General features: G+C 46.8%; 1 protein-coding gene and 2 long non-coding RNA genes across 3 annotated transcripts; 1 reads left to right on the top strand and 2 right to left on the bottom strand.

Annotated features, from left to right (window-relative positions):
- Positions 1-22564: 22564 nt before the first annotated feature.
- LOC127563261 (uncharacterized) lies at positions 22565-24974 on the bottom strand. The gene is made up of 2 exons (XR_007953940.1): positions 24870-24974; positions 22565-22789 (listed from the first exon to the last, which is right to left on the bottom strand). It is a non-coding gene; the product is annotated as an uncharacterized LOC127563261 (long non-coding RNA).
- Positions 24975-44923: 19949 nt separating this feature from the next.
- Positions 44924-111303, bottom strand: PLPP3 (phospholipid phosphatase 3). Its single transcript, XM_051999598.1, has 6 exons — positions 111062-111303; positions 71325-71482; positions 63022-63302; positions 61637-61694; positions 53549-53725; positions 44924-46822 (listed from the first exon to the last, which is right to left on the bottom strand). The coding sequence occupies exons 1-6, from the start codon at positions 111198-111200 to the stop codon at positions 46697-46699; spliced, it is 939 nt and encodes a 312-aa protein (XP_051855558.1). The 5' UTR covers positions 111201-111303; the 3' UTR covers positions 44924-46696.
- A 26346-nt stretch (positions 111304-137649) lies between these two features.
- LOC127560538 (uncharacterized) lies at positions 137650-138866 on the top strand. Its single transcript, XR_007953352.1, has 2 exons — positions 137650-138389; positions 138635-138866. It is a non-coding gene; the product is annotated as an uncharacterized LOC127560538 (long non-coding RNA).
- Positions 138867-143534: the final 4668 nt, after the last annotated feature.

Below are 143534 nucleotides of genomic sequence, written 5' to 3'. Positions count from 1 at the left end.
GCCCCTTCCATCGCTCGGACCGCGGCCACAGAGCCCCCCCCCGCTTCCGAGGGCCCAAAAACCCTGGCTCCGATCGAGTCTGATGCTGGGTGACTATGGGACCCACCAAGTCATTCTGAGCCTTAGTTCACCTGTCTAGAAAAAGGGGGTTAACGTATTTCTCTCCTGCCCCCTCAGCATTTAGCCAGACCAGACTGGCAGCCGCCCCCCGCCCTTGGGCCATAGCCAGTCCCCATCCAGCCTCTGAGCTTCCGCCCTGAAGTCTTCCCAGGGCCAGAAGGGGGAATTCCCCTGCATCCACCTGCAGAAGATGCTGCTGGGGGCTCCCTTCAGAGGAGCTCTGCCTTCCAGCCCGCAATCCCCCCTTCCAGCCCGCAGCCCGCCTTCCCCTGGAAATGGCCGTTCCCCTCTTCTCTCTTCCCTCCGCCTCCGGGCCGTGGGTTCTTTCTCTCCAAAGAGCGTGTCCCCTTCGGGAGGGGAGGGCTGCCTCGGGGACCCGAGCCCCGGGCCCCATGCCCAATAGTCTCGCGAGAAGTGAAGGCGGACGGACCTAATGAGGTTCTGAGTGAACGAGGTGCCGTGGGCAAGTGGCGGAGCGGGGCCTTTCAGCCGCTCTGGGGGCGCGGACAAACTGGGGCTTGTGCAGGAAGGGGAGCGACCCTCTCCCTACCGGGAGCCCTCCTAAATCAGGAAGACTCAGGGGGAGACGTGGTGTCAGACATTCGCCAGGCTCTCGGAGGGGAGGGGCCGCTATCTGCGCCCCAAGAGAAGGAACCCCAATAGAAAGGCGCAAGAAGGCAGATTTGGGGGGCGCAGGGAAGAAATTATTCACATACATATGTGTATGTATATGTCTATATATACATGTGTGTATATATATGTGTGTGTGTGTGTATAAAATATAAGTAATCTGACTAGTCAATAAGCCTCCATCGCTGAAAACATTCAAGCAGAAATCGCGTGGCCCCCTTGCCAGGGAGGCTGCAGGGAAGATTTCCTGCCGGGGAGATCTCGGAGGGCCCCCCTACATTTGAGATTCTGGGACTCTCCTGCTGATTCTTAACTGGCAGGTTCAAGGAGACAAAGAAGCTTGGGGGAGGGGCCGGCACCAGCCTCCCAGGAGTCGGTGGCTTTTACGGCTTTGCTCAAAAAGCCATCCAGCCTGGACCGCAAATGGACACCTTGAAGGTGGAGGGGCTTAGGATGCTGCTGGGGTTTCCTTTCATCTGTGGAATTTGCCCGTGTTTACAGAGGGCGGCCCGATGGGGAGTACGGGGGAGGAGGAGAGAGAGCCCCCGCTCTCCTATGGAACCCCCCACCTTGAGGCCCCGCTCAGGTCGGTGATAACCTTCCCTCCGGCCTGGAAGGCAGGATCGGGACGGACTCTCCTTCGTTCCATCAATCTCTTGTCCACTGGCTCGCTTCGGCTTTATCTGATCCGGGTTATCTCTGTCCACTTAGGAACCCGGGCGCTCTGCTCTGCTTTATCTCTCTGTCAATCTGGGCCAGTCTGGTGCCCTTCCTTCTCATGCCCATTATGTGGTGAAAGAAACTCTCCATCCTAAATCTTCAGAACCCCATCCATCACTCTGGAGATCTACCTTACTGGGGGAGGGGAGCAGATGGGAGAAGCGTTCTAGGGAAGACTTTGCCTAAAGTAGCCTTATCCCCTTCCAGGCTGCTTAGGGCACTCTTTATTTTATTTTATTTTTTAATCGAAGCTTTTTTATTTTCAAAATAAAAGGATATGCAAGGATAATTTTTCAACACTGACCCTCGCAAAATCTTGTGTTCCAATTTTCCCCTCCTTCCCCCCATCCCCTTCCCTAGATGGCAAATAATCCAATATAGGTTAAACATGGTAAAAAAAAAATGTTAAATGCAATATCTGTATACATATTTATACAATTATCATGCTGCACAAGAAAAATCAAACCAGGAAGAAGAAAGAAAAAAAGAAAGAAGAAGAAGAAGAAGAAGAAGAGGAAGAAGAGGAAAAGAAAGAGGAGGAAGAAGAAAGAAGGCAGAAAGAAGAAGAGGAAGAGGAAAAGGAAGAAGAGGAAGAAGAAGAAGAAAGAAGAGGAAGAAGAAGAAAGAAGAGGAAGAAGAAGAAAGAAGGCAGAAAGAAGAAGAAGAAGAGGAAAAGGAAGAAGAAAGAAGAGGAGGAAGAAGAAGAAGAGGAAGAAGAAAGAAGAGGAAGAAGAAGAAGAGGAAGAAAGAAGAAGAAGAAGAAGAAGAAGAATCCAAGCAAGCAACAACAAAAAGAGTGAAAATATCTCTGGGGATAAATGACTCTCTTCATCATATTGGAACGGCCTGAATCATCTCATTGTTGAAGAGAGTCACGTCCATCAGAATGTATCATCTTATATTCTTGCTGTTGTCATGTATAATGATCTCCTGCTTCTGCTCATTTCCCTCACCATCAGTTCCTGTAAGTCTCTCCAGGCCTCTCTGAAATCATCCTGCTGGTCATTTCTTACACAACAATAGCATTCCATAGCATTCATACACCGTCATTTACTCAGTCATTCCCCAACTGATGGGCTGTTTCCAGTTTCTTAGGGCAAACTTTAAACCTGTCTGATCCCTTCTATCAAATCATTTCCATTTACACATTCTTTGGCCTACTTAAAGCCAATGTTTGAGCAGGATTCTTAGAATACAAGACGTTATAATTGAGAGAGAATTTGGAACAAAATGTTTAGAAAGACATAATTGAATGTCAGAGCTGTAGATGATCTGACTTAGAACTAGAAGGAACTGATGAAAATCAAATGTCATGGAGGGAACTTTAAAAAAGAAAATGTTAAAACCCAGAACCCAGAGCTAAAAGGAACCCCAAACCACAGGATATTAGAAAATAGAATGTAAAAGTGGAGAAAAAAAAGAGTTTTGAATTTAGAATGTAAGATTATAAAGGTACTGAGAACATAGAGTATTAGAACATAGAATGTTTCAGCACAACCATTAGAACGTTGAACATTAGAAATTAGAGTTCACGTATTGGAAAGGGCATGAAGAAATATAAAGAAGGCAATGTCAGAAATAGTGAGGCTATTACAGGTCAGCAGGTTCAACCCCTTTGTTCTACAGAAGAAGAAACGGGGTTGGGGGCATAAAGGACAAATTTTTTGTGTCCAAAGTCAAACAGCAAGCTAGAGACAGAGCTCCAATTAGAAAGTCTTTCTACCCCAGCTTGCTGCCTACCTTAACAACCATATAACTAGTTCTGACCTTAATTATGGAGTATTCAGGGGCATATCTAGCATCTTGTTTTCATAAGGGCAGAATTGGGGCATTAGCCAGACCATCTGCCAAAAGCTATTTCATGGCTGGGTTTCAGACATCTTGTCTTTTCCTGTAAGAATGATGACATTGATAACATTTGCATTAAATAGGAAGGAAGGAAGGAAAAAAGGGAAAGAAGGGAGGGAGGGAGGAAGGAAGGAAGGAAGGAAGGAAGGAAGGAAGGAAGGAAGGAAGGAAGGAAGGAAGGAAGGAAGGAAGGAAGGAAGGAAGGAAAGAAGGAAGAAGGAAGGAAAGAAGGAAGAAGGAAGAAGGAAGGAAGAAGGAAGGAAAGAAGGAAGGAAGAAGGAAGGAAGGAAAGAAGGAAGGAAGGAAAGGAATGTAAGAGGGAAGGAAGGAAGGGAGAAAGGAGGGAAGGAAAGAAGGGAGGAAGGAAGGAAGGAAGGAAGGAAGGAAGGAAGGGAAGGAAAAAAAGAGGGAAGGCAGGAAGGGAGGAGAGAAGGAGGGGGGGAGAAGGAAGAGAAGAATTTGAGTTATTGAAACAGAGAAGACAAGAAAAAAACAATTTGAGCAATAAATGAGGTTGTACACAGCAAAGAAAAAGAAACAGTCCAAAATAACTATCAAATCAATAGTTCAGAGAGTGTGTGTGTTTGTGTGTGTGTGTGTGTGTGTGTGTGTGTACATGTTTTTCAAAGCTGATGTTTCTTGTCAAAAATTAGCTGATGTTTTTCCTGGAACTGGCTTTTGGAAGGACAAATGAGACTTGATTAAATATGAAGTGATTTGAAATCCAAAGACTCACTGGATAATGTCATGTTTACTCGGCACTGAAAGGGACACTGCCAAGGACTGGTCTCATTCTTCATTATTTACTCTTCATTCTTTCAAAACCTCTTTTTGGATGCTGTCAGAATGAACCCTGTCTCTCTGTTTGTTTTGTCCTTTTCACAAAATTAAATGTCCTAATTTTCTCCGAGGTGGGAGGAATAGGGGAGAAGGGGGAGGATGTTCCCCAAACCCCAGGACTTCCACCTCCTGGAGGTCTGTCATTGTCTCTTCCTGATTTGGAGCCCTGGTCCTGCCACAGACTTGTGGGGTGGCCTTGGACAACTCACAAGAATCCCAGATTCTCTGAGCTGGAAGGAAACTTACATGTGAACCTGAACATGGACCCAGAATGACCCACTATGGCAGGATCTCGAATGGAAGCTCCTTGAGGGCAGGTGTAGATTTCCCTTTTTGCTTTGTATCCCTAGCACTTGGTGTGATACCATGGCAAATCCTTAATAAACACTTCTGGGTTGGTCCAGTTATCCACTTCAAAGCCGGGACCAAGTCCAGATTCTCCGAAGCCAAATCCACTTTGATTTTCACTCTGTCACCCTACTTAGGTGGCCTCTCTAGGTCAGACTTCTCCAGTCTTTTCTATCTGCCTGTGGCTCGGTGTCAGAGCCCTGGTTGTCCTCCTTCCAGCTTCTCATTCTGAATGGTCTCCCTGGAACTGAAGCCCCTTCTCCAAAATGGTCTGAGCAAAGAAGGGGACAAAGGGATCTCTCCCTATGATGATGATGATGATGATGATGATGACATTTATATAATGCTTTAAAGTTTAAAAAGTGATTTTCATCCATTCACTCATTTTGTTCTTCACAGAAAACCTTAGAGATATATGCTAGTATCATGTCCATTTTATAGATAAAGAAACTGAGATTCAGAGGGATTAAGGGACTTGCCCTCAGTCACCTAGCAAGTGGCTGAGACAGGATTCTAAGTGACGTGCTCCTGCCTCCATGTCCCCTGCTCTATTTACTGAGCTGGCGAGCTGCCTTCTGGGTTTACATCAGCTTTTTTTATTTGTTTGTTTGCCACATCACATTGATGACTCATAATAATCTTTTAGCCCACTAAAATGCTGGAGCTTTTTCTCTTGCACTACTGCCCCACCTTTGTTCTATTCTGGTGCCATTGGCTTTTTGGAATCCAGCATAAAGTTTCTATTTGTTAAATTCTGATTTTATTTCATTAATAAAATTGACTAATGTTTGCTAAATGTCTATGCTGTATGAGACATCATGTTAGATGCTGGGGATACATTGGTAAAAGTCATGTGGTCCTGATTCTCAAAGATCTCAGCTTCTAATGTGATATATATACACACACACAGATAGAAATCACTGAATCTGTGAAACGGAAGGGACCTGCACAGCCCTCCACATCAAAATCACCGGAATATTCATCATGAGGGCCATGAGGACCATCCACCCTCTGCTTGAAGACCTCCATCATCGAAGAATCCACCATTATCTTTATATAAGCACATACTTATTTAAAGTTCAATGCAATTACTATACAAGCATTTATTAAGCACCTGCTGTATGTCAATCATTGAGTTAAATGCTGGGAATATTAATGAAAAGAATGAAAATACTCCTGTTTCCAAGGAATCAACTTTCTAATGGGGGAGACAATGTGTGTATATGTATATGTGTATATATGTGTGTGTGTGTGTGTGTGTATCTAAATATATAAATATTTACATATAAATATAAGTTACATATAAATTTATGTAAATATATGTATTTACAGCATAGATGCAAAAGAGAATACATACACATGAATGCAAAACTGATTAAAAAACAAACAAACGTGGTCATTTCGGGGGCGGCGGGGGGAGGGGTCCTCCCAGACAGACTTACATGAATTGATGCTGAGGGAAGTGAGCAGAACCAGGAGATTTTTACACACAACAACAAGATTGTATGATGATGAATTCTGATGGACGTGGTTCTTTCCAACAATGAGGTGATTCAGGCCAGTTCTAATAATCTTGTGATGAAGAGAGCCATCTGTACCCAGAGAGAGGGCGTGGGGAATGAGAGTGGATCACAACATAATATTCTCACTCTTTTTGTTGTTCGTTTGCATTTTATTTTCTTACTCATTTACTTTCCTTTTTGATCCATTTTTTCTTTTGCAGCAAGATAATTGCATAAAAACATTTACACATATTGGATTTAACATACATTTTAATGTGTATAACATATATTGGATTGATTGCCATCTGGGGAGGGGATGGGGGAAGGAGGGGAAAATCTGAAACACAAGGTTATGCAATGGTCAATGTTGAAAACTTATCCGTGTGTATGTTTTGAAATTAAAAAGCTTTTTCTTTTTTCAAAATAAAGAAATATCCTAAAAGCACCAAAGATGCCTAGGATGGTAACCCAAAATCCCAAGCAGAAGGAAAGCAGGTTAGCATCCCAGCTGGAAGGAAATAAATTCCCAAATTGAAAGCCACAACGTTTAAGGCCATTTGCTTGAATTATGCCCCTAACTACTCTATTAACAAATAGAAGTCCTCTTTTCATTTTTCTGATTATGTTGATTTGGATTTATTTTCTTCCCTGGGCTTTCACTCTTCCCAGAGTTAATAATACTATTACATTTATAGCAGACATGTTGACTCTATGGCAAACATGGGTTTCATTTCCCAGACCACTTTAAGCAGCATTTGTATCCCCCAACAACATAGGTGAGGAAGTTCCGGATTTGAATCTTGGTTCTCCTACTGACTATTTGGAAAAATGTGGACAAATACCTTCCACCTTTCTGTCTTACTTTCTCAACCAGGCTCCAGAGATCACAACTATCTCCTTAGGAAGTGAAGACACTTAATTTGGAATTCTTCCCTGGGGCTGAACTGTCTTAATACAGGAGTAACTACAACCTACTAGTTAATTAAACTTACCTCAATCATGCTTCACATCCCAGTAGCCGTGAATGTCCGCCATCTTGCCGTCAGCCCTGTGGCACTCTCCTCCCAGTTTTCCACCTTTCAATTTAGAAATAATAAATGGCTACCATGATTGCGCCTGGAAAGCCTCTTGCCTTGGCTCCACTCCCCATCCCCATGAGTAACTAGGCTCAAACTCTATCTCCTGGGATACCCTCAGCCATGTCCAATGGAATTCAAAGCTTCTTCAGGGGAGAAACTGCCTCACTTTTCTATTCTTATCACCGGTGACTAGCTTAGTGATTAATACATAGGAAACACTTAAGGGTGCTTTTTCATTCATTCATTCATTATCAGCAAATGTTCAATGTTTTGTCACCAGATTCCATCAAGTTAGTTATTGAGTCAATTGAGTATCAATTAAACCTTGCACTGAAAATAATACCCAGCCTTTCTATCATACGTTTAGGTTTGCAAAACACTTTAAATATGGTCGATCGATTCTCCTAATAACCCTCAAAAGCTGGTGACATTACTAATCCCTGTTTTACAAGTAAGGAAACCGAGACAGACCAAAGTTAGATGACTTGCCCAGAATCTCACAGCTGGTGGATTTTGGAAGTGGGATTCAAATTGAGGGCATCCCAAAACCAAATCCAGTGTTCTCTCCACTGCTCCACTGCTCCCTGTCTACATGCATATCATCCTTTCCATCTGTCTCCTGCTCTCGGCTCACCTAGCCACCAGCCTGGTTCAGGCCCACGTCACCTTGCTTTCAGATTATTTTAATAATGTCTTGACTAGTCTCCTTTCCTCAATTCTCTGTTCAATGTGTACTACACGCCGTCACTGAGTTGACTTACCTGAAGTACAGGTTTGACTCTCTCTCTCTCTCTCTCTCTTTCTCTCTCTCTCTCTCTCTCTCTCTCTCTCTCTCTCTCTCTCTTTCTCTCTCACACACACACACACTCACATACTCACACACTACCACCACTTATACTTTCACAAAAAGTTCCAAAGGCTCTTTATTATAAGCCACATATAACTATAAATATTTATTTATATTTATATATATACACATATCTATATACACATATATATACATATACATATATGTATCCAAATACATATGAACATGTATAATATATGCTTTGTATAATATATACATGTTACATATTCATGCAGATATGTATATATACACATTATATATGTGCACACATGCATTAATATGTATATAAGATCATTTTTCCTTTCTAGACTTCATTTTTCTGTTCTGCAAAATGAAAGAAAGAAAATTATACTTCAGTCAGTATTCAGACTCCATCAGTTCATTAACTGGAGATGGATGTTTCCATTTACTTTTCTCTCATGATCATAAGTATAACTTTTAACCTTTCTATTTAACTGACACTGCTTTCTCCCAGGTTTGTTCCACTAGCCATGAAGGAGGCTGATGAGGGCATGTTTATGAGTGTTTAGAGCTTACTTAGTCAGACATGGAAGATGTCAAGGTCATTCCTTGCATCCTGGGCCATCACCAACTTGACTTTCGTCTTGCCACTAGTTTTCAATGAATGGAAGAGAGAAGAAGGACAATTTTGTGCAACTCTGCCGCACTTAAATTCAATTCACCCACAAGTTAAGACGTTACACTGTGATGTTATTGGTCCTCTCTGAAAATAAAGGATAAACAACGACAAAAACAACATCTGGAGATGTATAGTAATTTTCATCATAAGTGCTTTGGAATCGTCTTGGATCATCGTATTGATCAGAATAGCTAAGTCATTTACACTTGATCATTGTACAATATTTTTCTTACTGAATGTTCTCCTGATTCTGCTCACTTCAGTTTGCACCAGTTCGTATAAATTTTCATAGGTTTTTCTGAAGCCATCTGGTTCATCTTTTCTTATAGCAAAATAGTATTCCACCAAAACCATATATCACAACTTGTCCAACCATTTCTAAGTGATGATCATCTCCTAAATTTCTATTTCTTTGCCCCTATAAAAAGAGCTCTCCTATACATATAGGTTCTTTTACTTTTTTCTTTGATCTCTTTGGCATATAGTCTAGTAGTAGTATATGCTTAGAGTCATGAAGATCTGAGTTCAAATTCAGCAATAGACATTTACTAATAGGATGACCTTGACCAAATCACTTAATCTTATTTGCCTATTTTCTCATCTGTAAAATAAACCAGAGAAGAAAATGGCAAACCCCTTTAATATCTCTACCAAGAAAACCCAAATAAGGTCACAAAAAAATGGACATGATTGAAAAGACTAAATAACAACAAAAGTGGTACTGCTAGGTCAAAAGATATGCTTGTTTTTATTTCTCTTTGGACATAGTTGCAAAATGCTTTCCAGAATGGTTGTTAGATCAGTTCATGAACTCTACCAACAATGGATTAGTATCCTAATTTTTCTGCAATACCTTCAACATTTGTCATTTTCCTTTTCTGTCATTATTAGTTAATATGATAGGTATGAGATGGTATTTTAGAATCTTAATGCAAATTTGTCCAATCAATAATTACTTAAAACATTTTTTCATAATTATAGATAGTTTTTATTTCTTCCTTTGAAAACTGCCTGTTCATATCATTTGATCATTTATTAATTAGGGAATGACTCATATGTTGATAAATTGATTCAGTTCTCTATATATTTGAGAAATGGAGCCTTCGTTAGAGGAAATTTGAGTGAAATTTTTTCCCAGTTTTCTGCTTTTCTTATAATCTTGGTTGCATTGGTTTTCTTTGTGCAAAAACAGTTTTTTAATTTAATGTAATTAAAATCCATTTTACTTCTTACAAATCTCTCTTTCTCTTCTTTAGGCATAAATTCTTCCCTCATCCATAGATCTGACAGGTAAAATGTTCCATGATCCCCTAATTTGCTTTTGCTACTATTCTGTATGTCTAAATCATGTACCCATTCTGACTTTATTTTGGTATAAAATGTGAGAGGTTGATATATACCTAATTTCTGCCAAGTTTTGTTGGCAATTTTTATTAAATAGTGAGTTCTTGCCCCAACAGTTTGGATCTTTGGGGTTTTCAAACATTAGATTACCATGTCTATAAGTTTCTAATCTATTCTATTCTAATCTAATCTATTCTCCACAGATAGTGAAGAGCCCCAGGTGAGGTATAAAACCCTTTAGTCCAGTAAAAGGAACCCTGATAATATGTCTGGTTTGGCTCCCCACCGCTCCCAAGGGCATCTGAGCCTTCCTGAGAAGTCAGGGGGCAGGACAACCTGTGTTGTAATTAAAATAGAGTTATACTAAAATGGCAAGGAAACATCTGCATAAAATAGCAAGTTGTTCACGTGGTCCCACCTATGCAGTATCCTATAGTTAGTCCATGTGCAGTGTGCTATAGTTATCTTAGTGTATTAGAGTATATAAGGCTGGGAAAATTTCAAATAAACAGACTCCTATTTGACCATCTTCATGAGTTCCACATCTTTACTCGTCACCCATGATCAGGATTCGGACTGGTACCAAAATCCTCTAGGTCCGGACACCATTTCACTGATTCACCATTCTTTTTCTTAACCAGTACCAGGTAGTTTTGATGATTACCACTTTGCAATATGTTTGAGGTCTGATACTGATAAATTAGTTTTTTTCACGGTTTAAAAAAATAATTCTCTTGATAGTCGATCATTTTTCTTCCACAAGAATTTTATTATTTTTTTCTAGCTCTATAAAACATTTTTTGGCAATTTGATTGGCATGGCACTGAATAATGAAATTAATTTAGGTACAATTATCATTTTCATGTCGATTTTTGTTCATAACATGTGGAAATGCTGATGATTTATATGGGTTTATTTTACATCCTGCTACTTTGCTGAAGTTGGAAATTCTTTCAAATATCTTTTTATTTGCTTCTGTAGGATTCTCTAAGTATACTATCATATTATTTACAAAGATTGATAGATTGGTTTGTTTTTACTCATTGCCTATTCTAATTCTTCCCATTTATTTTTCTTGTCTTAATGCTATTGTTAATATTTCTAATATAATATTGAATAATGGTGATAATGGGTATTCTTGCTTCACCCCCAATCTTATTGGGAAGACTTCTAGGTTGTCCCTATGACAGATAATGCTTTCTGGTGATTTTAGAAAAATACTTCTTATTATTTTAAGGAAAGTTCCACTTAGCCCTATGCTTTCTAGTGTTTTTAATGGGAATGAAAGGTATTTTTTTAAATACTTTTTCTTACTTGAGATAATCACATGATACTATTTTTTCTTTCTAATATTGAACCAGTCCTGCACTCTTGGCATAAATCCCACCTGACCATGGTGCTTTAATCTCCTTACCACTATTTTGTTTGAAATTTATTCACTAGAGAAATTGGCCTTTAGTCCTCCTTCTCTGTTTTTGCTCTTCCTGATTTAGGGATCAGAACTATACTTATGTCACAAAAGGAATTTGATGGCACTCCTTTTTTTCCCCAAATAATTTATACTCTATTGGCATCAATTGTTCTTTCAATATTTGGCAAAATTCACTTGTGAATCCATCTAGTTCTGGTGATTTTTTTCTTAGGGATTTCAATTTCTTTTTCTAAGATAGAGTTTTTTTTTAGTATTCTATTTCCTCTTTCATTAAGCAATTTATATATTTGTAAATGTTCATCCATTTCACTAGACTGTTAGTTTTATTTGGCATATAATTGGACTGTTTTTCTGTCTTGGAAGGACCTCGTTCCTGTGCAGCCACAAATTCACAAGCTTCTCTTTGTGCTGGAATTGTGACCCAGAACTGAATATAGGCAAAGCAACAGGATCCTGCAGCCAGTGCCAGCAAAGTATCACCTGTAATCTCTTTCTGACCAATTGTCTGACCATCACCCCACCCCCACCCCCACTGTCTTTGGACTGAGAACTCCTGAAGCAGCTGTTTGCTACCGGGGTTACCATGGTATGGGCTCTGCTCGCCAAATCCCACAGTGACACAGACCCCTCCTGCTAACCTCCTATGTTGCCTTGGTTTGGGAAAATGTTTCACCCTGATCGTTTCTTAGCTCTGACACTCCAGAATTCTATTTAAGGCATTATTTTAAAGTTGTTTGGAAATGAATATTGGGAAGCTTGAAGTTCACTATCTTGGAATGGAAAATTTCAAAAGTTTCTCTTGATTCTATCACTTCTATGTTCTAAAGTTTCTTCTTCAGGAAGTCACATGCACCTCAAACTTCATACACTTCGTACAAACCTGATCTAGAAGGTACCTCAGAGCAAAGAAACATAGAACCCCCAAAAATAGAGCTGAAAAAAATCAGTGACCCAATCAATTAGTGATATCAATCAAGAAACAGAGGGCCATGTTGAGGGTGGAACAGAACGTTGATCCTTAGATGTGTGTTGAATGAAGAGATGAATATTTGCTTTCTTCATGCTGGAGCCAAACGTTCCTTGTTAAAGTGGGCCATTTCCTCACGCTGAGTGATTCCCATGTACCTTAGGAGTCTCAGAGTCTGTGACTTTCTCTCATTATGTTCACCACTTCCTTCCTTGCCTTAGAGCCATCTTCAGTGGAGTCCCAGCCACTGTTTTGCTATCCATCTTCCTTATTCTTGAACATTTCCACTGCACTTCATGACCTCTCATAACCTCAGCAGTACTTTTCCTTTTGCTCACTCGGCCCTTTGGGATTCTGATCCGATTGGTTTGGATCTGAAGCCTTTTCGATTAGTTTATGGCCCATTCACTCAGACTCTTCCCTTAGTTTCTCTCTAAGGAATATATTTCTGCGATCTCATTCAGCCCTGGAGAATCAAGTTTTAGCTACTCTCCTAGGAAGCCAAGTAGAAAAATGAATATATCTGCATAGATTCCATTTTTCTACTTGGCCTCCTATAAAAGTGGTTTGTTTGCACATTTATATTATGGGTGCATATGTGTACATGTACATATACATTTGTATTTGTATAAATATGAATATTCATAAATATATTCATGTATCATTGTGTATTTTGTGTGGATATGTATAGGTAATATATATGTGTGTTATATAAAATGCATGCATGTGCATATAGACATAGCTCATCCTGTGAGTGAAAAACATAATGGACTTACTTTATCTATGACTGACTTCCAGCTCATTTCTTCTGGTAGCTCTAGTGGCTCCAGACCGGCTTCCTTTGCAGATATTTAAAGACAGTTCAACATTTATCTCTGTTTCCTGGACTATTTATGGTTTATTACCTCCATCTGCCTAACATGAGATTATATTTGGGAGCTGATGAAGCAAAAAAATATCTTTAAGATTAAAATGCCAAAGGAAGTCTTCAGGGCTCCCACCCACCTACCCATGATGGATGAACCGTTTTCTAGGGGTTAAATTCGACCCATTGTTGGGTTGTAGAAGAAGGATGATCCAGTGACAAGATCTCTTTGACAATATTTGTTATCCTGGGCAAGTAGGAAGGTGACGGTCTGGAAAAACAACCCATGAGATCCTGCGCTTTGATGATGCTGTAGGAGTCAACCACCAGAGCACAGCAGAATCATCACATCATACAGCTCGTGAAACTGAGAGGTAGCTGTGAAAATCCTGGCTCTTTGCTGTTGATGTGGCTCTGGGTGAGGTTCCTCACCTGCTGAAACTCCTTTTCCTTCTCTGTGAAATGAAGGGGAGAAGTGATCAGCTTTGGGACCCCTTCCTTTTCTCAGCCTACCATCCCGGCATAGGGTCTTCCCAATGGCTTCTTCTGTTCTCTTCTCATCATCCTGGCTATCCTTCCCTGAAGTTTCCACCATCTGCACTTCCCTCCAACATGACCTCCCATTTATCCGTCTTTTTATTTCATGTGTACATAATTGTTTGCATGTAGACTTCCCCATCAGACGACCAGTTCCTTGAGAGCAGACTGCTTTTCTTGGATTGCCCACCACATAGTAAACCCCTAAAAAAAAAAGACTTGATCGACCAAATAAAGTAGTATGGTCAACCCCAACCAGACAAGGAAATAGGCCCAGAAAAGGAAAGGAAGAAGCAGCCGTTTTCCTCACTTGGGCTTGGCAACTTTTGTTTGTTCCCTGAATATTTTGCACTTACTTACCTGGGTCTTATTCCCCACTTCCTCTAGTAGAATATAAGGCTCTTGAGAGCAGGTCCTTTTTATTTTTGTCTCCGTTATCCCCAGCACCAAAGTACCAGGCACACAGAATGAAGCTAATCCTGTGTAATAATCCCAATACCTAATAATAATAACTAATATTGTGCTTGGTAATCAATGCTCATAGAACTGAAGTTAATTGAGGATCATCTAGGGGATTTCTAAGTTTTTTTTTCCAGTTTCCATACTTAATGACCTATGACTGAATGGAGTCACCGACTGAAAGTTGAAAGAAATTATACAACTTAAAACTGGCATTTTACAAATAAGGAAACAGTGACTCAGGAAGTTTGTGGGCTGCCCAAGATCCTAGAATGAGTGAGTAAATAGCAAAGGCTGAATTCTAAGTGAAGTTTTCATCATTTTTTCACACATTGCCTCTCAGGATGAATGGAAGAGGATATTTGAGCAGAAGTTAGGAGGGCGTAAGCAAAAGTCCGCAGGACAGCAAGGCTGGGCCCTGGACTCCACCAAGCTGACCACGTTTCCGATGGCTATTTCCAAATTCAATAAACAGTGGGACTGCCTCCTCCCCACCCCCACCCACCACCCCCAATTTTCAGGCAACTTTTCCCAACATGGCTCAGACATTGGTCTGACTTGTTTTTCCGGCGCGCTGACTTCTGCTAAGACATCTTTTCCTTTAAGACCAGAAACTCCACTGGAGTTAGATTTGGAAGGGGGATGGACAGGCTGATGATATATCCTCCCAACCACATGGCCCCCCTCAAACACTCTCTTAATGGGAACCACATGGCCTGGCATTCAGGGAGGCCCTTCTCGCTTTGACATCACTGGGGGAGGGGAGTTAGGGAGGGAGAGTCTTCAGCCAAGCTCATCAAATGACCGAGGTCTCCGGTGGGGAAAGGGTGGAAGGCGGAAAGTGGGGCTTCAGGCTTTGTGCACCCTGCCCACCCTCCTCCCCCGCCCAGGTCCCCACTGATGAAAAGGGCCCTCTCTCTCCACTGACATTTGTTATGACTCCAATTTTGATTATTTACATGGTGTAATGAAATACCCCATTCCTGGTCTCTTTCTCTCTACCCACATGTGACTGTTACTGATTAAGGCAGGAGAAGCGTGTGGTCAAGGGGAAGAGCCCACATTTGGGGCCCGGGATCTGGGTTGTAGAGCTGGCCCTTCAACAAGCCCCCTGGGTGACCCTGACAAGCCATCCTAGGCCTCAGTTTCCTGTGCGGAACATGTCCAGCATCCCGTCCAGGTCCAAATTCTGGGATGTTCGGCTAAGTGGAGAATCCTCCGGGGCTGCTGCTGGGGTTGGGTGTCAATTAATCAACAAAACCATCCTCAGTGCCGGGTACTGGATTAAGTTCTGACAGAGATTAAGAAATAAAAGCAGCACTCACTTCTTTCAAGGAGTCTCCATGCTATCATGAGAAACAACAGGTATGCATAAAGTACATGGAAAAAACATTATATAATGAGTGAATACATGAATGAATGAAAAAAGCCTTTATTAAATACCCTACTATGTTCCAAAATTCTGATGACACAAAGGCAAAAGAAAAAAAAAAATAGGTCCTGTCCTCAAGGAGCTTCCAGTGAAACTGTAAGGGACAGCCTGACTAGACACAGGCCTGTTTCTTAATAATTTAAATAAATGTAAACTATAAAAAGGGAAAGGTCCCTGCCAGAAGTGACAGCTCCGGATGCTGTGTCACTCTTAATATAGCCCAAGATTCCATTAGCTACTGCCATCTTGAACTGTTGGTATATATTGAGTTTGCTGTCCACTAAGACCCCCAGTACTTTTTCAGATGAACTGCTCTCTAGCCAATCTTAATTCATGAAGTTAAATTTTTAAGTTTTATGCTTATCCCATTTAAAGTGCATCTTATTAGAGTCAGTCTAATGGAACTCAATGCAATCACGTAATGTAATTCAGTCTGCCTAGATCATTTTGGATGATTGGATGATCCAATATGGAAATTTAATGTCATCCTGCAAATTGGATAAATAAGCCATTTATAGTTTTTGTTTTTTCTAACTCATTTATAAGAATATTCAATTGCACAGAGCACAGATGGATTCCTGGGGCGCTCCACTAACAAGGTCTTTCTAAAGTGACATGAAACTAATAATTGGCTCTTTAGGTCCAAATATTAAAACTATTCCAAGTCTAGCTAACTGAGTTATCCCGTAGCCCGTTGTCTTCATCTTGTCCATAAAGACAGCATGGGATGGAAGATTTAAAGGTAAAAGAAAACTTAGAGTTTATCAAGCCCAATCCTTTCATTTTCAGATGCAGCAAATGAATGAGGTCCAGAGAAGGGAAATAAATTCCCTGAGGTCATATAGGTAGTGAGTGGGAAACTCAGGATTTGAATCTAAGTCCCTTGATTCTAAACCCAGAACCGTCCCCATTATTCTATTAATGAGGGAATTTGCCCAATGTTTTGATAAAACCCAATCAAACTATATCTACAGCTATCCCCTTTATCTACCAATCCAAGCAGCCTGTCAAAAAGGAGATGAAATGGGCTTGACAAGGTCTTTTCCATATGAATCATTCTGGCTCTTTGGAATCACCATTTCTTTTTGTAGATGCCTGATGTACGTCCATTTCTCTCATAATATGTTCTAAAACATCTTTAGGAACCAAAGTCAAATTCACCCTTGCCTTTTTCTGAAAATTAGAGCAAAATTGTTTTTCTCTAATCCTAGAGCACCTCGACTGCTCTCCAAGTCTGATCTTTCCAAGGTCATTAACACTGACTCACTCATTTCACTTGCCAGTTCTTTCAGGACCCAAAAATGCAATTCATCCACTCCTAGTGACCTAATCTCATCACAGGCTACTTGGCTCTCTCTTGTTATGTTTCTAGTCATCGTGGATATTAATCCCTTATTCTCCATCTCTTCTCCATCTCATCTCTTCTTTAATAGCACAATCTTTTCATCCGCTGCCAGTTATGAAAACCTGGCTACTCTGAAGGAAGATACCTCATCCCTAGGTACATTTTCCAATGTGAGAAGCACATTCTCTTACAGCTTTCCTCCCTTTCTCAGCAATTATTTGCTTTCATTCCCCTTCATTTCCCCATCATCCACTTTCTCTCCATCCCATGTCAATCAGGTTCCTAATCCAATCTAGTAAGAGATTATTAAATGAATATGTAATATACATGTGTGTCATATAAAATGCAGAGAATTACATATAAATGTATATGTAATTTATATGTAAATTTATGTAATATATAATTTATAATTTGTGTAAATTTTAATATAAATGTATAATTTATAATTTACTTATATAAATGACATAAAATGTGTTCTATATAAATGGAATTCTGGAATACCTATCCTCTTAATTAACCAACTTGCTTAATTCCAATGGCCATCTGAATCTCACCTCAGCCATCACAGGGATGGTCAAATTTAAGATTTTTCTACTCCATATAAATCTGATTCTGATTTTATTTTTTTTCCTTCTTTCCCTGTGCCTCAGCTCTACTAAACTTCTTCTTTCTCCTTACACTGACCTCACTACACTTCTCTGTTCTCCCAGTCTATCAACTCTCCTCTGTCTCTACTTTATGGTCTTCACAGTATTGACCCTTTAGTTGATCTCTTCAAATATACTCTGTCCTCCACCTTTGACCCTCTTCTACCACCATCCAAATCTTGAGAATCCGCAGCCCCAGGTAACCCCCACCATCCCAGGCTGCTGAATATAGGAGGAAGTCACAGAACCAAGTCAGCTGGGTTGGATACAGATTCGTGTTATCTAATCTCAACTGGGTGCTCACAGCCAACATAAATCCTTTCATTCTTATCTGATGGACTCTAGATCATACTCCCGACAGGGGTATTTTTCAAGGAGTCTCCCCTCTTTTTCAGTCTTTATTCCAGTCCCAAGCCCTTCTCTCAGGAGATAACCTCACCACTTTCCTGATGAAATCAAGGCCATCATTCATAAGCTCCCTTATCTCTATTCCAAACCACAAATGCTTATACACCTTCACTCCTTCTTCATTTCAAGGTCAGCCCTCTACTTGCACCTTGATCCTATCTTTTCTCAAATCTTTTGTAAATGTGCTCCAGTAATCAGTTATTCTCTCCTTTTAACTCAACTTTAACCCTTCTCTACTATTTTCTTCACTGACAGCTACAAATCTATACTTATGTCTCCCAATAACAAAAGAAAGAAGGAAAGAGAAAGAGAGAGAGGAGGAAGAGGGGGAGGAGGAGAAGGAGGAGGAGGAGGAGGAGGAAGAGAAGGAAGAGGAGGAGGAGAAGGAGGAAGGAAGGAAGGAAGGAGGAAAAGAAAAGAATTCTTTACTTGACCCTAGCATCTTGTCAAATTATCTTTCTTTAGCTTTCCTCTCTTTCTCAGCAGTTATTTGCTTTCATTCCCCTTTATTTCCCCATCATCCACTTTCTTTCCATTCTATGACAGTCGGGTTCCTAATCCAATCTAGTAAGAGATTATTAAATGAATACTATGTATACCGGCCATATACTAATTGCCACTGTCTGAAATGATTCTCTCCAAGAATATGAGGGATCTCTTTCTTGCTAAATCTAATAGATTTTCTGAAATCCTCATCTTCCTTGGAAGGTTTCTGTGAAACTTTTGATATGTTGACCAAATTCCTCTTCTAAATTAGTGATCTAATTAAATTAGATCTCCAAAGGGGTCTGTGGATAAATTTAGGGGCTTCTTGAATTTGCAAAATCAAATCTTTCTTTTTTACTAACTCCTATCTGAAATTTATCGTTTCTTTCCAAAATATTCTTCTAAATAAAAATAAGAATAAAAAATATTCTTCTAAAAAGAAACCCATAGACTTTAGCAGATGGCAAAAGGGATCCATGATACAAAAACAGGCTAAGGACCACAAATCATACTGAATACTTTCTCTTGCCTTGGCTTCCATGACACTTCAACCTGCTTGCCTACTTCAATTCAATGTTTTCTGAGTTCACTTTCTATCTTTCAATACCTACACATGGACATGTCCCAGAATTCTCTCCTAAGTTTTCTGCTATTCTCTATACATTCTCTTTCTTAGTAAGAGGATTAGCTCCCATGGGCTCCATTGTCATTTCAACATAAACGAATCCCATCTTTATGTACGGAACCCTAAAGTTTCTCCTAAATTTCTGAGATGTTTCACCAATTGATTTCTGGATATCTCCATCTGAAAGTCCTTTAATAGCTCAAATTCAAAATTTCCAAAGCAAAATTGGTCATCTCTCTTAAAAACCACTCCTCCTTCTTGCTTCATATTTTTATTGAGGACACTATTATCTTTCTAGTCCCACAGATCCGGGCATCTTAGTGGACTCCAAGCTCTGAGGGAGTCAGCAGGATATTGAGGAAGCTGCAAAAACTGATGAGATCTTGGGCTACAATAGGAGCACTTTCTGCACTCTACCTATGTCTACTCAATACAAATACAGAAGCAGATAGGTTATGGTACAGTGGATAGAGAGCTAGGACTTGAGGCAAGAAAATCTGAATTTACTTCAGATACTTACTAGCTGTGTGATCCGGAGCAAATCACTTAAACTTTGTTTGCTTCAAAAGTTAAGAAAAAAATCCTCAAATGTAAAATGAGGTAATAATAGGGTTGTTGAGAGAATCAAATAGAAAGTGGCCTGTGCAGCCTTTTTCCAGCACTGGTGGTCGAGGAACAAAAGAATCCAGCAGATGCTAAGACTCACACTGTTTTAAAAACTCTTTGTTATAAACATTAGCAGGGCTGTGGAGAGTGGGTTGACCTCAAAGGCAGGACAACCTATGTTCAAGTCTCACCTCTGACACATCTTGGACGGATGACTCTGAGTAAGTTACATAATCCCTTCAGTGCTCCAGGAAACTATACCTATAGTTATCTAGAGAGAGAGACAGACAGAGATAAAGAGAGAGAGAGAGAGAGAGACAGAGAGACAGAGAGACAGAGATACAGAGACAGAGACAGAAAGACAGAGAGGAGAGAGAGAGACAGAGAGAGAGAGACAGAGAGACAGAGAGGAGAGAGAGAGAAAAAGAGAGAGAAAGAGAGACAGAGAGGAGAGAGAGAGAGAGAGGAGAAAGAGAGAAAGAGAGAGAGAGAGAGAGAGAGAGAATGAGAGAGAGATGCAATCTAAAACTATAACTTTCTGAAAAGATACCAAAGTGCATTAATAAAAGAAATCTGGGAGTTCCCCATAGTTAAATGACAAGTCCAGTCTATGTTGCAATAGATATCAACTTAGCTCTTGAAACGCTGAATTTGATATTCTTGTCCAATGATCTCTGAGCAAACACACTCTTAAAGAAAAAGAAGAATATTAGTGTTTGTATTCTTGCGATAAATGAATTCAGAAGAGAAAAAGAAGTTGCTATTGAGTGGAAGGAAACCTCAGAGATTCTTCTTAGAGAGTCAAAGAAATTAGTTTATTGAGCCTCCAAAGGCAACCAAAGACATCATTTCATGGATAATTTCATTCGTAAATTTCTATTGCTCTCAATGGACTTTTGACAAGAAAGCAATTGCAGTTTCTGCCCCGATATCTATTGCAGAACAGGAGAAGGCAGATAAAGCCACTGAAAAATTTGATGAGACTATTGAAACTAAATCAACCTATATGTCAACATTCGATGGCTTCAACGCCAAAAGGAACACAGAACGTGACTCTAAAAGATAATTTAGGACTAAAAAAAGAAAGAAAGAAAGAAAAAGGAAGCAGTAAAGGGTTTGTGGACAATAAAGAAGCCTCCTGTCTAGACAGCATTAATATTTCCTTCTAGAAGCACCAAATAGAATCTCACACAAAATGACATCGACTAAAATTGAATTGGCAAGGAACTCCTAATTACTTGCATGGAACTAATTTGTGAAACAGCCAGATGTGTAGACTTAGATCTCTGACTTTGTAAAAGCAAAGATTAAAATCAGTACCAAATTAGAAAGCAATAGGAACTCAATCTGGGATTTCATTGGCACAAAAAGCTCCCAAAGATGGCAGTTCCAGCCACCAGAGCAGGCTTTCCCCTTCTCTGAAACTGCTGAGTTTTTTGAGAGTTGCCTGGGGCACCAGAAAGTTCAATAACTTGGCCTGGATCCCTTTGCCAATTTGTGTCAGAAACAAGACCTTAATCCAGGGTTTTCTGGCTTCTCTCCTTGATCTCACACTGCATAAAATGAACAGATAAGATTTACAATAGAAGTAACTCCAATCTGACCTATTTAAATAAGTCGCAGATGCCTACAAGGGAAAGGGAAGGCAAGAACAGGCTCCACATGGAATATGCTCTTTTCTTAAGAAAGGTTTAGCAATGCAAATGAATTGCCGTGAGTCAGCCAGCAATCACTTAACTTTCTTTCCAAGGAGGAAGAAAGATATAGGAGCCAGAGAAAGAGAAAGGGAAGGGAAAGAAAGGCAAAGCAACAAGCAGCTATGAATCACTATGTGCCAGGTGCTATGCTGAATGCTTTACAAATGTTATCCTTTTTTGGTCCTGACAATGATCAGCCGAGGCAGATGTATTGATTTTGCAATTGAGGAAATTGAGGCAAGGAAAAGTTATCCATCTAGTAAAGTATCTAGAAATACTGAGGTATTTCTGACTCCAAGCCAGGTGCTTGATTGCACTAAGCCTCGAGCTGCTTCTGATAAGATGGACAGATAGATAGACTGTTAGATAGATAGATGCATGGATAGATAGATAAATAGATGGATAGATATTTGATAGCTAGATAGACAGACAGGCAAACAGACAGATAGACAGACAGACAGAGGGATAGAGAGATGGATAGAGAGATATATAGATAGATGGATGGATAGATACATAGATAGATGGATAGATAAAAAGAAAGAATATTTATTCAGCACCTAATTATGGACCAAGAAAATAAAAATACAAGCCCCTCCCCCCAAAATTCCCTGCCCTTGAGGAGATGACACATAAAAGGAAGCTGAAAGGAGAAGAGGGTGCCCCAAGTCTAAAGAATTAAGTGTGAGGGCAATATATAGTTGTGACTTCATTGCCAGATCTGTGCCCTCCCCTGGTGCAAATTGAAACCCCCCTCACTTGGTAACTTCTCCTCCAAGGGCTTCTAGGAACCCCCTAGAGAAGGTCTATCCAATGTGCTGGGCGACTTCCACTAGAGCTTTTGACATTTCTCAGGTCCCAGTCCATCTGTCATTCCTCTTTCCTAGAACGTAGCTAACTCAGCGCCTGTTCAGATCCCCTCGGGATGTCTTTGCTTCTCATTCATCCTTCAGAAGAACAAAGAACTGGCCTCTGAACTGGAGGCCTGGATCCCTTTGGGGTGGGACCATATAGTCTCAACTCTCCCAAAGTTTCTAGATCCAAAAGTCCATCTTTCTCATCCCACAATTCCCTAGGACTGGAAATCACAACACACAGTCTGAGGATTCAAAACCGAGGGTCCCCAAAGAGCAATAGAGATGCTTTTGCTCAGTTTTCTTTATTGTAAAGTAATTATAGCACCTTCTCCCAGAATGGTTGGGAGGATCAAATGAGAAATATTTGTAAAGGGCTTGGCACACAGTAGGGGCTTAATAAATGTTATTTCCTTCTTCTCTGCCGTCCATCCTCTGCCACAGTGAGAGTCCTAAAGCATTTCTTCTTCACTGGCTTCTCTCCTCTGCTCAGTATGTTCCAGTAGCTCCCTCCCTAGAGATTATAAAGATTCATTGAAGTTTATTGACTATAAGGATACTTATAAAGAGAGTCAGATTTGTATTTAAGGAAAATCACAATGGTATCTGGGCAGGGACGCTCATTAGGCAACTAATGAAACACTCTGGGTGGGAGGTGGTGAAGACCTCAATCGAGGATTTGTGAGTAGAGAGAAGAGCTCATATTCAAGAGATTTGCGAGAGGAGAAATAATGAGATTTGTGCTGCATATGTGGCACAAAGAAGAGTGATAAATGAAGAATAATACGCAGGTGACATAAGACAGAAAAATGGGGCACTTTTGATAGAGGCAAATTGGATCAAGAAGAAAGTTGGAGGGCAAAGCTATTTTGAGCATTAGAATATAAGCATCTTGAACTCAGGGACTGTTTTTTCCCTTTTTAAAATTTTTATATCCCCAGGGTCTAACAAAATGCTTAATAAATGTTTGTTGAATTAAATTAAATTAAAGTGAATTAAATGTTGTTTATTTACTTATCTGTGTTTTTGTCTTATTCCTTTTATAAGACTTCATTCTTCTCCTCAAAGGAAGTAGGGATATTTAGCCTAGAGAAGAAGAGACTCAAGTTCACTCTCCCCCTTCTCAGAGACCCTGGAGGAAAGGGTGGACAACCATTTGTCAGGGATGTCTGAGACAATTCCTTGGAGGTAGGGGTTAAAAGAGACAGCCACTGAGGTCTCTCCTAACTCACAGACTCTGAGGTTTTGAGATTTCTGTGAGCTCTGTGAGGGCAGAATAAATTTTAACGCACCCCCAGGCCCTGGCACAGTGCTCTCTGCTGTGTGGACTCTTTGATCCAGCAATGTCTCTACTAGGTCTTTATCCCAGCAATTCTTTTTATAATGGCAAGGAAATGGAAACTGAGTGGATGCCCATCAGTGGGAGAATGGCTGACTAAATTATGGTAGATGAATGTCATGGAATATTATTGCTCTGTAAGAAATGAGCAGCAGGATGATTTCAGAAAGGCCTGGAAAGATTTACATGGACTGAAGTTGAGTGAAGTGAGCAGAACCAAGAGAACATTGTTATTATAACAACAAGATCATATTATGATCTACAATGAGGTGATCCAATAAACTTGTGATAAAAAGTATCATCCGCATCCATAAAGAGAACAATGGAGACTGAATGTGGAACAAAGCATAGTATTTTCACCTTTTGTTGCTGTTTGTTTGCTTTTTTTCCTCTTTCTCTTGTTATTTTTTCCCCTTTTGATCTGATTTGCAATATGACAAATAGGGAAATGTATTTAGAAGAAAAAAATGAATGTTAAAAATCATATAATTGGAAAAATAATATAATATTAAAATAATTTTTTAAAAGTTAGCTGGGATCTTTGAGATCTAGTCCACGTGATCTGATCCAACCCTTGTGTCAACCCTATAATGGAGATAGGTACATACATCATCCCATTTTACAAATAGTGAATCTGAGATTTAGAGAGGTGCTAAGTGACATTATAAGCTTGTCAGTAGCAGAGTCAAGATTTGAACTCGGGTCTTCTGACTCCAAGTCAATGGTTTTTACAGCACGTCTCCCTGCTTTGCTTAATATGTGTATATACAAGTTTTCTTTAAGGGGTGAGAAGAAAAAAAATCTGTTTTCCTTTGGACGGCCAAGTTGTCTTTCCTTCGCACCTACTATGCCAAGGGTGCCTCATAAACTTCAAATAATAATAATGGTGCTATCCCAGAGGGGAGAAGTTAGTCATAAAAAGCCATTTTATGGAAGCTTCTCTGTAGAGGCTGGTAGGTGGCTGGAAGTGGTCAGAACATCCATAAATATCAGATTCCAGAGGAAAACACTTGGGTGGTGGGGAAAGGCGCCCAGCCATTGATGGCCACCCATGGTGGCCCTTCTCCTACCCAATGGTAAATCTCTCTGGTAGACTTGAATTATTATTCGAATTATTTTTAAATCAATCATTTGAATTATGATATCTGAATTATTTCAGACCCGAAAGAAATGTTCCATGTAATGGCCAAGCAGAACAGCCCCTTAAGAGAGGATGCTGCCATGTGGCAGTGAAGTATAATGGAGAGAGGCAAACCTCGGAGTCAGCATCAGGGAGAATCATGGGATCGTCAGATAATCACAGAGATTAACTAGATGAACCTTTCCCTCCTCCCCCATTTTACTGAGGAAGGAATTAGAATCCAAAGTCAAACAGGAAGTAGTTGGCAAACCTAGAACATAAAACAAAAACAACTCATGGCATCAGAACATAGAATGTCAACATAGAGTGCAGGGGACTACAACATAGAACGTTAAGGAATTAAATATTACGCTTTAGGATCATGAATGTTAAAATGTGTAACCTAGAATGTTATGATGCATTGTTATGATATAGAAATAAATATTTTTAACAAAGAATATTAAGATATAGCACCGTGAATATTAAGGTATAGAACCCTAAAATGACATAGAACTTAAACTATTTGAAAACAGAACATTAATAGAACCTAGAATGTTAAGATATAAGTCTAGAATATTAAAATGTAGAACCCTAGAAGGTTAGAATGAACCATACTGTGATGTAGATTTATGTTTAAACGAGAAATGTTAAGAAGGGACAGAGACTATTCAAATGCAAAGTTTCTGAGTCACAAGGCCTCTGATCTCTTCTTTTGACAGATGAGGAAATCTTGAAGCTCCAGAGCACCTGAATGATTCATCCAGATCACATAGTTCATTACTGACTCTGTGCTCTCCATTGCTTTCCCTAGGCAAGCAACAGTTGATATTTTAGCTCAAATAAAGAAACGTATGTAAAACTTTTTGTGAACCTTAGGGAGCTATGTAACCATCGGCTAGTATTATTATTATTTTTAATAATTACCATTGTACGTACTTATTACCTTAATATTTCACAACCTAAATTTTCTCTAAGAAAAGAAAATGGAAATTTCTTTGCTTTTTTCCATTTAAAAATAAATAAACTTGGTGAAAACATTTTCAGAAATATCCCCAGGATTTCCGATGGCATCTATCAGGTGAAATGTCACCAATGAGAATATATTTTTACATGCCCTTTATGACCTTCTGCTTACTCACTTTGTGACCCAGGGCAAGTGATTTCATTTTTCTGGACTTCACTTGGGCTAAATAACCTCCCAATTCTCTCCTAACTTTAACTATATGAAAGTAGATAATAAGAGAATCCATAGTGTATTACACTGAATCTCTACACGTCCGACTTGATGTCAGGAAGATTTGTTTCAGATTTGGCCCCTGCTTTTTGCTAAGCAGCACCTGGATATCCTTTTATACCTCTATGAGTCTCAGTTTCTTCATATGGAAATAAGAATAAAAATCTCTGTAAGTATACACTCCACCAGATTGCTGTAGGACTCAAGATGAGCAAAATTATTTAAGATGCTTTGAAAATATTAAAGTTTTATATAAAAGTGACTACTTTTTCTGATATTTACAATATTGAAGTGATTCCTAGAGCACTGAGAAGTGTAGCAATACACAGTCTATATGTGTGAGAAGCAGGATTTAAAAGCTGGATCAGTTTTCTATTCATAATAGCACATAGAATAAAGTAACTGATACATGAAAAAAAAAAAGTGGCTATTCTTAAAAGTGAGATTTGATTATTTGAATAGTATACAGGTATACAGGTAAAGGCTTGTCCCTTTCAGATTTCAGCAAACTTGCTGGTGCTGAGGGATAAGTTACAGAGACAATGACACAGAAAGACAAATATGCTTGGAACCCATTGGCAACCTTTTTTTCAGATTTGAGTGAATTGTGTTCATATTATAAAAGATATTATGGAAGGGGGTGGATTGTTTCTGTTTCCTTTATCCAGAACGGATAGGTTTACTGGAGACTTTTGGAATTGTTTTTAACCAAGTAATCCTGAACCTCAGAATTATTTGGGGATTATTGAGCAAATGGCCATTGTCTGAATATGTTCCAGTGTTCTGGGATAAAGATTTGGCAAATATATTGAATGATTACCATAAGTTAGGATGAGGTCTTTCACTAAAAACAACTGAATTAGAAACAGTTATTAAAAGGAAAGACTAAACCTCCTTTAGAAATAGTTATTAAATATATTGGATTTCACACATATTCCTATCATGTTTAACATTTATCGGACTACTTGCCATCTAGGGGAGGGAGTGGAAGAAGGGAGGGAAAATTGGTACACAAGGTTTTGCAAGGGCTAATGTTAAAGAATTGGCCATGCATGTGTTTTGAAAAAATAAAAAGCTTTAATTAAAAAAAAGAAGAAGAAGAAGAAGAAGAAAAATGCACCATTTTAAGAAAGAAAGGAAGGAAGGAAGAAAGGAAGGAAGGAAGGAAGGAAGGAAGGAAAGAAAGAAAGAAAGAAAGAAAGAAAGAAAGAAAGAAAGAAAGAAAGAAAGAAAGAAAGAAAGAAAGAAAGAGAAAGAAAGGGAGGGAGGGAGGAAGGAAGGAAGAAAGGAAGGAAGGAAAGAAGGAAGGAAGGAAGGAAGGAAGGAAGGAAGGAGGAAGGAAGGAAAAAAGAAAGAAAGAAAGAAAGAAAGAAAGAAAGAAAGAAAGAAAGAAAGAAAGAAAGAAAGAAAGAGAAAGAAAGGGAGGGAGGAAGGAAGGAAGGAAGGAAGAGAAGAAAAGAAAGAAAGAAAGAAAAGGAAGGAAGGAAGGAAGAAAGAAAGAAAGAGAAGAAAAAAAGAAAAAAAGAAGAAGAAGTGGGGAGGGAGGGAGGAAGGAAGGAAGGAAGAAGAAAAGAATTATTAAAAGGAAAGACTAAGCCTCCATTTGCCTTTCTCCTTCCTAGGAAGTGGCAAACCACAGAGTTGAAGCCCTGAGAGAGCATTATCAGAGACTTCTCCCAGTCCTAGGCTAAGGGTCTCGGCTCTCTGAAATGGCTCAGCAATAAATAGCCGGCTTGAGTTTGGAACCTGAATTGGAGGCGGTAGATATTCCAGAAGGAAGCAACATCAAGGAATCCAGCAAGTGACCTGGAAGCAGCGAGCCCAGCGGAGCAATGCATCTGGGAGAAACTCTCCCTCCAAGGAGTCGGCCATTGACTTTAAGCTTGAGCCCACTCTCCCCATAAATACCCCACATATTTCTGGGAGATTGCCTCCCACCCTGGGAGGGCAGAGGAGGTTACAAGTATTGCTCTTGTTTTGTATTTGAATAAATGCCTTTGCTAAAAGTGCATTGACTCTTGAGGCCGGTTATTAATGGGGAGCACACTGGCGGGGGCTTGTGAGCTACAGCTGCGAGATGCTCTGAGAACAGCCATCCCTCTGGGAACCCTCCAGAACTTAGGGGACGTCTGCATCCCACCGTGGAGCCAAACAACCCCCCAGGTCCCAACTTTGGGGCTGGCTCGGGCCAGCGAGCTGCAGCTGTCTCTCCCTGGTGGCTTGTCTCTGGAGGGCATTGTGGGACTGGTTTTCAAGTAGTTGTGGATGTTTTTAAGCATTCACCAGAGGAAAATCGCCTCCCAGCAGCGGGCACAGAAAAATATAGGAAAGCCCCGGAAATTTGGTGTATTTTCTCTGGCAAGCGCCCCAGAGCATCCTTTCATTGCTCAGCACTTCCCTCCCCCCTCTCCCCAGAGAGCAGGGTGTTTTCCAAATTGCAGGGTACGGCTGCTGTCGGCTCTCTGGAGATGTTAGCTCTTTGGTAAAACCAGACCAGGCCCTCATTAGAAAGCCTCAAACCAGGCTGGGCACAGGCTCCCTTCCAACCCCGGCCCAACGAGCCTAGCCTTTGACTCGGGTCTGAACTTTTCACCCCCAATCAATTCAGAGCTAGACTATTTAAAAAAATGATCTTACTTCATCTGACCTTGACAATTAAGCATAAAGAGCCGTCTCTCTTGCTAGAACAATCTGTCATTTTTAAACTGCTTGATTCTTGACAAAATGATCTAAAAATTATATCAGGGACTTAGGGCTAGAAGAGACCCAGGGTCATCAAATATTAGAGCTGAGAAATACAGAGAGCATCAGCATTGGGTTGGATCATAAAACATGGAATATTGGAGCAGGAGGGATCTTGTAACAATAATTTTCATTTTAATGGCACTTTAATGTTGGCAAAGCACTTTTCTCAGGTCCCTTATTTCAACATGGAGAGATAGACACTATCACTATTCCCATTTTACTGATATGAAAACTGAGACGAAGAGAAGTCACCTCGGCTCATACCACGTTTTGTGACAGAGCTAGGCCTAGAACCCAGATCTCTTGGCTCCTAAGATTACTAAGGTTCTTTCCATCTCCAGATGTCTTAGAAAACAATTTTACGGTATTTTTGGTGTCTTCTGATTTAAGCATATTCAGTCATCCAAGCGGGTTTTTGTTACAATAATATTATTAGGCATTCAATCAATCCATATTTATTAAACCCCTAAAATGGGCCAAAGACTGTGCAAAGGAAGCATTCAGGGAAGAAACTAATTTTTTTAAACAAGCACTTTCTAAAACATTAGAATTTAAGAGGATTCTGGGAAGATGGCAGAGTACATTGGTAAATTTCAAGCTCTCCCCATTTCCCCACAAATAGAACAAATTTGCGCCTCAGGGAGAACATAGACTGGTGAAAAATCAAGACTTGGGGCAGAACAGGGGGCCTCTTATAGAACTAGAAGATCTGAAGAAAGACCCCAGGCTGGGGATTTACCTGTCTGAAGAGCACACACCTGTGGGCTAGCTCTAGAGAAAATTCAGGTGGGGAGCCCTGCCCCTCCCTCCCCCCGGGGTGCCTGGACCCTCAGCTGGAACCACAGACTTTCACCTCCAGGACTGTTTTGGAATCTGGGTTTGAGTCCGGGAGGAATGAGTGACCCTGGGCTGATTGGGAACCCCAGCCCGCCTGTGCTGCTGAGACATGGCTCTGGGAGAGGAGGAACCCTTGGCTGTGGGTGCTTGCAAGGTGCTCTTGATTTGGGTTCCTGGTCAGAGTGAGAGTGGACAGGAAGCTTGAGGCACCATCCCCCCCCCCCCCCATCCCACAATTAAAAGTACTTACATTAATACCTTTTGTTTTAAAAAAATGAACAACAAAAAAGGAAGAATCCCACCATTGAAATCTATTATGGGAACAAGGAAGAACAGGGTTCATCTTCAGTGTCAAATATTGAAGTAAAAAAAAGCTTCTACCCCAAAGAATAACATGAGATGGCTCCTGCCTGAAGAGAATTTATAGAAGAACTTTAAAAAGAATCAAAAAATCAAATGAGAGATATTGAGGAAAAACTTCTAAAAAATCTTAAAAACCATTCAAGAAAAACAAGATTATGAAAAAAAAAGTTAATCAACTGAAAAGAAAGTACAGAGTCTCAAAGATGAAAATAATTCTTTGAAAAGTAGAATTGAGCCAGGGGAAGTTAGTGAAGCTATGAGAGACCAAGAAATAACAAAACAGGTTACAAAGAATGAGAAAATAGAACAGAATGTGAAACATCTCATAAGAAAAATGACAGATCGGAGAATAGATCAAGAAGAGAAAATATAAGAATAATTGGACTGCCAGAAAGTTGTGACCAAAAGGAGAACCTTGACACAATAATGCAGGAAATAATCCAAGAAAATTATTTTAAAGTGATAGAACATGATGGAAAAATAGAAATAGAAAAAATCCACCAGTCACCACCTCAAAGAGACCCTTTGTGGAAACCACACAGGAATATTGTCACCACATTTCAAAACCTCCGAATCAAAGAGAAAATTTCGCAAGAAACAAACAAACCAAAAAAAAAAAACAACTCAAATATGCTGGAGTTTCAAGTACTGGAGTACAAGACTTGTACAGGACTTATCATACAATAAAAGACTGCAGGTCCAGAATCATATTACCAACAATCAAAAGAACTAGGCCTGCAGCCAAAAGTATATCCAGGAAAATTGTCTATAATTTTGAATGAGAAAAAATGGGCCTTCAATGAAATTATAGATTTTCAGAACTTTCTATCAACCAAATCTGAGCTTAATAGAAAATTTAACATGTAAGAACCAATATGAAAGATCAGTTTTAAGGAACTTAACATAGAAAAACTGTTTAAACAGAAAATTGTTTATGTTTTTTTTTTAAAAACATGGGAAATGCAGGAGATGGTTTAGAAGCAAAAGCAACAAACCCAAAAAATAATAACAAAGACAATAAGAAAATTATTGTCATTTCCATAGCAGTTTCAATATGGACTCTAACCATAACCTATGGCATGAAAAACCATTGTTGTACTTCAACTACAGAAACTAATGACCAATCTACGTAAAACCCACCCGCTTATAAAAATCATCAACCACTTATTCATTGACCTCCCTGCACCCTCCAACATCTCTGCTATATATTTAAGATTCACATCAGCAATAGGGTAACTCAAAAGAAAGATCGGCAGAATTAAGGTAAAAATAGTAATCAGATTATACAAAGGAGGTGCAGAGGAACAATAGTTCAGAGGCATTAGAGGGGGAAGGAGGGCTTCTGAAAACCTGTTCACATTAAGAATGGATTCATTAGGCAACATTACATATATACCATAAAGAGTCTAGCACCCTCCAAAATCTATAAAGAAATGGGCAGATGGGAAAGCAAAAGATGTGGGAAGAAGACAAGGGAGGTATCCTTGGATGGGGGGAGGGGATTAATTCATAGTAAGACAAGGTATGGAGCAGATTTTAATGAAAGAAGCAGTAAGGACAGGAAAGACCCCTGTGTATGTGGGTGTGAGTTTGTGTATGTATGTATATATTTACCTAAGTATACACAAATATAGCTTTTCTTAATTGTAGCCTGGGGGGATTCAAGGAGGAAAAGGAATGAAGTAAATAAGGTGCTCGCAGATAACTAAAGAACAATTTAAAGAAAAAATTGACATTCATGAATATAATTTCTTATATGTATATGTATATGTGTATATATATATATATATATATATATATATATATATATATATATATAAATATATATTCTTGCTCTGGTAATTTGTTGTTATATATTTTGAATCCTGAAAGTTCTGCTGCACACATGATAATGTTCTGTTTTGTTTTGCTTTGTTTTGTTTTGTTTTGTACTTCTTTTTTGTTTTTTTTCTTACTCTGTTTTTCAAATAAAATACATTTTATAAAAAAATTAGAATTTGAATACCAATAACTGACAAAGCAATTGTTGGTAACGATGCATATCACATACATGACATCAGATAAATGTTTCCTATACATGTAATTCATTATAGCCCTCTATTCTGGGGGCTGTATTAGTGCCATTTTATAGAGAAGTTTCAGAGAGCTGGACTGAGCTATCCAGGCTCACATTGTCATAAGGAGGGACTCAAATTTAAATCTGACCCCATTTCCTTTTTTTTTTTTTTTTTTTGCCACCTTGCACTTCTGGACTCACATTTTTTATCAAGTACCCCCAGTAAGGACTACAGAGAAGCAGGCTTTAGGGGGCTTTTTGCCCACCCACTTCCCAAGAAGTTCATCACCTACAACACCCATCAAGGACCTTTCAATACAGCTTTGGAGCTCTTACTAGTGTAACAGCTTCTTATCTATTAAGCATGACCTAGTTAACTCATGACCAAAAACAAAAACAAAACAAAACAAAACAAAATCTAAGAATTTAATCAGTGACTCAAGAGTAGAAAGGACCTAGAGTCATCAGATATCCAAGCTGAGAAGCACATAGAATATCAGTGTTGAACTGGACCATAAAGTATAGAGGATTAAAGCTGGGAGGAAGCTTATAATAATAATTAGCATTTTTGTAGCACTTTACAGATAAAGAAACTGAGACCTATTAATCTATGTATAAATACCACAGTAGCCTAGTCACTCCGATCTTCCTCCTCCCTTTTAATTCCAATATTAATAATAATAATATTAATGGCCAACATTCACATAGCAATTAAAAGCTTTCAAAGAGCTTTCCATACCTCTCATTGTACACAATGACTCTGGAAGGGAGATACTCTTCCCCATGTCTATATGAGGTAACTGAAGCTCTTGCTCATGGGCTCAAAGACTTGCTCATGGTCACGTAGCTCCATGATCCCAAGCCTAGCACTGATTCTACCAGGCTGCCTAGGACTGAAAAGGACATTGCAGCTTTAGGCAAGTTAGAATTACCCTCAGAGAACCTAGTCTTAGAGCCCATCCATCTTTGCCATGAAGGGCCTTTTTCCTTCTCTAGGTCTCAGTTCAGTGAAATGAGGGGTTGGGGTGGACAAGAGATGCTCCAAGGTCTCAGGTCTTCCTTCTTCCTTTGCATGACTTAGCTGAAGTCATCTCAGTTACATTGTGTTGATTGGATGGGACATTTTCTAATCACCCTCTACCATTATTCCTACTTTTAAGTCAGAACACAATCTCCTTTTCTCCTTTTTTATTCTTGTTTTTTCTTTTTAACAACTATTCATAGAATTTAAAGCTGGAATGCTCTTTAAGAGGCCACTGTCTTTGATTATAGATAAGGAAACTGAGTTAAATGATAAGATTAAAGTCATGAAAATAAAAAGTGACAAAATCAAGATTTTAATCCAGATCGGATCCCTTAGAGCTGGAAGAGCCTTCGGAGGTCATCTGGTACCATCCTCTCATTTTACAGAAGAGGATTTTATCTTATTTTACTTGCCCATAGTGACATGTAAGCATTGCAAGTGGGCTTTAAATGTGTCTCTATCCTCTATCCTTCTGCAGCACCATCCTAAATCCTTCACCAAGATATGACCCCCTTCTTCCCTCATTCTTGAGGGAAACCTCCTATTTCCAGGTTGTTAACTCAATTCTCTGCTTCCCCTTCACCAGGTTGCTGTCTAGAATATCCAGCCCTGGACCGTGTCCACTCACAGTTAAGAGGGTGGGACAAAGGGACAATAGGAAAAAGTAACCACCCATCTCACAATGGCGAGCAGGACGTTTGGCTTCCATGACTGCTGACCATTGAGCATCCAGAGGTGTTATGGGTGCTTCAGGAGGTGGAGAGGTCTTCCTTGGGGTTGTTAAGGGACTTCTTGGGGTCCCTTTGATGGTTGTATTGTCCAAGGTGAGTTGAGATGGTTTCGGTCCTTGTGCTTATAGGACATCTGGGGTCCCCTTGATAATTATGCTGCCCATCGTGAGTTGAGATAGTTTCGATTCTCGTACTTATGGCCCCACTGCCTCACATGGGGAGTAGGGGCTTAATAAATGAGGACATGGCTCTGAACCTCGGTCCTGTGGCTCGCCGACCTGTGTCATTGGCCAAGTGGCTAACTTCCTCCATTTTATAACACAGAGCTTGGCTAGAAGACTCCTTCTGCCTCAAAATCTGAGCACAATCTCTGGCAGGTCTTCAAAAATTGGGAAGGGCTTCCCTCTCACACTTTCCATTTTGCAGTAGATTATTGGGAACCTTGGGGCAAAAGGTGAGTTTGAGGGCTCTTGGGATTCCCAACTGAGAGGGGGGATGGACAGACTGAGCATGTTCCTTATCCAAGTACTTACAGTCTTCCTGATGGAGTGGAAGCTCCTTGAGGGCAGGATCTTTGTGATCTTAGGCGTTGGTTCGTCACATCTCAGACTTAAAGATGAAAGAGACTTTAATGGTCCTTTACCTCAAACTGGGAGAGTTTGTAACAAGTGTTATTGGGAGTTTCCGTTGCCATTTCCATTGGGCAGCTAGAGGGCACAGAGTGCCAGACATGGAGTCATCTTCTTGAATTCAAACCCGGTGTCAGACACTTACTAGTTGTGTGATTCTGGGCAAGTCATCTAAACCCTGTTTGCCTCAATTTCCCCATCTGTCAAGTGAGTTGGAGAAGGAAATGGCAAGGTACTCCCCCCCCCCCCGCCCCCGCCAAGGGATCATGAAAAGTCAGACAGGACTTAACAACAAAAGAGCAGCAGGAAGGGGGAAAGGGCAGGAGGAGCAGAGCCGGGGCCTTCTGGGTTGCCCAAAGATCAAAGGCGAGAGTGCTCCCATAAGGAGCACTCTCCAGGAGCAGAAGCAGAGCATGGAAGACCGAATGCTAATGCACAGCTGTGCCAGTCTCAGGTCCTGGGGCCGAGATCTACACGTGCATTTCTCCTCTGTTTCAAATCAAATAAATAATTTTCCACTGCTGAGAGAGAATTCAAGAAAGGAAGATTTTATCTGGCTCCTTCATACAATTGAGCTGTGACCTGTTGGGCTCTGCTCACAGGAAGGGCCATTTCAGCCAGAGAGGAGCACAATGGGACTCACAGAGCATGAATAATTTGTTAAATAACTTTTTCTTCTCTTTGGAAACTTTCTCAGTTTCCTCTTCTGAAAAAGGGGCAATGGATTAGGCGATCTCTGGTTCTCACATTCTGGATCCCAAATCCATCTACCTTTAATTACCACTCAATGTTCCATCTTTCTAAGGTTCAAACACATTTAATTCACACACCGTGTTCTACAGTTCCCAACTCTTAAGATAGCTTTCAGATTTACCATTCTAGTTCTTCTCCTAGGACCCTTGCAGGGCTGACACCTTATGTCCTAACATTCTCTATCTGAGGTCCCTTCAGAAGGTCAATGTTCTTATTTCTTATGGTATATCCTCGGGCTTTTCCCAGCTCCACCGACCTGAATCTGGGAGTCTAACCCACTCTTTCCTGAGAAAGCTGCTAAGAAATTCAGCTCGGGCCTCCCTCTCCCTGGCCCCAAACAAACCACCAGCAGAAAGTGTTAATGTTTAACAGTCCCATCCTCCTAGCATTCAAAGCAGGAGGATGAAACGACTGGGGTGTTCTCTCATTGGCCCAGCTCCCAGAGACCCTTGGGAAACACCCTTCTCAACTCAAGGCGACCTTCCCCCTCAGCCCTCCCCCCCATCTCTCTGTCTCTGTCTCTAGGTCTCTGTCTTTGTCTCTTTGTCTCTGTCTCTGTCCCTCTCTCTATGAGTCTCTTAATGTCTCTCTTCATTTCTTTCTGTCTCTGTCTCTCTGTCTCCTCTCTCTCTTTCTGAGTCTCTTTATGTCTTTCTCTTTTCATTTCTTTTTGTCTCTCTCTCTCTCTCTTTCTGAGTCTCTTTATGTCTCTCTTCATTTCTTTCTCTGTCTCTCTCTTTCTCTCTGTGTGTCTCTCTTTGCCTTTCTCTCTCTTTCTGAGTCTCTTTATGTCTTTCTTCATTTCTCTCTGTCTGTTTGTCTGTCTCTCTTTCTGAGTCTCTTTATGTCTCTCTTCATTTCTTTCTCTGTCTCTCTCTTTCTCTGTGTGTGTCTCTTTGCCTCTCTCTCTTTCTGAATCTCTTTGTCTCTCTTTTCATTTCTTTTTCTGTCTCTGTCCCTTCATTTCTGCAGCTTCCTCCATCTTTCTCCCTCCTGATGCTCTCACCATCCCCTCCCCTCTTCCTTTTGAGAAAGCAGTCTGCCTCTGCGCGCCCCAGACGCTCTCACGGGCCAGTGCTCGGCTACAACAGTGGATTAAAGTGGAGGCAAGAAAGGGGGAGAGAAAAGGGAGCTGCCGGGAGGATGGCTGCAGAAACCCGGAGGTTTCTGTCGAGGGCAGCCGAGGCTGGGGGAGCCCATTTGCATTTGGGGCCGGGCCTGGCACTGGGCCCGATTCCCGGGACTTCAAAGGTTCCCGCCCCGGGCAGCTGAATTATTTTTCAAAACAAAAGGGTCAGAGGGAGGGGATCAGGGACTGAAAGTTATTCTTCTTCTTATTATTACTACAACTTTCCACCTGGCCAGAAACACATTAGAGGGAGGCTGTGGGAGGGTTTCCCTAATGGCCCCAGAGTTGCCTTTCCGTTGTTGGATTTTGTTTTAGCCAAAGGGAAATTGCGGCCCCCCGGCCCTAGGCTGGCCCACGAGGAGCTCCAGCAGTGGGGAAGGGACTTCCCTGAGAGACTTTCCTCCTGAAGGCTCCTCCGGCCGGGTCTCCACCATCTGACCTGGGCTCCAAGAGCCTGGCTCCAGCTACAAGAAAGTCCCTTTCCCTAGACTGTGACCTTCAGGAGGAAGGAGATGGGGGGCCTCCAGTCCCCTGACTCACCCTTGTAGCTGGGCCAATAGGCCATTTGTGCACAGTCCAACAGGAGCCAATGCTGCCTCATAAAGATCACAGAACTATGGTCCATCTGAGCTGGAAGGACAGAGATCTGGGACAGTCCAGAATGAAGAAGGAGAAAAACTCCTAATGGTGGTCGAGGAGACAGAGAACATGGAATCAATGAAGGGGATCCTAGAAGACGGTTTGTAGGAGCGGGGAACCCACAAAGTAGAGCACAGAATAAGAATAAGAGCATATCATATAAAAATAAAATAAGAGCTAAAAAAGAAATAAAAATGATCAAATAAATTATAAAAATGAAATAAGAGCTAAAAAAAGAAATGAAAATGATCAAATAAATAATAAAAATAAAATAAGAGCTAAAAAGAAATAAAAATGATCAAATAAATAATAAAAATGAAATAAGAGCTAAAAAAAGAAATGAAAATGATAAAATAAATAATAAAAATAAAATAAGAGCTAAGAAAGAACCTTGGAATAGAGAAAGTTAGAACATGTTTCAATGGAAGTGAATGTAGAAGGTTAGAATAGGGGATGTCAGGGCTGGAAGGGCCTGAGAACACAATGTCAGGACTAGCATGGATCTTAAAACAGGGGATGTCAGGAGGAGGGAAAGAAAAAATTAGAACATATTATGGTAGACCTGAGCATAGAACATTTAAAATAAAACCAAAAAGAACCCCTTAAAAATAGAGAGTAAGGGCTGAAAGAACCTTCAGGGAGAAAGCTCCAAAGCAGTGTTATGACTGTCTGGGGCCACACAGATTGGATCACAGGATCAAGGATCTTTGGAGGGAACCTCAGAAACCGTCTAGTCCAACTCTCCCATTTTACAAATAAGGAAATTGAGTCCAGAGGTGAAGTGCTTGGCCAAAGATCATCAGGAATTGGCTCTGACTATAAAACCAGGGATTTTTCTACTTACATTTTGACCTCATTTTATAGAGGAAAAAAAATTGAGGGCTACAGGGTCATGAATAGAATGAGAGAGTTTGGTGGATCCATTAATCTCAACTCCTGGCCCAATAAATGAATGAATCACCTTTCCAATGTTCCAGAAAGTTGCAGACACTGAAGTTCTCTTTGAGGATCTCTAGTAAGGGAAAGCTCATTATTGAACCTTTCAGTCCATTTTATTGTTCACCTCACTCCACCCCGACTGGACTCAGAATCTAACTTCCCCTAATTTTCAGCTTCTGGGCTTTGTTCTGCCCCCCCGGGACCACACAATATGAGAGCTCTCTAAAAGAAGATCCCAACTCCTCTAAAGTGCTGTCTAATGGGAATGGGAAATCAGGATCATTATCTGGCTATGTCTGAAGAACTGTCCTGTGGTAGACAAGCTGCTGGCCAGTGACTGAAGAAGGCAGCAGGTGGACAAGAAAGAAAAGGTTCAGGTGAGAGAGAGAGAGAGAGAGAAGGAGAGGAGAGAGACAGAGAGAGAGACAGAGAGAGAGAGAGAGAGGAGAGGAGAGAGACAGAGAGAGAGACAGAGAGAGAGAGAGAGAGAGACAGAGAAGAGGAGAACAGAGGAAAGGGGGGGAGGGAGGAAAGAAGGGGAGAGAAATGGATAAATAGATGGAGGAATATATAGGTAGACAGACAGACAGATGGACAGATAGATGGCTGGATAGACAGATGGGTGGATGGATAGATGGGTATATATAGATAGACAGACAGATGGTTCTGAAAATACCTGTTTTACAGGTAGGTTGAGTTACTTGACCAAGTTCTAAGTTCAACTCCCAAGGCTGTAAGAAAGGGATGGAATGTCCATTCCAATAGAAATTGCTTGAGGGCAGACTCTGTTTAAATTTTATATTTGTATCCTTAGCATCTAGCACAGTTCTTGGCACTTAGGGAGCCCTTAATAAATGCTTAGTTATTGAGTCTAAAAAATAGTTTTGGAATATTTTGTTTTTACATCATTTTTATTTCCAAATCAACTCCTTTTTTTTTTTTTTTTTTTTTTTTTTTGGTCCCCAGAGAGCTATATTTATAACAAGGAAAAGAGAGAGGGGAAAAAAAATTCATGAAAAACCAACCCATTCATTGACCACGCCCGACAATTCACCCAGGGTTGGCAATGGACTGCCACTCTCGTGCTAAAGCAAAGCAGATTGTGCCCTGTGATCCAGGGGAAGCAGAAGACTTCTTTTGCCCCAGCTTAAAGAAGTGACCTCAGATAGTACTTGGACAGCTACAAGAGCCCTAGGGGGAATGGAGAAGCCCTTTCTTTTATCTACACTTTGAGTGTTTGTGAGAAGTTAAATAATTTGCCTAAAACCACAGTTAGGAATTGCTGAAATCTCCTCACTGAATCATAGATTTAGAGATAGAAGGTGCTTTCAAGGCCATGTAGCTTTTACATTTTACTAAACTGAGGGGGCATTACTAATACTAGATAACATTCATATAATTTTTTATCATTTGCATGGTAAGTTGCAAATATTATTGTACTTAATTCTCAAAAAAGCCCGGAGAAATTGTGGCTCTTATAATCCCCTTTTTACAGATGAGGAAACTGAGGTAGATATTATATATATTATATATGTATGTGTGTATAGCCATTTTGCAGATAAGGAAACTGAGGTAGATATTATATATATATATAACCTGATTAGAGGCACAGAGACATTAAGTATCGGGAGCGAGATTTAGACATAGGTCTCCGTAGCCTGTGAGATAATAGTGCTAGTAAGTGGAGTCAGAATTTGAATCCAGGTCTTGCAGATCCCAGACTCTTTCCAATTCTGTGTCTCAATTCCAGCCTCATTTCTCAACGGAGACTTCTCGGACTCCAGGAAGCTCTTTCTTAGGAAAACCTCATCATCCTTCAAGACTCCACCAATCTTGCATCTCTTCATCACCCTCTGTCCCTCTGAGGGGAGGGCGGAGCTATGAACTCCCAAACCTGCAGATAAGGAGGGAGCTCGGCTCTGAAACCATCTTGGGTACCTCCTTACCTCCTTCACACTGCACAGCTCCCTTTTGGGTGTTGTCTCCCCCTTCAGAGTGTATCTTTGAGGACAGTCTCATTTTTAAGAATTTTATTTGTATCCCCAGAGATGAGCCCCCAGCTGGCACATAATCAATATTTTGACTATTTTTGCCTATTGACCATTGACCTTTCCCTTCCATCCGGACTGAGATTTTCACTCATTTGTTTGACAAATGAGAAGGGAGATTGAAAATGTTTGGATTTGGCTCCAAAAAACCTTCATTCACCTTCAAGTTCTGTCATTTCATGGGGCTCTAGCTGTAAAACTGGGGCTGCAATTGGTAACCATGAAGGTCCCTAAATCTGTGAACTTGCTCTTGAAAACTTCGGCCAGATGAGATCGATCCAAGCCCTAATTGTTTAGTCCCATGTCTAAGTTGGGAATTCCGAGCTGGGACTAGAATCCCAGTTCCCTGATTCATTGCCACCCACCCTCCTAATCCTGTGACATGCTACTTGTAATCCCATTACTCTGTCAACTTCCTCTGCTTCTCCTCCCCTCTCCCCATGACTACATGACCCCCAGCCTGAGTCGGGCTTCTGTCCCCGGAGCTGGGACGGGGACGCTCCCTCCCTAATGGGTCCTGCTGAAATCTCTGTCCTGGCTTCGGAGATCAGTGAGTCAATCAAACAGGAAAAGGGAACTGAGGAAACAGAAAAGGGAAAGTTTTGTTTGCCCACAAATGCCACTGAAATGAGGAGAAAGGAAGTGCTGAAATAGAAGGCCATGAATCAGAGGATCTCTCAAGGAGAAATCTGCTAGTCTGGGACCCGAACCAGCTGTTTCCTCTATTCTACCCCCAGTGTTTCCCCCATGTCTCTTACGTCCTCAACAAATAAGTCATCCTCCGGCGGCTTCATGAGAACCTCCAGCCACAGGGAGCTCACTACTTACCCTGGGCGCCCTTTGCATACAGAGACAGCTTTGATTTGTACAGAATCCCAGAATTTCAGAGGTGGAAGTAAATTCAGTCATCATCTAGTCTGCTACTTTTTTATTTTTGAAAAACAACAACAACAACCTCCACCAAAAAACAACCCCCATGAGAATATATTCAGTAATTGGTCATTTTGTCTTTGCTGGTAATGTTAACTAACAAAGAAGGAGAATTCATTGTCTCTTGAAGCACCGAATCCCATTTTGGAATTTTCTCCTTTATGAAGAATAAATCAAGCCAGATTATCCTGAGAACATTTGGAGTTGAAAATGCAAAGCCAACATCTTCCTTCCTTCCTTCTTTCTTTTCTTCCTTCCTCTCTCCCTTCCTCCTTCCTTTCTTTCTTTCTTCCTTTTCTTTCCTTCCTTCATCTCTTCCTTCCTTCCTCCCTCCTTTCTCTTTCTTTCTTTCTTTCTTCCTTCCTTCCTTCCTTCCTTCCTTCCTTCCTTCCTTCCTTCCTTCCTTCCTTCCTTCCTTCTTCTTCCTTTCTTCCTCCCTCCCTCCCTCCCTTCCTCCTTCCTTCTTTCCTTCCTTCCTCCCTCCCTCCCTCCTTTCTCTTTCTTTCTTTCTTCCTTTTCTTTTTTCTTTCCTTCCTTCATCTTTTCCTGTAGTTTTCTTTTTCTTCTTTAAAATATATAATAATAATAGTTCTCTCTGGGAGAAAGCAGGTTTCTCGGGAAGGTTTTCTGGAGGCAGCCTTAGTTTCAGTTCAGATCAATAATTACCCCAAATGCAGCCAGCTGGTAAAAATACAAATGTTTATTTCTCCAAGTCTTGTCTCTTTCCTTGGGCCCGAATAGCTAGATTCTTAGAGGCCTATCTCTCTGCTTGGTTCCAAGAGCTCCCTCAGAATGTCTCTAAATTCAAAGGTTTTGTCCTTCAGCCTCTGCCTCTGCTTTCTTCAGCCTTCAATCCAGCTCCACTCTTCATGTAATTTCGCTGAAATCTGACCGAGAGCCTCTATCTGTTTCTTTTATACGAGAGACAGGAATTGTGGGATATGGGAGAGAGGAATTGTGGAATACAAGAGAGAGGGATTATGGGTTTTCTTCCATAGTGCTCTCTGGCCCTAAGAGCTTCAAGGGAGGTGTGAATTCACAAAGTTACACAGTTTACTTTGTGAATCTCCCATACTTGTGAACTCCAATGAGTAAAGGTGTGACACAAGCATTGTATCAATTAGTTCTACTTAGTACCTTGTTTCAGGTTCTGGCCCAAAGCACCTTTTTGTAAGATCAGATCAATAATCTATCAACTCTAATGAGTTAGCAGTTTGTAAAGATTCCAACATCTTCCTTCCTTCCTTTCTTCCTCCCTCCCTCCCTCCCTTCCTCCGTTCTTTCTTTCTTCCTTTTCGTTTTCTTTCCTTCCTTCATCTCTTTCTTCCTTCCTTTCTCCCTCCCTCCTTTCTCTTTCTTTTTTCCTTTTCTTTTTTCTTTCCTTCCTTCCTTCTTCCCTCCCTCCCTCTCTCTGTCTCTCTCTGTCTCTCTCTCTCTCTTAGCTTTTTATTTTTCCAAATCACACAAAGACAGTTTTCAGCATTCACCCTTGCAAAACCTTGTGTACCAAATTTTTTTCCTCCCTTCCCACTTCCCCCTTCCCAAGATAGCGAGTAATTCGATACAGGTTAAATACGTACAATTCTTCTAAACATTTCCCCATTTATCTTAAGGCCAACAACTTTCACACTTTATGGGGACTGAGTCTGGACTGTTCCACGGACAAGACTCTTGGGGACATTTTTTGGAACAGACTCGCTCCGACCTCCCTGGCCTCCTTCAAATTCAAATTCTCTCTTTGCAATCCCTCTTCACACCAGTGCTTCTCTTTTAGTCTTTGTCAGTATAATTTGCTTGTGTATATGTGGGTACTTGGGGTTCCGCGAGTGCAGGGACTGTTTTGCCTTTTTGTAACCCATCACTCAGCACAGCGCCCAACGCTCCAGTGAATGCCATTATCACCATCTTATGGGTAAATAAACTGAGGCAGGTGGGGTAAGGTCTTGTCCCAGAATCAGACAGCACTGAGTGTCTGAGTCCAGGTTTGAACCGGTCGCCCCGATTCCTTTCCCGACGCCCTACCCCCTGCACCCTCCTCCGCCGATTTTATTGGTTCTAGACACCGACTCCCTGAGGAGCTGGAACTTCACTAACTTGAATTTCACCCCCAGTGAGCGACTGTTAGCCCGGCCACGGCCGCCCTCCCAGTGTGACTGGCGCACACATCCCCGTGTTTACCATGTGGGACTCACCAAGATGCTGGAGCTGTGATTTCTAGAGTCCAGAAGGACTGCGATTTCTAGAATCCCAGTGTCTCAAGGAAGTTCTTGTCCCGGGCCCGGGCTCACCAACTTTGTTTCTTCACGGTCCGTGATGGGCTACAGCCGCTGGCCCGCCAACCGGGAATCCTGTTCTTGGGATTCTGAGGATGCCGGTTCGGACCGGAACAGACCTTAGCGGCCGTCGAAGATAACTCGGCTTCATCTTATGGAGAGAGAACACAGAGCTCAGGGGTCTGGCCGAGGCAGCCCAGAAGCGTCACATCCAAGCCCTCCCGTCCTCTGCCCCTCGGCCAGACCAGCCTCGCGGACTGAAGCTTCCTCTCATCCTCAGTGAAAGCAGATCCTCCTCATTGTGAGGTCTCTGGGGAGGCAGCCATCCCAAAGAAGGGACTGCCCGGTGATTGAAGCACTGGGACCAGAACCATGGAGACTTCTCTCCCTGAACTCAAATTCAGCCTGTGACCCTGGGGAGATTTCACCCCGTCTGCCTCAGTTTCCCCATATGTAAAATGCACTGGAGAAGGGAATGAGCGACCGCTCCAGTGTCCCTGCTAAGAAAACCCCAAATGGGGTCAGAGTCAGACACAACCGAGAAATGGCCGAATAAGGGGATGGAGTGATTGGAGCCAAGATGGGCTCCAGGTTCCTGGAAGGGGACAGGCTTTCCCCCAGGCTTCATCCTCATTCTGCCTGGCTTTATTCCAGGTGCAGCTCAAGGACCCTTCTTGGAGGTCTCCTCCTCCTCTGGACTGCTCTGCCCTGGCACAGCCGGGCCCTGGGCAGGCCCCGGGCACTCGGCACAGTCGGCGTGGAATAGAGGCTGAGTCAGGGAAGGGACCCGCGGCCCTGGAGACGCCCGGGAAGGAGCTCGGGAGAGGGGCTGGCTCACACATGACTCAGAGGGGGTGGGGAGATTGCACAAGGCCCGGGAACAACGACCTTTCCTTCCTCTGACCCCCAGGCAGGACCCGGTGTCACAGCCTGGGTTCATTCATCTTCTCTTTTGCAATGAAGGGCTTTTCCCAAAGCTGGAACTAGGCACAGGCAAGGTAGCTGAGATGTGTGAGACAGAGACAGAGCCACAGAGGGAGACAGAGACAGAGCAAGAGACACACAGAGAGGGAAAGAGACAGAGAGAGACAGAAAGATAGACAGACACAGAACACAGAGAGGCAGAGGGAGACAGAGACAAAGAGACAGAGAAACAGAGCAAGAGACACAAAGAGTGGGAAAGAGACACATATATAGAGACAAAGACAGAGACAGAGACAAAAGACAGAAAGAGATGGAGACAGACAGAGACAGAGCCACAGAGAGAGACAGAAAGACACAGAACAGAGAGAGAAACAGAGAGACAGAGAGAGAGACAGACAGAGAGAGAATTGAAAGAAGTAGAGACAGAGACGGAGACAGAGAGAGACACACACAGAGCAGGAGAGAGAGACAGAGGGGAAAAGACAGAGACACAGAGAGAATTGAAAGAAGTAGAGACAAAGACAGAAAGAAATGAAAAGAGAAAATGAAACAGAGAGAGAGAAGCCAGAGGAATTTACTGTATAGGGGAGGGACGGGATCAGATCTGCCCTTTAGAAAGAGTGCCGGGACAGGTGAGTTGCTGACGCGGTGGAGGGAGGAGTCCAATAGTCCAGGAGGGAGGTCCCTGTCCTTCGCCAGCAGAGGAGAAGTGGGCAAACGTAAGGGAAAAGAGTAAAAAAAGATTTTAAAAAAAGGGAAAAGTAAGGGAAACAGAGAGAGGTACAGAGAATGTGACAACCGACTGGATTTGGGGGTGAGAGAGCAGAGTGCAGGACAGGGGTAAGTTTCTCATCCAAGGGCCCCAAATTCTAGAGCTCAGAAGCCCCAGGAATCCCCCAGGCCTGAGATCCAAGGAATGCAGAAGAGCCACGATGTAATTAGTCATGTTATGAGCTTTTATTTCCAAAAGCACATTTATACAGCCATTGTTCTGCGAATACAAACTTTTGTGTTCTCGTATTCTACAAAAGTCTCTGAATAATTTTTTTCTTTACAAACATCGACATTATAAAAATACAGACAATTTCGCTCTTTTTTTATACAACCATCTCTAGCTGTCGCTATCTTTTCTTCATTTTCTGACAACTCCTACAGAGCTACGAATGTTTTAGTTGACTAGATGAAAAAAAAAAAAAAAGTAACTCGATGCTTTTTCAAGCAGCATGATGTAAATAACACAGGTCAAGACACTGTTTATAATCATAGTGGATATATCTAAAACTGTTTCAGAAATAATATTTTACATAGTTAATTTTTAATGTTTTATACATTATTTATATAATATTTATATATAAAAATCATAGCTTGCTATAGTTGAAATGGCAGGACGGATTCTTGAATGTGCCGATGGCCAATCTGTTTGGTTTTCCACGGCCCTTTAGGTTAAGCCCTTTACAAGGTCTTCACCCAAGAGCCAGAGAGCGGGGCTCGGGGAGGATTCTTCAATCCCCTTTTTCCTTCCCTGGGAAAGCCAAGTCATTGGATCGCTACCTACTGCCTCTAAGAAGACCTAACTCGTCGGGCTTTCCGAGTAGAGGATGAGGAAATGAAAGAGGGGCTCTGGCGGGCGGGGGCTCTGCCCTGCAGAGCGTGCCGCCGCCGCCGGACCCTCGGCTCCCGGGACTCCATCCCAAATCCACAGTGCTTTACACATCGCAAGAAGATTGCCTACGAGGGCCCGAAAGGGACACCCTTGGAGGATGCGGGACAACCTGTTGCCCTCGGCCAGGCGCTCTCTCTGTCCCGGCCCCCTCCCCACCCGCCCCCGTCCCGTTGTACTTTTTTAAGAGAAGGCTGACCTCCTTCAGGGCAGAATCCAGCCCTAACCCTGGACTTGTCTAAGATTATGTGGCTCATGGGGAAATGATAAAATGCATTTATTTTAATTCTTTTTTTTTTTTTTGGGAGGGGAGGAAGAAGGATGGGGAACAAACGCCTCACTTCATCTAAAACGCACCTGACTTAGCCAAATGCAAGTGCAGATCGGCCTCGGGGTCACTGCCTGACCGCTACGAGGCGTTCAAAGGGAAGGGGTGACACCGGGAGGAGGCCCCCCCGTGGTAGGGTCACCCTTGTGCTGTCGGTCAAAGACCACAAAGCATGCTAGTGGCTAAAAGCGAGCGAGCTCCGGTCACCGGCGGGACGAGGAGGGTAAAGTGGTGAGTGGGGGACGAGCCCCTCCCGGGCGGCCGGAGCAGCCGCGCTTGGACATTCTGACAGGGGGCTTGGGACACCGCCAGAGTCAGTCGGGAACCGGGTGCCCAGGCCGGGAAGCCGCCGCCCGCAGGCCTCAGTTCAGTGCTGTCGTTGCCTCCGGGGGGCTACAATCGGAAGTGGCTTGTGGGAGGAGCGCGGACGGGGCCCCCCGGACGCAGCCGCGTGCTCCCCGTGAACAGGCCGGCGTTCACTACAACATGAACACGTGGGACGAGTCCGTCGGCACTGGAAAAGTGTGTCCGTTTTCACCGATGTCTCCATCTGGCTGAACCACAAACAATTTCACAAGGCCACGGAATAAGGTTTTTTAAAAAAAGATCGGGCAAAAAGCAGTTTTCCCCTACATTCTACTGTCTGATGAGATTTGGGAGCAGCAGCAGCAGTGGGTGCTGTCGGCAGTCAGTTTGCGAACCTCTTGGGCAGCCAGCGGCCTACACCATATTGTGGTGATTGTTCCTGTCTATGATGTCCACGGGGGAGAGGATGTCCTTGCGGATGGGAGGGGGGGGCAGCGAGATGGCCGTCTTGCTCTTGAAGAGATCGGAGACGAAGAAGACCTGGAAGGAAGCCGAGAGGAAACGTCAGGACACAAAATCCCGCCTGGGAGCCGGTCCCCTGGGCAACAAGGGCATCAGTCCCCCCCAAGCCCCAGTGCCTGGTTCTCGTCGACGCTTATCGGGCGGAAGTGAACCTGTCGCCCTTCTCCCCAGCTCCACCCCCTCTCTGCCCTGTGGTCAAGCAGACCTTGCTGTCTCATCTCCACGATGGCCGAGACCCAGAAGGGAAGGGAGCGGGCCCCAATCACACAATGCATCCTGGGGCATAAATGCTCAGGCTGTGGTTATAGATCACGGACCCAAGCAAGAAGGGGCTGCCGGGGCCAAACGAGTCCGAGTCCCACTTCCCAGGCAACAAGACTGAGGAACAGGGAGAGAGCCACAGGCAGAAGCAACAGAAGGAGCTGAGGCGGGCTTCAAACCCAGGACCCCAATATTAGTCCACTGCCCTTTCTATCACCCCATGATTCCTTCTAGAAATTTAATTTATTATTTTAGTTTAGTTTAGATTATAATTTTGAAGAAGTCAACTTTGAAAAAATGAAGGCTCCAACTTGCCTCTTAAGTCTCCCTGTATTCAGACCTTAGTACATCCATCCTGCACATTTATAATTCTGTTTCTCTCTTTCCTTTCTCCTTCCCTTTCCCTCCCTCTATTCTTCCCTTTCTTCTCTCCTGTCTCTCTCCTTCCTTCCCTCCCTCTCTTTCCCTCTTATCCCCCCTTCCTCCTCTTTGTCTTTTCCCCTTTCTTCTCTGTCTCTCTCCTTCCCTCCCTCTCTCTCTCTCCCTCTATCCTCCCCTTTCTCCTGTCTCTCTCCCCCTTTCTCGCCCCGCTCCCTCTCTCGGGCTGGCTTGAGGTTACATAAACACTTTGAGGATTCATGAAACACAATCTTGGAAGGGCTTAAACACTCTGTTAAAGAGGCTTAGGGCTTGTGCTTGAATGGGGAGTGGGGGCCGGGGGAAGACACAAAAAAGGCAATGAAAATAAGAACTTCGCCACTTGGCTGGGAGCCACTTCCTGGAGAAGGCGCTCTCCACCCATAAAGAAAACTTGAAGGCGTCAGGAATGTCCCACAAAAACGAAGGAGCTCCAACTGCTCTGTTAGAACATTCCCATCGGGCAGATCCTCTTGGATCTAGAAATGGGGGATGAGCCAAATGATCAGGATGCATGTTCTAGATTCTCGGACTCCTCCCGGCTCCAGCATTTGGGGTTCTCTGTGCTAATACTATTTGGACTAAGGTCCTTTCTGGTTTCAATATTTTATGAACTAGGACAATTAAAAACAATAAAAACATGTTTTAGATCATTATTTAAAAAAAAACAATCTGGGTGAAAGAGAGCCCAAGTGACTGGGTTTCAAGCAGAACTCTTCGTGGACTCCGTGCCCTTTCCATCAGAGACAGAGTGAGGAAACCTGGAGCTCGGCCTGGGTCGTGGGCCGTGTTCTTCGGGCACCGTGGGGCCCCTCGGGATTTGTCAGACCTGCCCTGGCCCCTTCAGCCCACGATGGATCCCCTTGCTGTAGGAGGCCCATCCCGCCATATTGATTTTTACCGCACAATCTAAGGTTTGTGCGTCCCTAATTGTCCCGCCTTCCTTTCTGCCTTTCTTAGTGCCTCTGGCCCTTAGCAAGAGCTGACTAAGTGATGTTTTAAGATGCTCTGGAAACCTACGTATCAGAATCCCAGAATTTCAGAGCCTTTGAGCCCAAATCTTGCCAAGAAAACGGGAGGCCCAGAGGTGGGAAATAACCTTCCCAAGATCCCAGTGTCAAGGCCGAGACCTGACCCCAAGATCTTCGTGGCTAACGCTCCGGCTGCTCACTGGACGGCCCAGCCCCGGGAGACCAGTGAGGGCGTCTGGGCCACTGCTTTCCTGAGTCACGGCAGAAGAAAGTTCTTTGTGCAGAGCGTGTCTGTGTGGATGGAAAGTCATTTGAGTCACTTCTCAAACAATGTGACACTTCCTGCAGCTGGATGACTAGACACAAAAACGGCCTCGTCAGTCTTTCAGGGGAAGGAGCTCCTCCTGGCTCAGTCACGGGCCCGCGCGGGCACGGGGCACGGGGCCAGCCTGGGAACAGACAGGTTGGGTAAGCGCGTGGGGGGCCCTGCTCTTCCCGCCGCGTGACACGTACACATGGGCCAGAACCAAAATCAGCCCCAGGCTGGGCCTTCGGGGGGGCCTGAAGTCTGGCTCAAAGGAAGCTGACTCAACCATCAATCAGCAAGCGCCCATTAAGCACCAGCACTGTGGTCAAGGATGGAGATACGAGACAGAAAAAAGAACAAAACAATAAAAAAGCCCACAGCCTCGCCCTCAAGTACGTCGCACTCCCCTGGCCAATTGGCCGACGAGCATTTATTGCTACGCTGGGGGGCCCTGCGCTGGTCTCGGGGAAAAGCACAAAATGGAAACCGTTCCTGCTCTCAGAGAGATGACTTCCTATTGGAGGACAACCCATACATACATAGAAATAGATAGGAAATATGAGCCAAGTGAGCACAAGATGATTTGTGATCAGAAAGGTTCTGGAAGCAAAGTCTCTGCCATTTTTTAATAAAAAACCCAGAATCCCTGCAAATTAGAGCCAGCAGAATTACTGGAAGGAATCGCTCAGAGCGGGGGCCAGGCATGGAGAGCACCTGCAGCAAGGGGTCGCCTAGCCTCGGCCCGAGTTCCGAGGAACTCGGAGTCTCGCGGCCCCTTAAACCCACCGGGCCGCGCTCTCATGGCAGCAATCTCTCCTCCCATCCAGAAGGACGTGCCTCTTTGTAACTTGAGGGTCAAAGGTCCTAACTTTGGAGATAAGAATTCATTATTTGATAAAAACTGCTGGGATAACTGGAAATTAATATGGCAGAAATTAAGCAAGGACCCACACTTAACACCGTATACCAAGATAAGATCAAAATGGGTCCATGATCTAGGCAGAAAGAACGAGATTATAAATAAATTAGAGGAACACAGGATAGTTTATCTCTCAGATCTGTGGAAGAGGAAGGAATTTGTGACCAAAGAAGAACTAGAGACCATTACTGATCACAAAATAGAAAATTTTGGTTATATCAAATCGAAAGGTTTTAGTACAAACAAAACGAATGCAGACAAGGATAGAAGGGAAGCAGCAACTTGAGGGTCCTGGGAATCCCAGGTGGAGGGGATCTCTGGCCAGCTCCAGTAATTTGTTCTTTACTATTGGGATAACGGTCATCAATGGAATTGGTTTCTGCTTGTTGGAGGGCACCTAAAAGCTTCAGAGTCCCTCCCTTTGGCTCACGACAAAGAACCAAGAACTTTAAAGGTATGAAGGAGATGTAGAACAGAGGAACACAGACTACAGAAACCCAAGGGCCCGTGGGAGCGCAGGAACGTGCCCCTCTCTGGCAGCTACAGAAACCCAAGGGCCCGTGGGGGCGCAGGGACGCGCCCCTCTCTGGCGGCTGCCGAGGCCCAAGGACCTCTTCTCAGAATGGGGCCCGTTACCAACGGGATTTGGAGGGAAACACTAAACTTCGGTTCAAGCTGCCTGGAAATGAAGGTCAAGCTGCTCATTTAACAGAGGAGGTCCGAAATGAGGCGATTCACTCAAACGGGACGGGTGCCCGTCTTTGCAGGGGTCAAACTTTGAAAGGGGGGATGCTTCATTTCCGGTCACTGACAGACTCCCGGCTTGGGGGCGGCCCGGCCCCAGCCCCAGCCCTCGCCGTCGGCCCCCGGGGACGGCGGCGCGAGGAATCCCAGCTCGTCTGGACGGGGGGCTCCCGACGGGATGGGCCGTTCGGCCGAGTCCAGGCTCTGGCCCGAGATATTTTATAAGTGAATGTATAAGTGTGCAGAACCGAGTGAATCAACAGGAAGCCTTTCTGAAGAGCCCATCTTGACTCGTCAACAAACATTTGGCTTCGGCTGCGGCTCCCCCGCCCAACTACAATACTCTATTGTCTGCATAATGACCTAAAAAGAAGTTTTCTCGAGGACCAGATCCGCCCCCAAATATGTTTCTGGATGTTCGTCTGGAAGCCGGCCACTGCCCGGGAAGCTGGCTCCCCATCTGGCCCTCGGCGTGGCAAGGGGACTCCACAGGCCGGCCTGCCGGCTTCCTCCGTGCAGCTGAAGGGGCCGATCGGTGACTCGCGCTGCTTTTTGACCTCAATAAAGGGGCTTCCTTCAGAAGCTTTGTAGAGCTGGGATTTGGCCAGTACGAGGCTTGGGCTCCCTGTTCTTCTGAAGCTTGGGAGGCTTAAGGGAAGCAGCAGGCGCAGCGCAGTCTGGGCTGGGCAAGCGAACAAGCCCGGATTCCTTTCTTTTGGAATCAGAATTTCCTCAAATGCAAAAGGAGACTGGACTGGCCCCTCCCAGCTCTGACCTCCTCTGTTCTAAAACCCCTCCCAGCTCTGACATCCCCTGTTCTAAGCCCCCTCCCAGCTCTGATACCCCCTGTTCTAAGCTCCCTCCTGGCCCCAACACCCCCTGTTCTAAGCCCCCTCCCAGCTCTGACAGTCCAGGAGTCTGATCCTATCTGTTTCTCACTTCTTTCCCATGGGCAGAAAGGCTCTCCCCAATATCCCAGGAAGGATCTGGAACAAAAGACTAAGCCCTAGAGCCAGAGAGCCACACGCACTGGTCAAGGGAAGAACCCATGAGTTTAATGGGCAGCTGCTTCCTATGTGATGGAGGGTCAGCCGGGGGCCCCGAGGAGCTCCCCACTTTCCCCAGCATTTACCAGCTGTTGGAGGGGTCGGGGAGGAGTCGGCCTGGCTCTGTGCTACCAGACAGGAAATGGGGCAGGGTCCGTCCCTTCATCTGGACCCGTGGCTGCTCTGGGAGAGGGGGGAAATTCCCTGTAAAGTGGGAGTGCGGGGAGAGGGGGGGGAGGAGGGAGGAGAAAAGGTGCACAAGTAAGCGGGTTCTGCCGTGTGGTCTCTGCCAGGGAGAGAGAAAAAGGGGGGAGACAGAGGCAGAGACGGAGATGGAGAGAATAGGGAGAGTGAAGGGAGACAGACCTGACTGGGCTGATGAGGAAATCAGGCCCCGCCCATGCTCACAGGTGGCCACTGTGTAGCCAGACCTGCAGAACAGGCCGGCAGCCTCCCGCTGGGGAAGGAGGGCGCCATTGTTGTCCCCCCAGGCTCCTGGGTCTGGTCCCACCCGCCTCGAGCCTGGGGAAGGCCCCGATCTGGGAGCAGAAGGTACGAGTCCAGGCGAGCTCTGACGGCCCCAGGCGGCTTCCTCGTCCCTGCTGCTCCCCGGCCGGGAGGACCGCTCTCTCTCCGGCGGGCAGAGCAGGGGGGCCTTGCCGTGGAGTCGGCCGTACTCGGATGCCTTGGACCCTCCGGACGCGGAGCCCCCACGGCTCTAACTATGCTGGCCGGTCTGGCCTCCCGAGGCCTCCCTCCCTCCAGTCCCCGTCCTGGGCCCTTTCTGGGCGGCCTGGGTCCCTCCCAGCCCCGGCATTCTCGGCCCCGGACCCTGCCCTGACAATCCCTCCCCTCAAAGACCAACGGCAGCCCAGAGGAGCCGGAGCTCACCACAAGGGAACAGCTGGCCCGAGCCCTGGGCCTCCCCCCTGTCCGGAGCCCTTGCCCACTGCCCTGGCCGTGGTCAGGGTTATTTTTTCCTTCTTACCAAGTCAAGTGCAGAGCAAGCCCCTGGGTCACGCTCCCATCCTGTGGGGCCGGCCCGAGCTGCACAGGATGGAAGGCCGGGCCCTCACTTCCCCTCTCGAAAATAAACCTCTGACCGAGTGGACGCGCGGGCCAAGCCCCCACCCCAGGACGGTAACAACAACAACAACGCTTTGACAGTGAGCAAACCCACCACCGCCGCGATTTCCCAAGAACCCGGAGGTGAGGGGACAGACCCCAGCCCCTGGCAGACGAGCAGGTGGCCGTGGGGGGTGGGGGGGGGAGTGAGCCCCGGGGCCAGTCGGGCACCCGGCCCCGGGCCCTCCCCTCGCCTGCCCCGTTTCCCCTCCTGTCGGACGGCAGGGCCATCCCTCCCGGCTCTCACAGCCGTCACAGGCATTAGCCAGGCGACCCCGTCGCTGGACTTATGGGCCTCAGTTTCCCTGTTGCTGGATTTAGGTTCCTCAGTTTCCCCATCTCCTGTACTTGTCCTCCTCAGCCCACATTATACTCAGAGCCACAGAGGTAAAAAGCCTCCTGGCTCTCAGACTCAATGGCCAACATTTTCTAACACCCAAGGGCTGGGGTGCTGACCAGGAAGGTTAGCGTCTTGTTGTTGTGGGGGACCCTGGGCGAGAAGGGAGCCTCCCACTACGCAAGGGATGGCCCGGGGCTGGGCCCGGGCTGGACGGAACCGAGCCCGGGAAGGGGAGATCGGGGAGGGTCACCGAGCTAAGGGCTGACGGAGGGCTTCGGCCCACGCCCTGGTTCCTGCCCGAGGACCCCAGGACTGGGCCTACCTGGGATAGAGCGGGGAAATCTCCTGGGATGCAGGTAGCAAAGGCCTTCCATGATCTGGGCTTCAGAGGGACAGGAGGGGCCATGAGAACGCCCTTCCTCGAGCTCGTCACTAATGAGCCCAAAGCCAGAAGTGGGGCGGTGGCCTTGGGCCAGGATGGGAGAGCGCGGCCTGCTGAGGTCAGGGACAACCTGGGTCTCCCCGAGTCAGGGAAAATGTTGGTCCGGCCCAGGAAAGCAGCGCCCCTCCCCCCGTCGGTAAGGGTGTCCTGTGGAAGAAGAACGGCCACTTACTATGCAGAAGGCCACCAAGGAGCCCTGCGCGAAGCCCGCCAGCACGTCTGTGGGGTGATGCTTGTGGTCGGACACCCGAGACAGGCCGGTGTAGAAGGCCATCATGATGAGCGTGAACTGCAGCAGGGGCCGGAGCAGGCGGGCCCCTCTCCAGGTGAAGCGGGCCTGCAGGTACAGCTGCAAGAGAGGGAAGGAGACGGTGAGGGCTCCGGGCCGACGCCCCCGCAGCGCAACCCGGGCAGGACACATCATATCTTAAATTTATTTAGGAGGATACAACACAACGGGCACGGCCAGTACCGCGAAGCTGCCCCATTTTGTAATGTTTTTTAGTTAATATTTCAATTTTCTGATAATTTTAATTAATTTCATCACTCATTTTAGGATAAAACAAAATTCTGATTTGAAAAACAAATGCTCTGATTCATTACCAAAGTTAAAGCCACAGAGGGTGCAGGAGCTGGAGTCAGAGGAGCTGGGCTGGGGAACCTCAAGTGAGAAGCTGGAAGGGACTATCAGAGGTTAAAGAGAGAGACCAAGTCTGCGATGTCCCAGGGTTTTCCAGGACAGGGCCAAGTTCTGAGAGAAACAGAGAGAGACAGAGACAGACAGAGACAGAGAGATAGAGAAACAGACAAAAAAAGACAGAAAGAAACAGAGAGATAGAGAGACAGACAGACAGAACAAAAAGAGACAGAAAGAAACAGAGAGATAGAGACAGAGACAAAAAGAGACAGAAAGAAACAGAGATAGAGAGACAGACAGACAGACAAAAAGAGACAGAAGGAAACAGAGAGATAGAGATAGAGAGACAGACAGACAGAGACAAAGAGACAGAAAGAAACAGAGAGATAGACAGACAGACAGAGACAAAAAGAGACAGAAAGAAACAGAGAGAGAGACAGACAGAGACAAAAAGAGACAGAAAGAAACAGAGAGAGAGACAGAGACAAAAAAAGAGACAGACAGAAAGAGAGACAAAGAGACAGAGACAGTGAGAGAGACAGAGACAGAAAGAAAAACACAGAGAGGGTGGGGGGGCACTAGAAGAAGGAAAGTGGGCTAGAACTTTGAAGCAAAAAAGAGAAGAAGTGACGTCATCTGAGCATTGTCCACGCGGAGCTATCTGCACAGAGTTTCCGCTCTAACCTCGGGCCACAGCCCATTTCCCAGGTTCCTGTGGGAACTTGGGAAGCAAAAGGGAAGAGGTAACCGGACAAGTGGCCGCTTCCTCCCGCAAATCAAAGCGGAGAAGGCAGGACAGGATGGGAGGAAAGAGGGGCCAGGAGAGAGCTCGGAGGGGGCTCTAAAGATAGAGCGGCCGGTGCCCTTCCCAGACAAACGGCCACCTTCCTGTGGCAGGAGGAGGAGGAAGCTGGCAGGGCAGCCCGGGAGGGAGGAGGGGGCTCCGCAGCCTGTGAGCGGGGAGCTGGGAACGTGAGGCCACGAAGGACCCCAGAAGGATGCCAGCCCCAGAGCACAGGATGCCGGCCCCCCAAGGCCCTCTGGGTCTGGGACCCGCCTCAGAGTGCGGAACGTAAAGGGGACCTTGTGTTCCTCGCGCACAAAATGGCTGAGATGAGGGCCCAGAGCCACCCTCAGTGCTCCATGAATACTAACTGGGGCAGAGCACTCCTGGAGAATGGGTAAGTGACCCGTCCGAGCTCATGGAGCGAGCCAGGCCGGCGGCCCCGGACGCTACACTGAGAAACTTGACTTCTGCCCCAGCCGAGAAACCAGCAAAACCGACAAGACGGAAAACGGAAACCAGCCGGGAAACAAGGCCGGGAAACGGGGACGGAGGTGGAAGTGAGCAATGTGGATGTGAAAGGGAGAACTCCCAACAAAATGTCTCTGAATACATTACACATCCAAATAATTTAAATTTATACATATTCATTACATATATCCATTAAATTTATGAATATATTCAATGAATTTATTATGTTAAATAAAAAATTTAAATAATCTTGGGGGGGGGTCACCACGTGATTTGCCCAGGTGAGAGTTTGGCACATAATTAAAAACCTGCACTGACTGACTCTGGTCTGATGAGGAGACGAGCAGCCTGGGGGTCAGATGCTCTGGGCTCGAAATCCCATTTTGCTGTGTGACCTTGCGTTTGTCTCTGGGCTTCAGTTTCCTCATACCTAAGATGGGGACGCTGAACTAGATGAGCCATAGCTTCTCCCCCAAAGCCAAGCAATCTTGCCACAGGATCCCAAGGGGAAGGGACAGTCGGGCCAAAGGAAGAACAAGCTTCCCCTGGAGTCCCATCAGCCGCCATCAGGCCCTTCTCAGGGACCTCCCGGCTCCATCCAGTCCCGGGTCAGCGGCCACCATCAGAGACTTGGGCCAAACGCCAAGGGGCCCCGCTCCTCGCCGGGACAACAGCTCGAGGGGTTCCAGGAGCCGCCAGCCCAGTGAGTCCGGAACTTGGGACAATTTAAAGAACTGGGAGAGGCAGCCGGGGAGGAGAACCTGAAGCGGCTCCGGGCTCTGTTCCCTCCTGGGGGTCAGGTGAAGGTGGTCCCCGAGTGGAAGGAGCTCCTCCCAGCAGAGCCATCTGATGGGCAGCTGTGGGCCGGCCTCCAGGCCTGAGGACCCTCATGTCTCTGGGTTCTGGTCAGAATTCCCACTTGGGGGTACCGGATCCAGCTCCTCAGTCCTCAGTCCGCTCCACCCCCAGCCACTCCTGGGAAACCTTTGTCCCCTGCTCACTTCCCTTCCCTTGGGGTCGGACTTCCCTTCTGAGCAATCTCTGACCCTTATCTGGCTTCCCGGATCCAGCTATTAGCAGCTCTGAGGGGGAAGGCACTTTCTTTCTGACCTCCATCCCCTACAACAAAGAAGGAGCTCTCTGTGTCTCTGTCTCTGTCCCTGATCTGTCTCTTTCTCTGGTCTATCTCTGTCTCTGTCCCTGGTTTGTCTCTGTCTCTCATCTCTGTCTCTGTGTCCCTGACTCTCATCTCTGTCTCTGTGTCTCTGTCTCTGTCCCTGGTCTGTCTCTGTCTCTGGTCTATCTCTGTCTCTGTGTCTCTGTCTCTCATCTCTGTCTCTGTCCCTGACTCTCATCTCTGTCTCTTTCTCTGTCTCTGTGTCTCTGTGTCTCTGTCTCTCACACATATACACTGACACATTTTGTTTTCTGGCCTTAGGAGTCAGGCCGAGGCTTGGGAAGGATTACAGGAGAGAGAAAGGTCCGCCGTCCTCCCAAGAGTTCCTGCAACCTGAATCCTAAGGCCAGAGCTTGTCGAAGATGAAAGCAAATTATAAAAGAGTGAATGTGAGAGAAAAAAAGGAAGAAGAGAAAAAGAATGAATGGAGGAGCTCTGGGGGGGCAGGGAGAAATTTTACTAACAGCACAGGTGATACAGCAGCTTTCCCTCCATGATCTGAATCGTGTCAACATCCTGAGCGACAGAGACGGACACAGAGACAGAGATATAGAGAGATAGAGACAGAGAGAGACACAGACAAATGGGGGGTAAAGGGGAGGGAGACAGAAGGGAGAAAACAGGGATTTTTCCCCTCTTTGCAAGGGGTGGTTCTGACCACTGGAGGTTTCTGGGTAAGGAAATGCCCTCTACCAGTGCAGATTAAAGCACCCAAAGTTAAGGATCACACATCCAATATGGCAAAGGTGGGGCTTGAATTTAAACTAGAGACGGTTAAGTCCCTTTTCCAGAGAAAGAGACGGAGGGCCAGAGAACCTCCAGAGCCTCTCAACCAGATTCTTGCTTTACTGGTGAAGAAGCCGTTCCCCAGGCAGATTCACGGACTTGCCCAGGCACAAAGCTATCAGGCCGCAAAGCCAGGACCTGAACCCGGCTCCTCCCCAACCAGAGACCAGCGCAGCCACTTCTCCAAGGAGATCCAAGTTAATGAAGGCCAGACCTTTACCCTCCATCGGGGGAATAAATACTCTGGGGAAATTGGTCTAAAAAACCCTGTTTCTGACCAACCACAGAAGGAAAATAAAGAACTCTGTGACTGTTAGATTTCCTGACTCTTTTTTGCTTGGAGACTCGACCCATAGTCACGGTAGAAAAATATGAGAGCCTTAAAACATAGGATGCTAGAACATGGAAGTCAGGATGTTAGAACCCAAAAGGACAGCTCCTTAAAACAGAGAATGCAAGAGAGGGAAGGGACTTTAGAACACAGAATATTATCAGAATTAAAAGAAATCTTAGTACATAGAATGTCAGCCAGAAAAACACTTAGAGTTTTCAACCCATAGACTTTATAGAGAAAGAAAAATAAGGTTCAGAGAAAGAATCCATCCATCCCTCTCTTGTCCCATCTGGGAGTGGTCATGGGCCAGACCAACACTGATGGGCATGGAATATTGACTTTATAATTTGGGGGGCAGAGGGGAATGCTCCAACTCAAGATGGACCAAAGCAAGTCACTTATCTCCGAACCTCAATTTTTCCATCCATAACAAGGGCTCAGAGTGGATGGTCTCCATACTTTCTTCTAGTTCCAACATTTGGAAAGGAATCTAAAAGCTAGCTCTGGAGAGATGCAAAGATCAGGGCAGTATCTGCATTTTTCTTTGGGGAGGGCAGGAAGGAGCAGAATCTGAAATTTGGGAGGGATAAATCTGGCTCTGCTTGGTACACAAAGCAGCCACAAAGAGTCACCAAGAGTCTCCATCAGGCCGGTCTGGGCCTTTTTAACCATCAGGGCTGCCCATGGTGACGTGGGCTGACCCGGGGGCAATCTGAGGTACCATGAAAGTCCCCATCAATTGCCGAGTGCCCACTTGTCCAGAGTTAGAGAGAATCTCTGCAGGGGCACAGGCAGGGCCAGACAGCATGGGATCCTTTCCTAGCTCCGAGATGAGGACATGAGAATCTTCCAAAAAGTCGGGACCGCCTTCTTAAACAAAACCCGACACATGTAATTTAGGAACTAATTTAGGGCAACTAGAAGATGAATGCTTCAAAGTTGAGCTAATTTAGCTCAATCGTCGCCTATTAAAACCAATAATTGACATTTAGGCAGGACTTTAGGATGTATAAAACACCCCCCATCTCGCCCGATTCTCACCCTGACCTCTGTGAGAGAAGGGAGCCGGGGCTCACAGCCTATCACGAGGCAGAGAGCCAGGGCTCGGAACAGGGGTCTTGGCTTCGCAGCTTCGGGACCGCGGCCTCCTTGTCTGGACCCGGTAGCCAGGAGAGAAGGAGTTTACCCTTGGACTCCCGACTGCTCACAGCTACAGCTTTTGTCTTCCATTAAATGGTTTGCAGATGGCCGGGACTTGGGGAGGCTCCCCTCCCCACCCCGTTTCCCTCACTCTGGGGACAGACAGCTCTGCAAACAGTCAAGAATGAGCCCTTTGTCACCGATCCCAACACCCGCCCGCTTCCTGCAGACGCCCCCGCCCACGAACACCTCTCCGTCCTCCCAGGGCCAGTCCGGGGGGCAGGCGGTGGGACCCCTTCGGGTAGGGGGTCAGTCCTCCCGCTCTGCTCTCCACGGTCCTTCGGAGTCTGGAAGATGACCTTGGACTTGCCTGGGCGGCGCCAGCAAAGAACAGCCGCTCTGTCAGGCTTTAGTCGCCCGACGGGCAAAGAGAAGCTGGAAAGCCAATGGCAACTGATCAGCGGGTTCCTTGGTCCATCTCGGACACTTAATGGACACTCACTGGCTGCTCGCTCTATCTCAGAAATCTGAGCACCTCCGGCCTTGGGAAATCCCAGCAAGCCAAGGCAGAGCATCCAGGACCTGGAAGGGCCTTGAAAGGCGATTACTTTTACCAAGGAGAAGCCCCAGAAGGCTCAGCGACACAGGGAGTCGGTAGCAAAGCCAGAGCGTAACTACAACACCTGTTCTCGGCACCGAGTGCTACCGTCGTGCACATCCCCCTCAGAAAAGTAAAGGGCCGGGAGCAGCCGCAGGGATCACAGAGCTGGGGATTTGGGGGACGCTGCGTCCAAACCCGACCCCGATTTTAAGTTAACGACTCCCGGGACCACATCACTCATTCGTTCCGAGGCACCTTCTCACACCCTCCACACTCTTTTCCAACAGGAAGAGTCAGGACATAAAACCATCAGGTTCTTTCCTGCTTGAACTAGAGCTAAATAATTAATTCGAGAGAACTAAAGCATTGTGGGAGTGGCAGGAGAAAGGAGAATAAAAGCCCAGAACCTCAGAGTTAGGGAGGATCTGGGAGGTCTGCCAGTTCCAACCGGGCTTGACCAAGAACGACCTGTCTAGTAAATCCTACCAGGTCCCCTGGCCTTTGTTTGAAGACCCCCCCTCCCCCAATACTGGACCTGACCACCTCCTGCGGCAACCCCCTTCACACTGGAAGGACTCTAATGACTAGGAAGTTCTTGCTCACATGGAGCCGGCTGGCCATTTCCGCCCATTGTTAGCAGCTCTGCCCTCTGGGGCACAGCAGGTTTGGAAATCATCCCCGGCTTCTCTGGGACCGAGAGGATGATTTTCCTCAATTTGCAGGCTGTGCCATCCCACCCCCAGGGACGAAGCCGCCATGACTAAGGCGTGGAGCCGGGCTTCTCAGAACTTCCAGGCTCAGAGGCCAAGCCCTGCACTAGGTCCGTGGTTTGGAGAGGAGAGCGCATCCAGGGGCTGATGCTCCTCCAGTGAATGACAGGACACAGAGGGACCGGGCTTAAGGGGAGCACGGGGGTCGGGCAGAGCCCTAGGGCTGGAAGGACCCAAAGGCCTTCTCCTCCCCTCTGACCTGAAGCTCCCGGAGGTGAAGCTGCGGCCCCTCGGGAGGCTCCGGCCTAAGCAGAACCAGCCACCCCCTCTCCCGGGCGGCCTCGGTGCCTTCTCCCGCAGAAGGCCTCTCCCCTGCAACTTAGCCAAGATCACCCAGCGAAGGATGGAGGCAGTTGTGGCCTTGAACTATGGCCTATCTCTAACCTAGTATCTCCTTTACACCATTTTGGGCTGTTTCTCTTGGGTGCCGTACTAGGTCCTTAGGGGCTGCTGGGAGATTTCTGCTGGCTACCTCTCTTTCCACCGGTCCAATGAAAGCCTTTCCTGGGGGAAAAGTGGCTCCTGGACCAGCCAGGATGGGGAAGAAGTGGATGATATTACTTCCAAGTGGGATTTGGAGTCAGAAGTGGGCTCCCAATCCCACCTCAGACACTTACAAATTGGACCACTTCAGGCAAGTCTCAGTTTCCTCATTTGTAAAATGGGAATATCACAGTTCCTACTTCAGAGTTTCAGAAGATCAAATGAAATGTTTCTCATTTGGGTAACTGAACTCCTGTCACTGCCCTCGGACAAACAGAGAGAGAGAGAGAAGGACAGGGAGAGGAGGGAAAGAAAAAAAAGAAGGGAGAGAAAGAATGGAAGGAAAAAGAAAGGTAAGAGAGAAAGGAAAAAAGGGAGGGAGGTTAGCTCAAAGATAAATAAAACCTGTGTTTAATGGTTTTTCAAGTTGGGGCCCCCTTTCAGCTTCATATCCACCATAGCAGGAAGCCCAGGGGCCTCCCACCTCTGAAAGGATTGGAGGAACAAAATCAACCCCTCCTGCTCTTTTTCAAATCTCTAATGTTTTTTAAACAAATCCAAAACAAAGGCCCATTTTCCCCACAGGTCCCGTCCCTCCCCACCTGTCTGGGTGACCTCCCCGGGCCCCTCGATGAGGTCCATCCCCGGGCCAAAGGCAGGAAGTTCCTGGGCACACCTGCCTCCGTCTGTGGGAGATGAAAGGAAGGGCAGAACCCGAAGGCCGGGACAAAGAGAGCCAGAGGCCCACACACTCCGGGTTTGGCAGTGGCCTCAGGAAGCGGCCAGCCGGCTGACAGATGGTGCCGTCACCTGCGGCCCTGATCGTCCTGGACGAGCCAACGGGACTCGGTTTCCCCAAAGGCTCTTCTTTCACACATGGAAACTGAAGGCCGGTGGCCAGGGTGCAAGGCCCAGAAGGACAGAGAGGGACAGAACCTGGTCTTCGGCAACGGCAACAGAAACGGGGACTCCGGCTTTTCAGCCAGCATTTTGTAGGTTTCCATTTCCGATGGAGCCCCCAGCCCTTCCTGCAGACCACCCCAAGAGGCAAACTGAGGATCAGCCTTGAGTACTCACCGCCAAGTAGAGCATGGTGTACATGGAGAAGGAAGCATGGCCGGAGAAGAAGGACTTCCTGCGCAAGAGAGAACGGGGAAAGGGAGAGGCTGAGTCGGGTAAACTTAGGGCTTCCTCAATCCCAGAATGCCGATTCTCGCCCTCAGTCACCCACTCTTTTTCTCACTCATTCTATTTTCCTCTCCCCCCCTCTCTAAATGGGGTATAAAACCGCTTTCTCTCACTCTTTTCCTCTTTCTCTCTTTTTTTCCCCCTCTCTAAATGGATAAAAAACCAGCTTTCTCTCACTTTCTTTTCCTCTTTTTCTGTTTTTTTCTCCTCTCTCTAAATGGGTATAAAACCAGCTTTCTCTCACTCTCTTTTCCTCTTTTCCTTTTTTTCCCTCTCTCTAAATGGTTATAAAACCGGCTTTCTCTCACTCCTTCTCTTTTCCTTTTTTTTTCCTTTTTCTTTCCCTCTCTAAATGGATATATAACCAGCGGCGTGCTTGAGGGAAGCCCGCAGCAATATGGCTCCCCAAAGCTCCAGAGGTGGAGGCGGTTTCCCAGAAGGGATCCCCATAGCCAAAGAGTGGTTGTCCAGACCAAGGTGGGACTTCTGAGGCAACCTACTTATTAGATTAATATCCTAATCATTGCTAATTAATTTCATAATAATCACCACAATAATAATCATCCAGCACAGCTTCCACCCCCTCACTAATTTGGGCCCGGCAGAACAGGCCCGATCTCTCCTCGGGAACAGCTGGAGACAACGTGGCGTACGGCCCTCTGCTCTCTGCCTGCGGCCTTCCTATCTCCAGGCTGCACATCCTTAGTTCCTTCCACCCATCTCAAGTTTCAACGACTCTCCGGCCTCGGAGCCCACACCTGAGCTCCAGTCCTGCCTCCAGGTACCTGAGCTTATATGGAAGGACTCTAATGATTAGGAAGTTCTTGCTCATATGGAGCTGGCTGGGGCTCCCTGTGCCAGGCTCTGGGCTGGGGCAGGGGACTCTCTCCTCAAGAAGTTTCTCCTAGGTTTGCAAAGTGGACAACAAGCCAGGGAGCTGGGGGGTGGAAACTAAATTCCTTCCATTTCACAGATGGTCAAACTGAGGTTCTGAAACCAAGTGTCTCACTCAGGGTCCCAAGGCCGGATTCGACCCGTACCGAGCCCAAGCTTTCCCCTTAATCCCCGTGGGTAAGTTCTAATGGTTTTGCTTTCAGGGGAAAGAGCACCCTGGGCACGGTGTCCGCTTTTCCTGTATTAATCTACCTGGTGCACATTGTCTCCCCCCTCCCACTCGGGCTCCTCGTGGGCAGGAGCTTCGCCGCTGTCCGGACTCCCGAGCCCTCCCCCTGTACACAGCAAGTGCCAAATGCCCGCTCGGGCCCGAGCCCTACCTGGCTTCCTGGACCCTGCTGTCGTCCCCGCGGCACTCATAGATCTGCACGTAGCCCACGGAGCAGTTGACCTTGCTGAAGTCGGGGTTGCAGACGTCCAGGAAGTGGGGGCGCAGGCGGCCCACGGACACCTTGGCGATGTCCGTGAAGGACTGGCTGATGGCGCAGCCGAAGACGAAGCAGCCCACCTGCTTGTAGAGGGCGGCCACGTACGGGTTCTGGATCACGGACGGAGACTTCTCCTTCAGGTAGTAGATGCGGTAGAACTCCCCGGTGATGATCTGGGGGGGGGGGGGGGGGGGGGGGAGAGGAGAGCGTGAGAGGGGCGGGGGACGGGGGGGCTCTTCCTCATTCTCTTTTCCTTCCATATTATATAATGTACATACACATACACACACACATGTACACACACACAAACACACATATGTAAATATACATGCAAACACATATGTATATATTACATGTACACACATGTATAGATGTGTGCACACATCCCTTCCTCTGACACCGCTTGTTCAAAGTTCCTATGTACGAGATATATCCCATGTATAAACTTTAAAGGGCTACATAAATCACCATCCCCACCTCGTCACCCACCGGGGGGGCCCGAATGCCCCCGACACAGATGTGCAAAGGGACCCACGTCCGCCCGGCTGCATCGTGGGCACGCGACCACCCCCCCCAGCGCTGCCCGGATACGAGCAGGCGGTCTCACTGGGTACGGAGGGAAGATGAAGGCTTTTACCACGCGTAAGGGGCCCGGGAGGCAGCCTGACAGAACTCACTTAAGTGTAAAAAAAAAAAAAGTCAGTTGATCCCTGGTTCTGTGTCTGGCACAGGCTGTCACTGTTGCCGAGTTACTCTCCCTTATTCTCCCTCCACAATCTCAGTTGCCTCATCTATATAATGGGCATAAACTCCATATTGACCAGTTTGTTGTTAGAAGAATCAAACCTTACAAACCTTAAAAAGCCACAGGAATAAAGACTTTTTTTTCAAGGATCACAAATCAGGACTCGGGGAGTCAAGTTGCACTTCCGCCATTAAGAGGAATGACCAAAGTCAAGCAACTGGCCCTGAGCCACAAATGTATCGGCTACGACATGAGAATAAATCGGCCCTAGTTCGCAGGCTCAGTTAGCAGAAAGAAGCATTTATTAAGCTCCCATTTGTTACTTGCGGGCGCCGCGCCGAGTCCCTCGGATACAAAGACAAAGCAGAAGCGGCCCCTGCCCTCGAGGAGCTTGTGCTCTCTATGGCAGCTGGGAGGAAAAGGTCTCCCGAGGACGCCGTCTCCCGCCGGGCGAAGCGCTTCGCCAGCCAGAAGCCTGCCAGCCTCACTGATGTTCTGTCCCAGAACCGCACGAGATTCAGCGTTCGAGGCTGGCGCTCCCGCCTCCCCGGCCCTTCCCGACCCAGGCCCTCATCCCGCCGGCTCCCGCTTGCTCTCGTTTTTGCTGCCGTCAGGAGAACCGTTTTCTGCCTGGACCCACAGAAGGCCCCGGGGCTGGCCCGGGCTCTTCAGCATCCTCCTGCTCGAGCCATCGATAAGCAACAATTCCTTGTTCTTTCCCTGTCCCCGAGGAGGCTCTGGGAGACCAGGACGGTCCTAAAGAACCATCCTGAAGCAGCCCAGGCTGTCCTTGTGATTCCGACTTGTTCTCATACCGCCCTGGAGGGCTCAACCGGGATGGCCCCACAGCCCCTCGCGCCCCTCGGCCCCAGATTCACAGCGTTAGGGTCTTACCCGGGAAAGGCAAGTCTTCCCCTTTGTTCCCTGGCCTCCATCCCGCTGTCCCCCGGCCTCCGTCCCTCTGTCCCCCGGCCTCCATCCCGGCTCTGGTCACCAAGTTTAACCATCAGCGAACCCGCCTTCGAGCTGGTCCCTCTGACACAGCCGGCAACACAATCTGGGAGGGATGGCCGTCGGCCAAGAGCGTGCTGAGGGGAAGTCTCCCCCACCTGCCCCCGAAACGCCTGGCACGGCGTCTGGAAACTAATAAACTGGGGAAATGGCCCAATTAGGCTCCGTGAGACGAGGCTGCTCGGGGCGGGTCTCTGCCCCGGATGAAGAACGGGACCAGCCTAGAAAATGGCTCCGTTCGTCTCGGAAAGGTTTTCTGGCCTTCTAGAGCCAAAGGTTACGGGGAGGTGAGCCCAGTCGGGCGCGACAAGCTTCGTCAGAAATATGGTTTTGCTTGATTTCTCAACGGGGAGGGGAGAAGCTGGAGGGAGGGAGAGAATCGGGAGCTTACATGTTTTTTAGAAATCAGCGTTAATTAAATAAAGAATAATTATCTTAACAACTAAGTGCATTTGCTTTTGAGTGTACAGCCGCTGGCAGGAACACTTCTGCCGGAGGATTTAGGAGGAAATTCTCCCTGCGAACCTTGGACAGAACGCTCTCCTCCCTGGGCTCGGTTTTCTCATCCGGCCCTTTCCAGATAATTACATCATCTACTGAGCGCTGGAGAGGGCCTGAAATGACTTCTCAAACCCAGCCTCCTGCCCGTCTCCTGGACCTGGAAGGCCGACCCGCCGTCGATCCCTGCCTCGGTTTCCCTGGACTGCTTCAAGACCACTCCATCAGCACCAAGACCAGGAGGCCTTTCCCAGTCCCTCCATACGTGTACGGACCTACTTATTTACCCGTCGTCTCCCCCTTCCTTTGTTTTGCCTTTTTGGCGTCCTCGGCCCTTTACTTTAACATCCACTTGTTGATCGAGGGGAAGGAAATAAGCGGTTATTAAGTGCTTTCTGGTGTCGGGCACTGTGCCAAGGGCTTTACAAATATTATCTCATTGGAAGTTTGGGAAGGCAGGTGCCACTGTTACCCTCGTTTGAGGAAATGGGGGCAGAAAGAAGTTAAGTGACTTGCCCAAAGTCATGCAGCTAGCAAACTTCTCATGGAGGATTTGAATTCGGGTCTTCCCGAGTCTGCGCCCAGTGCTTCCTCCACCAAGCCAACTAGCTGCCTCTTAACTCATCGGTTATTTCAAAGCCAGGCGTCCTCACGACCCGGTCTGGTCCGAAGCCGAGTGAACACTGACCGTCCTGTAAAATCTACACCATTTTCTTATTCTTTATAAATATTAAATATAAATATTATTCTTATTCTTTATAAATATTATTAAATAAATATAAATATTATTCTTTAAAAAAAACCCTTCAATTTCTTGCATGTTTATGCAGCTCTATCACCCTCCATCTTCAGCTCCCTGACAAACTCCTTTTCAGAGACAGACGAGAATCTGTCTTCTTCCTTCCCTTTTCCCTGCTGTGATTAAAAGCGAGCCAATAGCAACAAATTCCCAACCCAAAACAGGGAAGTATTTTATCGGGAGGCTTGGGTTCTGCGAGGGGAGGGGAGGGACAGGAGAGCGACTCCATTCTGGCTCCGTTTTCATTTAACGGCACGCAGGCCAAAGACCTCCTTGGACCCATATTCCTGCCACCAAGGCTCAGTTAGAGCTGCAACAGGTCTGGGAGGACGCCCCGCCCAAATGCAACTTCTTTCCATGGGGAGAAACTGATGTTTCTAGCAGACGTAAGGCAAGATAGAGGGCCGGGGAGAGTCCGAGGGAGGATCTGAACTCAGATTCACCTGGCTAAGGCCTCTCTTGGGAAGCAGGAATTCTGGGACGCTGCGGGGTCCTTCCATCCATCTCCTAAGCAATGGACCAACGTTGGTCAATGTGACTCCCAGAGGTGATGTAGAATCCAGCCGGGGTTCACGACTCCATATGGGGGTTTGTAACTAAATATGGCGGTCGCTAAATTATGATTTATCATCCACAAAGGTTGGATTTGTAATTCTTTTTTATACGTTTATATAACCAAGTCACGTAAAGATTTCTCAGGTGAAAAGGCCTCAAGTTTAAAAAGCCATGGTAGATTACCAGTTACCAAAAGCCTCGCAGCTTGAATCTGAGTTCGAATCCTCTCTGACGCGCTCACCACCTGTGCTGAGCTTATATCCTTACATCTCAAGTCTACGTTTCTTCCTACGTAAAAGGCTGGGTTCGGTGACCCCACAAAGCTGAATCTACGATCTTAGGAAATCATTCCACAGGAGTTTAGATTTGGAAGGGATCCTAGAATGTTCTTAGTCAACTAGCTGTGTGTACCCCTGACAAGTGACTTCACCCTGCTTGACTCAGTTTCCCTATCGGTAAAATGAGCCGGAGAAGGAGAGGGCAACCGCTCCAGTACCTCTGCTAAGAAAACCCCGACCGGGGGTTATGGGGGGACTGAAATAACTCAACACCCAGGGAGACGTGTACATTCTCCTCATTTGTAGGGAGTACAGAGAGGCTCCGTACAGAAAAGCAAGCTCCGGCGCGTGCCATTAAGTATCCACAGTCTCCGAGGTGGCCGAGAGCTCGCAGACGGTTTGTCCAACACATACAGAAGTTCCCCCTGTGATCCGTACGATCACTGAGCTTTCGTCTGAACTCCCCAAGAGGGGGAGCGATTTCCTTAATAAGTTGTATAATACGCTGAACGTATCATTTGGACAAGTAACGTGCTGTGGCAGAGAGTGGGAGTCGGGAGTCAGGTTCGGCTCTCCCACAGCATCTCACTGCCCCTTGGGGAGCTCCCATCACTACTAACTCATGGGAGCCACGTGGAATAATAACTATTATTATAATAATATAATATATATAATAAAATAATATAATAATAATATAATAACTAATAAATAACAAAACACTAGCTAACGTCTACGTAGCCGTTTTAGGTGCTAAAAATCTCTTTGGATTAATTGGAATAAGTAGAGTCCCTCTTCCTCACAGGAATACTCAGCACGACGGCAGATCCCTCCCCCAATCTTCTCCTCTCCACACTGACGTCCCACTTCCTCCTTCCAGTTCTGAGACAGCCCCTGCTTTCCCCCTCCGGGTCCCTCATTTCAGGACCCACTCCCACCAGCCTTTCACTGTTCTAGAGTTCAGCGGCCGTGTTCTGGAAGCCTGCAATTGCAGCTGATTAAATGCTGTCCTCAAACCATGGCCCTTCTCCCAGGGCAAACCCCCTCCTCTGCACCCCACCCCCAGCAGTGATTTTCTGCAAATCCAGACACTTAACAGGTTCGGCGAGTCGCTTGGGGAAGGCCGAGTTCTGCCATGAATGCAGAATGTTCTCCCTGCTGAACGTTGTTAAATGGCCGTGACCCCTGGGTGCCGGTACCACCAGCCGGGCACCCCGGGGGCGGGAGAGATTGACAGGACTAATGACCAATGGGTGGGACCATTTCTGGGGGGGAGGGTGCTGGAAGCAAACACAAGGAAGCAGGTCTCTATCTTCAAGAACCTTAGGCTTAAATAACAGAAGAGCTGGAATGGGTCTGGGGAGTCACAGGGAAGCAATCCTGGGCAGAAACCTTAGTGATAACCAGGAAATCAATAATTTAAAGGAAGGAAAGGTAAAAAGGGGGAAAGATGTCTAGGGGGGACGGCCCATAATGGGTTCGGGGTCTCTGTGATGGGGTGGCTCAGCCCCCAGGAGGGCCAAAGCTGAGGGCATTAACTGCCCCGGGAGAGAAGGGGAGCCCGGCCTCTGAAGGTCACGTTCAGAGAGTGCGCTCCCAGGGGGAGGCCCACAGCAAGGCAGATGGCGGACGGTTATCGAGAGTGGCTACAGAAGGGACGGACAAGCAGCCTCGGTCCGGGCGCACGGACACCGCTCTCCCCCCTCTCCCCAGCACGTCCAGAGTATTCAGGACGGTCTCAACCATTTGATCGGGGACAACAAAGCAAGAAGATTAATTTGCTCCTTCTCGGCTGGTGGTCTCGGTAATTGCCCAGATGGAGTGGATTGTAAATTGGGGGATCGGGTCTCCCGCTGATCCCCCACCGGGCAGGGACAGCTTCGCTTCTCGAGAGAGCCGAAAACCTGACCGGACTCTAATGAGGAGCCCGGCTCCCAGGGCCCTGTGTGGCTGGTGGAGCCGCCTCCGATAAAGGGAAAGGGAGAAGACTAATTCGGCCCAGATGTGTGCAAACTGAAGCCTGATCCTGAATAAACACGTCTCGGAGAGCTGGTGCTCTTCTTGGGCCTCCAACAAGCCATTTGCATGCGGTGCAGAGAATGTTGCTCTGTGTGAATTGCTGGAAGTATTTAAGGGAGATATTTGAGAAGCAAATATTGGGCTTCTCTTCCCTCCCAAGTTCATGGACTCATAGGATGTCAGCGGAGAGGGCCCCTCGAATGCAGAGCACTGGCACCCGGAGCGCCCGAGATCAGGAGCAGGAAGGGCGTTCGGGCCCGGAACGTTAGGACGTCAGCGCGGGACCGGGCCAGGGAAGCGGGAGGCCGAGTGAGAGCTGAGAGGGACACTAGAATATAGAACATGTAAGCCAGAAAAGCCCTCGAGATATAAAGCAAAAGCCGGCACGTTAGAGATCACTGAAATCCAAAACCTTCTCCGGATCACAGAAGTAAAAGGTCCTAAGGGAAGAGACGCGCGCCAGATTCCCCATCATTAGATTGAAGATGAGCCTCATTATTAAGACTGAGAGTTCGCCTTTTCTTTCGTCCTGGGCCCTCGGACAGGCCTGAGAAGTCAGGATCCCTTATGGGAACCGTGTCTTAAAACATGTGAAACCAGATAAAGGGATGACCAAAAAAAAAAAATGCTGTCCAGAAAATAAGCATTTATCAGATCAAGTGATGCCCTGAGTAAGAGCAAGATTTAGGATGTTCTGAACGACGAGCGGTCCGTCCGAGAGCTTCCTGGGGGCTCTGCCAGCTTCCCAGCCCTTGTGGTGCCTTCCCTTTGCCCCCCTGTCCACCGCCATAACCGGGCTCTCCCCCATCCCGGTCTCCCCGGAGGGAAGGGAAGCTCCTCAGGGAAGGGACTGTTTCACGGTTGCCTGGCACACAGCTGGCACTATGGCACACAGCTGGCACTTACTACGTGCTTGCTGGACTGGCCATGATCCAAATTTGGTGAATTTCCCCAGGGAGAGGACAAAGCTCTGTACACAGCAGGAGTTTACTAATTGTTGTTTCACCAAACAAATGGGTGTGATTAGCTCCAGCCCTGAAAGGGACCTTCGAAGCCTTTCCTGTTAGGGAGGACTCGGAGGCCCAGCTGGGGAGCGGCCTGCGAGGCTAGAAGCTGGAACAAGCGGGTGTCGGGGCGCCCAGACGCGGCCCCCTCGCTCTCACTCTACAGGGGGGTGAGCCCGAGCCCGTGGCCCTCAGTTTTCTCATCGGGGAAGGGGCTTCCAGGTGAAACATTCTGGGAGAGCCCAGTGGGCGCCGCCGGCCAATGAGGAGAAGCGCCACCTGCGCGGCCGTGGCCAGGCCCGGAGCTGCCGCGCTGCGGGAGAAAGGAGGGCAGATAAAAGAGGCGACGGGTGTTTTGTTTCTCCCTCCTAATCCCCCTCCCCTGCTAGAGTCATCAAGCCCCGCTGCGCGAACGTGAGGGGGGGAAGGCCGAGCTCGGTGGCTCTGGAAGGGGCTTAGCTTCTGCTGGGAGACGGGCCGGGGGCCATCTGGAAAAGAGGTCGGGATGACGAGCTTTTTCCTCCGCTTTTGCCATCACCAGGGCCTGTTTCCTCGATCATTTGTTCAAGTTTCTGTCCTCGGGTCTCTATCCCATCAGCCTCATGGTGAGGGCCCGTTCTGCCCGAGACCCTTCCCCCGCCCCCTCCCAGGAAGCCCAAAGCTGCGGGGCGCCCGGGGTCCTAAAGGAAAATCTAGGAGGGGGATGTCCCTGGACACCCGGACCCTCCCCGCCCCCACGGCCTTGGGATTCTGCACACAATGGCTTCAGAAAGGGGAGGCTGGGGGGAAGTGGCGAATGCCGGCCACGCCCCCGAAGGCCCCGCTCCGGACAGCCAGAGCCCGCCGGGCAGGGAAGCGGGTTCAGCCCGGCAGGAAGCGCCTGCCCACCCGGGCCCAAGGCCGGGCTTCCCCTCGCGGGCGCCCCTAGTGGACCCCACAAACCATCAGGCAGGGGCGGGGCATCTGCCACCTCGATAGCCCCCGATCCCGCCCTCTGGGCGCGGGCATCGTCTCCCCAACGTGCGGCGGGAGCCGGGCTCAGAGGCCAAGGCCCCGCGTCACTTAGCGCAGATCCCTCGGCTCTTAGATGAAAGGACAGTAAATGACCAGAGAGCGGTTTAGAGTGGTTTGTTCGTTCCCACCACTGGCGGTGTTATTGTGCCCATTTTACAGATAACCGAGGGGGCGGCGTTTTCACCAACTCCCCGGCCGGGGCTCCGCCCCCCGGCAGCGCCCGCCCCTCCCGCTCCAGAAAGAGAGCGCTCTGGGGCTCTGGCTCCTCCCCTTACCGCAAGGATGGCGATGACGATGCCCACGGCGCACAGGACTGCGTCGTTGATGGTCTCCCCCGTCTTCAGGGGGTAGCGGATGCTCTCGTCGCTGCAGTAGAAGCCTCGCCGGTACGGCTTGATGGTGCTGGTCTCGATGATGAGGAAGGGCAGACCCGCTGGGGAGGGAGAGAGAACAAGGTCAACGCCGGTGCTCAACGGCCTGCGGGGAGGGGGGCCGCCCATGGGGAGGAGGAGCCCGTCCCGGCATCCCGGGGGCCCCGCCCGCCAGAGAGAGGCCCCGGCCCGCCCTCGGCCCCGCCCCCAGCCCTCGGCCCCGCCCCCCAGCCCCCGGCCCGCCCGAAGGAGGCAACCAGAACTCTCTTATTTCCCTGGGAGAGTCAGAGGTCAGGAAATCCTGCCCCCTCAGTCTGTATAGAAGGGGAGCAAATGGGGGTCCCCCCACCCCAAGAGAAGTGGACTGGCTTAGGATCCCGCAGCTATGAGGTGTCTGAGGCAGGAGTTGAACTCAGATCTCTCCTTATGAGGTGGGGGAGCCCCTGGAGCCCCGCCCAGAATCTGGATAAGTGAGAGACAGATCGGGAAGCCGGGTCTTCTGCCCCGCACTGCCGGGCACACAGAGGGGCTTAAGCCAGGAACTCCCTCTCCCAGATGAGCGGCCCGGGACCAGGCACAAAGGGGAGGCTTGTGCGTGGATTGTACCACTGAGACCCCAGGCTCACCTCTCAGATGATGAAACACTGAAGGACAGAAAATGGAACTAGACTATCCCCATTTATTAAGCGCTTACAGTATACCAGATGGTGAACCTCCCCCAGCCCAACATTCTTTTTACCGATTACGCGATGGAGGCCTGGAGAGAAATCCTGTCCTGAGCCACACAATCAGGGGAAAGGAACCCCCTCTCCTTCGAGGGCCTCCCTTAGCACAGCCTAATTTTTATATTAACGCGGGCCTTATCTAGCCCAGGAGGCGAGAAATTCCTCCAGGCAGAGACACTAGTTCTCATTCATCCCTTATCCCTTCTGGAAGCTCCCAGAGGCCTCCTCTGCCCCTTGGGCTCCTCCCAGAACTCCCCTGAAGGGAGCCTTTGGGCCAGCTGGGTCTCGTTCCTCTGTCAGTGAAACCCTCCGTGAGGGCTCTGACGAGGGACGGGGAGCTCACTACCACCGCCCTACTTTTCAACAACCCATGACGGGGGAGGTTTCCCGAGCCTCCGTGTCTGGCTTACAAGCAGAAGCAGCCCAGCCGGCCAGCAGCCGCAGCGGGCCCAGAGCCATCCACGCGGGCCTCGAGGCGGTTCTCAGGCCCCCCCAGCCCAGGCTCCCCCCCCAAGGTCTCCCCTGATTGGGCGTCATGGGCACTGCCTTTGGGAGCCCTGCCATCCCAAGAGCCAACTCGGGCAAAGGTCCCCCCAAGCGGCCGGGCTGAGAAGGCGGCTCAGGGCCCACCTCCGAAGGCCGCCCGGACCCAGGGAAAGGCTTGTCCCCAACCCCAACCCCCCCAGTCTGGGAATAAAACAAAATAACAACAACAACACTAAAACCCCCAAAGCTAAGGCTACGTCTCATTCACTCGCGCTGAAAAGACGTCCCCTAATCCACACACGTCCCCTTCACACACAGCTCAGGAAACTGGAGTCTGCAGAGCCACAAACAGTAGCTTGTCCAAGTCACTTCCACAGGGAGCCGCGGCAGAACTGGAACCCAGAACCTCCCCCCAGACTGACTCCTTTCCTCTTTAAGTAAGCTGCGCAGAGTGGGACCTCCATGAGCATGTGCGGACTCTCCTGTCGCCCATGGCCATTCGTGGCTAACTAAAATTCCCATTCGCATCCGGCAGGGGACAGCCCCTAAAATCTAAGGACAGCGTTCTGCTCTCTGCCTCTGGTTCTCCATCTCCATAGAACGTAAACTCACTGAGGGCAGGGCCTAGAACCGGGTACAGAACCGGGTACAGAACCGGGCGCTTGAAGATCGGTGAACTGATCCTTGCCCTCTGACCTCCTTCAAATGCTATGGAGAAAAGCCAAGTCTTAAAGAGCTAGAGAAACGAGCTAATCCTGTGGTTTTATTTTAACGTTTTTTTAAGCTATCCCAGGGTCTTTGCCCTTTGCCCCAAACGCCATCTGAAACCCGTCAGAGAAAGCGTAACTAGAGTCAATTTCATTTGTTCCGGATCCCTTTCTGGGGAGGCGGGGCATGTTTTTATATTGTCACAGAAACACAAAAGGCCTTATCTGGCTTCATTCTCTGGATTTATTTAAATTCCATTGTTATTTACTTTTGTGACCCCTGACTGCTTCCGGTTGGAACAACAATTTACTTTATCAAATTTATATTGGCTCAGAAAAGAAATAAAGTTACGGTGCCGACCGTCAAAAAGTAAACAGCACAGTTATCAAATGCCGTTACCTTCCAGCCTCCCGTCACCCTGGGACGAACAAAAAGAGAGCCAGGAAAAGGGGGGAAGGGAAAGAAGGGAGGGAGGGAGGAAACGAGCATTTATTAAGCACCCACTGTGAGCCAGTCACTGAGCTAAGTATTTTACAAATATTATCTCATTTATGGGCGGATTGATAGGTGGTATTGCTACATTGCCTTAAGGTTTGCAAAATTCTCTATATATCTATATATTATCTATAAGATATATAGCTTATATATTATGTATAATATAGTATATCTTATATTATGTAAGATATATTATATTAAGATATAATCTTAATATCATAATAAATATATCTTAATATATAGTTATGTTATATTAATATATAATAATATATCTTAATATATTGTTATATGTTAATGTATTATATATTATACATAATATATTCGATCTTAACGTGTATTAATTATATGTTACATTAGTATATAATAATATATCTTAATATATTAAGGTGTTCATTATACATAATATAGTCTATCTTAACATATATTAATTATATATGTTATATTAGTATATAATTAAGATATATATTATGCATAATATATATTTTACATGTTATCTTAATTGATTCTCCCTGAACCAAAGAAGTGCTTAATATTATTGTACCCATTTTATGGCGACAGGGCCTGAAGCTGGCAAGAAAAGGAAGTGGTCCGGAGTCCCACGGCATCTGCGGCGGAACTTCGGCCCAGGTCTTCCCAGGACTCTTCCTCTAGCTACAAAGGTCACCGTAACCTTGCGAGGTTATCAGGGTGGAAAATATTATCCTTTGTCTTACAGAGGAAGAAACTTAAGACTGCAAAAAGCCGGGCAAAAACCTTCATGTTGAACCCGGCCCGTGGAAGGCTTGAAGGCTTTCTATACAGTGACCCCGTGGGGTCGATGGGCGGCCAGCTTCCTTTGGGCACCCGACCGCAAGATGAAAAGATGGCCTTAGAAATCCTCCTTTTAAAAGCAATGAAGGGGGCAGCGAGGGAGCACTATAGTGGATAGAGCACCAGTCCTAGAGTCAGTAGGACCCGAGTTCAAATCCATCCTCAAGACACTTAACACTTCCTGGCTGTGGGACCCTGGGTAAATCACTTAACCCCGATTGCCTCAGCCAAAAATAAAAATAAATAAAAGGTTCGGAAAAGTGAAGTGACTTGTTTTAGGCTTTTCCCCAGTCGCGGCCGGGATCCGATGCTCCCAGACTCCGGCTCTCACGGGGCCGTTCTCTGAGCCTCGGCTCTGGTTCCCGCGGGGAGCCCCGGGCCTCGGGGAGCCGGTCCAAGCACGGGGAAGGTCCGGTGACGCCCGCTTCACAGGGAGTGGGGCGCTTTCCAACCCTTCATCAAGCTACCTAAGCGTCTGAAACCTGACCGCCGACTCCAAGCCAGCTCCCGGGCCAGAAACTAGATATTCATCGTCTGCTTTTAAAATCCTCACATCATAATGAAAAAACGCGGCTCTGACGCGGGGGCCTGCCTCGGTCTCTCTCCGGGGCCTTGGGGTGGGAGCCACGGGCCTGGGGGAGGGGGCGGGAACGGCCCGGGCCCAGCTCCCCACATACGTGGCTGAGGGCCGGGGAGCCAGCTCCTCTCTTTGGGTAATAGCTTTCACATGACAGGTCTGTAAAACACATGTTCCCAGAGACAATTAAACGGGCCTCGCAGCCGAGCACGCCGGGAAAGCAGAGAAGTCTGGCCTGTCCCTTTGCCCTCCGAAACCCAAGCAGAAGCTGTTATTTTTCTCCCATTCTCTTCATTTGCCACCTCCCGGCCCAGCCCCTCGGCTTCCAAACAGAAGGCGAGTGTTCGAGCCTCCACTCCGAGCACCATGATGGGAAGCAGATGAAAGGCCGGGCTCAAGCCTGCTGCTGCCTCTCTCTTGGTAGGCCCAGAAGCTGGTGATTTCTGTTCTCCCCTCCTCTCTCTCTCTCTTTCCATCAGTATTGTGGGGATTCACTCCCTTCCTCCTTTTCTTCTCTCCCCTTCTCTCCTCCTCTCTTTCTTCTCTCTCCCTTTCCTCTCTCTTCTTTGTCTCTCTGTCTCTGTGTCTCTATCTATCTCTGTGTATGTGTCTCTGTGTCTCTATCTCTCTGTGTATGTGTCTCTGTGTCTCTGTCTATCTCTCTGTGTATGTGTCTTTGTGTCTCTGTCTATCTCTCTGTGTATGTGTCTCTCTGTCTCTCTGTGTATCTCTCTCTCTCTCTCTCTCTGTGTCTCTCTGTCTCTGTCTCTTTCCTTCTCTCCCCCTTTCCCTCTACTTGCCCTAACCCTAAGGACTATTGAAAAGAAGAAATGAGATGAGGTAACACAGTATAATAAAAGGGGGACAAATACACCAGAAGTCAGGAGAATGTGGGTTCAGATTCAGCCATACCCACCTAGCAGCTGTTTGGTCCTGAACAAATTCTGTAACCTCTCAGTTAGTTCATCTGTATAATGGGGGCATTAACTAGATTCCCCTCTGACTCTCCTTCCGAGCTAAGATGGCCTGGGGGATGCGTTTAAGCTTTAAAACACCCCATAAATGCTCACTGTTCCTTGTTCTCTCCTGTGGCCAAACTGGACAACGGAGGCCCAGAGAGGCTGGTTCAGACCCAAATCTCCCAATCCGGTTCTCCCTCCCGTGGGCCCAGCTGCCTGCCGTCCAAGCCCGGCTCTCTCCTCTGTATCGCCCTGGAGAGGCGGTCGTAAAGGAGGCCAAAAAACGTGACTCTGGCAAATGGACAGAAAATCAAAGGGCTCTGTGTTGGGCTCAGGGCTTTGGACGGCTAACACTTGCACAGGGAGGGGGGCAGGCTGAGCTTTCCCTGCCCACCCACCGATCTGGGGCCTAGCCTGACACGCTGGTCCTCCCCGCCCCGAGTTCACTTCTACGCTCAATTCAGCGCAGACCCCCGGCTCCCTGAAGCATTCCGGGGAGGCTGCGGGAAGGAGGAAGTCACCTTCATTTTCTACCCGGAAACCAGGGGCTCCGAGGCGGGGCTCACATTGCCCACATCCCAACTCTGATTAGAGATTCCAGAGCCTAATTATAGCCAAGGAGAAGCATCAGCTGGGAGGGCTCGGGCCTCCTCACTGAGGGAGCCCCTTCGGCCGATCTCCTCCTTCCGAGCTCTGGAGAACCGAGGGGCTGGAGCCCCAGACTGCCGTCCCGCTGCGACCTCCCCTCTCCCGATTCCTCAGTTTCCCCTTCCCCACACGATCCCCCTCCACGCACAGTAAAGAAACACTCCGAGGGCCGTCTGACAAACCAAACCCTTCCTTCGAAACTGCTAACGCAAATATTTAGGTAACATGCAAGCGACAGGCTTCCTATTGAAGGTAATTAATAGCTGCTGGCCCTTGGAACGCACAGCCCACCTTACTCGGTTTACAATATTTGTTCAGATTTGGAGTCTGGACGCGATCCAGGTTCAACCGAAGCGGCTTCGCCGGGCCGGCTTGTCCCCAGCCTGGACGCGGGCAGCGTGACCAACGCCAGCCTTTTACTGCGGCGCATGTCGAGCATGTCGAGTGTGGTGCCTTTTGGGAGAAAGAGTGACTGCCGGGCCTTGTCGGGGTCGGGGTCTCTGGTGGCCGGAAACGGCCCGAGCCGCGAGAGGCCCGGGCTCAAACCCTGCTCTGCCACTTCCCGTTCTCTGGAGCCCGTAGGGAAGACTTCTCACCCAGAAAATGGGAAGAGCTGAACTATTCCGTTCCATTCAAGATGGAATACCACACCCCGCTGGGAATGGAGACGATCCGGGCTGTCGCCTTCCGGAGTCTCATCACTAGTTTTACACAGACCCTGCCCGTGGATGGCAAATTCTAGCCAGTGCCAGCAAGCCCGGTAAGTGTGGAGAATGGACGGACCGGGCAACTGTCCTAGAAGCCCCGAGCAACGTAAGGAAGCCGGAGACCCCTCCCCAGAAGGGGGTCATCAAGCGAGGAGTGCTCCCACCGTAGCACCCACGAAAATCACCTGTCCCAACAGAGAAAGGTCGCCGTGTGTCAGCGGAAGGATGGACACGCTAGTGAGATGGGGGAGGCTTGGAGTGCTCGAACGACAGTTCCACTCATCTGCCATCAATCAACAAGCATTTTTAAAGCTCCGACTGTATGTTATATATAGTATAGACATTTATAAACATATATAGTATATAAATATGTATATTTATGTAATACATGTGTAAATATGTACATTTATATACATATACATAAATATATACATTTATATAGATAAATATCTATCTATACCTAAATCTATATCTATATACACACACACACACATAAATAAACAAATATAAAGATGGAAGGAAGGGAGGGAAAGGAGGGAGGAATTGCTCCTGCCCTCAAGAAGCTTTTATTCTCTACCCTTCATCCTGCCTTCCAACAAATGCACCATAGAAGTTCCAGGGTTAATATGTTATGGATCAGTTAAAACATATAAAATGCCTACTATGTGCCAGACTTAGTAGAACTTTTATTTTACACACACCCCCTCATCTCCTTGAGAACCATGAGCCCACAATGACTTTTCACACGAAATCTCCCCTACAGCCCCCTTTATTTGGGGGCCCCTGACACAAACACTCCAGGAAGTGGGATCCAACATCCCACAGGGCTGGGTAACATATTCTCCCAAAGTTCAGCCATAAATAGGCCCCTCAGTCCGCGCTTGGGTTCCTCTCACCCTCGGCTCTCCCCACCATGTTTGCCGTGGCTATGAAAGACTGGCAAACATTCCCCCGACCAGTGCATTTCCCATTTGGGAGGACAGGCTAGGGATCATCCCCAGGCACTTGTGTCCTGCCTAGGCTCCCGTTGGGCAGAGTCCCCGGGCCCCTGCCATGGCCAGGGGCTCCTCAGGGGCTCGGAGCGCCGCGCCCTCCCGCCTTCTGTCCCTCCTCGGCCCAGGCTCACTCTTGGTCCAGCGGCTGCCTCGAGTCACCCGAGAGCCACCTCTGACGTCCAACCTCCCGGACTTCTGATGTCCCGCCAGGCCCGGCGGAGTTTATTTTACCGCCCCGTGAACCTCCCGTTTTCAGCACACCTGGCTCCGCGGCCTGGATAGGGGCATTCATTCCCAGGAATGCCTTTTTTAACCAGTTGAAAAACAAAAACATTGAGGACTTTCCCCCCGCAACTATTATGATCGCGATTATTGTTATTACAGGCTTGCCTGTTAGCCAGCGTCGGGCAAGGGTTGGGGTGTGAACCCCCAGGTCCACAATCTGAAATTTCCTTTCCTGGGGCGGCGGTCGAGCTTCTGCTGACCACAGAGAAATCCCCAGCTCCTTCTGAGACTGAAGGCGGCCCTGGCGGCCTCCCGGCCTCCATCCGGCGCAGCAGCCCTGGCTGTGTGCTCTTGTGGGGGCCTGGCTCGGTCCGGAGGGCCTAATTAATGCTTTTCGGCCAGCCGCACCCAAAAATATTGATGTTTGTTTATTCGGCCGGGGGAGAGGGAAAGGGGCCAACAGCGAGCAGATCTGCGCTCTCCCTCAGAGCCGCAAACTGGACGCGGGGATGACAGGAACCTGGCCTTGACCGGCCGCCAGCTTCATTAGGGAGATAATTATCACCCTAAAATCCAGCTTCCAGCTGGGAGGGCAGGGATGACTCTGGGGCGATGGGCACAGAAGCTTGTCTCTCCCTGACACTGTGAACCATTAGTACGAATATTAACAAACAAACTGAATTAGGAACGGAGGGGGCGGAGGAAATGGGGCTGACACACAATGGGGGGATTGTACAGCGAATCCCAGCTTCCCATGAGGACCATATTCTGTAGGTCAAAGATATTATATGACTGGGAATCATGGAATAAGGAGGAGGAAGAGGAGGGAGATGGGGAAGAAGGAAGAAAATTCATTGGTCTTTGCACCTTAATGCTCTGTGTATCAGGATAAAGTGCTGTGCACGGAACGGCTTTAAAAAGCGTTCACTTTGGAGTTAAGAGGAACTGGGCTCAAATTCTAGCAAGACCCCGACTCCTCGGGGTTCCGGTTTTCTGTACAGCAGAAAGATTGACCTGCATTGGCTCTGGGGTCCCTTCTGGCTCTGGACATGTGATCTTAGGAGAGAAGAACGGGAAAAAGAACCGACATGGACATGAAGGAGCTGCCCGTCCAGTTGGGGAATGGCTGAGCAATTGGTAGATAAATGGGATGGAACAGGGTATTAATGTGTAAGGGGGCAGAAGAAGCAAACTTGGGAAGACTTCCACGCACTGACGAAAAGCAAACAGAATCAGGAGAGTATCTAATAGCAACTTTGTGAAGCCAAACTTTTAAGAACCCTGATCAATTAGACGCCCAACTGTGACTCCAAAGGACTGATGGTGAAATCTGCTCATCTCCCTCTAAGTCTTATGGTCCACAATAAGAATATATTTGAGGATATGGCCACGGTAGGAATTTATGTTGCTCAAGCACACATGTTATAATGGTTTTGTTTTTCCTTTCTTCTTTTACAATGGTCAGAGGAAAACAGAGGATTCTGGGAAGGAGAATGGGTGGATTTTTTAAAATTAAAAACAAAACAAATTTTTTTTTAAACAGTGGAATGATGAAAAGTACGGTATGAGTTAAGGTGAGAAGGCAATAATTAGCAAGGGTCTGGAACTGGAAGCTAGCTTTGAGAACCAGGAGGAAAAAGGCTAAAAGATGCGGGCCCCATTATCCAAAATTGCGGAGTTGTGACCTAATCTGATGGGCCGGAGGAAGTCCTACTGATTTTTCGAGCAAAGGAGATACTTATTTAAATAAGTGGGCCACAAAGCTAGGTCTGAAAGATACTGAAGTCCAGATAGTCGACCTGAAAGTAAAATCTCCTTCTAAGCTGCACATAATTCCACCTCCCACTTTAGATTGTGATCATTCCAATGCCCCAAATCCACCTTCTTCAAAGGTCAAAGCTACAAAATTCCAAGCATCTCTCTGAAAAACTAACAATTAAGTCAAGGATTCAGCTGTTGTGTTTGCATGGTGACTAACCACCACCATCTCTGGTTTGCTCAGTGAGGAGATCGGGTCGGCCAAATGTTCTGTGACCTGTGGACTGAAACTGACAGTCTGGGAACCGGTTCCCGAGGAGGCAATAAGGGGAAAAGACAACTGGAGTTGATGTCGGAGGAACAAAACTGCAAAGGGGGGAGTTAGATTAGATGGTCTCTAATTTTGTGACTTAAGGAAGCAAGGTGGCTCAATGGGTAAAGCTCTACATGACTTTAAATATTCATTGGCTGTGTCATCCTGGGCAAGTCATTTAACCTTTTTTTGCCTCAGTTTCCTCATCTGTAAAATGGTGGAGAAGGAAATGGCCGGAATCTCTGCCAAGAAAGCAGAGTGGGAAACGACCGAACAACAACAAAATTCTATGACCCTGCAACCCGTGTGACCTCTCTCGGCCCGTTTTCTCTTCTGTAAAATGAGGGGGTTGGGCCGGATGACCCCTAAGACCTGTCCAGCGTTAGGGAGCTGACCCTGGGAATGGAAGGTGCTGCTCCAAAAGGACCCGAGGCAATCCCACGGCGAGAAGGTCCTCCTTCATCCGTGGGAGCACGGCTAAAAGGGGGCCCCAGGGCCGCTCCCACCACCCGAGCTCTGTCAATGTTCCTTTTGTAAAATGTAGAAATTTTCTTCCAATCTGACAGCCGCCACCTGCACAAATAATCTCGGTGGGTAATTCTGTAACTGAATACAAGCACTGAAAGCTGTGCAGTTTGAAGTCCCCCCAAATCCTTTTGACCTCCTCCTTCAAGGCTCACTAATCACTTTCTAATTTAGAGGTGATTTCCTTTCCACAGGCCTTCTCTATAGGATTCTCTTGCTTTGAATATCTAGGAGGGAAATGGATTACATTAACTCCCTTCATTAAAATGGAAGTCAGGCTGGGGCCAGTGATGCTCGAGGTCTGGCAGACTCGTCGGTGACCTCTCCAAAAGGTACAGGGAAAAGGGGGCGTGAGGGGAAGAAAGCGGCTTTAGAATAACCTCTTGCCGGGCGAGGGGCGAAACCGGCCTGAAAACACGAAACCCGATTCTTTCCTCCTCCACCCCCTCCCTCCTGCCTCAAATCTCTTCTCAGAGACTCTGCTCTCGGTGGAATCTTCTCCGACCTACGCTCCACTGGGTCCCCGGCCAAGGTCACCTCCACACAGTCCCCAGACAGGAAGGCCATCGGCTTCCCCCCCCCCCCCCCCCCGGGTCTGGGCCACACCGGGCACCTCCCCTGCCAGGCAGCCGCCCAAGACGCGATAAAGACCAGTCTGACCTAGGGCTGGAAATGAGACCAGTCCCACATAGCCATCTTTGGGGAGAGGAAAACAACTTCAGCTGGCAAACCCCCACAGACAAGGGCAAAAACAGAATTATTACTGTTGTATTGGTGATGCTGACGGCAATAAAAATAGCTCACGCTTTTAGAGGGCTTTCAGACACGCGGAAAACAACTCGTGTTTTCTTCGGCCCAGAGACGCTGCACCTTCCAACCCACCAGAGAGCCCACTCGTGCACGAGTATCAACGAAGTGCAAAACTTCATAGGAAGGCTTCATGGAAGAGGCCTTGAAGTGGGCCTGCAAACTGAAACACTTGGAGAGTTTCCAGAAATAGAAGAAACTATAGTCCCCAAAGTGCAAGGGACGCTCGCAGATGAGCTGCCTTGATTTATTTTCTATTATCTGGATGATCCTCCCCTGCCAGGAGGTGACCCATGCTATATGGAAAGCAGGCTGTCATCTGAAAGCAACTGGTCTCCTTTTTTGCAGGACCCAGGGCTCCGGTGGATGAGATCCTGAAGTCTGAGGAGGGCCAGGAGGCCAAGAAATGAGCACTAGGAAATTAAAGAACAAATCTGGCCTGTATCTGGGGTTTCTAATCTGGAGAGGAAATGCCTTATCTGGGGCAGAGGTTAGAACCTGTGGCAGGAAACCACCAGGGTTGAGCAAATGGACTTGGGAGGCAGGGGCTGAGGGGCTGAAGCTCTTCTGGAGACTGAACTGGTTGTGGTCAAGTGGTGTGGTCATGGTCAGCTACCCCCACCCCCTTCTGAGTTTCAGGTTCCTCATTACTAAACTAGGGTTGCCATGCCAACCTCCCAGGACTGAAGGGAAGACCTAGTGGGACCAGAGACGGGAAAGCCCTCTGTAATCATAAACCCTCCTATAAATGTCAGCGATTAGCAGGATCGTGATTAATTAGAACAACAATTTGCAGAACAGACCGACTCGCTCCGCTGTGATCATTTCCTCACTAATAGGAGTTCCGTTAGTGGGCAAGTAGCTGGGTTTCTCTCTATAGATTTCACTGAAACTCAACTAGAGAAAGAGCAGGAAAAAGCTGGGGATTACAGCCTAGTCATTTACCAATTTATCTTAGATTCAAAAAAAGTCAAAAGCACTAAATGATGCTAGGTATCAAGAAAAGGAACTCATACTTCCAAATAGAAGGGACTAGACCTAGAGTCAGGAAAACATGGCTTCCATTCCCACTTTTGCCCCAAGCAATCCAGGTGACCCAGTAGATAGAGCCCCAGACCTGGAGTTCAGAAGCCCCATCTTCCTGAGCTCAAATCCAACCTCCGAGGTTGTTAGTTATGTGACCCTGAGCTAGTCACTTAACCCTGTCTCAGTTTCCTCACCTGTAAAATGAACCGGAGAAGAAAATGGCAAACTACTTTTAATATCTTTGCTGAGAAAACCCTAAATAGGCTCGAGAAGAGTCAGATATGATTGAAAAATACCCAAACTCATATGTTGTCATGGGCAAGTGATCCATGGCCCAATTGAGAAGCCTCAGTTTCCTCACCTGCAAAATGGGGATAATACCTGTCATAACTAATTCACTGGGATTTGGGGAAGACCAAATGATCGTCCGTGTTTAGCTCAGGCTGAGGAAACCCCTCTACAAATGTAGCAGGTTCCTGGTCTATCGCAACAAGAGAGAGACTGTAGTTTTCACTCTTTGTCTCCATCCCAAGAATCATGATCATTATAATGTCACACACATACGATGTTTTCCCAAGAGTCTCTCTCTCTCTCTAAAACCTCACCAACACTGTGGGAAGTAGGTGCTATTATCCTGTCCCTTTACAGAAGAAGAAACTGAGTCTGGGAGCAATCAGTTAACTCGCTAAGAGTCCCACAGCTAGAAAAACGTCTAAGACTAATTCCTTCCCTCTGAGGGTACTTCCCACCTAGTCAGTATCTGGTAATTTACAAGCTGTCAAATCTTGTCAGTATCTGGTAATTTACAAGCTGTCTCTTTCATTAGTATTTAAGCCCCTTGAAGGCAGGGCAGGTTTGTGCTTGTTGATTTCCAAACCCAATGCTTACGTTAATAATAAGTTCTTAATAAATAAGTTAACAAGTTCTAATTAAAAATAAGTAATAAGTTCTTAATAAGTAAGTAACAAGTTCTTGTTAAAAGTATCCACAAGTATCTTGTAAGTCCTGGTTTGTATAAGCTAGCCAGAGGATCTTCTCTATAATCATTACTGTGATTGTGCAGCGTCTCCCAGAGTCCCGGAGAGATAGAGCTGTGGCCCACCTCCCTACTACTTAGGGGCAAATCGAGATTTCCGGGACCACCGAGGCTGCTCCGCACCCTTCCCATTAACTGAGAATTCAAGCCTGGCTGGCCCCGAGTAGTGAAGCAGCCATTAGCTCCTCTCTGCTGCAGGGAGGCTCCGCCGGGCGGAATTCTCCCAGAAGCCACTGCTGCCTGATGCCTTTTCCAGCTGTTCAGGTAAAGGGAGGCTCCAGGGGACCCTGGGGAACTTTCTTCCTCAGCCTTGGAAGCCAGCCCCCTGTTTTGTTCTTCATCTTCCCCACTCAGGGGGAGGCCGCTCAGAGCCCTTCTCTTTGTCCCGGGAGAGCTTGGGACACAATGTCTAGAGTGTTCCTTTAAAAATAAAAGCGGATCGCTCGCCACTTCCCATTCCAGCCCGTCTCCGCAACAATGACCAGTCAGGCTGTCCAGCAATGTGTGAATAAATAGGGGGTGGGGGGAGGTTAAAGCAGCCAGAGGGAATTGAGAGTCTTCCCCTCATCCCACCTCCCACCAACCACCGAGGCTCCCCCTCTCCATGGCAGTAAATGTCGACAAAGCCCCCAGTGTTCTCTCCCCCCCAACCCCACCACCCCCATTCAAGAGAGGGCACCGTGCCAAGTAACGTTACTCCCCCTCACCATGGTACTGGCATGAATGCGGGCTGGTATGTTTGCTGAAAAATTGCTAGTTTTCATGGAAATGCTGGTCCCACAACAACCCCCTTTTGTCAGATTGGAAGTGAAAAGAGGAGGAGGTTTCTGAGGGGGACCGAACAAAGGACACGGGGCCGCGGGGTTGGCCGGGCTGCGGTTCCTCACAGGCCCGGCTCCCCTTCCAGGACTGCTTCCCCCCGACCTTCTCCCAGCCCCCCGGCCAAGAGTCTTCCCGAGTCCCCCTTCACACGCTGCCCCATCTCGAGGCCCGCTTGGGTTGTGGGCTCAGCAGAGATTTACGACTCCGGGGCAGCTTCGGCCACTCGGGCCCCAGTTTGTTCATCCGTGAAAGGAGCCAGTTGTACCCATCCGTGGGGTAATGGCTGAACAAATTGTAATATATGGAGGAAGCGGAAAATTATAGGGTTGTCAGAAACAACAAATATGAGGAATTCGGAGAACGCTGGCGGGGCTCAGATGAAGGCGGCTGCGAAAAGTAAGCAGAGGCGGGATGACGGCAGTAACGGAAAGGGGAAGAGAAGATCGGCTGCAGCCAAGTTCTATGGAGTTGGAATCACTGAGCCTGGCTCCCCGAAGAAGAAGGATTTCCTTCGGGAGGTGGAGAACAAGGATGCACAATGCACAATGGCAGCTGCTTTCTTTGGCTGCAATGGCTTTTTTCCTTTGTGACAAGAGAAATTTTGGCCAGGGGGAGAGATCCAGAGGTAAAAACAAGAGATGGTAATGAAAAGTTTAAATAATAATAAAATAATATGATATAAATAATATAAAAACGATAAATAATATGGATTAAATAAAAATTTTAAATTAAAGAAAGTGAAAAGGAAGGAGCAGCAAAGAATCTCTGAAGTCTCTTCTAGAGCCCATACAGTGAGGTAGGTTTACAGTAGCTAAGTTTACATACACTATATATATGTGTGTGTGTTATATAAACATACACTTATATGTATATGCCGGTGTATGTGTATTGTGTGCATATATGTAGTTGTGTACATGTGTTCGTATGTACATGTATGTAAAAACACATGTGTGTATATATGCATGGATATCTATGTATGTGGGCAGCTATGTGACACAGTACACTCAGTACGCAAGTACACAGTACACAAACCTAGAGTCAGGAAGATTTCTCATCTGGCCCCAGACACTTATTAGCTGTATGAGTCCAGGCAAGTTATTTATCCCTATTTATCTCAGTTTCCTCAACTGTAAAATGAGCTAGAGCAGGCAATGGCAAACCTCTCCAGTATCTTTGCCAAGAAAACGGGATCCACCAAAGGTAATCAGTACGATACGACTGAAACGCAACAACAAAATGTGTGTGTGTGTGTGTGTGTGTGTGTCTACACATATGTGTATGTATGTGAGTATTTATTCATTGAACTATCAAGAGCTAGCTTTAGCATGGACTGTTTGAAAAGGAAACGAGAAAGGAGGATAAGGGAGTTGGATAATTTCTCCTCCTTTCTTACTCCCAAACTGCTTTTTTTTATAGCATTAGAAGAAAAAAATGAGCTCTCCCTCATAAAGTACATATTACATTCGTTATCCCATTGGAGTCTCATGACATTTAGTCATTCCTTCAACCAGCACTGATTTGTTGAGCCTTTATTGTGGCCAGAGCCTGGGCACTCAAAAGACAGAACTGAAGCAGGACCTGCCTTCAAGGGGATGACATTTTCCAGCAGGAAAACAATGTGTACATAGATAAGCAATTTGCAAAACAATTGCAAAGCAATTTTCCAAGCTTGGTGTTCTGACAGAGTGGAGGGCCGAGTCCCAGGCAGAAGGAACAGGCAATTCTAAGGCCTGGAGATGGGAGGTGGAGTGCTGTGCCTGAGGAACAGCTAAGAGGGCAGCCCGTGCAACTGGCTCTTACTAATCATTAGATCTAGAAAAGGAAGCGAGATACAGCAAGATTATACGATGATCAATTCTGATGGATGGGGCTCTTTTCAGTAATGAGATGATTCAGGCCAGTTCCAGTGATCTTGTGATGAAAAGAGCCATCTACATCCAGAGAGAGGGTTATGGGAACAGAGTGTGGATCACAAGAGAGCATTTTCACTCTTTCTGTTGTTGTTTGCTTGCATTGTGTTTTCTTTCTCATTGTTTTTTTCCTTTTGATGTGATTTTTGTGGTGCTGCATGATCATTATGGAAATATGTATAAAAGAATTGCACATGTTTAACATATATTGGATTATTTACCATGTAGGAGAGAGAACGGGAAGAAGGGAGGAAAAAAAATTGGAACAAAAGGTTTTGTAAGGGTGAATGATGAAAATGATGCATTCATGTTTTGAAAATAAAAAGCTTTAAAATATAAAATATATATATATATATAAATAATTTTTTTAAAGGGAGAAAAGGAAGCTAGAACCAGATCATGAAAAGGCTTGAAAGGCCAAATAGAGGATTTTTATTCTAAAGGGAATAGGGAGCCATTAGGGCTCCTAGAGCAGGGGATTGAGTGACATGGGTAAACAGTTCAACATTTATGAAAAGCTGCCTCTGTGCAAGGTGCCTGCCAGGCAAGCATTTACAGAATTACACAATCAGAGGATTTTGTAAGATATGGGACGGGGAGATCCCAAAACCATAGGGTCACAAGTCTAGGGGACGTTAGTCTAACTCCATCATTATACGAATAAGAAAACAATCTCAAGGAGGTTAAGGTGGCTACAGAGTGCTGGCAGGAACTAGCCCAGTAGCTGTGTGACCCTACTGGAAAAAAGAGTTGATTTTGAAGGGATCAAATGAGATATTAATTGGAAAGCACATAGTAGGTGCCTAATAAATGCTTTTACTCTTACCGTTGCTCCCCTCACCCTTAAATGACTTGCTCAAGATGACAATAAGATAATAAATCAAGGATTTAAATCCTGCTCTTCTGACCCCAAATTCTTTCTACTGAACCCTGTCACCAAACCTCAACAAAAATCAAGGAATGTTCTTTCCCTCTCACTAATACATAAAAAGTGTGTATCCGTACACATATACATCTATATGAAATATATCACAAATATACCTATACACATATATAACATACTATAAGTATATATATAACATATATAATGTATTAAAAGTATATATATGTTTAATATACTATATTGTTATTGTTCAATACGTTACATTGTATGTTCACTTCCTCTCTATATGAAAGGGGAAATCTAGGCCCACAGAGGGTCCAGGCCCACACAGTGAGAATTACCAGAGATTTAGCACTTGAAGGTCACCTAGTTCCGCGCTATTTTACAAGTAAGGAAGTGGAGGCCAGGCCAGGGGAAATGATCTGAAGATCACCTAAGTCAATGGCAGGTTCAGAATTTGAATTCGGGTCCACTGGATCTAACCCAAGACTCTCTCCTGCCCCACAGCAGAGCTTGGACAAAGGCCCAGAGCTCCCGCCGCTAAATTCTGTTCTCTCCATCCTGGAGGCCAGGCCCTGGGGGCCTGTGAACTGGGGCAGGGGATGTGAGAAAGGGCAGCGGGCTCTCCTCTTCGAGGGCCGGCCACCCGAGCTCGGGGCACAGGGACCCCTGCTTGTCCATCAAGATGACAGAAGGGGCCTTGGCGAGGACTAATTAATTATTCAGCAGGCCCGGCTTTTAGAAATTCCCTGAAAAGGAAGGATTCCAGGCCTTTCTGCAGGCCGGCTCTCGGAGCGCTCAAAGGCCCGGGCACTTCAAAGGCCGCACAAAACCCCAGGCCGGGCTTGGCAGGAGTTCACCAGCCACTGGGGCTTTCTGTGTGTGGCTTGTAATGACAAGCAGCCCAGATGCCAGGCGGCCCCTCCTCGGGGAGGGGCGGCCAATTAGCCGCAGGTCCCGGGGCCTTGAGGGAGCCTGCTGCAAGGCGCATGGCTCCTGGCCTGGGAAACGCACCCATTTTGCACAGAGGAGCTCCTTGGGCAACGGGACTGCCCAAATATCGGGGCGATCGCCCGCGGGGAAAGGAAAGAGATGCACGAAGGGCTGGCAGATGACAGAGTAAGAGGGGAAGGAACGAAACACAGGGAGGAAGGTATTCCTGACTCTCACTCATGCTTTTATTCTAAATCTTTCTTCTAGGGAGCGAAGACCATGGGTCCGTACTTAACCTCCCTACCTTAGAGGATGGCCATCAAATGGGCAGGATGTCAGGTCCCCAGAAGCTCGGGCAGAAATACTGGGCAAGCGAGACAAAACTTCTTGGTCTTTCAGGTCAATGACCAGTAACAGAAGCTGGGCGGACGATGCTCCTGTGAAAGTCAGGCGGGCAGCCTCCACCTGGGCAGCCTCCACCCGGGCCAGCCACAGAATTACCTACTTAGAACTACCAGGGACCTGACAAGTCACTGCAGGGACCTTTTCCCTGAGGCACAGAGAGGCTGTGTTACTTTCCCAGAATCACCCAGCTAGCCTACGTCCAAGGCGGAACTGGACCCTCCTCCTGACTCCAAGTTCCGTTTCCTATTCAGTGACCCACGCTGAGTAAGTACCTGGCCACAGTTGTGACTTTGGAAGTGCAGTTTTCAGTCAAAACTGAGTGACAACAGGGGGCCCACTGACAACGGGGGGAGGGCCACCCTGGAATATAAACCCTCCTCCTGCCTCCAACCCCACTGGTAATCTCCAGTGTTTCTACAGCAGCAGTTTATCACCTCATCCAGCTCTCACAACATCCCTGTAAGGTAGGTTCAACAGCTGAGGAAACTGAGGCAATGAAGGCTCAGAACCTAACTATCCGGTGCCAGAAATAAGATCCAGACTCTTAAGTTCTGCAAACTGCCAGCCACGTCCCACCGTAGCAAAAAAATTCATAAATAAACTGAAAATAACAGACATTATTAGGATGAGAAATTTCCGTGAAAAGGATTTTTACAACATGTATCTCTAAAGACTAAAAAACGGCCACAGGACCCCCCCAGATGAACCACTAGTAGCCTTGGACTGTCGACACAAAGTGAGCAGGGCCGCAGCCCGTTGGGTGGTCGCCCTGTGGCAAACGCAGGGCAAGAGCGGAGAGGATGGGAAGGCGCAGATAGGTGCAGATATCCATCTTGGTAGGAAACGTCCGTAGCAGTGGGAGCCCAGATACAGGAGAACGGAGCCATAAATTATGTCGCTTATAGTTGAGAGGTCCCTTTACAGCATTTCTCTCGAGTCTGACTATAACTCCCCCAATGGGGACCCTCTGGCCCAGAATTAAATGGTCCGTTTGGGGCCAGGTCACTACAAAGGGTCAGAGATGCCAAGTCCCCTAGCCTCATAGGAAGGCAGATACAGGGCTGGGAGGGACCTAGAGGTCGTCTCGTCCCACCCCTTATTTTACAGATGGAGAAACTGAGGTCCAGACAGAAAATGACTTACTCGCCACCATGCGGCAGATAAGCAGCCGAGGTCCCAGGAACATCAGCTGAGGAGGATTCGCGGGACACTAACAGTCTCTCTTATCTCCAACACTTGGACGACTGCTCTTTTCTAACAGGGATGATGGGCTCAAAGTTGTTCTACCAGCCAGAATCTTGCTGGGGTTTGGAGGGAAGGTGTGGAGGAAGGGTGGAGTTGACCTTTATTCAGACCAATTTGGTGGCTAGAATGGTCACGGTTGATTAAAGGGTTAAACTCACTTCCTTTTTTTGTTCCCAATCTCACGGCTAAACATCTGTCTAGGATGTCCAAACTGACTTCCAGGCCTCCCCGGGCGGGGAGGGAGCTTACTGAGCTTAACAATGCTTCTTTGAAGATGAAGGCCCCAGAGCCATCCTTGGAAACCTCCAAAATTAGACAGAAGCAACACCCCAGTGCCCCCCACCAGGTACGGCCCCCGATGACAGGGATCTACATCCTGGTCACACTCTTACTTCCTTCATCCGCAAAATGGGAGCAACGACACTTGGGCCCCCTGTTCACAAGGATGATAATTTGTAATAGTCATAAACTGATTGTGTTGTAGAAATAAAGGGGAGGGGTATGTATAATGAAGCATTTAATTAATAGAACTAAGATCACTTAACATGATGTTATCTCCATTTTAGAGATGAGGACTCAGACACGTGTTAAGTGATCGATCCAAGATCTTTCAGCAAAAGTAGTAAAGAGGGTATTTGAACCCATAGCTTCCCGAGTCCAAGACCCTACATCCGATATTCTATTCTGTTCATGTGACTTAGACAGCCCACCACATGGAACAGTATTACCCAGTGAATGGGGGCCTTGCATTACTAGAAAAAAGAATTTATTAGCAGGAGTCCTGGGTTCAAATCATGGGTCTCCTTGCTTACTTGCCATATAAGTTTCAGCAAATAATTTCAATCTAAGCAGTGCTAACATTCTATTCTAGTTCTACCGTAATGACGTCTGCTGTTCTAACATTTTGTGTGCTCAAGTTTCTTTGGGGTCTGATGTTCTCTGTCCTCCGGTCCGTCCAGCATTAAATCACTTTTGGCATTCTATATCCTTTCTGAAATCCCACTCAACTTTAACACTCTGGTCTAGTCCCTTCTGGCTCTTCTCTTCCCTAATAATAATATTCCCTTAAGTTCTAACAATCTATCCCCAATCTTTAATTCTGAAGTTCCCTTCAGGTTCCAGGTGCTTTTCTAGCATTGTAAGAGACTTCTTTTATGTTTTGGAAACAGCAGTTCATGTCCAGGAAGGTTAGATTTCCTTAAAGCTGGTAAAAGAACCATATGGGGAGAGGAGCAGTCTTCCTCCTTCCCAGACTCTGGGCGCCCTCCGAGTCAGGGAGATGGGTCTTCGCATGGCCTAAGAGAACCCCGCGGAGCTCCCCCCGGACACCTGGACCGCCGGCCTTGCTGCGGTCAGCGGCCTGTCCAGCAGCCCTGCCCTTCCTTTTCTTCCCTTATTTCCTCTTCTATAAATTGTTCAGCTCAGTTGACAGGATGCAGGTCCTGTCCTGTCCTGTCATGAAAGTTTTTAATAAGCTGAAGTTGAAAAGAGAGAGAGAGAGAGTGCGCTATAGGCCAGAGGGGGTTGTTCTTTTAAAAAATAATCCACTTCCTTTTCCTTAACCAACATAATTAATTAAAACTCTCCGATTTGTACTTCTGCTCAGACCTCCTGAGATATCACTCCTCTCAGTCCTCGTCAGTATAATGGCTGCAGAGAAAAAGATAAAAAAAAACAAAACTGAAAAGGACACAACAGGAAACGTCTTTAAAACAGGGACCCTCAGAAAAAGGAAATCTTGGTGCTGAAGAGAGCTTACAAATCACCTAGACCACCCGCCCCCTCATTCTACAGATACTAAACAGTCCCTGAGAAGGAAAGTGATTTGTCTCCGGTTACCAGGCTAGGAACTCTGGGATAATCCCCATTTTCTCTGACTCGGAGTGGAAGAGACTTTCTTCTCCTGCTTCCTGTACCCTAAACGTCCCTTTGGGCACTAAGAGGGGAGAGGGGGTGGAAGTAAATGCTCTACCACATATACACGTGTGTACACGCACATATATACATTTACACACCCACATTTCGGAGGGTTTCTGAATAGAACCACATTGTGCAGAGCAACCTTATCAGTTTTCCCCACAGATCTCGAGTCCCCCCTCCTCTTCCTCACCGAGTCTCAGGGGGATTTTCCAGGCCCTGGCTCCTTTGGGTATAGCCAAGGCTCAGCCTCTCTCCTCAAAGGGCTCTTTGTTCCGCAGCTCTCCAAGTCAGCATATCCTGCACTTGGCTCCCCTGCCCCTCCAGCCTTGGAGAGGGCCCTGGCAGCAGGACGGGGGCTGCCAGCAGGTTTGGGTCCATAATCAATTTTTAAAACCTCCACTGGAGGACGGTCTGAGGCTGAGGCACTTTTCAAGCTGGAGAGAAAGGGAGTTTTTTAAAAGGTATTTTTAAAAGAGCGGCAAAAAGAGCTGCAAATCGACTCCTTTTATCATAAAGAAAAGTTTGTTCCCTAAGTTCCCATTACAATGAGAACCTTAATGATCAATAAACAATAATACCAGCAATAGTTAACATTTACCTAGTACCTTAAAGTCTGTGCTTTATATAAATTATCTCCTTTCAGCCTTTAATTGATTTTAACTAATATGAAGAACTCAAACCCAGACTTAGACTCCATGTTTTTGTTTTTTCCACTAGCCTTGTTAAAGGGGCAGGTAGAGGGCGCAGGGGAGAGAGCCCCAGCCCAGAAGTCAGGGGGACCGAGTTCCAATCTAACCTCAGATAATTAACACTTCCACACTTGGAGGGTTAACACAAGCACAGGCAGGAAGGCCTGGACCCGTGACAGTCACTAGCTGTAGCCCTAAGTTTGTTTTCTCTTCCCTGCAATGGAGAATCATCCCTGGGACAGCGAAGTCCAGAGGGCTGTATCTTGCCGACCTGAGATCCCTGCCCTGGCTCCAGGAACTCGGGGATCCAAACGTTTTCTCAAGGGGAAGCAGGACCGGGCCTGCGGGATAGAAAGGGCCACGGAAATGGGGGCCGGGGTCCCCGGGGCTCGGTGACAAGCGAAGGAAACTTCCTGGGCTTGGGCACCTCCAGCCGAGGGGAGGACCAGCTGCTCCCCAGAGAACGCCCAGGGTCGCGGCAGCTGTCCACAGCTTGGAGCCACAGGGAGGTCGGGGTGGGAAGCCCTGCCAGGATGAAGGGCACACAACCAGGATTCCCGCTGCGCCAGCCCGGGAGACCTCCTCCGAGCACAGGCTGGTGGGACCCGCGGCTAGAGGACCCCTGACTTGACCTGAGGCCCTGGCTCTTCTAATCCGCCCCTCCCTAACCCGCAGCGGCCCGGCCACTTTCCTCAGGGCCAGCAGGTTTCCTCCCTCGGTCTGTTTGCTTCTGGCCACAAGGACACGGAAAGTCGGGGAACTGCCAAAGACACTAAGAGGAGAGAGGCTGAGGACCCAAAGGCCGGAGTCTGAAGCCAGGTGCTCTTGACGGCAAGGCCAGGAGTCTTTCCCCCTGAGCCAGACTAAGTGCTTCTGGAAAGGGCCAGGCTTGAGGCCTACCTGACCAGGGCTGTGGCTACAGACTGTCCAGGCCCACTGAGGTCAGCCCTCCGGCACTGAAACCTGCCCCTGGGAAGGATGGAGGGAGAAGGAGAGGGGAGTCTCAGCTATAGCCTCCAGCCCCTGGCAGCATCCGGGGACAAAGAAAGGGCTACGTGACTCTAAAATAATTGTTAGTAAGGCTCTTAAGTGACTCTGAAACTTCACGGGCCCAGAGTTAAATGTCTGTTCTTTTTATGGCAGGGGGGAAGGGAAGAAGTAGGGGAAGAAAGACAGAGACAGAGATAGACAAAGACAGAGAGACAGACGGATAGAGAAAGAGAGAGAAAAGACACAGGGACCTAGAATCAAGAAGACCCGAGTGGAAATGTAGTCTCAGATACTCATCAACCGGGCAACTCTGGCAAAGTCATTTAACTTCCCTCTGCCTCGATTTCTTCATTTGTAAAACAGGGTCACTGAGGCTCAAACGAGATACTATCTGTGAACCACTCTGCCAACTTTACAACGCTGCGTAAACGCTAATTGTACCATTATTACAAAATAACAGGGCAACAGACTTGTCGGCAACCCCAGCATTACCGCACGGCTCCTCACTGGGTCTCGGTTCCTGCTCAGGAAAATTAGCACGTTGGACTCGGTGAGCCGTAAGGCGCCGCCCAGCCCCGAGTGCGTTACAACATCTAGAACGTGTTTTACAAGAAGTGCAGCAGCCCATGATTAGAGCAGAACCCAAGGAGTTCAAAGGCTCCAGGGGAAGAACTAGGTTAAGGCTAACAGGCGTTCGGGGCCAGACTACAGGCCATGAAGCATCCCGGCGCCTCAAGGGTGGAAGGGACATTAAAATTAAGAGTCCTTCTAGCCCAGGAGCATTCCTAAACCCTAAAATGCGACATAAATGGCGGTTATTCACCTAACATCGACTCTCCCAGGAGTCTGGAAAGAGCAGAAGGGAAAGAAACCGGCACAGACGGAAGGCTAGGAGGAGAGAGGTCTTCGTTTTATCTCCATTCTTGCTCATTTAAGGCTCTGAAAAAGCAATCTCCCGTTCTGTTTTTTTATGTGGAAATGACCATACTTTCTGTCCTTCTACCTGAGCAGGTGGAGGGCTCCTTGGGAAGCCAGCAGGTTCCCTTTGAGAGTTTCTATGGCAACCTGGATAAACAGTACCAAACCGTGCAGCAAAATAATTATATTAATATGTTTATATATTGGATTTAATATATATGTTAACATTTATGACATCTATGGGATTGCTTGCCATCTAGGGGAGGAGATAGTGGAAGGAGGGGAAATTTTGGAACACAAGGGTATGCAAAGGTCAATGTTGAAAAATTATCCGTGCATAGGTTTTGAAGATAAAAAAATTTAATTAAAAAAAATACTAAACTAAGTTGAGGACAGCTGGGAGTCAAGACTTGGCTTCCCAAGTTCAAATCTGGCCTCAGACACTCGCTAGCTGTGTGTTCTTGGATAAATCACTTAACCAATCTGCCTCAGTTTCCTCATCCGTAAAATAAACTGGAGAGGGAAACAGCAAACCCCTCCGGTATCTTTGCCAAGTAAGCCCCAAATGGGATCACAGAGAGTAAACAAGACTGAAACAACAGAACGAATCTAAGTACAAGGGCAGCAGCTCAGAGATGGTTTAGCCCAGGTAAGTCGGGAAGTGTTCCAATCCCTGACAAAACCTTGAATGTCATCCCCAACACCAGAATAAAATGTCAAGGGGAATGTTTAACCAGGTAAAGAAAAATGTTTCTAATCGAAATGCACCTGCAGGGACCCGTTTTGGTTTTATTTGAGTTGGACGCCCCTGGTCTGGGCCAATCACACTTGCAGAATCCGGGGCAGAAATCTCTGCAATCAGGGAATCGTGATCTAGAGGCTGCACTTCCCAATTCTGTTTCCTTTTCTTCTGTCTCTCCTCCAGCTCTCTGTGTCTCCCTACACCCCCCCTTCACCCCAGAACTGAGAGCGGCTTCAGAGACCCCCACAATCGGACCCAACCCCAGTCCTGAGGAGAAATTCCGCCCCAGAAAATGATGGAGGGCATCAGGCCGACTGCAGTTCCCACTGGTCCCCTGGAAACAATGGGGAATGGAGGGGGATAGAGCTCGCCACACTCTCGGGACAGCTGGACCGGGGCCTGTTCCCAGCCTCCTGTTCCCAGAAGCTTTTTCATTAGGAGCATGACCAGTTTCCACAAAGCGAGCGCTCCCAAGGCCTATTGGACCATAGGCTCTGTGCCTGTCAGGAGTTTTGTGCCAGACTACAGAGAAAGAAAGGCCATGGAATCTGTTTTTTAAAGGGTCAGCGGGGAGGGGAGGGAAAGAGCCTCTTTGGCTGCTGGCTCATATGCTAATTCCTCTATTATTCAACGCTCAGCTGAAGAGAAACCTTACAATGGTGGAGAAAACATATTGGACCCATTCGCCAGGCTGTGGGGGCCTTTACCCAGCATGCTCCGGTTTCCTTAGGATTTCAGGCCATTCAAGAAAATAAATGAGAAGAGGGGAATATAGAAGGCTTATCCAGTGTCTGGCATGAGACAGAGACAGAGACAGAAACAGAGAGAGAAAGGGGGGGAGAGACAGAGAGACAGAGACACACAGAGAACGAGACAGAGACAGAGACAGAAACAGAGAGAGAAGGGGGGGAGAGACAGAGAGACAGAGACACTCAGAGAACGAGACAGAGACAGAGAGACAGAGAGAGAGAAGGAAGGAGAAAGGGAAAAGGAGACTTGCTCAAAGTGACCAAATCAGCTACTCTGGTTAGGTTTTTAGCAAACCCACTACATGTGAGAAGCAAGTGAGCCACTTCCTCCTGGTGGTCGCTCCCTTCGGGCCACGGCGAGTGGGAAGTGATTGGGGAGGGAAACTCTGGGCCGCACTTAATGAAGGGGCTCCCTCCACAGCCACTAAAGCGTGAAACTTGGGGTTTTCCGACTCGACCTAAGCAGGAAGGAGACCCTGACCACTGCCAGGAAGAGGCAAGAGCCCCGAGAGCTTGTGTAAAAATAGCTCACGTTTCTAGCGGGGAGCCGAGGTCACAAAGCTGCTAGTGTGTCACCGGCGCAGGAGGGGGTTACGGGCTGCCCGGGCTGGTCCCCCGTTTGGCTTCCTGGAGGAGGGGGCGCCCAAGCCGAGGGGAGTGATGGAGAGGAAGAGGGAGTGGATTCCAGGCACGGGGGATGGCGGCTGGGGAATCGGAACCAAAGGGGCAGACGGCCCATGAAAGCTCCCAAGGCCTCCAAGAGGGCGCCCGGGATGGGATAAAGGACTGGCGTTCTATTAGGAAGATCTGGATTCAAATTCTGCCTCAGACACTTGTCAGCTGGGTGACTGACCAGTCACTCAAACTCTGTCTCAGTTTCCCCTTCTGTAAACCGAGAGTCAGACTGGATGGTCTTAAGGTTTCTTCTGTCTCTAAAACCCCAGTCCTTTGATCCTTGAAGGCTACAGAAGGCTCCTTCCAGAGGAGCAGATCGGGAAAGGGGAGATGCAGCAGAGACCCGTGCTAGCGTCGCAGATTTGCTGAGATCCGGAGTCGGAGGAGCCGAGTTCAAATTCTAGCTCTTCTATTTAGTCTCAGCGTGACCAGGGTCTCCCTTTGATTCATTTGCAAATGAAGGAACTGCTTCAGGGACTCTGGGACTTCATGGACCGGCCCATTTCCCATCAATCCACCTGAATCCAGATACCACAGAAGCGTGGTCCTGAAACCCCAATTTTAGGACTCATTAATGGTTTCTAAGTCCTCAGAAAGCTGTCCTGTGACCCCGGCCTAGTCTGCCTTTCCAGCTTTATCTGAGACTGGGATGGAGGGTTCAAATCTAGCCTCTGGGATGACCCTTAACCTTTCCTCATCTGAAAAAGGAGGGGTCACCGAGCTCGAGTATCTCAGGACACGATCAAACTCATGCTAACAGCGATCGATCGCCAATACTGATTGTGCTTCCAAGGTGCCCAAAGCACTCCACACATTAAATCGCAGAGACCGCGGGGAGTGCAGTGGATAGAACACCGGCCCGGCACCTTCCTGGATGCAAGTCCAGCCTCAGACTTCCACCAGCATGGGACGCTGGGCAAGTCACTTAGTCCTCGTTTCCTCAGTTTCCTTAACTATCTCAAAAGGAGGAAATGGCAAAGGATCCTGCCAAGAAAACCCCAGAGGGGGTCTCGGAGGACAAACAGAGCTCCGCTAGAACTCAGGGGTCCAGAAACCCAGCCCGGCCCGTTTCCACATCAGAAGCCGGGGTCACCTCTATCAGCTCTGTCAATTAAAAGATATTTTTGAAATGGAAGGTTCCAGAGCTAGGTGAGCCCCCTGACCACCCTCAGGAGGGGATGGCGGGGGGAGGAAATTGCTCCTTAAGCAGCCCAGGAATCACAAGCACTGTAATTACACTTAAAAGACACAAGCAAATATAGACTTAAGTGCCATCTCCAGAAACTCTGCTGATTGATGGTTCTGGGCAGGGAGGTCAGCCCGGAGCAGAGCTTCCTCGGGGGCTGCGCTACCGTGGTCGGGCCCTGTTGGAGGACCTGTGAACAGGTACCTTCCAGTGTCGCTGCTTCTGACCCCAACGCTCCATGCAGTCTCACTTCCACGCTCAGTCTCCGGGGATATAATTTAGTTAATTGGTAACAAACCTCAAAACACACACACACTCACTCCTCTCCATCTCTGTCTCTTTCTCTCTCTCTCTGTCTCTCCCCTGTCTCTGTCTCTGTCTCTCTCTGTCTCTCTGTGTCTCTTTCTCTGTCTCTCTCTCTCGGTCTCTTTCTCTCTCTCTCTCTGTCTCTCTGTGTCTCTTTCTCTCTCTGTCTCTCCCTCCCTCTCTCTCGCTCTCTCTGTCTCTCCCCTGTCTCTTTCTCTGTCTCTCTCTCTCTGTCTCTCCCTCCCTCTGTCTCTCTCTCTTTCTCTTTCTGTCTCTCTGTCTCTCTCTCTCTTTCTGTCTCTCTGTCTCTCTCTCTCTGTGTCTCTCTCTCTCTCTCTCTCTCTCTCTCTCTCTGTCTCTCCCTCCCTCCCTCCTTCTCTCCTGGGCCTGTGAAAGTACCAGCCAGCCTTTCCTCAGCACCTTCTCTGTGCCCGGCCCTGTGCCATTCCCTGCTCATACCAATAAAGACAAAAACAACCCGTGGGTCTCTAGGCTTCTGGTTGAACAGTTTCACTAAGTGTCAGGTTCTCATTCACAGCTGTGAATCCTCACCATATCGAAGAGCAGCAAACACCCACTGGAGGCGGCCCCACTTGCGGCTCACCCCCGGTGGGATCCCTGGGAGGAAGCCAGTGGCCATGGGAGAGAAAAACTCGCTTCTATCCCCAAACTCTCTGGGAGCCTCGGTTTCCCTGTCTGCAAAGGAGGATTGGACTAGACAGGGAGGCCTGGATTCAAATCCTCCCTCGGAGCCTCAGTTACTGCACATGGAAAATAAGATGGATTCAGTGCCTTCTAAGGTCAAGTCCTTTTTCCTTGATCTTCCCATGATCCCTCCGGCTTCCTCTCAGCTCTCGAGGGCTTGGGATCCAGAAGTGGGTCTCACACCAGCCCCGTCATCTACAAGTGGCCTTGGGCACGCCGCCTAATTACTGCCTCTGAGCCCCGGGCCCCTCGCTCATAAACTGAGGAACCCTCCCTCACTCCCTATCTCACACAGTTTCGGGGAGGATCAAATTAGCTAATGCCTCTGGAGCACTCCATAAATGGAAGCTATCATTACCATCGTGGGCCCCAACCATCATTATCATCATCATCATTATTATCATCATCATCACCATCTTGTGATTTCTCCCCGACCCCCGGGAAGACTGGAGGGCTTTTGTTACACAAGAATGGACTCCAGAGGGCAACCCAGCTATGGGTAAGAGGCTCAATGTGTCCCCTGCCCTTCCCCCCGCAGGTCCAGCCCTGCACTCCGGGCCGAGCGGAGCAAGGCGAATCCCTCTTTTTCCAAAACTCCCTTCAACTACTTGAAGTCTCAGGTCCCCCCGAAATCTAACCTACACTGGGACTAACCCCCCTCGGCTCCTTCAATGTCCTGGCTCTTCAACATCCTTCCTAGGCTTCCAAGGGAGCCCAGCTACCCAGAGGTGCCCTAAACAAGGCAGAGTTCAACAAAACTGGATGCTTTGTGATGATTAATGCAGTCTAAGGTCACCGAACACTGCTGATGGAGCGCGGGCTTGGCCCGATCGTTTTGGAAAACAATCCGGAATTAGGCAAGCAAAGTTACAAAACTCTTTGGACCCGGTGACCCAGGAGTTCTACTGTTGGGTTAATCCCCAAAGGAGGTCGTTGACCAGGAGAGAGAAGATCTAATTATGCAAAAATATTCCTAGCAACAATATCTATAGTAGAAAATGCTGGAAACAGAGCACAGGCTCACTGACCAAGGAGGGCTGGCTGCTCTGGTCTATGAACAAGGAGTCTTCCTATGTTGTAAGAAAAGATAAGAGAGTTCAGAGCCATGTGGGAAGGACTGGATCGAGTGATACGCAAAGAAGGAAGAAAATAATGGGCAGTTACTACAATCATATGATGGAGGCGGTTTCAAATGGCAACAAAAAGACCAAAAACACTGGAAAGGAGACACTTACTTACAAGAAAACATATGCCATTTTTTTAAACAAATGGAAAACTTCCCGAGGATGAGGTCAAAAGACACCGTCGATCCCTCACTTTTTTAATGCTACTGTTGCTTAATTGTTGACGGGGCCGATACAAACGATGAGAGGTTAATTTTAAGTCTCTATGTGGCGCCTTTGCTCTTTCTCTTGCTCCCGATTTTTTTTTAGGACTTCCTTTATGTTTAGTGGTTACCTTCCCAACTTTTTTCAGGACCACAAAACTCTTTATCTGCGATCTAGGTTTCTTCTCCTTCTGGCTATCATCTTTACATGTCCTTTGCAACCTGTTAGTGAACTCCCTGGGGAGCCACACTGGTTTCTCTACAGCTCCCAGCCCCAGTTTCCTCCTTTGAATCATCTGTGGGTGTCATCAGAATTTTGTGCTCCCGCTGCCATTCTCCCATCCTTCCACGTAAGAGCCCGATCCCAAATTCCAGCTCTGTCACTGTGGGAGTCGGTTAAAAGATGGCTTCTAGGGTCCGTCCAGCTCCGAATCTTACGTTCGATCTCATCCCTGATACTAGAAAGTGATTCCATCTCCATGAAAGCATCTCCTTATCTGTAAGATGAGAGCTCCTGATATACGGCCTTTGAGGAGCTTTCTAACTCAGGGTCATTCCCCCCTGGCCTTCTGGTCTTGAGGCAGTAACTCCCCCAGAATTTTAGGCCCAGGGCCTATGTGGGTGAAGGTCCAACCGTGTCCAATTGTCTTCTCCATTACTAGGGGATCTAGGCTTTTCCTTATTTCTACTAGACCAATCAGCTGTTTATTGTTGTTTTTTTCCCTGCCCCTGTAAGCTTCCTCACAGAATACAAGCTCCTGGAAACCAGGATTGTTTCAATCTTTGTACCTGCCCTGGAAAAGCGCCTGGAACAAAGATCACCTTGATAAACATTGTTTGTGTGACCAGGTGAATGACTGTTCTTTCTCTCCGAGGGAGTTTTCACTACACTGAAAAGTTAACACTGGAGGGAAGCTTTGGAGATCACTTATTTTGTTCCACCCGTGAAGGAGCTGCAGCTCGTGGGAGAGGGAATGGCCACCGAGATCCTGACAGAAGGAGGGCCGGTGTCGAACCAGGGCCTCTGCCCACTGTGTCCGAACACCCGACAGCAGCACCAAGCGACCGAGGGCTGCCCCGGGCTCAAGGCCGTCACCTCTCCCAGCAAACATGTGGGATCGCGCCACCCCAGATAAGAGATGTCAGTCACCTAGCTGGTGCCCGCGTCAAGGCCTCAGGCCCTGGCACTCACTGCACGGGCTCCCAGCTGCATCCGTGTGACCCGCTTTTAACACGGTCACGGGGGAGGAGCAAACATCTCCTTGGGAAAAGTTACAAGGAGGAAATATTACAAGTCAAATGGCTGCGAAACCACAGGGAAGACCAACCGAGAAGTGGCCAAGTGTCGGGGAAATGGTTCCCTCTCGTGCCAGGGACACGCGCGTGAGTCACTTATCGGCTGCGCGGCCCGGGGTGACCCTCTACGGTCAGCCACATGCAAGGCTTAACTCCTATGTACTTGTTAAAGGGAATGAACCAACATTCGTGGATTAAATTAAATTAATCCGTAAAATAAAGGGGCTACATTAGATCTTTTCCGGATCATGGACCCCCCTCCTTTGACAGTCTGGCAAAACCAATGGAGTCCTCAAGATGTTAGAAACTATAAAAATAAAGGAATGCTTAAAGAATACAAATATATAGAGACAGAATATATTGAAATGCAGTTATTAAAATATTACAAAAATAAGTTCACAGGCCTCAGGTGAAGAACCCCAGCCTCTGACGAGCTCTAAATGCCTCATAAGAGTCAACATTCTATGTTCAATGTCCTTTTCCACACAGACGTTCTATGTTCTAGGGGCCTTCTGGCTCTTGCTCCGTCCCAGCTGTGTCGGCCCCTGCTCCAAGAGTCCTCCTGGTTCTAACATCCTGTGCCTGAGGAACCCTCTCATCGGCAGTCTATGTTCGAAGGTCTGGGACCCACTACTGCACGTCCTAAAGCTCCTTCTTGGATCAATGTTTTATGTCTGAGAACAAACAGGGCAATGGAATCCGTTCCCTTTGAAGGAAGAAGTCCTGACCTCGGGGGCAGAAGATTCAACTTCAAATCTAGGACCTGCCACTGAGTACCTGGGAAGCTTGGGAAGATTAAATCAACACTGTTAGCTCTCAGTTTCCTCATCTGTAAAATGGGCAAAGGGTGGAATCCCAGCTCAAATTCAAGCTCAGTAAGCACTAGCTTACATGGATGCAAGGCACCCAAAGGGGAAGTCTGGGAGAATCTGAGAAAGAAGATGGCTCCAAAGAAGCGGGCCCTTGTAGCACTGCTGTCCCACTGGCTAAGCGAGCCCAGTTAATTCTACTTCTTTCCTTTAAGCCTCCCTGCCCTTCCCTTTCTGTTAAAGGAAGCAATCATTCTTGTTCTAATGATGAATGGCTTCTTTCCAGGTGAATGGAGACAGAAGCAGGATTCAAATCTACATCTTTGGCCCCAAGAGCTGGGATTTCCCCCACAGGAACTAACAAGAACTAAATGTGAAAAAAGAGCAAAGAAAGCAGGAGGTTCATGACTTCCCCTTCTAGGAACAGGTGCCATTCACGGTGAATCCCCAAGACTGTCAGTGTAAGAGAAAGTTAGGCAAGGTGAACCAAGAATGGGTTAGTCACTGAGGGTGCAAGTGGGAGCGGGGGATGGGAGCGAGGAGGGTGGAAGTGCGGGGTGGGACCTGGGAGGGTGGAAGTGGGGAATGGGAACTATGAGGGTGGACGTGCTAATGGGAGGGGGAACTGTGATTTCACAGCTGTCTAAGAAACTAAGAGGGGATTACCAGATAAGCTGCTGGTAAAATAAAGGAAGCGGAGGCATATTCTGAGAACCAGTCACCCGTACGGGGTTAAGGAGAATCTGAGAATCTGTTCTTCACATCTCAGAGGCAGAATTTCAAATAAGTCACAGAACTTTGGGATTAGAAAAACATGAAAATACAAGATTGTTGGGACATAGATTATCGGACATGAGAGAAACATCGGGATATCGGAACATGGGATATTACAATTAAAAAGGAACATGAGAGTATAAGAGCAGCCTAGAACATGGAACATAAGCCCAGGGGGGTATCTTTAGCAACAGAATATCAGAAGCTATTGCCTAAGAATATAATGTAAAGGTGAGAACAGCCTTAGAACAGAGAATGTTAGAACTGGCAGGGAGCCCAGAACAGGGGATGTCAGAGCTGGGAGGGGGCTTAGAACAGGGGATGTCAGAGCTGGGAGGGGGCTTAGAACAGGGGATGTCAGAGCTGGGAGGGGGCTTAGAACAGGGGATGTCAGAGCTGGAAGGGGGCTTAGAACAGGGGATGTTAGAGCTGGGAGGGGGCTTAGAACAGGGGATGTCAGAGCTGGGAGGGGGCTTAGAACAGGGGATGTCAGAGCTGGAAGGGGGCTTAGACCAGAGGATGTCAGATCTGGGAGGGGGCTTAGAACAGGGGATGTCAGAGCTGGGAGGGGGCTTAGAACAGGGGATGTCAGAGCTGGAGGGGGCTTAGACCAGAGGATGTCAGATCTGGGAGGGGGCTTAGAACAGGGGATGTCAGAGCTGGGAGGGGGTTAGAACAGGGGATGTCAGAGCTGGGAGGGGGCTTAGAACAGGGGATGTCAGAGCTGGGAGGGGGCTTAGACCAGGGGATGTCAGATCTGGGAGGGGGCTTAGAACAGGGGATGTCAGAGCTGGGAGGGGGCTTAGAACAGGGGATGTCAGAGCTGGGAGGGAGCCCAGAACAGGGGATGTCAGAGCTGGGAGGGGGCTTAGAACAGGGGATGTCAAAGCTGGGAGGGGCCTTAAAAATCTAAAATACCAAGAACTGAGAGGGGCATTAGGGGCAGCAGGTTCAGCCTCTTCAGTTTAGATTAAGTTTAGGAAACTGGAGCCTGTTTTCTTAGCAGATCCACAACTAACCAGAGCCAGAGCCAGCCAGAAAAGTCCAGCTGCTGCTTCTCCCCTATCCTTAGGCTCCTTCCTCAGAATTACATGTTCTATCTCTCAAAGAGCTTACTTGGAGTCAGCTGGCTTGAAAGTATGATGGACCACCTTTTTACACCCTGGAACAACGCCAGAAGGAAATGCTTTACAGAGGTGACATCTCCGAAGGTGCCATTAATGCTCCCTCCCAGCTTGGTATAAAAGTAGGCAACTGAGGGCTTTCTGCCATGATCTTTTTTTTGTGACCCTGAACTACTCTAAATTTCCCCGGGAGGCCTCGGTCTTCCCATCTATAAAATGAGGAGATTCATTATCTACCTCAAAAGTCCATTCTCCTGCTATAAGGTCCCTGGCAGGTGTGACATCAAGATGGAAAATCTTCCTAGAAACTGATTTTCAAATCACGCAATGAACTATTAGGAAAGATAGTGTCAAAGGGGGTATTCAAGTGATTACTAAATGACCGCTCAAGAAGAAATTCATATTCCAGGTGTAGATTGATCAGATCTGGGTTCCCTTCCCACTCAGAAATTATATTTTAATAGGCTTCAAAATACCCTCTCTCTTCTTCCATGCTGTTTCCTAATGATTTCTATCCTTTGAGCAATTAACAACCATCTTGCCTATTAAGCACCCACTATGTGCCAGTATCAGAAATACAAAGCAAGGGGCAGTATGTATAGAATTGCACAAGACTGACACATATTGAATTACTTGCCATCTAGGGTTGGGGATGGGGGGAAGGGAGGGGAACACTTTGGAATACAAGGTTACGCAAGGGAGAATGTTGAAAATTATCCATGCATAGATTTTGAAAATAAAAAGCTTTCATTAAAAAAAGAAATAACAAAGCAAAAATGAAATCCTCTCTTCCTTCAAGAGCTTCGAGCCTATTTCCAGATAAAGACCCCAAATTCTCCCCCCTTCTGCCTTCTCTTCCACACAGCACAATTAAGAACACTCTCCTCCCAGATGGAGTTGTTCAGCTCACAGAACAAAGCTGCTGATGAAGTACCAGTATGATGCAGGAACTTCTCCTTGCACAAAACTAGACTATGGTTGAAAGATAAATCCCTTTTCTAATTATGCTCTTTCTGTATATATGTATATATGTACTATATATGTATATATGTTTTCTTATATAAATATGTGTATATATGTTTTCTGCACATATGTTTTATATGTGTGTATGTTTTCTGCATATATGTTTTATATATGGGTATATATGGTTTCTATATATATGTTTTATATATGGGTATATATATATGTTTTCTGTGTGTGTGTATATGTGTGTGTATATATATATATATATTTAATATATAGAATGAAAGATTGGCCATAGAGCAATTTAGAAATTTCTGAACATTTTGTTGCTGCTTGGAATCTTCTGGCTTCCAATCCCATGAACTGTTTCGGGAGGGGAAGCTCAGGCCCATTTCCTACACAGAGAAATCTCTGAACATTTTGTTGCTGCTTGGAATCTTCTGGCTTCCAATCCCATGAACTGTTTCGGGAGGGGAAGCTCAGGCCCATTTCCCACATAGAGAGATCTCTGAACATTTTGTTGCTGCTTGGAATCTTCTGGCTTCCAATCCCATGAACTGTTTCGGGAGGGGAAGCTCAGGCCCATTTCCTACACAGAGAGATCTCTGAACATTTTGTTGCTGCTTGGAATCTTCTGGCTTTCAATCCCATGAACTGTTTCGGGAGGGGAAGCTCAGGCCCATTTCCCATACGTTTCCTGTCTCCTTTGGAAGTTCAAATTTGAGCCGAATTCAAATTGTGTTTAAAATGAATCCTCCGATTGTTCTCATACGTTCACTATGCAGGCCCCAATTCTAACATGGCACATCTGTCCACTAATTAAGAGAAAATCTGATCCAGGACAACCGATTCTACGCCTTGCTACAACCGAGTCTTCCAGAAACCGCCTGATCCCTGGGGTCAGCCTAACTCTCCCAATCCATCAGTGGGAATTCAATCCCTTTACCTAGCTGACCTTGTCCTTCAGTGCCTACATCAGCATAATAGATGACCTTGTTTAATTTAGGGTTCTGGCTGACAGGAAACAGAAGGCCGTGATTTTCTGGGTCAACACCTGCTTCCTTGAATTTTCTCCATCCTTACCGAGTACCCCAGACAGCAGCAAACCCAATAGGGCACCAAGCCTGGGAGAAACCAAACCTAGCCCCAGGGGAACCAAAGGATCTTTTCTTAAAAACAGAAGAGACTGGACTTAAGAGATGAAAAGTACTAACTGGCAATCAAATCTGAATGAGAATTCTAGCTCCACTGTGTGCCTCCTGGGGGAGTGGATCATCTCTCTAAACCTCAGTTTCCCCACTTGTAAGATTGTGTAGGGAACGGAAACAAGCATTTATTAAGAACCTACTGTGTTCACATCTCAATTGATCTTCACCAAAAACCTCTGGGGGTAGCTGCTGTTATTATTTCCATCTGACAGTTGAGGAAATAGAAGCCAAAAAAAAGGTTAATAATGATGGCTTCTGGGAGCTTTTTCATCTCTCAACCCACAATCTCAGCTTTACTCTCACTGTCTTAACCAGTACTTTTCCCTTCTTGCTCTAGTGGATAGGAACACACTTCCTTCTATTGCCACAGCAGTGTCGTTCTGAGCAAGACATTTCAGAGAGGCAGCTTTCTCATCTGAAAAATGGGGATAAAAATAACCCTACTACCTATGAATTAACAGGACTGTAATGAAAATTGAGAAACAATGTCCTGAAAAGGGACCGATTAAAAAATACCTATTATGCAACAGGTTGTCCCCAGTTAAGTTCACGGGATTTAAGGTAAGGCAACTTAAGACTGAATCCTGTCCAACTATTTTCTACCTTAAGAAAGTCACTTTGTTTCCCTGGGCCTCAGTTTCCCCATCTGTAAAACGGGGGAAAGGACCAGATGATCCCCGAGGCCCCTCCTAGCTCTCAGTGTAGCCTCTTAAACATCACTGACTTCCATTACCAGTGAGTTGACTGATGGGAAGCCAAAACCTCCCTGAAAAGGCTACCCTCCCAAACTAATTTGAAAGCATTTATTAGGCAAAGCTATAGCCCTTCTGTGGGCAATGATTAAACTTTACCCTGCCCAGAAATACACATGTCGCCTAATTCCTCTGTCCCTCGAGCAAGAGTGAACTTTTTGGGGGTTTTTTTCCCTTGTTTTTTTAATTTAACCAAGAATTTAACATTCCAAAAGGTAGATGAAAAAGTGAAACTTGCTGCATGGTTTCCATTTCTCTAACTTTTATATAGCACATCAGCTATTTTCCTTTTTCCAGATATGGGGAGGGATGGAGCTTCCTGGACTAGTATATATTCCTGTGGGAAAATAAACAGAAAACTATGTCTCTCTTCTTAATATATTAGTGCCTTGTAATCCAGACCATATGATCAACAGGCTACAAAAAAATTAAATCAAACTGACAGGCTTAAGCAAAACGCAGAGAAACACTCTCCCCCCTCCCAACCCCACCAAATACTGTGGCGTGTGGAATATTAAAATCACATGCTCTTGTGTTATTAATTTTTCTCTTGGAAGTCAAGTAAGAGCTTTCCTGCATGGATTTCTCAATTGGATGTTTACCCATCGCACCAAAGGCCTTTTGAAGGGGGGAGTTTCATGCCAAAGCTGTCATGGTAGAGGGTAGTCCTGGCATCCGTTGGGCATCTCGGCTTCTGCCTACCTGGGACCGGAAGTTTCGGGGTTGGAGAAAGCTACTCTATTGTCCCGCTCTTGAAGAAATCCCGACTCCCCAGGCTGGGCTCCAAAAAGGTAGGTGTGCTCTCTTATTAGCCAAAGCAGATCCCTTGCACAATAGAAGAAGGTTGGGGAGGAAACCGGAATGGTAAAAAATAAACAGAACCAGGAGTGGGGAGGGGGACTCTGGGATAGTGTAACATGGGACCACAAGAGTCAGCTTAGAGGGTAGAAAGGCAGCCCAGGGACAGAGAGGGAGTGTCCAGACACTGAGGGCCAGACTTTGGAACAGTCAGAGACCTTACAGATCATGAAGCTCCAGGTCCCTCAGGTAGGGATTTAGCAGAACCTGTTCTTCTTTACTCCTGTCATTCCCATCGTGCCACTTTCACACAAAGGTCATCCCCTGTGCTGACACTTCCTACAGGAACCTTTCCTGATCACTTTAACTACTAGTGGCACCCACCTCCCACCACCCAGAATGATACTTTGTGGATCTTTCTTATCAATTAAGAGGCTTTTTTTTTCTTCTGCTGAGAATAAACGGGAAATCTCTCTGAGAGCAGAGACTGTCATTTGTCCTGCTATTCCTAGTGCCCAAGATAATTTCTGGCACACAGATAATTCATAAGTCATCGAGGGAGCTGGAAGAGACCTCAAAGACCATCTAGTCCAATCCCCTTCATGTGACAGCTGAGGAAATTGAGGAAAGCCACAAAGATACTTTTCCTTACAATTTCCTTCCCCCTCCTTCTCTTCCTTTTGATTAATGTTTGTTTGTTACAAGAGATGACAGTGTAGACGCGAGGGAACATTAGATCTGCAAGTTAGGGTAACAAATGATAAAGCCCAATCTATTTCTGCTTTACAACAAGGCTTTCTTTTCAAAATCCCTGCCGTTCCAGGGTTTTCCGGGCTCTCGTTCCCCCCTTCTTCAAAATCCGGGGAACCTGGGAAATGCTTTTATTAATGGAAGACCTCGGAGCAGAGGCAAAACAATGAAACTGACAACAGCCCCCTGCCAAGCTCCGGCTCCCCTAAACCACCGCGCTGTCCCCGGGGGCCGAACGGCAACCAAGTTGCAACCTCGGCTCCCCCCTCCCTCTCCCCGGAGCTTGCAAAGGACTTTGTTCCCTACGAGCAAAGGATTCTCAGCCACAAGGATCCATTTTCTGGGGGGACAGGGAGGATCGGGAGCGGTCTCGGGCTCCGGAAGCTCCTCGGGGTTTGTCCCCCACCCCAAAAATAACCCCCTCCCCCCCGGTAAACCCTAAGGCCCAGAACGCCTGCCGCAGCAGGTTAGTAGTGAATACCCAGAGTGCAAGGACCTAGTTTCCCAGGCTGCAGCTCCAGCTCCAGGCAGCCCTTTCCCCCCTCGAAGTTAAGGTTTTAATTTAATTGCTAATCGGCGCGCAGTGCAAGATAATAAGAGGGGCCCAGGACTGGGCCCACCGAGGCAATTCCTTTACACAGCAGTTTAACTCCTAATCGCTATTTAGTGCAAGGGGACGGAGAGATGTTTGGCGACCTCCAGTGACCTCTCTTGCCTCATTTGCATTATTTCACCTAGAGCTGTATGGTCTTAAAGGGACCAGGCTCCTTTTACAACTCGGGCTTACAACCCACCCCACCCCCCACCCCCAACCATAGCAACAAACGCATCGCAGGCTCGGCGAAGCTCTAGGAGCCCTAGGTGGAAGGTGGCCCGAGGCCGGATCTGGTGACAGCCTTAGGTGCCCAGTTGGGGAGTTGTTGGGGGGGGTAAGGGTGGAGGGGGGGGGGAAGGAGAGGGAGAAGCCGGAGCGCCCGGGAGATGCTTAGGGAGCCCCAGCCAATCTCCGGCCTCTCATTTCAGTCGCCATACGCCGCAGAGACAAATCCCTTTCCCGGGAGGCCGGGGTCCCGGGGGCCCCGCGGACCTTTTAAAGACACTCAATTGGGAAGACAGATGTTACCCTGAGTGGCGCTCCGCAGCTACAGAAGCTCGCGCTCTTCCTCTCCCCCTCCCAACTTTTCCCTACTTCCTACAGAGGCTCCAAGCAGCAGCTAAAAAGTGAGGACCGCACCCCACCCGCGATGCCATCTGCCCCTAGTCCCCCCCCACTAAAAAAAATCTCTAAGTCCAGGGACCTCAGCCACAGCTCGCCTCAGGTCAGGGTTCTCCCCCCACCCCCATATGACAGGAGCCCAGCGGTTCCAGCTGCAAGCTGAGCTTCAGGTGACACGGCGAGCCTAGCTAGCACCCACACTCGGGATGGGGGGCAGAAAGCGGGCTTGGCTCTCCCAAGCCAGCAGGGGCAGGCCGGGGTGTGGAGGGAAAGGAGACGGCTGCCGGGCCGGAGAGAAGCGGGATCATCCATTTTTGCAAGTCCCGCCCCCCCCCCACCCCAGAGCCCAGCTCCAGATCATGGGGGGCAGCAGCCGACTCCTTCCTTCCCCCCCTCGGTCGTCACCCCCTCCCCCGGTGTCCCCGGGCACGGAGCTGGCATTTGCAAAACTCCCGTCCCAAGCCCGCCGGCTCTCTGAGCTCCGGCCACGGGGACAGCTGCTGGGGCCGAGCTCCGAGCCCCCACCTCGCAGAATGGGGCAGCTACGGCACCGCACGCCCCCCGCCCGGCCGGGGGTGCGGAGCGGGGGAGCCCTGCCTGGGCAGCCCGGAGCCCCGCTGCGGAGCCGGGGCGGGAGGGAGTTAAGAGCCGGGGCGCGCAGAGCCGGCGGGGCAGGGACGGGACTCGGAATCTGAGGGCAGGGGCCGGGGTCGGCGGGCGCGGGGCCGGTTCGGCAGCTTACTCACCCATGAAGAGGCAGAAGAGGTCGAGGCAGATGAGCAGCACCCGCTTGCGGCCGCCCTTCCTGGGGTTGTTGTTCAGGGCCGGGCTGCCCCCGTTCTTGCTCTCGGGCGGGATCGCCTTGTCGTACTTGTAGTTCTGCATGGTGTCTGGGACACGGTCCGGGGCTCCGAGGCCGGCACCCGCCGCCGCTCAGGGGCCGCAAGCCGAGAGGCAGGCAGCCGAGTCCGCGGCTCGGCTCCCAGCCGCCGCCGCCGAGAGGCGAGGAAGCAGCTCCCGGGCCGGCCGAAGGCGAGAGGCGGTCGGGCTGGCCGAGGGCTGGGCTCCGCCGCTCACTTCTCGCGCTCTGCTCTCGTTCTCCCCGGCCCAGCCGAGTCCGCGGCTCGGGAGGAGGCTGGCGGGGCGAAAACTTAAAAAAAGGCAAAAACAATCCAAAGCGAGAAAGTTTTCCCCAAACTCCGGCTCGTCCGGCTCCCGGAGCTGTGCGTGTGCGTGCGAGTGCGCGGTGTTTGTGTGTGCGTGTGTGCGCGCGTGGACCGCGCTCCCGGCAGCTGGATCCTTAATGAATGGAAGCCCGGGGCGCGCAGAGGGATCGCGGAGATCGCGGTCCGAGTGCTTGGGTCCCGGAGGGGCTGCGCCCGCGGCGGAGGCTGCCTCGGCTGCTCTGCGCTGGCCCGGGCGGTTTTCGGCACTTTTATTTCGCCGTCGGCTTCTCCAGCCCCCTCCTTCTCTCGCTCTCTCTCACTCTCTCTCTTTTTTTAAAGAGAGCCCTCCTCACTTGGCTCTGATGGGATTTCGAAAGCACAGCCCCTTCCTTAAGCTGCCTAAGACGTAGGATAATTAAGGCCACATTTTCCCCCACCCCCTTTCCTTAAAAAAATAAATAAATAAATAAGAGGCTCCGAAAAGGAAAAGTTTTCTCAAGTTGGGATCCGGGAGCCCCTAGCGTTCAGAATGGCGAAAGCTGCCGGGAAAAGAAGGTGGGGGGCGGGGCAGGGAAAAGACACAAACAGACCTCCGGCGGGGGTGGGGTGGGGATGAATTCGGGGCTGTGTTCGGTAAAGTTTTCACGGGACGCCTTTGGGGGCTCCTCCGACCGACCGGGTCTCCGGCCTGAGGGGGCCTGGGGTACGGAGCTCGCTGACCGCAGGCCTCCGGACTGTCCGGCCCTGGGTCCGATTCCTCTCCCCAGCCCGGCGCAGCACGGTTCGGGGCTCGGGCCCGGGGGGACAACCCCCATTAGTAATTCCCCCCCCCACATTCGGGATGGGGGGCGGGGGGACACTCCAAGGGCAATCGAACACAACACTCGGTCGTTGGGGAAGGGGGCGCCGGGGGCAGGGGCGGTATTATTTTTCACTCGCTTCAGGGCGCGAATTAGAATCAAATCAACAAGTGTTCTAAGTTTGGAGGAGTTCAAAGGCAGCGGGGAAAGTCAGGGAAAGCTTCGTGGAGGAGGAGGGACTTCGGGGAGCAGTCTCCGGACTGCGGGGCCGCAATTGGCCAATGACCGTTGCGTGAGATTTCGGGTTGAAAGGGAGAGCGGAGGATCCCTCGGAGCCTCAACTCCCGGAGCCTGAGTGGGGGTGTTGTGTCCATTGACGGGCAGCCGCGAGACCCCGCGGTATGCCGGGAGCTGGAGATCCGAAGGTAAAAACAAAAGGGCCTTTGCCCCCCCAAAGGGTTTTCTGGGAAACGAGATGTACACCCAGAAGTAAAGGAAAAACAGCCTCGGTAAAAGACAAAAGGGGGGTGGTCAGAACTGGCTTGGGAAACAAGATCCTCTGTCCTTGAAGGTGGGAAAGCTGATCGGTAATTTCTTTGGGTTATAAGGAACTCCCGGGGGGAAAATTCCCTCCATTCACGCAGCTCGACACGTGGCTCTGCAGCTTAACCGTTGCTCGGGGGCACCGAAAAGTTGCTAAGTAGCCTGTGATTGGAGCAGAACTTGAACTCAGCTCTTCCTGACTGAGACTAACTCAATCGAAGGCCGGTCCATATTCATGAAACGTTTTCAGTGTTTCGGGTACTTTAGTACAAAGAATGAACTGATGACTGCTAGAATTGTACTTAGGCTCTAATGCTTCTCACCCTGACACCTTTTCTTTTTTGTTCCGCTGACTTAGCTTGCTTTGCCCCCCACTTTGGGGGGGAGGGGAGACAGGCCACCCACCCAGTACAGAGAAATAGAATTTGAACCCAGATCCTCTGATTTCCACAGACCAAAAGCGTGGGTCCTCCCCCTCCTTTCCTCAACTTGATTGAATTCTCCTAGAACTAGATAATCACCCCGGTTGAATTCTGGCTGCCATTTTATTAGTCATACTTAACCTTATCTTTACAAGGAAGGGATTAGATTAAAAGGCCCCTCCTAGCTCTAAATCTAACATCCGGTGACCCCTACTGAATGTTTGATTGAGTCGTTGGGCCTCTGTGTGGAAAGAACCTTGGAGAAAAAAACAATAACGCAAACTACTTACCTTGGCATTCAGTGCCCTCAGATACCTTCGCGGAATGATTTCATTTTATTCCCCCATCAAAACCTTTGGATTTTGGCCATTTCTCCCACCCATCGCTCAGCACTCCTCACCACCTAGAATGAGCTCCCTTCTTACTTCGGTATCTACAATTGTTTAAGGCCCTAGTAAGATCACCAAGCCTACCTTGATTACATCCCTTCACGTTGACCAAATATTACTGCCCCTCCCCCATTCCTTTTCCTCAAATTGCACTTTATCAAACTGTTCTTTAATTAACTAGAAAGTCAGATAGCTCCCTTGCTAAGCGCCCTAGACCTGGAGTCATTAAATCAGGCCTCAGATATTTATTAACTCTTTATTATTTATTTATTTTATTTTTATTATTTTATTATTATTTAGTCATTTATTAACTCTTCATCTTAGACGAGCCATTTAATGGCTGTTTTCTCCACTGTAAGATGGGATAAGAATAATAATAATAATAGCACATGTCTTCCAGGATTGTTGTGAGGATCAGATGGAACATCTGTATACAAATATTAATTATTTTCTATCATTATTATTGCCATTAATCATAAGATCATAGAATTAAATCTGGAAGGGATCTTAGAAGTCAAATACAAACTCCTTATTTTAAAGGTCAGGCACCTGAGGCCCAGGAAGTGAATCATTTGCCCAAGATCAAATAGGTAAAAAGTATCAAAAGCTGGATTTGAATCCAGATTCTCTGATTGAAGAAGCAACGGAGAATACAAAGTCACTGTAGGAAGAATAGATATTTATATTCTGTCTTCCTTGCTTAGGATTCAGCAGCTGTTCTGATTAGGTATTTTGGTTGTTGGATTGACTTCTTCATGGCTTTAAATATGCTGTGGATGGTACCTTAAAGTTGCAACGTCCACGAGGAGATGAGAACATCACAAATTTAAAAATAAAGTGTCATGTCATCCAGCCGCCTCAGTTTTACCATCAAAGAAGCCGGCGAAGGCCCCACAACCAGCATCTGAATCGGGGTTCTTAGGAGTCCGACCCAGTCGGGTCCCACCTCCCAAGCTTCAGATCCCCCAGGAAGGGGGGTTGTCCCTTGCTCCTTATTTTTTCTCCAGCATCCCGGTGCCTTTTTGTTGTACCAGAAGCATAAGAAGCTGCCTTGGCCAGGCCCCAGGAGCTCGGTGGCCGGAGAGAGCTCAGAGGCTATTTTGAAGCCATGGTCTCATCTGAGCAGGCTCAGGGTAATCCTTCGGGCAGCAGCCGGCCTTGTCAGTAACCACAAGGACCATTTTCCACTCTTGGCCAGCACGGATGGGAGAATGGGGAGGCTAGGTGGCGCCATAGTGCCCAGAGCACCAGGTCTGGCATGGGGAGCACTCACCTTGGTGAGTTCAAATCCAGCCTCGAACACTTCCTAGCTGTGTGACTCTGGGCAAGTCCCTTCACCCCCTTTGCCTCAGTTTCCTCCCCTGTAAAATGAGCTGGAGAAGGAAAAGCCAGACTGCTCCTGTGTCTCTTCCAACAAAACCCCAAGGAGCTGGGCAGTCTGAAATGACTATAAATAACGCTGACCTTCTGCAGTTCCCTGTATTAGTTGCCTGTTTGGGTATTTATATTTTTCTTCTTCGTCTATACATCTTATCTACTAACAAGATTGAGAGCTCCCTGAGGTCAGGTAATAAAGAGCCACCGATCTGGAGCTGGACTCTGAGACCATAGAGTGCAGCCCTTTCATTTTACAGATGAGGGAACCAGGGCCAAGTACTTTAAGCGATTGACAAGAGTCAGAGGCACTCTTTGAACCCAGGTCCTCTCAGAGCCGGTGCTCTTTCCACTACACTTTGCTGTCTCCCTTAAATCATATATATCCACACTAATACTAACAACAATAACCGCCTGCGTTTATATAGTTCGGAAAAATCTGCAGTTTGACCCAAAACTTTGAAACCTCTGTGAGCCTCAGTTTCCTTTTGTATAAAATCAGATTTTTCTCTGAAGGTCTCTCAGATCTCTGACATGCTGTGATTTGAAATCCAAACCGTGGGCACACGCTCCTCCTCTTTGGCCACATTTCACAGGAATTCCCCATAGTTCTACGCTGCTGCTAACAGAAGTTGATCTGTTCTCCGACCAAATGGGCCATTTGGCACCGTCTGTGTGAGTGTAGGTGCACGTGAGGGTGTGTGCCAAGAGGAGAGAAAAATGATACACGTTCACTGAAAGTAAAGTGTTTAGGGTTTTTTTTTTTTTTTTTTTTTTTAAAGAAAAGGTAGCCTGGTGTTTTTCTGCTAACAGAAATCTGTAATAATGAAACTGGTTTCTAATTATCATACAGACTATGTAATTCCATAGCATAAAAATTGGTCCTAACCTTCTACCCAAAAAGGTTTAGAGACTGGAAATACCCGAAACTAGGATAGAGAACAAGGACTGTGTCCTAGGTCACTTAACTTTGTGGGGCAAGGGGATGATAACATCCTCTAGCAGATGAGGAACAATTGAGTATCTAATTAGTAAAACTTACTAGTTAGAATAGGAAGTTGCCCAATGTTCTGATCCCTGATCACTATAATTCAGATGAACTCCTCCTGGGTCATCCTCCCTCACCAGCCTCATGTCACACCTCAGCAAAGACATAGAGTCGTCCTAGATTCTCTGTTTGTGTTCTGGGCTCTGCCCCCAACTCCTAAATGAATTGTAATATAATTCTAAAATGTGGGTTTCCTTTCTGATTTTTATCTCCCAACATGATTCATAAGGAAATATGTATTTTAAAAGTTAGTATACCTGTGTAACCAGAAAAAAATAAAACAATTAATAATAGAAAGCTGTTTCTTGCTGTGTCCCCAGAATAGATTTTGTGGAGTTTGTATCCCATATTAAAATTTCCCTCTGGAGGCAGGGCGACACTGAAATCAAGTAAAACCTAGGTTCTGTTTCCAGTTCCGAGATTATCTACCTATCGCACGTTCTTTAATTTCCCTGGGCCTCTGTTTTTTTCATCTATAAAATGGGGATAATAACTCATGCAGCTTCTACTGGCTATTTTGTGAGACGTCAGTAAGAAAATGTAATATAGCACTTTAAGTTTTAAAATAAGCATTAAAATTCAAATATAGCTTTACCCAGATAAATGCTTTTTCTGTAACCCCTCAAATCCCTCGCCGAGCCCTTTAAAGGGTCATTGTGTAAAGATGGTTGATTTCAGCCTTCCATTACCCAATGTTTGGGCTCCACGGGTTCTCTTCGAGCCCCCATTAAAAAGGGAGGAAAATCTGTTATTGCAGCAACAAATAAAAGGGAAGTTGATGGGTGTTTAATTTAGAGTTTTCTATTTCCCTTTACAAGACTCTGTAGGCTATAAACTTTTACATTTTCATAACAAAGCTGCTCACAGCATTAAATAGACACATGCAACTGCGTACAAATAAGTGTTACATTTGGATTACTCTGCTAGGACGAGGAATACTGGAGATACCCATTAAAAAGACTTCCAACAAGCCATCAGTAGAGTGTCAACTTCACTTTTAGTGAGTGTGGGGAACGTGGCGGGATCGGAGTAGAAGGGTCTGGGCCCAGAGTCAGGAGAACTGAGTTTGAATCTCTGCTGATGAGCTTCCCGGCTTACTGGGCGTCTCCACAGGCCGCTGCCTGCCTCCGGGTCATTTTCCTCTCATTGGAACCTTGGACTGTGCCCGTGGAAGTCCAGGCTTTCGAAGGAGAAAGCTCAAAAAAAAAAAAAATAGCCTCTGGATCCCCAAATCTGGTCACCATATTCTTTGAAGGACGCCACGATTCCTGCTTTGTCTTCTTCCTCTCTCCAGGATCTATAGGAAGGAACTTCTGTTTGGGACTCCCTAGGAGGAAGAGGGGAAGGCTTAGCCCCTCTCTCCCCCAACACCTCCGACAACTAGAACATGAGCCGGCCTGACTCAAAATCGATATCCTGCAATTTCTCCTGTTTTCGATTTTTGTCCCTCTGCAAAGGAGACACCATAGCCATCTTGAGGTACAGCCCGGGGGGCAACTCTGTGTGTAGGAGAAATCTCCAACATGTCCCTGGACAGAGAGACGAGCCAGGGGACAGGAACCTGGAGAGAATGAACAAGACCTAGCTAAGACGAAGAGGAGATGCCCCATTCAAGAAACCGTCCCACTAAATGTTGCGTATTGGAACGTTTTAAAGATCGAACTCCCAGGAGAACATAATAAAAGTTATAGATGACTGTTTCGTATTTTAAGTCTTTGTCGATGTAAACCGAAGCTTTTACGCTTTAGGCGTTTCTTCTATTTGGAGGAATAAATCGTTGTCCTGGACGACCCGATTTACATCGTACATTTGTAGTTTTGTTTTTCTCTTCCTCTTTGGGGAGAACCAGGACATAAGCCAAACTTAAGTGTTAAATGTTCTTCCCCTGAGGCTCCAGGGTGGGTGTATAATGAGCCCAGAAAGAAAGAAGGCTAGAGCCAGCTTTCCCCCCTCCATTTCAGGACTGAAACTAGGTAACAAAGATGCAATGGAACAGGCTTGTAAAGTTTTAAAAAAATTTTTATCACTACATAATTACATCTTAATTAATAACTGCTGATCTAATTTGTATTAATTTTTAATAATTGATATTTGAAGTAACAGGGATAAAAAGGAAAGGGACTCCCATACTTCAAAGGATTTCGCATTTTACCTGGGGGTGAGAGTGTGGGAGTGGAATCTATGTACGCTTATGGAAACTACTTTCTATCTCTGGTAAGCAAATCATAGAATTAGATGACCTTGGAGGTGCTCTAAAGCAAATTCCCATTTTACAGATGAGAAAGCCGAGCCAAACAGAGTGAAGGGACTTCCCCAAGATCGCACAGCTAGGAAGTGTCTGAGACTGATTTTGAACTTGGATTTTCCTGACTTGAGGCTCTGTTTGACTGTGCTCCCTAGCTGCCCATACATATACATATATATGTATATATAAATATATATGTGTGTATTTTATTTTTGTGTATAATTATAACTGTGCATTTGTGTAAGTATATATGTGTATGGGTATATAAATACAGTCATATACACATATGTATATGTGCATACATGTATGTGTACACGTGTATTCACACATGTGTACACACACGTGTGTGCGTGTGTTTCAGCAGCTTGCTGGTGCAATAGAACTCTAAACCTGCTGTCAGGAAAGCTCATCTTCCTAGTTCAAATCTGGCCTCAGACACTTCCTAGCTGTGTGATCCTGGGCAGGTCCCTTCAGCGTGCCTCAGTTTCCACAACTGTAAATGAGCTGGAGAAGGAAAGCGCAAGGAACCCGATATCTCATCCAAGAAAGCCCAAATGGGATCAAGGAGAGTTAGATGCTACTGAAAACAACTATAAATACATCTACGTGTATATTATCACATAAATCTCTATTTCTATAGATACAGACTCACATATATCTCATAACAAGAACATTGAGGGAAGGCCGGGATAAATAGCCTTTTGAGATGAATTTATTACCAGCCAACAATAGCACATCATTCTTAAACAGCCAATACCTCTGGGGACACTTAAATAGCCCCTTTTCAAAGCTCTCTTGTTACCTTATAATTCTTTTTTTTAACCCCAGGAATTTTAAGCATGAATCATTTCACCTTCTCAAAGGTGTGAATCGTCTCTGAGAGTGTTTAAGGGAAGACTAGCGGAGACTGGATCTAATCCAGGGGGGTCTGGGTGCTGACCTTCCCCTTCCCCCCAGACTAAGAGGAACCACTCTTGGCTGGGAGAGCCTCATTCCAAGCCCTCGGAGACCATTACCTCTGACCTCTGACCCCGGCGGAGCCCAGGCTGCCGCTCGGTCGCTGCCTCTGTTTGGATTCTGTAACGCGAATGCCCACCGAGGACTCGGCTGGGGCCACCTAAGTTCTCCTTCCCAGGAGTAGGAGCTTTTCTGATATTAATCATTTTAATAGATGTCACCTCCCCCGGGGACCCCAAAATGTTAACACATTCATCCAAGAAGCGCGGGAGGAGGAGAGCAAAGGTTACGGATGGAGAGCTGACGCTGATCCCTCTGGCCAATCGACTCGTTTTACAGGCGGGGAAACTGAGGCTGGGGAGGCCAGCAGCTGCCCAGGGCTACACAGGTTGGAAAGGCCGGATTCCGATTCCTTCTAAGCCTGCCACATCCTCACTGGCTGCTAGAGTGATTCAGGTAGCTCTGTTTAAGGTTAATAAATACCACTTAAAGTGATAAAGGGGTTTGGCTTTTGGAAGCCTTTTTCTCTCTTCTCGTTTTGTCTTCGTCATCCCGGGAGGCGATTTTGCTGTTGTTCAGTTGTTTTCCGTCATGTCCGCCTGACCCCATTTGGGATTTTCTGTTCCTCTTTCCCTCTCCAGCTCATTCAACAGATCAAGAAACTGAGGCAAACAGGGTGACGTGAAGAAAAGATCACATGACTGCTTGGGTCCTTTCTAGTTCTTAATCTATGGTCTTAGGCCACTTTAGACGAAACTGTGAGTCGGGAAATCTAGGATCGTTGGTGCCAAAAGTTGTAAGTACCTTATGGGACATCTCATCGGCCTGGCATTGAATCCTGGGCACGAGCTTGGCCACGTCACCGAATTTCTCAGTTTTCTCCTCTGCAAAATGGGGGGATTGGGCTCGGAAGAACTTCTGGGGACTTTTCCAGCTTTAGCTACAGTCACTTTTACAGAAGCGTAGCCAAATGCAACTGCTTGCACTAGCCAGATTTAAAACCATAACCTCAGGTCTTCATTAGAAAAGTAGAATGATCAGATTTAAAACCATAACCTCAATTCTAAATTAGAAAAGTGGAATGTTCAGAGCCGGCCCAATATCCTCCTTTTAGGGAAAGGTAAACAGAGGCTGAAGGAGGAGAAGAGGTTTGTTGTGACTGAAGATGGATTAGGAAAAACCTGACCTTTCCTGATCCCACTTGCCCTAGAAGGTCTGATTTTTCTCCTGACCAAAAAAACTACGGATCCCCAAGAAATATCCACAGAAAATTCCCATTCTTTTGCAGAAAGCCCCTAAGTTTTACAGGGATCCTGGTTACCTCCCTACAGAAGGGGCTGATGGAAAGTTCTTCCAGAACCAGGGAACTTTGTGCTGCTAAAGGGAAGAAATCAGCTGTTCACGACTCAGTTCACGGACCATATATCTGAGGGACTGAGTGTGAGACAGAAACGTTAAGTTGCGGGGGCAGCTACGGGGGCGCAGTGGCTAGAGCACCGACCTTGGAGTCAGGAGGACCTGAATTCAAATCTGACCTCAGATACTTTACACATCCTGGCTGTGTGGCCCTAGGCAAGTCACTTAACCCCAATTGCCTCAGGGGGAAAAAAGTTAAGTTCTTTGGACAGATCATGGAGTAGTGGGTATTCCCGGGAAAACCTGAGCTCTTCTAGCTGTGTGTCCTTGCTATAGGGATGATTTTATTATCATGACCTAACTCGGAAGCTGCAAGTAACTGAAATGCTCTGAAAAGTCCGTTTAGAGGGACCTGACTTATGCAGGCAGATCTCAGGCAGGTGATTCTGGGATCAATAAAGGGCTTGATGATTGGATGAGAACATTTGTAAAGCACTTTGCAAACACTCAGGCTCTCTGAATGCTAGCTGTGATTGTGATCCCTAGGAGTTCTCTTACTGGCTTCCAGGTGGAACAGCATGTGGACAGAATGATTCTTGGTGCATTTGGTTTTTCCCAGATACAAGAAGGGAGCCCTTTCCCTCTTTTGTTGAATGGGATTGTGAGGACCAAGTTGAGGTAGAGGAACCCTTGCCGGGGATACTAGGGACAATGTTCACGCCCTGAGCTTGGGCTTAGACTATTAGAGTGATCCTGATGCTCCTCCCATCTTCCTGGTGCTCCTCCCAGTTTCCTGATGCTCCTCCCATCTTCCTGGTGCTCCTCCCAGTTTCCTGATGCTCCTCCCAGCTTCCTCATGCTCCTCCCAGTTTCCTGATGCTCCTCCCAGCTTTCTGATGCTCCTCCCAGTTTCCTGATGCTCCTCCCAGCTCAGCAGGCAGTTTGCTGAAACAAGCATCCTTGGTACTAGGTGGGCATTCTGGTCCCATGGACGGACACTGATAGCGGAAAAGGACCCATCTTCCAGTTCTCTCTGACACGGATGAGGAGCGAGCGCTCTCGGGGCCTCAGTTTCCTTCTCTGTAGAAGGAAGGGTGGAGGAGATGGCTTCCGAGACCCCATCCAGCCCCAGAGCCGAGAGCACTGGGAAGATCAGAGAATCATGGGGCGGGATTGGGCTCCCGGGGACTGGAAGGAACCCCCTCTTTTTCCAGGATTCTGACTCTGGTTCTGGGATCGGGGGGCCCTGGTTCCCTCTGGCTCTGACGCCCACCAGCAGTTTCCCTTCGAGACTCAGTTTCCTCCTCCTGGAAATGGGAGACCGTACCTGTCGGTAGCCACCTCACAGGATTGCCGGGAGGATTAAATGAGCTAATGTGCGTGTAGCACTTTGTAAACCTTAAAGCTCTATATAAATGTCAGCGATTATGAGGATGGATGGTTGGGAGCTGGACCATAAACTGCATAGAGCTGATAAGTGAAAAGGAGACCTCTGCTGCCCCCTAGTGTCCGCCCGAGGATTTGCTGAAACTCCACCTGGGCTTGTCTGAGGAGTCCTCACCTGGGATTTAAAGCGCTGACTGTGTGCTGAGCGCCCCGGGGACACAGACTCGGCAAAATCGGTTCCTGCCCTTGGGGGTCGTCCCGTCTAACAGGGAAAGGGACAAGTTCCGGGGGGGTGGGGCAGGTGATGAGGGAGGGGGACTTTAGGGGGCTTGGAGCTTGGTTTGGGTCAGATCCACAGGAGACAAAGGCGAGTCCCAAGGGTGAGGGACCCAGGAGAGAAGGGCGGGGCCGGGTGGAGGTGAAAAGCAGGGAGAGGTAAGAAAACTGGAAAGGGGGATGGGCCCAGGACTTCACGTGCCAGCCTTCGCTTTTATTCTGGAGATAACAGGGACCTGTAGAGTTACTGGGGGGAAGGGAGAAGTGGGGAGAGTCCCCGAGCAGGGGGGCCTCTGGGTAACCCAGACCCTCAGGTCAGGAGAAGCTGATTCCAAAGCTGGTCTCAGATTGGTCGCCTCCAAAGGAAAAGAACAACCCACTTTTGCAATAATCCCCATGGAAGGTGGCGGTGACCTGCGGCAGGGGCACAGGCTCTGTGACAGAGGGAAGGAGATGCAGGAAGAAGTTTTTTTTTTTTGTTTGTTTGTTTTTATTATTATTTTTAACATTTTTAAAAAATTGAGTTCCAAATTCTCTTCCCACCTCACCCGGTGAGAAGGCAAGGGATATAATATTATTTATATATGTGAAATTATGCAAAATACATTTCCACGTCTCCACTATTTTAAAAAAGGAAGAAGAATAAAAGTGAGAAAATAATACTTCAGTTTGTCCTCAGTTCATCCGTTCTCTCTGAAAGTGAATAACATTTTTCATCACGAATCTTTTGGAATTGTCTTGATTCATTGAACGGATAAGAATAGTTAAGTCTTTCACAGCTGATCATTATTATAATATTTCTATTACCATGTGTAATGATCTTCTGGTTCTGCTCATTCTGTTTTTCATCAGTTTATACACGTCTTCGCATGTTTTTTTCCCCTGAAAGCCATTACTCTTGTCATTTCTTATAACATAATAATACCCCATCATAATGATATGCTACATAATCATATGCAATTCAGCTGTTCCACAACTGATAACATCCCTTCTTTTTTTTGTTGTTCCTTCCTATTTGTTTATTATTATTATTTTAAATAACTTTTTATTGCCAGAACCCATGCCAAGGTGATTTTTTTACAACATTATCCCTCCCACTCTCTTCTGTTCCGATTTTTCCCTTCCCTCCCTCCACCCCCTCCCCCAGATGGCAAGTAGTCCTTTACATGTTAAATAGGTTACAGTATATCCTACATACAGTATATGTGTGCAGAACCGAACAGTTTTCTTGTTGCACAGGGAGAATTGGATTCAGTTCTGCACACATATATTGTATCTAGGATATATTGTAACCTATTTAACATGTATAGGAAGAAGTTTTGGAGAAGAGAAATGACAATGATCTGGCCACGGAGCGGGTTTGCACAAAGTCAGAGTGAAGCACTGAGGACGCTAGTCAAGCTGTCCGGCATCTGGGGGGAAGCCGGGACTGAGGCTGCTTGATTTGTTTCATTCATCCAAGAGATGGAGGATCTCTCCCGAATCCTCCCGAATCCTCCCGAATCTGGAAATCTCCCACTGGGAAAGCCTTGGCAAAGAGTCTCCATTAGTGCGGTGACATTAGTGTGGGGCGGTGACCGCTGAGCAATCAGCAAACACTTCTTAGGGCGAGAAACAGTCCCTGCCCTCCAAGAACTCATATGTCAAGAGAGGGACAGCATGGAAGGTGTTCAGATGCAAGTATCCGGGTCTGGGTGGCATTTTTCATCAGAATCACCGAGTAGGGATGGTCCTATTTACTCCTAGCGGTCATAAGGAGCCAGGGAAGAGTTCTGGAGCAAGGGAGGGATGGACTCAGACCTGTGCTGGAGAGACCTTATTTTGATGCCGGACGAAGGATGGCCTGAAGAAGAGAAAGGACGAGATAAGAATAACAGAGGTTAGAAACTATAAATGGCGGTAATAGAAGGGAGATGAAAGATAAAGCCAGGAGGAGATGCCGGTGATAGAAAATGCTGAGCCAGGGTGACAGCAGCGAGAGTGGAGAGGAGGGCCTGGCGAAGGACACATGATGAGGGTAATAAATACAACCTGGGCCCTTGCTCTGCGCTCTTTGCTATTTGAACAGAGCTGTTTACTCGTTTTTCAGTCGTTTCCAATTCTCTGTGACCCCATTTTTTCCTTGGCAGGGATACGGGAGTGATTTCCCATTTCCCTCTTCGGCTCATTTTATAGAAGGGGAAACTGAGGCAAATAGGGTGAAGTGACTTGCCCAGAGCCGTGCATCTAGTAAGTGGCTGAGGCTGGACTGAACTCAGGAAGATGATTCTAAATGCAACACTATCCACCGTGTCCCTTACACGTACTATTTTAACAATAACATTATTATTATTTTTTATTGACCCAAATTGATGACAATTTAAAGTGAGCAAATAGACACAAAGATTCTAAAAATCACCTCTGACTAGAAGTTCTGGAGAAAGAAAAACAATGGTGGAGTACTGGGGAGTGGGCAGAATCTGGGGACCACCATAGAGGTTGACAAAATCCTCCATTTTCTTCATCCTTTGGATGAGACTTTCTGGCAGTCATTCTTTTAACCCATAGAAGAGAGGATGTTGAATGTTTTGCTCTTGAAGAGAATTTCTACAAGGAGGAAGATCTAATAGTCAGACAGTCAGCAAGCCTTTATTAAGCTCCTACTGTATGCCGGTCACTGTGGTAAATGCAGAAGGCTCTCTGGAGCCCTTGGCCACATGGTAATAGTTGAATGCTTACAGAGCACTTGGCATTTTACAAACTGCTTTACATGTTATCTCAGAATCGGGAGAAAGGGGTGCTGTTGCTGTTGTCATGTTAGATAAAGAATTTAGGTTGATAAAGGTTAAATGGTCACATGGCTATTAAGTGTACGAGACTAGACTGAATTTCCCAATTCTCTGGTAACCTCTCTAGCCACCATATATCACCAATCGCCAGACCTTATGATTGCAGTTTCTGGGTCCCTCTCACATGTTTTCCTCCTCTCTGCTTGTACCCAAGCACTCTCTCCCCAGAGCCGGATCACTATCACTCCAAGTGGAGGGCACTGGCACGGGCTCTTCCGCTCCCCGCACCCCCAAACTCTGCCAAGAGCTCAGAGTAACGGGCACAAGCTGGACCCCATCCCTCCCCAGCCAAAGGAGCTGCAGCAGCTTCCTCTGGTCTTTCGGATTCAAGCTGAGCCCCGTTCGGCCTGTAAAGTCCTTCCTCAGGTGTTTCCCGCCTCCTTCTGCAGGCGAATGACACGTTATCGTTCCATCACATACTGGATGGTCCAGTCAGACTGGTCTTTCCCTTCTTTGCTCAGGCCTGAGGGATTCTTCCTCATCCCTTCCCTCCCCCCACCAAGGAACCAGAGAAGAGCAACTTCGGGAGAAACTAGGAGCGAGGGGAGTAACAGGAAAGTTTGGTCTAAAGAGAATATTCAAGGGCTGGGATTGAAAGGTCTCTGTCTTCAGACTTTACAAGGTGGCTGGTCCCACAGAACGGGGCCTGGACTGGTTCTGCTCTGCCCCAGGCGGGCAGGGCAAGGAGCATAAGGTGCAGACAGATTTAGTGGTTATAGTAGTTACAATAATATTAGTAGTAGTAGTAATAGTAATAATAGTAGTAATAATTGTAGTGATAGTAGTAGTGGTGGTGGTGGTGGTGGTAGTAGTAGGAGTGGTGGTATTTGTAGTAGAAATAGTAGTAGTGGTGGTATTAATAGTACTAATAGTAGTAGTAGCAATAGTAATAGTACTAGTGGTAGTAGTGGTAGTAGTAGTAATAGTACTAGTAGTGGTAGTAGTAGTAATAGTAGTGATGGTAGTAGTGATAGTAGTTGTAGTGGTAATAATAATAGTGGTGGTAGTTGTAGTAGTAGCATTAGTAGTGGTAGTGGTAATAGCAGTAGCAATAGTATTAGTAGTTGTAGTGGCAGTAGTAGTAATAGGTAGTAGTAGTACTAGTAGCAGTAGTAAAATACTAGTAGCAGTAGTAAAATAGTAGCAATAGTACTACTACTAGTAGGAATAGTACTAGTAGTAGTAGTAGTAATAACTGTAGCAGTAGTGGTAGTGACAATAGTAGTAGTAGTAATAGTATTAGTTGTGCTAGTGGTGATAGTAATAGCAGTAGTAGTAGTAGTAGTAGTAATAGTAGCAGTGGTAGTTGTAATAGTAGTGGTTGTGGTAGTAATAGAAGTGGTGGGGTTGATACTAGCAGTGTTAGTTACTAGTAGCAGATAAACATTTATAAAGCACCTACTTTGCCCCAGGCGCTATGCTCAGCATTGGATAGATGATCACTAGATGAATAGTTGGATAGATGGATAAATGGACAGAGAGTTAGGTAAAAGACTGTGGATAGAGAGTTAAAAAGGACAGACTTCCAAACGATTAAAGCATCCCAAAGTCCCCGTGGGCTGCGGCGGGCTCTGCTCACTGTAAGCCTTTGAGCTGATATTTTGTACAGATCACTGTCCAGCGAGGAGTTGGACAAGCATCATCCCACTGAGCTGGGGTCCTGGTTCAAATCCTCCCTCTGAAATTACTGCATCTCCCAGTAACTCATTTCTCTGGATCTCCATTTCCATCTCTGAAAGATGGAGGCTGGATAAGTTAGTTCTGAGGTCCCTTCCCCTCTGGACCTCTGCCCGTCTACAGTAGCACATGACCTGACGAGGTTAGGGTTTGAAACTCTGAGTGTGGATCCTCCCTCAGAACTTACTTAACTGTGTGACTTTGAACCAGTTAGCTAACCTCTCTCAACCTCTTCTCATCTATCAAAGGAGATCTTACTAGTGCCTTCCTCACAAGTTAACGTAACGATATCATAGGAACAACAATTCCGCCACCAACAATAACACTGATAATAACATTTATCTAGCACTTTAGGAATTGCAAAATATTTTACATATGTTATCTCATTTGATTCAATGCTATAATAGAAAATATAAAATCTTTTGATCAAATGAGATAATGCATATAAAGCAATTTGTAAACCTTAAAACTAATATTTATATAAATGATTCTATAGTTATTATTTTGATATTGTCATCTAGATAGTATTTTTCAATTATTTTGTTCTGCTATCGTCATGTTTATTCTGTGATTATTTTTCTATTATGATTTTCCCATTAATATTTTATGATTATTTTATTATTCTGTGATTTTAGTAAAAGATAAAAGGGAACTGGGTCATGTTGAATAATGAACCGATAGCATTAAGAGAGCTTAATTAAGGATTAATTTTTCTGCTTTTCCACTTTTTTTGAGTTCTGGGAGTCTGTAGGGAGAGAGTGGGAAGTACTCATCTGGGAAGACCCGTTCTGTATGTTAGAGCCTGAAGAGAAAATCTTTGTCTCGGCCCTCATAATCTTGACCCGTTCCTAAAGTTGAAACAGACTCTACTGCTTGAGTAGGAGACTTGAAAAAAATAAGACTTAAAGTAAAGGAAGCCTTTTTGAGTCCTCTGCCCCACGGCAGAATTTACTTTATGAGCCACTCATCCCTCCTGAGCTAGGTCTGCTGAATGATCATTTTTCTGATAAGAAGTTCAGCTCTAACATCTTCCTAAATCCAACAAAAACCATTCTGCTCAGATTTGGGGTGAGCACAATAACAAGAGGCTTTGTTTTCAGTTTAATTCATTTTCTAACTCCAAGTTTCATTTTTTATTTTTATTTTTTATTTTTTATGAAACAGGGAGAATAATGTTTCTTGACTCAACAATAAAGTAAGCCACAGTCAATCTGCAATACAAATACAAGTGTAAGGAGCATTGCGGAAGCTAGAATCTATTCTTACTTAATAATATCCCCCCCCCCTCCATTACACAAATAGATTTCAACATTCATTTTTTGAGTTCCAGATTTTTTTTCTCCTCTCCCTCTCTCCCCTGTCCCCAGGACAGTAAGCAATCTGATATAAGTTATACATGTACAATCATGCTAAATATATTTCCTCATTTGTCATGTTGTGAAAGAAAAATCAGAACAAAAAGGGAAAGCAACGAGAAAGAAAAAAAAAACAGAGAAAAATGTTAAAATAGCAGGCTTTGATCTACACTCAATCTCCCCAGTTCTTTCTCTGGATGTGGATGGCATTTTCCATCCCAAATCTATTGAAATTGTCTCGGATCATTGCATTGCTGAGAAGAGCCAAGTTTATCAAAACTGATCATCACGCGATGTTTCTGTTACTGTATACAATATTCTCTTAGTTCCACTCACTCCTCCCAGCATAAGTTCACGTAAGTCTTTCTAGATTGTTATTTTTTCCCTGAACTTTTCCTCCTCCTCATTTATTCTAGAACACTGTTATTCCATTATATTCATATCCCCCAACGTGTTCGGCCATTCCCTAATTGATGGACATCCCCTCAATTTCCAATTTTTGTCACCCCCAAAAGAGCTGCTATAAATATTTTTATACATGTGGGTCCTTTTCCTTTTGTATGATCTCTTTGGGATACAGATCCTGGGATACAGACAGGTATTGTTGTATCAAAAGGTATACAGTTTTATCAGAATCATGATTATTTTCAAAGTCTATAATAGACGTCTTCATTTTTTTGCTCTTTTCTTTTAAAAAATAGATTTTCCTCCACTTCATGGTTTTTATTTTTCTAACTACATGTAAAGATTGTTTGCAATATTTACTTTTATAAGATTTTGAATTAAAATTTTCTTTCTTTCTCCCTCCCAGTCCCCTCCCCAAGTTGACAGTCTGATAAAGATTATACAAGTACAATCATATTAAACTTATTTTCACATTAGTCATGTTAACAAGGTGATTTTGTAAAAATGACCTGCTCTGCCCAATAATTTCAGGGGCTCCCCATTACCATTACCTTTTCCAGGCCCTTTTCCCATTATTCTCCATCATTTTTCTGTAGTCCAAACTGTCCTTCTTGCTCCCTCACAAACAATATTACCTTTCCCATCCTTTGTGCCTTGAAGTTCCCCAGGCCTGGAAAGCGCCCCCTCCCCACCTCCTCTTGGAGTCCATATTGCCAGGACATCCTGAACTTAAATCTAGCCTCAGAAACTTACAAGCTCTTGAACTCTTGGTGAGTAACTTAACCACTGTCTGCCTCAGTTTCCTCTGCTATAAAAATAATATATAATCATTATATATATGTAACCAGAGATAACAATGCCCACTGTTTCTCAGGGGATCTCATGTGGCGATCCTAGGTGCAGTGCCTGGCCCATAGTAGGTGCTTTATAAATATCAGCTATTATTTTTTCTCTGAAATTCAGCTCAGGTGCCATCTTCTACATGAAGTCTTTCTTGATCTCTTAGCCCTTAGTGTATCGTTCCCCCTCCCAAACTAATCTATATTGTCCTTCTTCACTCTCCAGAATGAGATGTGCTACTACGTATCATTTTTTTTTTTAAGACCTTAACAATAGGGACAGCTGGATGGCTCAGTGGATAGAGCCCCAGCCCTGAAGCCAAGAGACCTGAGTTCAAATCTAGCCTCAGACACTTAACACTTCCTGTGTGACCCTGGGCAAGTCACTTAACCCCACTTGCCTCAGTGAAAAAACCCAACCTTAACAATAGGGATAAATAGCCCCCAAAAGAAAAGGCTCATTATTACATTAGAAAATATGAGGCAATTGCCCATAGTCTTTAAACTCCCAAATAGGAGATATCAGAATGCCTCAGTCTACGGTACAGAATATTGCAAAACACTCAGGTGAAATAAACAGGGCAAAATTGCATCAACTTTTGCTGATTTTGCAAACAATTACAAAGAATAGAAGGGTTTCAATGATGGAAATGGAGAATATTTTAGTTCTGTGTATTCCATATTGCACAAAAAACTACATTCCTCTTAACAGAACAGAACAGCCCCACCGACAAAAGGTCCAAGTTGCTTTAAGGCCGTGAAAGAACATGGGAATGAAGCAGGGGATAAAGTAACATTTACGGCAAGCGTTGGCTGGTTCCATTGGTTTGAAAAGCAATTTCAATTGTATGATGTCAAAATGACGAGAGGGAAGGATGGTCCAAGGAGCCTAGGACACGGTGGCTAATCTCCCGCCGCTTTAAAGAGTAGCACAAGAATGAGGATTCCTTGGTTAATGTGGGTAGTGTCGTTCGGTCCCTTCAATAATGTCTGACTCTTTGTGACCCCGTTCCGGGTTTTCTTGGTAAAGAGACTGGAGTGGCTCGCCATTTTCTTCTCCAGGATCACACATGCACACAAAAATCATATATATGATCCTTCCAACTGAGGAGTAAATAGAACAAATGGTATCTCCCTATTTTAGGGATTGTAAGGGTAGAAACTGAGTCCCAGAGAAATAAAATAGGTTTCTTCTCATTGGAAAGTATTGGGAATGCCAAAAATGAAAGCTCATTGCATATATTGCTGAGGGAGAGACTCACAGGTGGTAAGGGTTGTTCAGTCACACCCAATTTTTTTTAAATAATAGCTTTTATTTTTAAAACAATTGCATAGTTTTCAACATTCACCCTTGCATAACCTTGTTTTCCAAATGTTTCTCTCTCTCCCTTCTCTTCACTCTCTCCCCTAGACAGAAAATATAGGTTAAACATGTGCAATTCTTCTAAACGTATTTCCACAATTATGCTGCAAAAGAAAAATCAGATCAAAAAGAAAAAAAATGAGAAAGAAAGAGAAAAAAAGCAAGCAAACAAGAACAAAAAGAGTGAGAGTGTCATGTTGTGATCCACATTCAGTCCCATAGTCCTCTCTGGGTGCAGATGGCTCTCTCCATCCCAAGTCTATTGGAATTCCCTTGAATTATCTCATTGTTGGAGATGGCCACGTCCATCAGAACTGATCATCATATATATATATAATACTGTTGTTGAAGTATATAATGATCTCCTGGTTCTGCTTGTTACACTTAGCATCAGTTCATGTAAGTCTCGCCAGTCCTCTCTGTATTCATCCTGCTGGTCATTCCTTACAGAACAATAATATTCCATAATATTCATATACCACAATTTACCCAGCCATTCTCCAATGGATGGGCATCCCTTCATTTTCCAGCTTCTAGCCACTACAAACAGGGCTGCCACAATCATTTTGGCACATACGGGTCCCTTTCCCTTCTTTAGTATCTCTTTGGGGTATAAGCCCAGTAGAAACACTGCTGGATCAAAGGGGATGCACAGTTTGATAACTTTTTGGGCATAATTCCAGATTGCTCTCCAGAATGGCTGGATGTGTTCACAGTTCCACCAACAATGCATCAGTGTCCCAGTTTCCCTGCATCCCCTCCAACATTCATCATTATCTTTCCCTGTCATTCTAGCCCATCTGAGAGGTGTATAATGGTATCTCAGAGTTGTCTTAATTTGCATTTCTCTGATCAATAGTGATTTGGAGCATTTTTTCATATGATTAGAAATGGTTTCAATTTCTTTATCTGAAAATTGTCTGTTTCCTTTGAGCATTTATCAACTGGAGAATGCATGCCCGATTCTTAATGACTCCATTTGGAATTTTCTTGGCTGGATGCTGGACTAATTTGTCATTTCCTTCTCCAACTCACTTTACAAATGAAGAAACTGAGGCAGATTCCTAATTGAGCACCTGGCTACTGGAGGCTGCTGCTTCTCTCATCAGTCAGATGTAGGATTTGAACCCATCTCTTAATTCCAACTAAGCCACTTTCCTTCCTCTTCCTCACTCCTCTGTGCATAATTCCTAACTCTTCCTCCCCCAGGGCTGTCAGAGCACACTGAGGGGACAGGCGCAAAGAAAACCTATTGCCCAGAAGACAAACCCTCGCAGAGTCCACATAGGCAAAGACAAGTTGGGTCCCTCAAGGCAAGGAGGCAGCCCAGAATCCCCCTCCTCTGTCCTGACCTCTGGGCTGTGTGGGAGCATCTAAACAGGAGGGAGGCTCCGGTCCATAGTCTGCTTGGAGATGTCCAACTGGGGTACCAGGGCATCTTGGCGATGATCATGGAGGGTACAGGCTCCCCCAAAAAGAGAGAATGCTTAACCTCGGGGAAAAGAATGTCAGGGTTGGGAGGGAGCTTAGAACAGGGGATGTCAGGGCTGGGAGGGGGCTTAGAACAGGGGAGGTCAGGGCTGGGAGGGGGCTTAGAACAGGGGATGTCAGAGCTGGGAGGGAGCTTAGAACAGAGGATGTCAGGGATGGGAAGGACCTGGACTAAGCACCTCAAATAACAGTTCTGTGACTTCCTCAAGCCCCCCAGGTGGTTTATGGCAGAGCTGGGTTGGTCTCCAGCACTTTGCACTACACCGCCATCTCCTGTTTTATTTATTGCTGTGGTTTAGTCTAAGAGCAGGGCTTGAGGTCTGGCCCCCGTTTCCCAGCCGCGTGGTTCAAACTGCTTCTCTCTCTTGTTACTGTACTTTTCTATTCTGTAAAATGGGCCTGGGGAGCAGGTCGGATTTGGTGAATCCCAGATCAGGAGCAGGAAGGAGTCTTTCCTTCTGGCTGCTCCTCCCACACTTCTCACACACACCCATTTAACAGAGGCAGCAACTGAGGCTTAGAGATACAGAGGTCCCCCAGTCCCACTCCAGCTCCTGCCCCTCGTCTCTTCGGTCCCTTAAACCTCAGGCCTTCTCCTTGTCCCTTGGGATCCCAGAAGCAGCTCCGGGGCCCTCCCTCGGGCCGCTCTCGGGTCCTTTCTGCCCTCTGGGCGTCTCTCCTTGCTGCACTCGGAGCCTGGGCCCACATTAGGGGCACAGCCCTCGGCGTGGCGGGCGGTCCCGAGGGGAGAACGGGACCAAACCTGGCCGCTTCCCTCCCTGTTCCCGCGGCTCCTGGGGCCAGGGTCCGGTTCTCGGGACTCTGGTTCCTGCCTCACAAATCCCACATCTCCTGCATCCGCGGCCCTTGTCGGAGCCGTAGGTGGGTGGAATCGGGCCAGCTCTTCGCCAGGGACCCCCAGCAGCTTCCCACTCGGGCTCCAGGCAGCTTCCCTAAAATCTGCCTCAAAAGCAGAGATTTCTCTCTCTCGTGGCTGCCATCGGCTCAGGCCTGGAGAAGATTTGGGAGGCGGCCGGAAAGCGCCTTTCCTGTGGGGCTGCCGCGGGATAAAGGGAAAATCCGCAGCTCGTTCCCAAGAAACGCTGTTATTCCCACAACTGGCATTCGGACTCAGCTTCTACCAAGTAGCAGAGGGAAGGCCCGTCCCAGGAAAGATGGCGGCCCAAGTCGGGGGGTGACCGGTGGAAAAGAGGTGATGGGGCTCTCGGGGAAGCTGGCGGCGCAGTGGGCAGAGCACCAGCCCGGAGTGAGCGAGACGTGACTTCAAACTTTGTGTCAGCCCCTCACCGGCTGCGCAAATCATTTAACCCTGCTGGCCTCAGTTTCCTCAGCTTTAAAATGGGCTGGAGAAGGAAAGGGCAAAGCATCTTTGCTAAGAAAAGCTCAGATGGGATCCCAGAGAGTTAGCAATGACTTCGGAGCGAGGGGCAGCCGAGCTGTCCATGGTGGAGGCCACTCCGTGAGCTGGAAACTCCTTCCCCCCCAGAGTCGGCTCCTTTCCTTCAGTCTGTGGCTCGGCTAAGGCCGAAGGACTTCCCGAGGTCGTCCCGACAGCACGTGTCAGCGGCCACCCCGGGACGTCTCCCGCTCCTCAATCTCCGCAACAGCTTCTCAAGTCTCCCCGAATCTCGTCTTTTAAGAGTTAAAACAGCAACAAACAAACGCACAAACCCAAACTGCCGATTTCTTGTGCACTTGGTGAAATACGCCCGGGAAGGGCGGCCTTCCCCATCGCCATGATCTTAATGGACTCGTTCACGCAAGAGCGGACTGATTTCCATCTGGCAAAGGCCGGGGCCCAGCAAGGCAACGGAACGTTCCACTCCGGCCCGATCGGCTCGGCCCTGGCCCAGCCCACTTCCCGGTCCCCCCTGCCCGCCGCCGGGAGAGCCCGGTTCCCGGGCACAAAGCAGAGCTGCCTCCATGGCTGAGTGATCCCCCCGGTATTTATTAATCTCCGACCTGGAATAATCAGAGAGCCAGGGGCCCGGGGAGACAGGGCGGCTCCATGGCGAGGGCACTAACCTGCACTCGGTGCCAGGGGCCCGGGGAGACAGGGAGGCTCTATGGCGAGGGCACTAGCCTGCACTCGGTGCCAGGGGCCCGGAGAGACAGAGTGGCTCCGTGGCAAGGGCAGCGACCTCTCACTCAGTGCCAGGGGCCCAGGGAGACAGGGTGGCTCAGCTTCACGTGGTGAGGAAGTCTCCGAGGCAGGATTTGCACCCGGCTCAAGGCCTGCCAGCCGTCTACCATCCATGTCACCTCCTCCGGGGTCAGTGTGGTCAGCAGAGAAGCTCAGGACCCGGGAGCCTGGGGTTCTGCTCGGACTCTCCTGTGACCCCCTCAGCTTCCTGCTCAGTGCAATGAGATTACTGGATAACAAGGTCTCCAGAGTTCCTTCTGACTCCATTGTAGATGGATGGGGAAACCACTGGATTTGCAGCTGGACACAGTTATTCAAATGAAGTACAGTGACTAGTTAGAGAAGCTGGATTCAAATCCTTCTCGTGCTACATGGGTACTTACTACCCATAAGACGTCTGTGAATCAGCTTCTTGGAACCTCAGTTTCTTACTCTGGCAAGTGGAGAGGTTGTTTTGAAGTACATCCCCTGTTCTAAGCTCCCTCCCACCCTTGACATCTCCTGTTCTAAGCCCCCTCCCACTCCTGACACCCCCTATTCTAAGCTCTCTCCCACCCCTGACATCTCCTGTTCTAAGCTCCCTCCCAGCTCTGACATCCCTTGTTCTAAGCTCCCTCCCAGCCCTGACATCCCTTGTTCTAAGCTCCCTCCCAGCCCTGACATCTCCTGTTCTAAGCTTCCTCCCAGCCCTGACATCCCCTGTTCTAAGCTCCCTCCCAGCCCTGACATCTCCTGTTCTAAGTCCCCTCCCAGCCCTGACACCCCCTGTTCTAAGCTCTCTCCCAGCCCTGACATCTCCTGTTCTAAGTCCCCTCCCAGCCCTGACACCCCCTGTTCTAAGCTCTCTCCCAGCCCTGACATCTCCTGTTCTAAGCTCCCTCCCACCCCTGACACCCTCTGTTCTAAGCTGTCTCCCAGCTCTGACACCCCCTGTTCTAAGCTGTCTCCCAGCTCTGACACTCCCTGTTCTAAGGTCTCTTCCAAGGTCAGAGCTGGGAGGGGACTTAGAACAGTATTAGAACATAGACTATTAAAATGGGGAGATTTCTTAGCTCTAATCTAACATTGTATCACTTTAAAGATAAAAAAACCAAGACTCAGTGAGGTGCTTGAGGAAATGTCATGAAGCTCTAGGACAGATGGAACCAGGGCCTAGAAAGCTTATTGCTCCGTCTAATGCCATTTGTCAAAGTGAAAATTCTAGAGGAGAAAATGCATGGAGATGATCAGGTCTCAGCATTTGGGAACAATTCCCATTGCTGCACCCATTAGCTTTTTTTTTCTTCTCAGCTTATGGGAAATTATCTTGGGGTCTCATTAGATAAAAATATCTTCTTGTGAGTTTTCTTGTCCCAGATTCACACAGGAAAAACCCAAAGGACTAATGATTTCAAGGGGCTCTAACAAGCTTCGATTCTCTCCTCCTGTCCCACCTCTTAAACTCCCTTCCCTCTCTCCCCTTTCTACAAAAGCTGAGAGATCTGAGAGATCTTTAAATTCGTCAGTGAGAGCTGCCCCTGAGATCCCGGACTCCAGTGCGAAGAGAGGCTGATTGCCCTTCAGGGTGTCTGGGTTTAACTCCAATTCTGCCATTAAAGATTCGCGTGATATTGGACGGTTCCCTCCTCTGTAAAAGGAAGGAGTGATTTGACATCTCACTTTCTTGAATCTGAAGAGCTACATTTTTTTTTCTTTTCTTTTCTTTCTTTTCTTTCTTTCTTTCTTTCTTTCTTTCTTTCTTTCTTTCTTTCTTTCTTTCTTTCTTTCTTTCTTTCTTTCTTCTTTCTTTCTTTCTTTCTTTCTTTCTTTCTTTCTTTCTTTCCTTCTTTCTTCTGAGGCAATTGGGTTGTGACTTGCCCACAGTCACACAGCCAGGATGTGTTAAGTGTCTGAGACCAGATTTCAACCCAGGTCCTTCTGACTTCAGGGCTGGTATTCTACCCACTGCGCCACCTATTTGCCTCCAAGACCTGCATTTTTATCCTGATTCTGCCATGATCTGATGTGTGGCTTTGGTTATTTCCCTTCTACATTTTTTTGGTTTATTTGTTTGTTTTTAGCACATCCTCTACATGAATAGTTGACATTTATACAGCGCTTTAAGGGCAAGGCATGATATAGGATAAAAGAGACTGCAAATGCTCTCCATTCCAACCCTTCTATTTATAGACAAGAAAACTGAGGTCCAGTGAAGTGAACTGATTTGCTCAAGATTACACAGCCAGGAATCATGGGATCAGAGCTCAAGGTGATCTCAGCTTTGATTTTCACATTTGTAAAATGAAGTGTTGAAGCTAATTTAATGAATCAATCCATTCAGCATTTATCAGACACCTTCTGTATACACAGAAAGGTGCCAGGTGCTAGGAAAACAAAGACAGAAACAGAACAGGTCTATTCTTAGGAACTTTTGCGTTCGATGGAGAAAAAGTCGGCTAGTGATTCCCTACATTTCCTCCGGCTCTAAATCTCATGAGCTTCTAGGGTTTTTAATTGGAAAATGCAGGGCTTGAGTAGATTCTCCTTACGTTTTTCCTAACTCTATAATTCCATGACCTAGGTCCCTAATGCCCAAAGCATTTGGGCAAAAGTGGTTTGTTTGAAGAATAAATGAGTAATTAAAAAAAGTTATTAAGCAAACTCATTCTATGTCTGGTCATATGAACACAAAATTGTTTGTTTGACTGGAGGATAAATGAGTAATGGAAAAATGATTGAGTGTTCATCACGTGCCTGCCATTGTGCCCTCTGGGAGTCCCCGTTACCCTGGGGAGAAGGGCAGCATGGGGGAGATGGGAGTCCCTAGTCCCTTGGGCGGCATGGGGGAGATGGGAGTCCCTGTTACCCTAGGGAGAAGGGCGGCATGGGGGAGATGGGAGTCCCCAGTCCCCTGGGCGGCATGGGAGAGAAGCCTCTGGGAAGGAGGTGTTCGGGGCAAGGACAATTGACAGCTGGAAGGGTTTAGGTAGCTCTGGCTCCCACTCACCGTTCAGCAATCGGAAGCCTGAGGAATAGGGAGGGAAGGAGAAGCCAAAGGAGAGGGGAAAAGCTGCTGGGGGAAGCTGGGAGAAGACCCTTCTGCTTGCCCCTTCCACTTCCCTCCCACATCCCCAGGCTGCTGGGACGAGAGTCGAGAGTCCTCCAAGGTGAGAGCCAGTGGTGGCTAATCTGTTACCAGCATCCCCAAAGGAGAATTGCGTCCAAAGGAGATCTGAGGAAGTATTCCGAGTTAGATGAAATGTTTGCTTTGGCCCAATGGACACAGGAAACAATAAAACATCATTATTCTTTTTTTTAACCCAAACAAGATAGAGTTTCACAAATCCGGGAGTCGCCATTTGTGCCAAATTCAGAAATTCCAATTGTCGGCCATCCCTGCCATCTAGTGTTCACTGGTGAATTTACAGAGAAATTTGCAGCCCATTCTAAGTCCCAGAACCCAGACTCAGGAAGAGAAACAACAATCTTAAAAGTAGTCGTGAGAGTAATGGAAACTCACATTTACAAGATTCTTCGATAGATACAGAAAGTTTTGTGTCGGGTTTTTTGTTTGTTTGTTTTAGCGCATCCTCTATGGGAATAGCTGACATTTCTACAGAGCTTTAAGGGCAAGCCATGATTAGGATGAAAGAGACTGCAAATGCTCTCTATTCCAATTTACAAACAAGAAAACTGAGTCCAGTGAAGTGAATTGATTTGCTCAAGATTACACAGCCGGGAATCATGGGATCAGAGGTCGAAGTGATCTCAGTGGCCGGCTATTCCCAGCTGCCCCCATTTTATAGACAAGAAAACCAAGGAGCAGAAACCTGACCAAGATCACACAGATGATGAATGTCAGAATCCAAGTCCTCGCCCTCCAAGCATTTACTCTTGCCATTGGGCCAATTTAGAAACCACTTTGCACATACTGAGCTCGACAGAGCACAGATGACCAGAGGACGGGGAGTCGAGTCCTGCCTTTTCTACTTCCTTCCTGGGTGGTCTTGGGTAAGTTCATTAATTTCCTTTGAATCTTAAAGTTGTTATGTCCAAACCAAACCATTATCTTTATCCCTAAACTCTCCATTTCCCCCAAATTTCCTATTACTGTTAAGGGATTAATAAACCCAGATTATAACTTCAGGGATATCTTCCCCCCTCCTTCCTACTCATCCCACACAGTTAATCTGTTGTCAAAATTTGTCCCTTCTGCCTTCAGTGTTTCTCACATATGTCCCATTCTCTCCACCCAGAGACCACTACTCTCCAAAGGCCCTTGTTACTTCTCACCCCGGTACTGCTACAGCTTTCAGCCTGGGCTCCTTTTCTCAAGTGAAGGTCTGACGTTTAAAATAATGTTTAAAATGAATGGATGCCCATCAATTGGAGAATGGTTGAGTAAATCGTGGTACATGAACGTTAAAATAATGTTTAATTTTTTTCTAATTTTGTGTAAAAACATTATAAACATTCATTTGGGTTTTTTTTTTGTGTGTGTTGGCTTCAAATTCTAACCCCAGTTCCTTTTCCCCCTCCCTGAGACTGCAATCAATCTGTGGGCAGTTTCTGTGCCCCAAATCTGACATAGGTTATACAATTCCATTCGTGTAAAACATTCTATATTAGTTATTTTGTGAAAGAACACAAACAAAAAAGAATAAAAGGATGGAAGGAAGGAAGAAAAGGAGGGAGGAAGGAAAGGAAAGAGAAAGGAAAAGGGGAGGAAGGAAGGAAGGAAAATAAAAGAAGCATAGGAAAGGAAGGAAGGAAGAAAGGGGAAAAAGGAAAAAAAGGAAGGAAAGAAAGAAAGAAGGAAAAAAAGGAAAACAGGATGCTGCAGTCTATATTCAGATATCAGTTCTTTCCCTGGAGGTGAACAGCATTTTTCATCATGAATTGAGAAAGTCTGTTTTGATGGATTAAAAAATATGGAAGAAGGAATCCAACATGGCTGGAAGGATAGATTAGGGGCAGGTTATAAAGGACTTCAAAAGTCCAATTAAGCTTGACAGTAGGAACTCCCTGAGATTGACTGAATAGGAGAATCGGGTTTGGACCTGCGCTTGCCTAAAGAAAATCACTTTAATACAATATATAGAATGGACCAAAGTGGGAGAGACTTGGGACAGATAACCAAAGATGAGGCAATTGGAATAATTTATGGGAGAAAGCATGAGAACCTGGATTGGGGCAGTAGCAGTGGGTGGAGATACGGTCACCCATGAGAGATGCTGGAGAGATGAGAATGGCCAGATTTGTCACCTAATTAAATATAAATCAGAAAGTGGGCTCCTTATGAATATGTAATCACTCATTCTTTGTACCTGTATCTCCTAATTTTCTCTAATTACATGTACAGATGTAATGTGCCCAGCACAGTGCTTGGTATAAATGTAGAATTCATTTATTAAAGGCTTATTCTGTGCCAGGTTCTGTACTAAGCGTAGGGATACAGGCACGAAGAATGAAACACTTCCTGTCCTCAAGAGGCAGAAAACAGAGGATGCGTTTTTCCACAGGGCAGCCGGGGGTGCCGTCATGCCCAGGGTGCCAGGCTTGGAGTCAGGAGCACGCCTCTTCCTGAGTTCAAATCCAGCCTCAGATACTTCCTAGCTGTGGGACCCCAGGCAATTCACTTATCCCTGTGTGCCTCAGTTTCCTCACTGGTAGATGAATTAGGGAAAGAAATGCCAAACAACTCGTGTATTTTGCCAAGAAAACCCCAAATACAGTCACAAAAAGTTGGACAGAATGGAAAGTGATTAAACAATAACAACATGTAAAAAAACCCTGAATAACTGCCTGTCATCTAGGGGAGGGGATGGAGGGAAGGAGGAGAAAAATTGGAACAGAATGTTTGCAAAGGTCAATGCCGAAAAATCACCCATGCATATGTTTTGTCAATAAAAAGCTATAATAATAATAATAAAAGTCCCGAATAATCCATTTAGTCAGTCAATAAGCATTTTAAAAGTACTTACTATATGTTTAGTACTGTGGAGGGAATAAAAAATATGAAACCCTGGGAATCTAAAAGGGGTGCAGATTATGAAGGGTTTTAAATGACAAACAGAAAACTTTTACTTGATTCTGGAGATGATAGGGAGTCCTTAGGGATTCTTGAATTTGGGGTGACATGATCAGACCTGTTCTTTAAGAAAATCGCTTGGTCTGATGGATTAGGTGAAGAGAGATTTGGTGACCCATTAGAAAGCTGTTGCAGCAGTCTGGGCAAGAGGTGACGATGGAAGCCTCTATCACGTTAGGAGCTGTGTGAGGAGAAATAAGGGGACACATTAAAGACAAGTGAAAGGAGACATGACAAGATTTGGCAATAAATTGAACATGTGTGGGGAGTGAGAGTGAAGGGACAAAAATTGCACTGGAATTGCGAGCCTAGTTTATCGGTGGGAGTCTCAGCTGGAAGAAAGGACTGCAGAAAAGGAGGAATTCATTCTGATTTAATATGTTGAGTGTGAGAAACTTAAAAAAGGCTTTTGATTCAAGATGTATAAAAGGTGTCGTGAGTCTGTAACTCAGGAGAGAGACTAGGGATCTGGGAATCATGTGAAGAGAGATGATCATTGAACACATGGGAACAACCGAAATCAGCAAGTGAAAGAGTGTGAAGGGAAATAAAAGGGGCAGTGAGGTGACCCTGAAGTCAGTAGGACCTGAATTAAAATCTGATCTCAGATACTTAACACATCCTGGCTGTGTGACTCTGGGCACGTCACTTAACCCCAATTACCTCAGCAAAAATAATAATAATAAATCAAATTTTTAAGAGTAAAGGGAAATAAAAGAGGATCTGAGCTAGAGCTTTGGGGGACAACATAGATAAGGAACCAGCAAAAGTGATCAGACAGACAGAAGAACCAGAGTGATGGAAGATCAGAGAATAGAGAATTTTGAAAGAATATTGAGAATATTGGAGAAAGGAATCAACAACGTTACATGGTGCAGTGAGTTCGAGAAGAATGAGGACTGAGAAAAGGATGGCCAGTTTGAAAGTTTTGAGATCTTTCGTAATATTGGGAAGAACGATTTGAGTTGAATGATGAGAATGGAAGAGAGAGGTGAAAACACTGGGACTTCGTCAAGGAATTTGGTCAAGACCCATGAGTGGTGATGGGTAGGGGAGGTAGTTAGTGTAACCGGCACCGGAAAGGACATCCAGGGCAGCAGTGTCATCCCGAGGGACCCAAAGCTTGGTGAGCGACAGAAGTAGAAGCGCGAGAAAGGAAGATGTTTTTCAGATGAAAGAAATTATGTTAATTATAGGAATTCCAAAGGGCAACGTGGAAGGTATGGGCAGATATGGATGGGACTTCTGAGGGGAGCTAGGATTAGGGTATATACGAGGAAAAGAGTAGGCAGTTGAGAGAAAGAGACACAAAGAGAGAGACAGAGAGACAGAGAGACAGAGAGAGAGAGAGAAAGAGAGACAGAGACAGAGACAGAGAAACAGAGACAGAGAGAGGGAGGGAGACAGAAACACACAGAGTTGTACATTGTTCAGAATCATCAGGATAGGAAAGGTATGGGGGGAAGGGTCATGTTAGCCATTGAAGAGTGAGTCTAAGCAGAATATCTATGGATTGGGATTAGAGTTCCATGATTAGAATTTTCAGGTTCTTCCTTAGTACATAGCATGATATGCCAGGAGGTAGGACGGGAAGGAGTCTTCTATCCCAAGCCTTTATTGAGATGGCTCTGGGGTGAGTCTGAAGTAATGGGTGCATGAAGGAAGACCAAGCCTGAGAAAGAGCCTATCAAAGCTAGGTAGTAAGGCGGGCTGGAGGGTTCAATATACTCATTATTGGGGCTCTTAGTTCTTAGACAATCTCAAATTAAAGGCCCTTGGGTAGGTAAACTCACCACAGCTATTGTTATAAATAAATAATAAAAATAATAAAGTTATAAATTCAATTATAACTTCAACAAGCAAAGAACATTTTGTAAAGTTCTTATAGGTTTCCACCTGGCTGGTGTCTAGAGGGACCCGTCCTAACCCAAAATAGCTAGGAAAAAAATAAAATAAAAACAAACAAAATTAAAAATAAAAAAGGAAAGCCTCAGGTGAACTCTAAGAGCATATGGATCTACGAACAAATATTGGAGATTTGGGGTTCACTAGAAACTGCCCCTTTCCTTCTCAAATGAGAAATCAAATAGGTCTGGGTAAAAATTCCACTCACCAGAAGAGGCCCCAAGATGGCCTGTGATAGGGAGTCGGGGAGAGGGGGTGGGGGGAATAGCTCTCTCTCTCTCTCTCTCTCTCTCTCTCTCTCTCTTTGTCTTCTCTCTGTCTCGGTCTCTCTCTGTCTCTCTCTCTGTCTCTGTCTCTCTCTCTCTCCCTCTCCTCTCTCTCTCTCTCTCTCTCTTTCTCTCTCTCTCTCTCTCTCTCTTCTCTCTCTCTCTCTCTCTCTCTCTCCTCTCTCTCCTCTCTCTCTCTCTCTCTGTCATGCACCCTGACTCAGGGCTCAATCAGTCTCAGGTTCATGCCTGGGGAACTGTCTCACTCCTAACAGAAAAGGTCATGCTTTTTTCTCCCACTCTGGCTTATCATTCCTTGGAGCTTCTCCAGGAAAATGTCCCAATATAGCTTTGGGGTGGTTCCTATACAGAGTCTATCTTAAAAGAGGATTAACAAGGTCTTTTCTGGGTTGGAACTCACTGTACAAAGCAGTGGGTATCAGGTGCGGGAGCCGGCCAGTAATAAGCATTTATTAATTGCCTTCTGTGTGTCAGGCACTGCACTAAGCCCCAGGGGGTTCAAAGAGGCAAAAATAATGTCTGTCTTTGAAGGAACTCACACCCAACATGCGAGGGAAACAACATGCGAATAACTGTGTACATAGAAAAGGAGAAGAGAGAGAGAGAGAGAGAGAGAAAGAGAGAAAGAGAGACAGAAAGAGAGACAATGAGAGAGAAAGAGACAGAGAAAGTGACAGAGAGACAGAGAGACAAAGAGAGACAGAGAAACAGAGAGACAGAGAGACAGGGAGAGGGGGAGAGAGAGAGAGACAGAGAGAGAGAGACAGAGAAATAGAGAGAGACAGAGAGATAGACAGAGAGAGAGACAGAGAACGGAGGAGAGAGAGCAAGAACAGCTGAAGGAATGAAAGAATGAGTTCATAACAACATGTA

This window comes from Antechinus flavipes, chromosome 4 (assembly GCF_016432865.1).
Source record: "Antechinus flavipes isolate AdamAnt ecotype Samford, QLD, Australia chromosome 4, AdamAnt_v2, whole genome shotgun sequence".
Lineage (NCBI taxonomy): Eukaryota > Metazoa > Chordata > Mammalia > Dasyuromorphia > Dasyuridae > Antechinus > Antechinus flavipes.
The sequence above is the reverse complement of the archived record's forward strand: the minus strand, read 5'-3'. Positions and strand labels throughout refer to the sequence as shown.

What these genes read in the sequence shown, in the direction of transcription:
- PLPP3 (XM_051999598.1), bottom strand. Translation starts at nt 111,200, where the DNA reads ATGCAGAACTACAAGTACGACAAGGCGATCCCGCCCGAGAGCAAGAAC. An exon ending in ACACCATGCTCTACTTGGCG is followed by an intron (nt 53,726 to 61,636) that starts GTGAGTACTCAA and finishes CCTCTCTTGCAG; the next exon opens with CTGTACCTGCAGGCCCGCTT. An exon ending in CCTTGGTGGCCTTCTGCATA is followed by an intron (nt 46,823 to 53,548) that starts GTAAGTGGCCGT and finishes GCTTCCTTCCAG; the next exon opens with GTCTTCTTCGTCTCCGATCT.